Source organism: Brachyhypopomus gauderio, unplaced genomic scaffold (assembly GCF_052324685.1).
Source record: "Brachyhypopomus gauderio isolate BG-103 unplaced genomic scaffold, BGAUD_0.2 sc79, whole genome shotgun sequence".
Lineage (NCBI taxonomy): Eukaryota > Metazoa > Chordata > Actinopteri > Gymnotiformes > Hypopomidae > Brachyhypopomus > Brachyhypopomus gauderio.
The window spans coordinates 527,244-671,422 of NW_027506900.1; the positions used below are offsets into that span (position 1 = coordinate 527,244).

The following is a 144,179-nucleotide window of genomic DNA, read 5'->3' on the forward strand; positions in this document are numbered from 1 at the left end:
ATGTTTGCAAGAAAAAGGAAAGGGGACAGCGGAGCTTGTTACTGTACTTCCATTTATCCATTTTTTGTGATATTTTCTCAAATTGAGAGAGTGATTGTCAGTTTTAACACAATCCAGTGTTGGCAGGCAAAGCCAGATACAAAGCAGAAAGACACATTAGTGATGAGTCTAATGGCACAGCAAAAGCTGGCAACCTAGTAACAAAGCTTATGCAATATGATAATACTAATACAATACTGATACAATATGTTACAATGCAAAGCAAATGACCCAGTTCATTTGTGTGTGTGATATGAGGGTCAAAACCAAATTGAACAAACTGTGACAACAAGCTTTTCCACTGTTATGTTAAACAAAAATACAGAAATACTCAAATGCTGGAGCTTGTTAGATCTAGAGCTTATCAAAAGTTGTAATCAAGGAAGGATTTCTTGTGTTGGGAGGGGATGTTTCAGCCCTGCCCCCCTATTAAATATAACTTGAATTCCTCCAGAAGCTGGCCTACCTGCAGTGCACAATATAAATACAAGGTGAAACACCAAGTCTCCAACTGGTGATTAACAGTAAATATACCAGGGCCGTTACAGTCCCTGAAGAGAATAATACAATATTATATAACAAAAGCCTAGAAATATATAATTAATATACCCTTCATTAATATAACCTTCATTGACCCAATAAGGGTTTGAATACAATAATTTGACAAATTGCTGGGTCACTGATTACTTGGAGTCACCCATGTTTTGGGTTTAGTCCAGTTTTCCTTTGCATTTCCCTTTTTTCATTAGATGTGGGAAGGAATATTCATCCAAAATGTCAAAAGGACAGTTTATCAGCTGTATTATTATTTATTTTAAACATTCTGTTGTGCTGTCATTGATCCTCTGCTATTAATATATATATATATATATATATATATATATATATATATATATATATATATATATATATATATATATATATATATATATTTTTTTTTTTACAAACTATATGTGTGACGGGCAGGGTGAGCGAAAATAAATGGAAGCGATCACGCCAAGTCTCAGGGAAATAGGATGGTTTAATATGTAAAGTGCGCAAACCAAAACCCGTGAACTGATCCGAATTAAGGATATAATAACCAGCAGTCAACTGGTACAAAGACAAGACATATATAGACGAACAAACGACCCTCAGGTGAGACGGATCGCGGGCTCCGCCCACCTGAGGGACGAACACAACGCCACACCCACAGGACAAGCTGCTGCTGTAGACGGGGGCGACCAGTAGGGGGCCGCCGTACCGTGACAGATCCCCCCTCCAAGCCGCACTCCCCTCCACCAGCTGTGCGGCCTACAGCAGCAGCACACAAAACAAAGGGGCAGGCAGGCAGGGACAAGGGACACACCCCCTGTAGTCCCGGAGCTGAAACACAAAACAAACACAGGTTAGCTCACCTACCTGGGCGGGACCCTGGACCGACTGGGCCGTCCACAAGACAAAACCACGCCCCGGTCGGTCACAGGGCCCTCACGCCCTAACCGGCCTTAAGCCGCATAGCCCCACAGGTGCGAGGACGGCGGGCCACGACTCCGTGTCCGTCTGGGGTGTATGTGTGCAGGTTACCTCCCTGGGGCGTGGCCAAGTCACCTCCTGGACCTACCTCCTCCCGGAGCTGGCCCCTGCCTTCTGCTAGGGGCCACCCCAGCCTCCTGGGGAGTCAGCCCCAGCCGGAGCCTGACTTTACGAGGTGGACTCCTCCACCAAACCCAGGAGCGCCAGAGACCGAGGCCCAGAGCACCCTTATCGCGGGCTGGGGAACAGCCCCCAAGGGCCTCCTGGTCACCCCGAGCAGGAGGGAGGATCTCCATCTTCAGCAGGAGCTCTTCGGACCAGAGCCCTATCGTCCCCAAACATCCGGGGGCCCCAGCCCTCTAGGGAGGGGCTCTTTCCGACCGGGCTCCGGTCACCCCACAACATAAGGGGGCTCTTGCCAGCTGGAGACCCCCACAAGGTCCAGGACTGCCACGATCCACCGCCAGGGAGAAGCACCTGCACATAAAACACAAAAAGCACACACACACCCACACACACCAACACAAAACACAGACGCGCACTGCCCTGATCCCCCTTACAATGGGGGAGGGGTCTCCGTCTTAGCAGGGGAGTTCCACCTGCTCAGGAGAACCCCCCACGTTCCTGGTCAGGGCCTCCCTTAGGAGCGACGCCCTCCGTGCCACTCCCCGTGGCACGGGACCATCACTGGTCCACCCCCACACACACACTCAAGGGGGAGGAGCATGTGTGGAATTACACACAACAGTTCACAAGCACGCTAGGACAAAACACACAAAGACTAGACAAAAGCACGGTGCAAAACGGCAAACGGACAGGACTCACACATGCGCGCTCTACACAAACAGTGGTGACGCGCCGCTCAAGTTCGCAGTCGCTCCCCACATAAAACAGTAGACACACGGGGGAGCGAGGCGACCGTGACGAGCGGCGACAGCGTCACACACAACACATTCAACAATTAACACCAGCGAGCGACGCACAACGTTCCATACATCCGTTCACTCACACACACACACATGCACACACATGTGACCACACAACACGAAGAGCCCGACCGGGGTCGACTGCCCTGGTCACCACCGTGCTGCACACACACACAACGTTTCAGCACGGCGGGGCTCTTCAACAACAAACAAAACACCATGCAGACAAACACTTACCACGAGACATGACCACGAACGAAGGAGAAAGCAAAGGAGACTGGCGGCTTCCGAAGGTGGCTGGTTATTCTGTGACGGGCAGGGTGAGCGAAAATAAATGGAAGCGATCACGCCAAGTCTCAGGGAAATAGGATGGTTTAATATGTAAAGTGCGCAAACCAAAACCCGTGAACTGATCCGAATTAAGGATATAATAACCAGCAGTCAACTGGTACAAAGACAAGACATATATAGACGAACAAACGACCCTCAGGTGAGACGGATCGCGGGCTCCGCCCACCTGAGGGATGAACACAACGCCACACCCACAGGACAAGCTGCTGCTGTAGACGGGGGCGACCAGTAGGGGGCCGCCGTACCGTGACAATATGTATTAATAGGCTACGTACTTTTTCAGTATTAGTGCTTATACATTAGCAACATTGATTTGTATGTGACATATAATTAAAAAGATTTTCTTGACATACATTTCTACATATATTTGAGCAACATATATTTATCAAGCTTATTTATTATATTTTTCAAATATTTGCATATATATTTTAAATGAATATAAAATGTAGATTTTGTATATTATAAAATGTATATTGTAAGTTTTTTACATGTACAGTGAGGGATAAGCCATATGCAAAGAGACGAATTCCAAGATACCAATGTAATTGGCCAATAAAGTGATTCTACCGTAACACTGAGACTGGTCAAAGGCTAACCACACGCATGTACACTTTGTGTTATGAAAAACTGTCAATAGAGTACTGGATGATATACTAAGACAGTATTAGCTTAAACAGGAATTGATCCATGCTTCCATCCTCCTTTTGCCAACAGATTTCCGCGTCTGAGCAACCATGGGTAGGGGCACTTTGTGGAAAGCAGCTGTCACCTCTAGGCAATAAACTGTTTTGCTTGACTCTAGCAGGCAAGGGTGGAGGTGATACCAGGGCACACTGATATCTTTGTTTGTCTATGGAGGGGCTTTTGAACAGTAAGGATGTTTGAAAACTATGCTCGAAGACTTTTAGTACTGTGAAACCAAAGCTACACCAGCTTGCTCAAAGAACATTTAAAGGACTTTTAGTTATTTTAAAAAATATTTAAAAGTATCACTAGACAACAGGTATTTTTCTCACTGATGTAAGAAGATCTGGCCATATAGTCCTTAGGCTTTACATTTGGCATTAGCCATTGTATACAGCCTGATCAAATGCAATATCAGTAGAAATAAATATAATAGCAGCTCACATTAGCTCACAAAAGTAACATTTACTTACTAACCATTGCATATTTGAGATAAGTGCGTCAGGAACTCTGCCTACAGGGCAGGACAGGATGTCTTAGAGGACTTCCTGAAAATACAGTAGCAGGATGTGAACACTCAGATGTTTAATGAGTATCCTGTCTCCTAACCACAGACAGCTGGCACCTACACCATGGAGGCACACCTATAGACCTGTGAGGATGTTGGCATCCTCTCAGTGTATCGCACGCAAAGGTTCTGCTTTTGTAAACACAAAGGTTCAGTTTTAGATTTCATTTTGCTAAGGCATCTGCAGAATTAGAGACGTAAACAGAGACCCATATACTGCAGAGTCTGTAACATAAATGAAGGAATAAAGTATTTTATACTTGCATGTCATGAGGAACTTGAACTATAGATAGTAACTATACCATTATAGACAGGTCTATTGACTTCCATGAAACACTAATCACAGCATTGTTACTACATATGCCAGTACCTATACCTATCACCCTGAAATATCTAGTAATAATGGTCTTGGGGGCAGAAACATATATAATAAAGACATGTAGGACCATAAAATTTTGGTTAAGAGAGTAAAATATGATCATTTAGTGTATTTTAATGTATGCTCACTGAAAGGCCCTACCTCAGCTTGTGTTTGGAGGACTGGGGTTGTACATTAGAATAGCAAAGAGAGTAGAATCACAGTAATCTTTATTTGGCATACACATTTGCATATATTAGAAACTTATCTCAATGCCACATAAGAATGAGTGGAATCACACAATTGCACATCAAATAACTTTAATGTAAATACAGCATATTTGTGCATTAGAATTAATATAGCATAGCTGTCAGTGCTGTCAGGTCATAATGGGAAATGAGAATGAGGATTTGAAGCTATGAAAGACATGTTAGAATGGCATGAGACTCATACAAGATAATGTCTGTATTCCTCTTCTAAATGTTTTGTACTTTTCAAAAAAAGTTTCATAAGGTGGTACGGGATCAAGACAGGAGGATGTCAAGAGGAAGATACATGAACAAATGCGTGGTGCACTGTCAGCCGTTACAAAGGCTGTTCCCCTGAGCAGTGACTGTTAATATCAATCTCACAAGATGGGAAATGACATAAATAAATTTCATCTGAACTCTGTCAGTGAAGAGTGTGGCCACAGGTACCATCACAAGGCTGCAGAGATGAACAGACCCAGTTAATGACATGTCATGTTTAGATTGCCACAGACATCTGTGTACAAAGTCAAAAGCTACTCTAATAGTAGTATTATAAGTTTTAGTTGGAGAATATACAGGTCAATTGACAAAGTGCAAATCTTCTTTTCGCTTCAGTCAGGAAGGAATGAAGACAAATGTAATTTGCTGTCATTCACTCTCTGATCATCTGTTTGTTCTACAAGTGTGTATTCATGGCCAGCAATGACACAGCTTTTCTTCTCTAAAATATTGTTCTCTAATGTTTGACTGTAATCAACACATTTATGACCATATCCTCTTCCTCATGGTTTTATGGCCATTAAGTACTTATATAGAATAGTATAGGCCTGCAGCAGAGATGTTCAAAAGTTGCAAAATACGAGTCCCAAGTCATGTCACAAGTCTTTAGGCTAGAGTCCAAGTCAGGTATCAAGTCAATACCATGATACGCTTAGGACCATGAGATGGAAAATAGCTATTTTAAATATTAACTTGGTAGTTTCTATTGTTGACCGTTCCCCACTTCCATGTACTGTATTGCCTATTTTATGTGTCTCTTATTATATTATTATGAAAACTGTCTGTTTTCTTAATAAACCCATGGATCTCCTGCACTTGCGTCTTACCCATGCCGATCCTATGTGACGCACGTTACACGTGTCACTCCTGTAAAATGAGTAAAATACTTTTTTTTATCTACAGTTAACTTAAAATGTCTGGTTGATTTGGTTTGTTTACGTGGCTACTAGGCTAATTGGAGCAACTACGCTAGTTGTAATAACGGCTAAGTGTCTAACATAAACAAAACAAACCTATTTGAGTGTGTTTTAGGTGCTTAATACATTTGATGTGGTTTTTCAGTCTTTCATTTATTTTCCACATTCTTTATACATTGTGTCCTTTGGTTTTGTCCAAGGATTTGAATTCCCTCTAGTCAAAGACTCCACGTGCGATGTTCCAGCCACAGCCATGGCAAGCTCGTTTGTTTACATTTGCCACTTCTCTCTGATTTCTCGAGTTGAACGTAATTGGGGACGAGTTTCAATTCAAGTTTGAAGTCTTTTTGTAGGCGTCTTAAGTGCGACTTGAGTCACTCACTCGAGTGCCCATCTCTGGCCTGCAATGCATAAATATACTGTGCCATCAATACAAACAACCTTAAGATAATTTTCAACAAAACAATATGAACTCTGCATACTAAGTCCTATTTTACATACATTGGTCAGCGATCCTCAACTTCATTCATCACGGGTCAGCTTCTGAGCACAGCAGCACTGATAGCAGTGATGCTATTGTGATATAGAGTGTCATATTGGCATGAGAGCACAGTCATAGAGTTGTAATAGTTTTTTTTACATGTCAGTGTCACTGCTGGGTGCAAATAAAGTACCACCAGATGGACAAATGTGTGCAAATGTTTACCTATAAGGTGTTTTCAAACAAATACACTATATTGCCAAACGTATCTGCTCACCCATCCAGATTATCAGAATCAGGTGTTTCAATCACTTCCATGGCCACAGGTGTATAAAATTAAGCACCTAGGCAAGCAGACTGTTCTTACAAGCATTTGTGAAAGAATGGTTCGCTCTCTGGAGCTCAGGGAATTCCTGCGTGGAACTGTGAAAGAATGGCAACAAAACCAGTGGTGAAATTTCTTCGCTGCTAAATATTCCAGTCAGTTGTCGGCTGTATTATGAGAAAATGGAAGTGTTTGGGATTGACAGCCACGAAGTGGTAGACCATGTAAACTGACAGAGCTGGGTCAGTGGATCCTGAAGCGCATAGTGTGAAGAGCTCACCAACGTTCTGCTGAGTCAATCACTACAGACATCAAAACTTCATGTGGCCTTCAGATTAGCTCAGAAACAGTGCACAGAGATGGAATGAGTTTCTATGGTCGAGTAACTACTTCCAAGGCATATATCACCAAGTGCAATGCAAAGCGTCAGATGTTGTGGTGTAAAGTACACCACCACTGGACTCTAGAGCAGTGGAGGCATGTTCTCTGGAGTGATGAATCGCACTGCTCCATCTGGTAATCTAATGAATCAGTCTGGGTTTGGCGGTTGCAAGGATAACGGTACTTGTCTGCCTGCATTGTGTCAAATGTAAAGTTTGGTGGAGGGAGGATTATGGTGTGGGGTTGTTTTTCAGTAGCTGGGCTTGGCCCCTTCCAATGAAAGGAACTCTGACATTTTGGACAATTCCATGCTCCCAATTTTGTGGAAACAGTTTTGAGCTGGCCTCTTCCTCTTCCAACATGACTGTACACCAGTGCACAAAGCAAGGTCCATAAAGACATGTATGGCAGAGTCTGGTGTGGATGAACTTGACTGGCCTGCACAGAGTCCTGACCTGGACCTGATAGAACACCTTTGGGATGAATTAGAGCAGAGAATGGAGCCAGGCCTTCTTGTCCAACATTAGGCCTGTGTTGAAAAAATCGATTTTCCGATTCAGAATCGATTCGCATATGATGATCTGATAATCGATTCGTACGTCCAAAGATCGATTTTTTGTGAACTTTTACCCCCGCCTCGTCACTGAATTCACGCAGGCGTGCTCGGTCTAACTAACTGTAAAACAACATGGCATCGGACAGTGACGGTAACGACGATAGTCAAATCGGCAATCTAAAAACAGAAGGACAGTTTATCCAGTGTCAGTGACTATTTACAGTTAGTCCATGTCACTGGCAGTTTACCCAGTGTTTTTACAGTTTAAAAAAGTTAAAAATGTTCTTGTAACGTTGGGCGCAAGGCGATGGACGAGACAGAATCCTTTGCACTTTCCAAATCGTTACGTTTATTACATTTACCAAAGCGCAGATAGCGCACATAAAACACATTTACATAGAACATGTGTGACTCAAACAACGAGCACAGGACGCTGCGCGAACGCACATTAAGTAGACAAACCACACAAACCCCACGTGATGACGAGACGAGCCACAGGTGAGGATTATCACAAGACGCACCCGCACCCACGGAGATACGCAGACGAGTAGACGCAGACAACGTTAACACACGCCCAACAGGGAGGGGTCGGGGACCGTAACGTGAGGGTTCTGTTCTTATAATCTCACTTTAAAGAAAAATACACGTTTACATTTTATACTTTCAGTTTATTAAGTGTGAGCAATTTTAAAATAAAAATGCATTTGGTAGCAACATCTTTTGGGTGACTTCTTAATTATTTCAATCATAATAATAATGCACTGGTTAGTGTCCCAGTAGGAGTCCACTGTTGCAGATATAGACACCTCAAAGATGTCCTCTGTTTATTGTCCTGGATTACCTTTCTTGAAGGTAGATTTATGATTACCCTTTTCACCAGTCTTCCAGCCATCAGTAACTACCAACTACCAGTAACTATTTGCTGATTAATATTGATATAATACTAGTTTTAACATGTTGCTTCTGTACATAGTCAGGAAACAGCTCAAATAAATACATTTTTAATAACACTAAACCTCGAATTGGATCGAATCGGATCGAATCGATTAAATCGGATTAAATCGAAATAAATCAATTCTTAATCTTCAGAATCGGATCGATTCTTGGAATTTGAATCGATACCCAGCCCTATCCAACATACTAGAATGTGACCTCTCAAATGCGCTTAGAGAAGAATGGTCAAAAATCCCCATAAACCTTGTGGACAGCCTTCCCAGAAGAGTTTAAACTGTTGAAGCTGTTGAAGTTAGCTGCAAAGGGTGAACCAACGTCATACTGAACCCTATGGATTAGGAATGGGATGTCACTTAAGCTCATATGTCAAGGAAGGTGAGCAAATATTTTTGACAATATCAGTGGGGAACCGTCAGGGCCCTTTACGCCCTCTCAGAGGGTTTAAAATATTCTTAAAACATAAATATATACAATACAATTTATCCAATTTTATTTTATCTACTTACAGTTTGACAATCGACATCTAAACAATTACAAAAATATAAGCAAATAAATTATTCACCCGTGTCTATTCAATGTGTTGGAACGTGAGGGGTTAAATTAAGTGGAAGCCTGTGAGCCTGTGTCTCCCCTATCAGGACTGGGATGCCTCCGCAGAATGTTGGTGATTGGTTGTTCCGCTGTTCGTTTACAGAGGGCCAGGCAATTATAATTCAGTTTCAATACCAGTTTCAAATGACAGTAAAATTGACCAATCATACCTTCCGTCTTAGTGGGAGTGCTTAATTGTACGATAATTTCTGCCCCCTTTGGCGACGCTAGCTAGCGTTAGCGTACCACCACTAGCTAGTCTCGATTCATTGCTTTGATGCCCTCGTGCGCGTTGTTTACATATTCCGCTCCCGAGGAACACGGAGATAGAAATCTTATTTTGCTTAAGAAGTTATCTAGTACAGATGTTATTGATTATTGAGTTTCTAAAGTACCGTACTGTCATCTCATTTTTTTTTTTTTTTCTTTATTGCAGTTAATTCGGAGAGGTCACGATTCGCTACTGGGCAATATAGTGTACCTCTAATAAAGATGAGGTGAGTTCATCTGAGGTGAGTATGTGTCAACCTACATACTCTTATCCAAATTCTCTTTGGAGTCCAAAATGGCATTGTTTCTAGTAGCCATCCACTGTGAGAAAAATGTTATTGTTAATCAGACATGTGAACAAGTCACTAAGTTGCAAGTAACAAGTAAGTCTCAAGTCTTCAATCAATCAATCAATCAAATTTTATTTATATAGCGCTTTTTACAACAGTTGTTGTCACAAACCAGCTTTACAAGTGCCGAGTCCGAGCCCCCAGTGAGCAAGCCAAGGGCGACAGTGGCAAGGAAAAACTCCCTAGTTTTTGCATGAGGAAGAAACCTTGAGAGGAACCAAGACTCAGGGGGGGAGCCCATCCTCCTCTGGCCGACACCGGTCACCATGACAACAACAACAATATAGACAGAATGTAGACAGAATGTAAAAGATGCAATAATGTCCATTTAGACCGAAAAAGATGTAATAATGTCCATCATGGTGTAGGCATCCGGTTAGGCAGGAGGTGGCCGGCCAGGATGGATCGCTTGTCTCTCCTCATCTCATTATACCTCAAGCAGGCGGGCAGCCATGTGGAGAAATGAAACAGGGAAAATTAGCTCTGTATGAGGACATATACAGGACAGGTAAAATTATAAACATTTCTGGAGTGTGGCAGCAACTCCGGCACTAAGTTAAATTATTACAGCCTAGCTAAAAAAAAGGCAGAACCAGAAGGTAACATAGGCTTGGGGGCATTCTGAGACAATGGCATCCGTCCACTGCACTGTCAACAAACTTGAGTGACCACGAGCAGTGACAGGATGACAGCACCAGCACCCCAGTCTACCATAAAACCCTTCGTCTATGAACCCCTGGATCTGTACCTTTATCTAAGGGGGATATTAATTATCAAATGCTAGACTAAATAAGTGGGTTTTCAACCTAGATTTAAAGATTGTGACTGTGTCAGAGTCCCGGACACATTTAGGAAGATTATTCCAAAGCTGGGGGGCCTTATAAGAAAAGGCTCTTCCCCCTGCTGTTACCTTGTTAATTTGTGGAACTAATAACAGACCAGCACCCTGTGATCTTAGTTGACGTGGGGGTTCATAGTAGGAAATAAGTTCCTGGAGGTATTCAGGAGCAAGCCCGTGTAGTGCTTTATATGCTAATAATAGAATTTTAAAATCAATACGAAATTTAACTGGGAGCCAATGCAGGGCTGATAGGACTGGTCTAATATGCTGAAATTTTCTAGTTCTGGTCAGAACTCTAGCTGCGGCATTTTGAACTACTTGAAGTTTATTTAGATTCCTATTTGAACATCCTGACAGTAGTGAATTGCAGTAGTCTAGTCTAGAGCTAACAAAGGCGTGCACCAATTTTTCTGCATCATCCTGTGATAATGCATTTCTTAATTTGGCAATGTTGCGGAGATGTAGAAAAGCTATCCTAGTAGTATTATCTATATATTTATCAAATGATAGGTCGGAGTCGAGTATGACGCCTAGGTTTTTGGCTACTGTGCCAGGTGTAATGGGATAGTCTGCAAGATTAAGCATTAAATTTGGAATTTACAATCTTCACAATCAAGTCTCGAGTTAAGTCCCAAGTCAATACAATCAAGTCTCGAGTCAAGTCCCAAGTCAGTACAAGCGAGTCTCGAGTCAAGTCCCAAGTTTTAAACTTCAAGTCCTAGTCAAGTCACCAGATGTAATTTCAATATTTAACACAATTGATGCAGTTGATTAGTAGTATATTAAGTTAGTCAGACTAACTAACGTTAAGCGTTTGAGTGTTTCGGTTCGCTTGAGTGAGATGTCGTCGCAATTGTCGTCATCACCTACCATTTTTTGGAGCATGTTGCTTGTCCTCTCCGCACAAATTCAACGCTGCTGCCCCCCTCCCCCGACCGGCTGCAGAACTTCACCTACTAGGTTACGGAAAAACTGAGCTGAGCAGTTCACATTTTACAGCACCATTTAATACAAAATTATCCAGTTATGTGATTTTATATTACTTATTTATTATGTTAAAATTAGGGTGACCAGACGTCCTCTTTTTCCCGGACATGTCCTACTTTTGAGACCTAAAAAATGTCCGGGAGAATTTCAAAATCGTCTGGGATTTTGCGAAGGAAGTGTGGGTAGATCGCATGACATTAAAAAGTAGTGTATGAATGACAGGCTATTGTCCATCTGCACTGACGGTTGTATTTTGATTGACATACATGGTAGCCAATCCAACGTCTAGGGTTTGACGACCAATCGAATCGACACACATGCCGCTAAAAATAAATTTGTAAAAGGTGTCCTCCTTTTCAGAAACCCAAATCTGGTCACCCTAGTTAAAATAAGGATTTCAAGTCTTTTCAAGTCTTAAAGCTCAAGTCCGATTCCAAGTCCAAGTCAGTAAAGGTAAAGTCTAAGTCAAGTCGCAAGTCTTCAGTGATGTTGTCGAGTCAAGTCACAAGTCATCAGTTTAGTGACTCGAGTCGGACTCGAGTCCAAGTCATGTGACTCGAGTCCACACGTCTGTTGTTAATAACAATGTTAAATGTTATGTAATTCTGAAAGTCAAATTGTCATGACTGATTTGATATTCAAATTGTTATGACTGAAAATACACTGCTCAAAAAATAAAGGGAACACTTAAACAACACAATATAACTCCAAATCAACCACACTTCTGTGAAACCAACCTGTTCAGTTAGGAAGCAACACTGATTGTGAATCAATTTCACCTGCTGTTGTGCAAATGGAATAGACAACAGGTAGAAATGAGAGGCAATTAGCAAGACCCCCTCTATAAAGGAGTGGTTTTGCAGGTGGGGACCACAGACCACTTCTCAGTACATATGCTTTCTGGCTGATGTTTTGGTCACTTTTGAATGTTGGTGGTCCTTTCACACTCGTGGTAGCATGAGACGGACTCTACAACCCACACAAGTGGCTCAGGTACTGCAGCTCATCCAGGATGGCACATCAATGCGAGCTGTGGCAAGAAGGTATGTTGTGTCTGTCAGCGTAGTGTCCAGAGGCTGGAGGCGCTACCAGGAGACAGGCCAGTACACCAGGAGACGTGGAGGAGGCCGTAGGAGGGCAACAACCCAGCAGCAGGACCACTAACTCCTCCTTTGTACAAGGAGGAACAGGAGGAGCAGTGCCAGAGCCCTGCAAAATGACCTCCAGCAGGCCACTGATATCCATGTTTCTGCTCAAACTGTGAAAAACACACTCGATGAGGGTATGATGTCCACAAGTGGGGCTTGTGCTGATGTGGTAACTACAACCCACAGACGTTGCTCAGGTAGTGCAGCTAATCCAGGATGGCACATCAGTGTAAGCTGCGGCAAGGTTTGCTGTGTCAGTCAGCAGTGTCCAGAGCATGGAGCAGTACACCAGGAGACATGGAGGGGGCCATAGGAGGGCAACAACCCATCAGCAGGACCACTACCTCCGCCTTTGTGCAAGAAGGAACAGGAGGAGCAGTGCCAGAGCCCTGCAAAATGACCTCTAGCAGGCCACAAATGTGCATGTGTCTGCACAAACGGTTAGAAACCGACTCCATGAGGATGGTATGAGGGCCCGACATCCACAGATGGGGGTTGTGCTCACTGCCCAACACCGTGCATGACGCTTGGCATTTGCCAGAGAACACCAGGATTGGCAAACTCGCCACTGGCGCCTTGTGCTCTTCACAGATGAAAGCAGATTCACACTGAGCACATGTGACAGATGTGACAGAGTCTGGAGATGCCGTGGAGAGCGATCTGCTGCCTGCAACATCCTTCAGCATGACCGCTTTGGCAGTGGGTCAGTAATGGTGTGGGGAGGCATTTCTTTGGATGGCCGCACAGCCCTCTATGTGCTCACCAGAGGTAGCCTGACTGCCATTAGGTACCGAGATGAGATCCTCAGACCCCTTGTGAGACCATATGCTGGTGCGGTTGGCCCTGGGTTCCTCCTAATGCAGGACAATGCTAGACCTCATGTGGCTGGAGTGTGTCAGCAGTTCCTGCAAGATGAAGGCATTGAAGCTATGGACTGTCCTGCCCGTTCCTCAGACCTGAATCTAATTGAGCACATTTGGGACATCATGTCTCGCTCCATCCACCAACATCACGTTGCACCACAGACTGTCCAGGAGTTGGCGGATGCTTTAGTCCAGGTCTGGGAGGAGATCCCTCAGGAGACCATCCGCCACCTCATTAGGAGCATGCCCACACTGTAAAAAAAAAATCTGTTAAATTTACGGTAAAAGACTGGCAGCTGTGGTTGCCAGAACTTCACCATAAAAAAAATGGTGACAATGTAAAAAACACTATGGTATCTTTTTTGACAACTGTAAATTTAGAACTGTTCTTTTTACGAAAAATGACTTTTTACAGCTTACAATAATATGCTGTAAAATTAACAACTTTTTAAAATAAACCTATTTACGGTGAATAATTTAAAAAACAACTGTTTTACTGTTTATCTCGATGATGAACACATTACAACCATTATTATTTTACAGTATTTGATTGTAAAGTCCAACTTCACAGTAAATTACTGGCAGGCCGCCATCACTCGGGCCGCCCAGTTGTTGCCACATTTTAAGACAACAAGGCACTTTTATTTAAATTGCCTTAGCAACGTAATCACGCATGAAGCCGTAATCACAGGTCATTAGCACTGTAACATTACACAAACACAGTAGGTAGACTCAGACAATGTACAACTACATAAACTAATACAGGGAGACTTAAACTAACAAAACATAATCAAATACATAATCAACAACAGCATGTCATAACACTTACACATAACGCATATCAATAATGGAGCCGCGGGGGCTCATGGGAAGTAGCGTCGTCCCCCGTGGACCGACGCTACACAATTTTCCAGACTTTAAGCAGAAAAAAATGTTTTCTCAAAAATCAGCAGTGTGCCTTGTATGTGCACTGAATAAAAAAATCTGTCCCTGACACAGATACGTAATGTGTACAGTACGTACGCTGGCAGCAATAAACTAATCAGAGAACATTACGTAAAACGTAATTGAGTAAAGAACAGCCGGGAGAAGCGTCTCTACAGTCACCATTCGACTGAAGGCAGCAATGATAGCACAAGACTTGAATATTGAAAACATTTTAAGTGCACCTTATGGTCCAGAAAATACGGTATTCCTTATATGTATAAATATTTGACCCATATTTACAATGACAATTTCTAAAATGGCAGTACATTGTCCTATATTTCAACATGCTTTACCTTTCAGCACTGGCCATAAATTTATCATTTTAGAAATCAAGGTGCGATTTTGCTGATTGATTAATGGTTTTCACTGTAAATTGAAATGTAGGTTACTCATCAGCAAAATCTGTAATTTAGACTGAATATTTTTTTATTTTTAGGGTAATTACTTGTTGACTACATTACGGAATTTTCCAATATATTTTACCTAAAATATTGAAATTAACATAAAAAATGTGTGCTTTCTACATATTATGACTGTAAAAATTAATTTTATATACTGTTTATTTTTTAAAGTAAACTATTGCATCTGTTACAGTAATATATCGTTTTCTACTTCATGATCTTTTACTGTTGCTATTTTATAGTTTATTACCGTAAATTCAACAAACATTTTTTACAGTGCAGGCGTTGTAGGGAGGTCATATAGTCATGTGGAGGCCACACACAATACTGAGCCTCATTTTGACTTGTTTTAAGGACATTACATCAAAGTTGGATCAGCCTGTAGTGTGTTTTTCCACTTAAATTTTGTGTGTGGCTCCAAATCCAGGCCTCCATTGGTTAATAAATTTGATTTCCATTGATGATTTTTGTGTGATTTTGTTGTCAGCACATTCAACTTTGTACAGAACAAAGTATTCAATGAGAATATTTCATTCATTCAGATCTAGGATGTGTTATTTGAGTGTTGCCTTTATTTTTTTGAGCAGTGTATAATATTTTCCACATTATTCCTAAGTGTTTGACACTAGGAATGTTGAAGAACTAAGCAAGAAAAACATTTAAGTACAGAAACTTTACTTTTGAATGGCTAAAGCTATCTCATGTGATTTGCAAGGTGCTTCTGTAACATCAGAATGAGTGTCTATTTGTAAATGAAAACTATTAGTAAAGCCAATATATAAACATTTCCAGTTTTTTATTCATTATTTAATTCATAAATAACAAATATTGAAGTCAGTTTAAAAGCAGTACACCAGACAGGATGTGCTGCTTCATGTCCACTCTCTAGTAGAATAACTTCCCCTGAACAAAGTCACAGTGCAGTAAGAACATGCCTGTGCATCTTAGGGAGGGGTGCATGCACCCATGCAGGGTCCACTAAGCAAATGTGCCCACACACCCAGGCATGAATTACACGTACACACATGCATACACATGCTGGACCATTAAAATACCAGACTGGCCTTTTGTTTGTCATGTCTCAATAAAAGTGCAATATATTGAAAGTTCCTCCCAAAGTGGGAGGGAAGCAGTGAGCAGTGGGTAAGACACATATAAGGGGTCTGAGAGCAGACTGACCCAGCAGTACATGTCCTTTACCTGAGGAGTGTGCCTAGACCCACCCTTCAGTCCACCATGGAGTGGAGGACACCTGCACTCTGTGTACTGGCCCTGGCTCTTACTTGGGGCCTCCAGGCAAACGCTATGAGGGGTAAGAGATGATGAACATTTTGAACAGTGTTAACAGTGCTAAGTCATTCAGATATGTTTGGTATTTATGTGTGTTTATTTTACATAATATTTGTTTTAGAATATTCAACATAGTTTATAGGTGTACCTGTGCTAGAATGTGCACTTTGATTTTTCAAATCACTGTTAATATTTACTTTTACATGTATTATGGTAGAACGTATTCACTTTTAAAGTGATTAGCTAATGTATGTGGGTTATTCTGCTAATGACACCACATTGTGCCATCACCAGTGTTGGGAACGTTACTTTAAAAAAGTAATTAGTTATAGTTACTCACTACTTGTTCAAAAAAGTAACTGAGTTAGTAACTGAATTACTCTATAATAAAAGTAACTCGTTACCAGGGAAAGTAACTATTTGCGTTACAGTTAAAAAAAAGGTTATATGCCAATTAATTAAGTTTTTTTTTAAGCAGTTGAAATGAGTAGATCAGAAAATTGTTTAACTTTTGATATTTATTGCACATCCACAGACCAGTGCAGAATAAAATCCTTTAAAATCCCAAATCTTTGAAAAAAAAGCAAAAGTAAACAGTTACACTATATAAAGTGCATTTACATCTATGAAATTAAATTAAATTCTCTCAACCTGAGACAACTGGTTTGTTTACAACAGAAGTAAACTTAACAATAAAACCTCTATTCTTAATTAAATAAATCAAATACCCAGTCTGGTAGACATTCAGGAACTTCAAGTATTTTCTTACATAATGTTTATATCTCCTTGAAAATTCTAGTTTTCTTCGGCTTGCACCTGACGCCATTTCGGTCTCTTCTCCATTTGTGTCGTGTCACTCGCGTGCTTCGGCGCGCGTGTAAAAACACTGGCTCTGATTGGCTATCATAACGCTGCCTTAGCCAATCGATTACTGACTTGTTAAGTTAAACAGGTGTTACACCGAGAACTGTGACCTATCGAGATCTGTTACTTCTCACTAGCCTGGGCAGCGGCCCGCTTGCATTACTGTTAGTATATCAATATATAGTAACGCACCGCTTTTAATGACCAGTAACGTCAACGGCGTTGTAACGACAGGAAAAGTAACTAATTATATTATCCCAATGAAGAACAATTATATCAAATTTTTGAGACAATAATTTTTGAGACCAAAGACAATGCTTAATGTTAGTATATAAGACTACTTATATTAAATTAATGCAGCATATGACTAAGTTACTGAAATCTTACATGCACAATAAGTAAAAAAAAAAAGTTTATCACACTGTGTTTGTGCAATCTCCCAATTAGTAAAAGGTTTTCCAGCATTAGCAAATACATTTTGTGTGTTTAACATCTCTTTTGAGAATAAAACTGAGCTTGACAAATGTGTTTGACTAGCATTTATGCTAGCTACACTTAGACCACTTTGTCAGTGGTAAAGACCACTGCCTCTTGCACCCTTCATTACTGGACAAGTTTTTCCAACAGTATAATTGATAAGGGAATGTTCTATAAGGTGGTAAACTATTTGCAACACAGTTTTAACAGGTGACATGCTAGTAGTGGATTAGTGGAAATAGTTGATAGTAGTCAATGGGATTATTATAAATGCTTCTGTGGGGTTTTGACTTATGATGAACTAGTAAGAGTAATCTAATATGATCTTTCTAAAATTACTTTACTTGATATTGATTTAATTATACTACTTTAGAGTGCAGTAAAAAGAGAAAAAAGGAACTAAAATGCAACTAACATTTCCACTGTGATGAAATAATGGTATCTGATCTGCACTGTCCATGACTTGCAAAAAAAAAAAAACACTGTGCATCTTTTTAGTCACAAGATGGTAAAAGGGTTCATGAAAAATTGTTGACCAGCAAAGGGACTTGGATTAATCTGGGTGTTAAGGAGTGTTTAGGATTAAAATGCTCCTCTGGTTCTGTATTACCCTGGAAATCTTTATTTATCACTTTAATTTTGGAAGTACAAACTTTGACTTTGAAAAACTTACAAAAACAAAAAAAAGAATTGTAGAAAATAACCAAATTTTCTAAGTTTTATGATAAAACAACAATTAATTAAAAAGACAAATCATGAAATGTTCAATTAAATAGGGTATATTTTAGACCACCAAGAAGAGGTCTGCATTCCTGCGGTAATCCCGAGGGTCCCGTCAGAATATCTTGCAGCGCGGGACAGAATTTAATTTTTATTGGCGGGAGCGGAAGTTTAATTAGTCCAGGCGATGCGGGAGCGAGACCACATATACATGTAGAAAAATCCCGCAAATTAATAAATAGTCTAGAAAATTATAATAATAACAACACAGTGATTTCCATACATTTCCAAACAGGCGAATACACCACAATTAAGACAACTACAGGAAAGTCTGATGTATGGAAGTCATATTTCATTGTAATTAATGGAGATGGAAGTTGTCTACCATTTGCTTGTTGTGATAGATGTCAGTAAGTGTTGGTATACGTCAAATGTGTTTGGACTGTGGTAAGAAATGGGACAGCGCGATCCATCGCTATATTGCTGATTTAATAAATACATAAGAAAATTTCAAGTACTAAATGTAATTAATTCAATTCATATTAGAATTGCGGGCGGGGGCGACAGAAATATGTATGTGGTGGGCAGGTGCGGGATTAAAACAAGCGATTTTTTGGCCGGTGCGGGCGGGACAAGCAGAAGCGGGTGGGAGCGGGATTAAAACAAGCGATTTTTTGGTGGGAGCGGGCAGGAGCAAGACTAAAAGAAGCGGGAGCGGGCAGGAGCGGGATTAAAAAAGCAGTCCCGCACAGACCTCTACCACCTACTACTGCAAACAACTTTGAAGTTAATTTTCCTAATGTCTATGTATTACAATATAAAGAAAAAAATATTAAAACCTTGAACTTTCTTGTTTCTTTGTGGGCTTGCTTTTGTTGTTTTGTTTTATTTTTGTTTCTCCATTCTAGTCCGGCGCATCAACCATGTTGACAACATCTGTAGCATGTGGGGAGATTTCCACTTCAAAACCTTTGATGGAGACATATATCAGTTCCAGGGCACTTGTGAATACAACCTGGTCTCTGAGTGCCAAAAGCCCGTGCAGAGCTTCTCAGTACATGTGAAAAGGTCACAGTCCCATTGGAGCCCGGAGATCACCAGAGTGCTGGTTACCATAGGAGACATACCCATTGTGCTCACAAAGAAACTGGTTATGATCAACGAAGAGATGTAAGATACTGGGAATGTTTGTTAATCTTAAACAAGAATGTAATAATGTTACATATCTGCTAGTGACATGCAACTATGAGTTGTAATTTTAACACTAATTTTACACTAATACCTGACCTGTTTTGCTCCCATCATTTATTTTCTGTTTTCATTCCTGTCTCTTTGTCTCTCTGTGTTTCTCTCTCTCTCTCTCTCTCTCTCTCTCTCTCTCTCTCTCTCTCTCTCTCAGTGTAACACTTCCCTACTATGCAGCAGGGGTGCTGCTGGAACAGAATGCTATTTACACTAAACTGTATGCCAAAATGGGCCTTAGTGTCATGTGGAACAGAGAGGATGCTGTCATGGTAAAATCATCACGTTAACTTGGTTCCTTTTCACCTTTTCAAAACTATACACACAGCACCACATTATGTCTCCTCACCCAAAACTAACTTAATAAATAAAGAGCTTAAATGAAACTGGGGTTTACTTTCAGGTAGGCCTGTGTTGAAAAAATCGATTTTCCGATTCAGAATCGATTCGCATATGATGATCTGATAATCGATTTGTACGTCCAAAGATCGATTTTTTAGTGAACTTTTACCCCCGCCTCGTCACTGAATTCACGAAGGCGTGCTTGGTCTAACTAACTGTAAAACAACATGGCGTCGGACAGTGCCGGTAACGACGATAGTGTAGATATTTGTTCCTTGTCCGAGTCAATGATCAGACGATTAGAATCAGTGCGACGTTTTATTCACGAACATGCAAAGTACCAAAAAGAAACTGAGCAAGTAACTCACGGGCTGCACAAGGAGAGAGGACCAACACCGAGCATTCTGATTGGCTATGCATTAGAACACATGCAGATACGGTGGCCCATAGTGATCAATCATTTAGACAAATGAACTGGGCTCCTTGCACATCTCCTTCACAGTCCCAAGTTTGGCATGACCTTTGGGGGTCTGCAAACAGACCACTTGTCCTTCTTGGAGAGGCTGTAGCTGGTGACTTGACCTGTCGTAATGGCGCTTTAGAGCGAGCCGCTTGTTGAGAAGCTGTGCACCGACTTGCTGGGCACTTTTTGGGGATGGTTCTAGTAGTTTTGTACATACAGGGATGGCTGCGCGTGTTTGACGTGACATCAGACGTTCAGCAGGTGAGCCCAATGCTGGATCACGGGGAACATTCTGGAGGTTCAGAAGATTGAGGAATACATCGGTTCCATCTCTGTGAGATTTTTCCATCAGCTGCTTGGCACTGCGGACTGCTCTCTCCGCAAGGCCGTTTGACTGGGGATACTCAGGGCTGCTGGTGGCATGGATGAAATCCCACTTCTGACACCATGTAGATATTTGTTCCTTGTCCGAGTCAATGATCAGACGATTAGAATCAGTGCGACGTTTTATTCACGAACATGCAAAGTACCAAAAAGAAACTGAGCAAGTAACTCACGGGCTGCACAAGGAGAGAGGACCAACACCGAGCATTCTGATTGGCTATGCATTAGAACACATGCAGATACGGTGGCCCATAGTGATCAATCATTTAGACAAATGATCTACAGATAGTCAAATCTAAAAACAGAAGGACAGTTTATCCAGTGTCAGTGACTATTTACAGTTACTCCGTGTCACTGACCGTTTACCCAGTGTTTTTATAGTTTAAAAAAGTTTAAAATGTTCTTGTAACGTTGGGCGCAAGGCGATGGACGAGACAGAATCCTTTGCACTTTCCAAATCGTTATGTTTATTACATTTACCGAAGCGCAGACAGCGCACATAAAACACGTTTACATAGAACGTGACTCAAACAACGACGAGCACAGGACGCTGCGCGAACACATATTAAATAGACAAATCACATAAACCCCGTAACGTGACAGTTCTGTTCTTATATTCTCACTTTAAAAATACACGTTTACATTTTATACTTTCAGTTTATTAAGTGTGAGCACTTTTAAAATAAAAATGCATTTGGTAGCAACAGCTTTTGGGTGAATTCTTAATTATTTCAATCATAATAATAATGCACTGGTTAGTGTCCCAGTAGGAGTCCACTGTTGCAGATATAGACACCTCAAATATGTCCTCTGTTTATTGTCCTGGATTACCTTTCTTGAAAGTAGATTTATGATTAGCTACCCTTTTCACCAGTCTTTCAGCCATCAGTAACTACCAACTACCAGTAACTATTTGCTGATTAATATCGATATAATACTAGTTTTAACATGTTGCTTCTGTACACAGTCAGGAAACAGCTCAAATACATTTTTAATAACACTAAACCCCAAATTGGATCGAAACAGATTGAATCGATTAAATCAGATTAAATCGAAATAAAACGATTCTTCATCTTCAGAATCGGAATCGGATCGATTCTTGGAATTTGAATCAATACCCAGCCCTACTTCCAGGTAGAAATTTTGAAGTACAACAGACGTGCAGGGTACTAGTTCTCTGGTATTGAACCAGTGGTGAAAGGGGAAGTCGATTAGTGCAAGTCATACCATTTCATTTCATCTTTTGCACAATATGTGAAAAGGTTGTCTAGTGATTTAGCATATTGCAATACATATTAAAACATTTAAATACAAAGTTCTTACTGAGAATTTTATCATTATCAACTATACAGTTCATTATATACATATTCAAATTTTTTAAATTGATAATATTGTTGAGAAATTATCTCGATCCTAGAACTTTGGAGCTTGGTTTAAAACTGTATTAGATTGAAAGCATTTGTAGATTAAAAAAAAAAAGTCAAGAAATAAAGTCAGCCACAGTAGAACAACCTCAATATTGTGAATGGACAGCCATTGTACCATTCAGGACTCTGAAGCCTTTAAAACCAAAAACATTTTAGCTTAAGCAATAATTTTTATTTTGTTACATTTAAAAACAATTCTTTACATTATATCTGAATATTTTATAAAGCTTTGTGGAATATTTATGTTGTAAAAAATGCAACAAAATTACCAGCTTTGCCTTTCTTACTTAGGTGGAACTAGATGCTAAATATTCTAATAACACGTGTGGACTTTGTGGAGATTTCAATGGCATTCCCATTTCAAATGAGTTCTTGACTGAAGGTGAAGGTGAGCCGTGATGATACAGCTTTTTGAATTGCATGATTAATCCTCAAACTCCTGTAATCGACTTTAATGTTTTTGCTAATGTTCACCAAAGTCCACCCCTCAGCTTAACCTCATGCCCTCCAGGTAAAGGTATTTCCAAAGCACCTCAGAGAAGTTTTTTTTTTCTCTGAGCTTTCATTTTAGTGATAGAAAAGTTTGGCATTTTCTGCTGTTAAAAATCACTTTAAAACATTAAGTGAAAATGTGTTCTGAATGCTTGCTATGTTCTGCCATATAGATCGTGTGATTGGCTTTGTTGAGTTTGGCAACAAGCAAAGGATTCATGGCCCCAATGATGATTGTGGGGACCCAAATGAAGAAGATGAGTCTGCTCAAGAAACAATGGACAAGTGTCAAAAATTTGTAAGAGAACAATTCTTAGCTATTACTTTGAATTGCCACTATAAACAAATAATTTGTGTGTTGCCACTGACACTGAATTGTACTTGGTTTGACATTGTAATGCATTATATTCTCCATTATATTACACTGCCACCTTCACTTTACATCCAGTAAATAAACTAAGATGGTTTTTAGAAATGATTACACAAATTCACCTGCGCCATCTTTTATTTGTATAGTATTTAATATTAGTACTTAGACTACTGATTAGATCCAGCTTGTTAATGTTCAGACAAGTGTTTTCTATAAACTGTGTGAGGAAGTGCAGGGTCACAGTACAAATAAGGAGTTGAAGGGTAGGATTGCTGTCTTACTGTCTCTGCTCACCCATGCAGCGGGAATACTGCTCAAAACTGCTGCAGGATGAGGCCTGGTCTTCCTGCAGGAAGGTCTTAAGTGCTGAGCCCTACATCCAGACCTGCATGGTGGACAGGTGCTGGAGTCGCCCTGGGGACATAAAAGACACAGATATTCTATGTCCCACCCTGTCTGAGTATTCCCGCCAATGCTCCCATGCAGGGGGCATACCACCCAACTGGAGAACACCCATCTTCTGTGGTAAAGACCAATATAAGATTATTTGTTCGTAGTATGCTGTTTTTAATCTCATCACTGATAGCTTTAGTAATGTCCCACTCTGCACCCTCTATCTGCCCCCCCCCCCCCCCCCCCCCCAAAAATGTTTCTGTACTGCAGCTTATTCATCTAGGCTACTTTAGGAAAATTGCAAAACTTAAATATAATATTGCTGTTATTCAAAACATGTGCCAAGATAAAACAAATGACGAGAGACAAATAATAATTTGTGAAGTATTAAACAGTCCAGTAAGAATCTGTAATGAGCCTCTCTAAAAGTCATGTTCTGTTTTCCTTTATATGACCTGAGAGCTACAGTGCAGTAATGTGACTTATGAGCCATTTGGCTGGTTCTAGTACTCTCAGACCCTCTCTTCCTGCTCCACCATTGATCCGGTCTGTTGTTTTATTCACTTAGCTATACAGTGTCCCTATAACATGGTGTACTCTGAGAATGGATCCCCCTGCATGGACACATGCACACACAGAGACACCAGCTCACTGTGTGAAGAACACAAGATGGATGGCTGCTTCTGCCCACCTGGTCAGTCATACATATCCCCCATCACACCCCATTCTACAGAGCATTTTATGAACATCACATGATGTTTTGAACACACAAATGTTTTGATCTATTATATTAAGACATGTCAGGTTGCAAGACATCCCCTGATCTGCATGCATGTGTGTATGTGTGTGCGTGTGTGGGGGTGAACTCATTGCTGCAGGTACTGTGTTTGATAATATCTCTGACAAGGGTTGCATTCCTCAAGACAAATGCCAGTGTAAGCACAACCAGGCCTATAACCCTGGAGATGTGCTTCTCAAGGATGACGAAGAATGGTACTGAAATTGAACTGTTTCCCACTTAGAAGAAAACACACTTATTCCGTTCTAGTGCTTGTATAAACATATACTCTATTTCTGTGACCATTTGTTTCATTATTAAGCTGTAGGTTGCATGTATAATCCTCTGCTGTGCTGCTCCAGGCTGATAGTGCTGTGTGTTGTAGTGTTTGTCAAAATGGCAGTTGGGCGTGTGAGCATCTGCCCATCCCAGGTGTGTGTGCTGTAGAGGAGGGATCCCACTTTAGCACATTTGATGGTAAAGAATTTACCTTCCATGGGGACTGCAACTATGTCCTTTCCAAGGTGAGTAAATAGCTCTTAGAGAATACTATCATGTAAAGTTTTAATGACATTTGAAGTTGCAAATATTTCAAAGGTGATAAATAACTTATATTTGCCCTTTGTGATGGGAGCAGGGCGCAGGATGCATACTGTGCATGATTGCTGTTTCTTTATTCTCCATAGCCAGTGTTGCCATAGTTACTTTGAAACAGTAATCCGACTACTGACTACTTCTTTAAAAAGTAACTCAGTTAAGTTACTGACTACTTGCTTTTAAAAGTAACTAAGTTTGATTACTTTTAGTTACTTTCAGCAGAGGCTGATAACATGAAAATGACTACCAGTTCTGCCAATACTCACTTTATTGACATGTATTTTAACCGGAACATCAAAAATGACACTGGCATTTGTAAATTTTTTCTTGAAATAGGCTTAGGCCTACATGTTTTTTAAATAAATAAATAAGACAGTCTTTCTGTTCAACTCCGCCCACTTACAGGGTTGCCATCTCTCACGCATTGAGACACACGCATTTGACTGTCTTCACACGCTTACACGCCACACTTCCGATATCTCACGCCGAAAAAAAATCTAGTTTATTTACCTCTGATCCACATCTATGATTCAATGAGTTACTAGTTCGATCTGGCGCCAACCACCGGCGATCGATCGATCGCGATATAATACTGAATTTAGTCCATTTTACACCCCGCCCGGTAACAATTTACGTTCGCCGCCAAGCCCCGGTTTTTTTTTTCAGGTTTGACGTTGTGTTTTTGAAAGTAGACAGCACTCTGTCGCCAGGACAGAGTGTACAACGGACCTTAATGTTGTCTTCCTTAGCCGAAATAAAATCAAAATAATGCCTGTATTTCCAGCTGCTAAAGGCGAACCTCTCCTTCCATCTGACTTTGGCGCCGCAGAGCAGAGATTACGTAACCGCGTAAGAAACGTGTAGCCAAAAAATAAGAATGAATAAATATAACCTACGTTCCCTCGAAATGCAGAAATAGTAACGCACGATGTTTTAGATAAGTAACTTTAATCTGACTACTAGTTTTTAAATAGTAGTTGCGTTAGACTACTCGTTACTGAAAAAAGTAGTCCGACTACAGTAACGCGTTACTAAGTCACACGTTACCGGCATCACTGTCCATAGCAAAAGGGAAACAAAAGCACAGTGGTGAGCTGGCCAAAAATAGACAGATATCAGACTCCAGGAGTTATAGGGAAGCTACAGAGAAACACTCTGAGTGTTTTCTGTGAACACAGTCATGAGAAAAAGACTGATAAATAAATAGAGTGAGAAGGAAGGCAGACAAGCAGGTGTAGGTGATCACTAATCAGAGGGACGGGAACAGGGAAGGTGTGGTTGGTGTGTGGCAGTGGGCATGTCCCTTCCTCGAGGTGCCTGGGTGCTTTGTAAAAGTAAAAGCAATGTAGGAATGCTGGGAAATACTGGTCAAGATTTTCAGGTAATGCTTTTTGTAATGCTTTTGTGTAGCATGTTTTGACTTAAAAATAAAATAGCTTTTTTTCCCCTCTGTTTCTGCAGGACTGTGTAGGATCAAAGTTCCTGGTTTTGGGGCAGCTCATTCCCTGTGTGGCTCAGGATACAGACACCTGCTTGAAATCCATTGCAGTTCTACTCAACAATGATACAAATAATGTGTGTACCCATTCTAGCAATACCTGATGCAGTTAATAAAGAACACTGCTTCAATTGCATCTTTGTTCCTCAACAACAACAATTAAACGACCACTGCTGCTAATAATAAATGCAAAAACACCATATAAAAACTGCACTGTTTAATTATTTCCAAGTTATGTTGTGAAAGGTTTAGAAAGCAGATTCATGTTGAAAAGAAACATTGTTATGCAAACTTCTGGTAAATCTGTCTTTTCCAGGCCTTAGTCATCAAAGAAGATGGCCTAGTGAAGCACAATGGCGAGATAACCCTCCCTTACATCACACGTAAGTCCTTATAAGGTGTATTGTAAGCTAGTATACCATAGTTACCACTCCTCTGTAGCAATGTATTTATTGTTTTAATTATTATGTATTAAATAACAAGCTCTACTGAAAGAGTACATTTAATGATCATTAAAAATTCTGCTGTGAATATAACAGCTAGAGACATGACCGCACTGTATCCTACTTTGGATCTGATTTGACCATAAAAATTACTTGTTCTAGAATAGTTTTGATTCACCTTGTCTGTAGTGTGCCAATAAATATATTTAGTGGAATGATGCATGACGCATGAAGAATAACACAGCTATACGGGAATACAACAGACTGAAATTGTTCTGAAATTGCTCTGTTGAGTTCATTGTGTACTCACTTCCTTCGTCTCATACCCGTTTGCCGGTTCCACAGCTGACTTCACCGTGTTCAGACCATCGTCTTTCCACATCATGGTACAAACCACTTTTGGGCTGCAGATGCAGGTGCAGCTGGTTCCACGCATGCAAATCTACATCACTCTGGATAAGAGCTTCCAGACCAAGACCTGCGGTGAATGCTTGTCTACTGCATAATCATTACATGGCTACTCAACAAATTGAGTAGGCAGAGGGGCAGACACAAAAAATCCCATATTGTTTGTCTAGGAGTCAGATTTGCTATATTTCTGCATCTTACTTCAGATCAGATTAATAAGGCCTACTCTAAAATCCTTTGCATTTACTATCAGTGATGCAAAGTCTTAAAGTCTTCATTTATGTACTCACAAAAATATTTTCTTTCCATGGTGTGTATTATTGCAGGTCTGTGTGGGAACTTTAACATGGTGCTGTCTGATGACCTGAAGACCCCACAAGGGTTAGTAGAAGGGACAGCGGCTTCATTTGGGAACTTCTGGAAGGCTCAAGCCAACTGTCCTGACAGAACTGACAGGCATGATGACCCCTGTAGTTACAGCATAGACAGTGGTAAGAAATCCAAGATCTTCACTTAAACCTCACTAAATTCTGGTTCTGAAATTAAAGAAATAAAAGCTGATTGATGGTATATATGTATCTAGAGAGCTATGCTGAACACTGGTGCTCAAAACTGAAGGAAAAGGAAGGCCAATTTGCTAAATGTCACTCCACTGTTAACCCAGACAAATATTACAAGGTATTTTTCTTGTTTCTTTTTTAAAAAACGTACCAGGAACACTGCAGATCATTGAATTGTTTTAGCCCAAAGACAAAACTGTTACAATAAAGATATCTCAAGTGCTGTTCCATGAATGTTCATGTACAGAGATGCAAGTACTCAAGCTGCACATGTGAGAAGAGTGAAGATTGTCTGTGTGCGGTCTTCTCCTCCTACGTTCGAGCATGCACAACTAAGGGAATCTATCTGCAAGGCTGGAGAGACGCGGTGTGCGGTAAGATCATTCACATTGCACCCTAGGACAGATGGATGCCTTGTCCATCTGTCCATCCTTGTCAAAAGATCAACCTTTTGTCTAGGAGTCAAAGTTAACCTTTCTTATATCAGTGTTATAACACCTACATGTTTTCCCCTCTTTTCTCTCATGAATCCAGAGAAGTACACTGAGCGCTGCCATGCCTCCCAGACCTTCTCCTACATGCTGCAGGGGTGTCAGCGCACATGTGACTCTCTGGGATCAGAGCACCAGGGCTGCATCACTGAGTATACCCCTGTGGATGGATGTGCATGTCCTGATGGGCTCTATGAGGATGAGAAGGGTGTTTGTGTGCCAATGGAAAAATGCCCTTGTTACCACAAAGGAGAGCATGTTAAACCTGGCAAGTCTATTAACATCAGAAATGAACACTGGTAAGAGATGAACTAAAATGAATTATGAAATAAGTGGTTAATTAGTAAAAGAAATTTGGAAGGAAAAGACATTGTAAAGACAGTGGGATGTAACGTTTTTAGGAATCTAACATTTCTGCCCTTTTAGTGTTTGTACAAATGGAAAGCTTACTTGCCGCACCTGGAAACGCCGTATTACAGGTGAGTTTGAGTCAGCAGCAGGAAAAGGAACTGACTCATAGTAAAGTGCATGCTGTCATTTTGTCAGTCAGTAGTTACAAATGTGAAATTAAATGCTTGGACCTTTATTTCATTGCTTCTTTCACATTCTTTATGTCCTATAGACTGTCCTACTCCAAAGGTCTTCTTTAACTGCAGTGAAGCAGTGACAGAAAAGCATGGCATAGAATGTGCACAAACATGCAAACACCGCAATATTGACTGTGTGAGTATTTAACACATCAAACATGCACACACTACAACATTGACTGTGAGAGTATTTCACACATCAAATATGCACACGCCACAACAATGACTGTGTATTTCACACTTCACACAACACAACACTAACTGTGCAAGCATTTAACTTTTCAAACATGCTCACACCACAACATGGACTGTGAGTATTTCACACTTTTCAAATGTGCACTGTATCTGTTTGTCACTCTTCCTTTTTGTATTTTTGTCCTTTGTTTCATTCTAACTCGTTTCATTTTGTCAACCATTTCAAAAGCTTAAACATTTAATTTCTGCTATGTTTCCAGTGATTCCCACTTAAAGATTTTACATTTTATTGACTCTATTATGATGTTAGAGTTTATCTCTTATTTGTACCATGAATGAACTATTCTATGTTTATCATTCTTTCTTTTTTTCTTTCTATCTTCTCTTCTGTTCATTTTCTTCTTCTCAAATCAGGTGATGGCAGAATGTGAATCTGGATGTCAGTGTCCTATAGGCCTGCTGGATGATGGTCTTGGTCACTGTGTTAAAGAGCACGAATGCCCTTGTCAGCACAATGGTCACTTATATGCTGCAGGGGCTGAAATACCAGACAACTGCAATACTTGGTGTGTACCCAATGCTTCATTTTTTACACTGCACAAATAATTTGGTATTCAAGGAACGACTTGGTGAAATATCTAATTCAACCAATATTCTGAATAATATTATTTTTATCAGATTATGAAGCAGAGAGGGTCAATTATAATGTATCTGACCAGTGTGGGGTCCTCTGAGTTAGAAATTATCAAATTGAAAACATACAGATTTTCAGCGACTACATTTCTGTTTTCATTTTCATATAGACAGGATGCCAATGAACATTTCACACACAGGATCAAATCAAATAAAGACGAGCAACAAGCACATCAATACACATTAAATACCTTAACATGAACTATTTGCAACACATAAGGTTAATGAGATGAGCGGCAGGTGAGACAGATGAACACACGCACATATATCCACACCCAAAGAAAATACATATATGGACATAGATGGACATAGACCACAAATACACACACGCGAGAGCAGGGGTCAGGGGCTGTACTGTGACTGTATATATATGGAGTATATGGAATGAAACCTATATATGTTTTTGATATATGAGCTCTCTCTAGCATATGTCCTTTAGGCCATCAACTTCGTTGCGACAAGCCAGTACCATGTTTCCTCATCCAGGTCAATTAAACCACAAGCACCATTTGGTGGCCAGAATTTTGGGTATACAGATGCAGGCGGTGCATAAACATGAAATCTAGTAGCAGCAATCCTAAGTAATGAGGAGATAATTAACACTTTGGTGAATGCATGTACAGGACAAAATAATACTGGTAACTGTATTCAATACCGTTCTACTGGAATAATATCCATATGGAATAATAACATATTTCAAAAACACAAAACGGTACACGGCTTTGATTGCGTCAGATTTTGTTAATTATTCTCAAGTTTCAAAAATGTTTCCATATATATATACTCAGTGCTCAGTGTGAACCTGCTCTCATCCGTGAAGAGCATATGGCGCCAAAGGTGAATCTGCCAATCTTGGTGTTCTCTGGCAAATGCCAATTGCCCTGCATGGTGTTGGGCTGTAAGCACAAGCCCCACTTGTGGACATCATACCCTCATCGAGTGTGTTTTTCATAGTTTGAGCAGAAACATGGATATCAGTGGCCTGCTGGAGGTCATTTTGCAGGGCTCTGGCATTGCTCCTCCTGTTCCTCCTTGTACAAAGGAGGAGTTAGTGGTCCTGCTGATGGGTTGTTGCCCTCCTATGGCCCCCTCCATGTCTCCTGGTGTACTGCTCCATGCTCTGAACACTGCTGACTGACACAGCAAACCTTGCCGCAGCTTACACTGATGTGCCATCCTGGATTAGCTGCACTACCTGAGCAACGTCTGTGGGTTGTAGTTACCACATCATGCTACCTCTATGGTGAGAGAACTGACCAAATGCCAAAGTGACCAAAGCATCAGCCAGAAAGAATGAGAACAGAGAAAAGGCCTGTGGTCACCACCTGCAGAACCACTCATTTATAGGTGGTGTCTTGCTAATTGCTTCTCATTTCTACCTGTTGTCTGTTCCATTTGCACAACAGCAGGTGAAATTGATTTACAATCAGTGTTGCTTCCTAACTGAACAGGTCTTGGAGTTACATTGTGTTGTTTAATTTTTAATTGTGTTGTTTAATTACAGTACCTGTAAACTTGGCAAGTGGGAATGCACAGACAATAATTGTCCTGGAACCTGTACTATCTATGGCAGTGGACATTACAATACATTTGACAAGCAGAGGTTTGGCTTCAATGGAGACTGTGGTTATGTAGCTGTACAGGTACCTGCACATTAGTAATTGTTTAGCTAAACCCATTTACTGAAGATATTTGAAGACCTGGTGTTACACCTCCAGGACATAATTAAGGGCAATAAACTGAATGAATTAAAACTAATTATTTTATTAGCCATATAAATCAGTTGAGATTTTTTTTTATCAGTCATTGCATGTATCTGTTTTTACTAGTGTTATACAGTTTAAGTAATATAATTACATTTGTTATTTAAGATATATCTAAAATATATTTGATTTCTATTTCTTCTAATTTCTATTTACATTGTTCAAAGAACAAGTGTGGAAATAGGTCAGGCACATTCCATGTGATCACAGAAAATGTACCCTGTGGGACAACAGGAACCACTTGTTCCAAAACTGTTCGGATTCAACTGGGAGTAAGGACAAACATTTACACATCATTACAATGTTAACTGTGTCAACAATTTTGATCTCTTTACTATAAAATACACAAATACAGATTATGAAAGGATACAGATAATGAATTGTCTCAACAGAGAACACAATTGGACTTGATAGATGGCACCATAACAGACAGAGAGCTTCTAAGTGGGCCAAAGAACTACAAAGTGACAAACAATAGCCTTTATGTGGTTATTGAGTCTGATGTTGGCCTGACAGTGTTGTGGGACCGCAAAACCACAGTCCGTATCATTCTGCAACCACAGCACATGGTGAGTGCTGCTGAGCATCAAACTACCTGCGGTGTCAATGGTTATGGTTGGAGCTACAGGAGAAGAGTCTTGTGTCATGTCACATTTGAAATCTTTTTGGCCAGCTCTTCTGATTCACTTTTTCTTCAAGTGCATAGTAAGCGTAATTATTAGTGACAAAGTAACAGCAAATAAAGAATTTGTTAAACGTTAAAAGTTTGTTGTTAATCAGTTACTTGGGGCAGAGCTCTGGATGCACGTTCCTGTTTTTTTAGGGAGAAGTTTGTGGATTGTGTGGAAACTACAATGGAAATGGCAAAGATGATTTCACCACTCAAGGCCAGCTGCAAGTTTCTGACATCATGGAGTTTGTAAACAGCTGGAAAGTATACAGCTCCTGTCCTGATGCTGAGCTAGACTTTGATCCATGTTCTGAAAGACCAAACCGCCACACCTGGGCAAAAATGCAATGCAGTATCATTAGAGGAGATACTTTCAAAGACTGCCGCAGAATGGTACAGTAGTTGGAACTTAACTTAAATACCACTGATAAATAATTTTACATGGGACATCCAACCTTCGGAAGATTCCACAAGATTATATAACTATTAATTTGTGTGTATTCATGTATGTGCAGGTGGACCCAGACCCATATTTTGAAAACTGTGTAAGAGACTCATGTGCGTGTGACACTGGTGGTGACTGTGAGTGCTTCTGCACAGCTGTAGCAGCCTATGCCCAAGCCTGCAACGAAGCTGGAGTTTGCGTGGCCTGGCGAACACCAGAAATCTGCCGTAAGAAACTTCAGCCATTACTAAATTGATTATTTGGCACATGTATTTAAAATGTATGATGTTACATGCAGTATTTTATACAATTGATACATTTTACATACTGTATATTTACATACCTCCATATTGATACAGAATCAGGTTCAAAATCCATAGTTTTATTTTCTTTTGGTTTTGATAAAGACCATTTTCTATTGTCAGTTGTCTTTCAGCTAGAGTAAAAACTAGAAATAGGAATAAACCTCTAAATTCAATAATCAATACTAAAAACATTAAGAACTGTAATATTCTTAATTGTTTCTGTTTGTAAACACTGAAATAACATACAAAAGTATCGACATACAGTAAATCAGTAGCAATATATATCATAAATAAGATGCAATCAAAAGAATTGTGCTGTGGCCTTACACTGAACCAAATCTGTATGGTGTTTCTCCCAATAGCTGTGTTCTGTGACTTCTACAATAGACCTGATGAGTGCACATGGCATTACAGTCCGTGTCATACACCATGCTACAAAACGTGCCTGAACCCTCAAGGCCAATGCAGGGACCCTTTACCAAATCTTGAGGGTGAGTGATTATCTAATCCATATTGTATAACTCTAATCATTGTAATAACAGTCCTCACTTTCACTCCTATTTGTCATTTACTCACATAAATGAATTATGTGTGATTAATTATATAACAAATCTGCTGAGTTTCAAGGACTGAGTGAAAAAGTCATGAACCCTTTTCTATATATGTAGCGTTGGGTTTAATTAACCTGTGAAAGCAATACTATCTGAGCCTGCATTCTGGCCAAGCAAGTGAAGACCCCCACACCTGACATGCATAAGCTTTAGATAGATTGCGTGCACTGTGTGTAGAGGCTCTCGGTTGCATGATCAGCCTTCTGCAACCCTTAAATTTTGCCAAAACAGACCACGTGCACTTGAATAGGGAATTGAACGGACAAGCAATTAGACCTATGGGCCCCAAATATGGCATGCATAAACAATGTCTTATGAATAATGACATAGTAAAGATATGAGAATATGTCCCAAAATGCAATTGACAGAATTGGCTATACATCAATTAAAACGTGCTTTAATTTTATTAAATTGAAAAAAATAACAAGGTGAAATGCTCCCAAGATAAATATTTAGATTGCATTAGAATTAGGTTAACCCTTGGGGTTAACATTACATTTAATGATATATTGTGACGCTCGAAATATGAGGCACGACGAACGTCGAACTGTGCAATACTTAACGTTTAATGTGAACAAACACGTGAAGCTCCGTGCGAAGTGCAAACAGAAAACACACCTCTCACACAGGCACGAAACTTTAGACAACGACGAGCACAAGACATTGCGCGAACGCACATTAAATAGGTGAATAACGCTGACCCGCGTGATCTCGAGACAAGGCACAGGTGCGACCACGAACACGCTTACAGACAAGCCACACCCACGGACCTACATACATGGACATAACGGCATGCAGACAACGTAGCGGGACGCCCACAGGGAAGGGTCCGGAGCTGTCACCGTGACATATATATTTAATATTTATAAATCAACAGGAATTTCTGTAAAGCACTTACAGCTTTGGGATGTTTAATGTTCCCCCAAAGTTTAGGCTGAACTGCATGTGGTTACATGAGGTTTTTGTTTTTGTAATTTTTAACTTATTGACAGTGCTTCTGTTATGTAGGATGTTATCCAGTGTGTCCAGACGACAAACCCTTTTTTGATGAGCAGAATAGCACCTGTGTTGACACATGCGACCCAATGTGCATCATCAATGGAACTGTGTATAAACCTTGGGAGGAAATCCCAAGTAACAAGCCATGTCATTCATGGTACACCAATTTCCTTCTTACATAAAATAAAGTTATATAGTTATATGTTCAAAATTAAAACTTATTTTGATAAATGTAATGTAATCAAATTTGTCTTCTACAGCTACTGTAATGAAAATAGAAATGAAACATGTTTACCACGACCTGGTAAGTCAATATATTACACACCACATGACACACACACACACACACATATGCACAAATATGTATATTATTTATATATATATTATTTATCTTTAAATATTTAAAAATGTATTTTATTTAAATTAAGATCAAATTCATAGGTACTGCTATTTGATATTAAACATTAAATATAATGCCAACAGTAATTACATTAATTACATGTTCTTTCTCTTCTAAAAGGGTGCTGCTTTTACAATGGAAAAGAATATGGTGAAAATGAAACCATTTATGATGTAACAGACAACATGGGAATGTGTTATTCTGCCATCTGTATAAATAGCACAGTTGTGAATATGAGTGAGCCATGTAACACTCCCAGCACTCCACAAACTGAAACAACATCCTACATTATAACTACTAAGACTATACCAGTTAGCACTACTAAAAGTGTACTAACACCAACTACTTTTGGAGGAACCTCAAACACTCCAAGCAGTTCAACACCAACAACTACTGAAACAGAAATAACCACTTTAATTACAAAACAAACTTCAAAAATCACACAAACACCTTTTGAGTCATCTGAATCACCAACTACAGCAACAACACCCACAACACCAGCAACACCCACTGAAACAACAGAATGTGTCATATGTGAATGGTCTGAGTGGTTCAATGTGGATTATCCCTCAACAGGCAGTGACATAGAAACATATGAAAATATTAAGAAAAAAGGACATACAATATGTGAGAATCCAGAAGACATTCAGTGTAGAGCAGTATCTAACCCTGATATGTCTCTTGATGAATTTACAAAAATTACAGGTCAGGTTGTTGAATGCAGTGTTTCATTTGGTTTAGTGTGTGAAAAAGATAAACAGACAATGAGGCCGTATAAATGTGTTGATTATAAAATTAGGGTACTCTGCTGTAACCCATGTGTTACTGCAACACCTAACGCTACAGTCACAATGGTAACGTCTACTACTCCAGTGATTACATCTGGACCAACAACTCCTGGGACAGCTACCAATACAAACACAGTCAGAACTGGTCCGACTAAAACCACTCGTCCAGTATCTGTCCCACAAGGTCTCAATACAACTACAGTAACAACAGGAACACCACATGTGTCTACCTCATTAGCTGGAAGCAGTTCAACCAAAGCAACAACTACCCCACTTAACACAACTCAACACACAACATCTAAGACAACAGAAGCATCTACAACTGGAAAAACTACTGAAGCAACAACTATCCCATTTAAGTCAACATCTCAGCAAACAAGTGAGGGAACTACTGTTGTGACCATTAAACCATCGACAACCTCACCTATTTCTACTCCTAATATTTCTACTACACCTGTCACAAAGACCACAATAGTACTGCCTACAACAACACAAATAACCACTCTACCAACAAGTAGTTCAACACCATCATCTGCACCATCAACCATTACAGCAAGTACAGGATCTCATGCATCACCTACACCAACTAAAATCGGTACCACATCTACAAGAACAGAGCAAACATCTTCTACTGGGAAAACTACAAAAGTAATCACTACCCCAGTGGTTACATCAAGTCCAACAACTGAACAAACGAGTGAACAGTCTACTGTTGTTACTACAAAGCCATCTACAACCTCACCTGTTTCTACCCCTGTTGTCTCTACCAGCCCAGTCACTAAAACCACAATGATACTACCTACAACAACACAAGTAACCATTGTACCAACAAGCAGTTCAACGCCATCATCTACAACAACTAAAATTGGTACCACACCTACAGAAACTGAACAAACGTCTACTACTGGGAAAACTACAAAAGCAACAGCTACCCCAGTGGTTACATCAGGACCAACAACTGAACAAACGAGTGAAAAGTCTACTGCTGTGACCACAAAGCCATCTACAACCTCACCTGTTTCTACCCCCATTGTCTCTACCAGCCCCGTCACTAAAACCACAATAATACTACCTACAACAACACAAGTAACCACTGTACCAACAAGCAGTTCAACGCCATCATCTACAACAACTAAAATTGGTACCACACCTACAGAAACTGAACAAACGTCTACTACTGGGAAAACTACAAAAGCAACAGCTACCCCAGTGGTTACATCAGGACCAACAACTGAACAAACGAGTGAAAAGTCTACTGCTGTGACCACAAAGCCATCTACAACCTCACCTGTTTCTACCCCCGTTGTCTCTACCAGCCCCGTCACTAAAACCACAATAATACTACCTACAACAACACAAGTAACCACTGTACCAACAAGCAGTTCAACGGCATCATCTACAACAACTAAAATTGGTACCACACCTACAGAAACTGAACAAACGTCTACTACTGGGAAAACTACAAAAGCAACAGCTACCCCAGTGGTTACATCAGGACCAACAACTGAACAAACAAGTGAAAAGTCTACTGTTGTGACTACAAAGCCATCTACAACCTCACCTGTTTCTACCCCTGTTGTCTCTACCAGCCCAGTCACTAAAACCACAATAGTACTACCTACAACAACACAAGTATCCACTGTACCAACAAGCAGTTCAACGCCATCATCTACAACAACTAAAATGGGTTCCACACCTACAGAAACTGAACAAACGTCTACTACTGGGAAAACTACAAAAGCGACAGCTACTCCATTGGTAACATCAGGTCCAACAACTGAACAAACGAGTGAACAGTCTACTGTTGTTACTACAAAGCTATTTACCACCTCACCTATTTCTGTACCTATCATTTCTTCAAGTCCAGTCACAAAAACCACAATAATACTGCCTACAACAGAAGTAACCACTTTAATTACAAAACAAACTTCAAAAATGACACAAACACCTTTTGAGCCATCTGAATCACCAACTACAGCAACAACACCCACAACACCAGCAACACCCACTGAAACAACAGAATGTGTCATATGTGAATGGTCTGAGTGGTTCAATGTGGATTATCCCTTAACAGGCAGTGACATAGAAACATATGAAAATATTAAGAAAAAAGGACATACAATATGTGAGAATCCAGAAGACATTCAGTGTAGAGCAGTATCTAACCCTGATATGTCTCTTGATGAATTTACAAAACTTACAGGTCAGGTTGTTGAATGCAGTGTTTCATTTGGTTTAGTGTGTGACAAAGATAAACAGACAATGAGGCCGTATAAATGTGTTGATTATAAAATTAGGGTACTCTGCTGTAACCCATGTGTTACTGCAACACCTAACGCTACAGTCACAATGGTAACATCTACCAAGACATCAACACTATCGAGCATTTCCCCAACGTCATTTACATCAACAAGCAATACTGCATCGACACGACCACCTCATGTTTCAAGTACAACAACTGAAGGAAGACCAACTAAAACAACCATGCAAATTACTACTGCAAAATCTACAAAATCAACTACTCCAGTGATTACATCTGGACCAACAACTCCTGGGACAGCTACCAATACAACCACTGTCAGAACTAGTCCAACTAAAACCATTCCTCCAATATCTACCCCACAAGATCTCAGTACAACTACTGTAACAACAGGAACTCCACATGTGTCTACTTCATTAGCTGGAAGCAGTTCAACCAAAGCAACAACTACCCCACTTAACACACCTCGACACACAACATCTAAGACAACAGAAGCATCTACAACTGGAAAAACTACTGAAGCAACAACTATCCCATTTAAGTCAACATCTCAACAAACAAGTGAGGAAACTACTGTTGTGACCATTAAACCATCGACAACCTCACCTGTTTCTACTCCTATTGCTTCTACAAGCTTCAGCACAAAGGTCACAACTGGATTATCTACAACAGAAGAAACCACAAACATAGAACAAACTTCTACAACACAGCCTACAACTACAGTTGTAGAATCAACTACATCTGAAAAATCCATTATAAATACAACCCTAAGCACAGGTTCATCTGCACCATCAACCATTACAGCAAGTACAGGACCTCATGTATCATCTACAACAACTAAAACCGGTACCACATCTACAAGAACAGAGCAAACGTTTTCTACTGGGAAAACTACAAAAGCAACAGCTACCCCAGTGGTTACATCAGGTCCAACAACTGAACAAACAAGTGAAAAGTCTACTGTTGTGACTACAAAGCCATCTACAACCTCACCTGTTTCTACCCCTGTTGTCTCTACCAGCCCAGTCACTAAAACCACAATAATACTACCTACAACAACACAAGTAACCACTGTACCAACAAGCAGTTCAACACCATCATCTACAACAACTAAAGTTGGTACCACACCTACAGAAACTGAACAAACGTCTACTACTGGGAAAACTACAAAAGCAACAGCTACCCCAGTGATTACATCAGGACCAACAACTGAACAAACGAGTGAAAAGACTACTGTTGTGACTACAAAGCCATCTACAACCTCACCTGTTTCTACCCCTGTTGTCTCTACCAGCCCAGTCACTAAAACCACAATAATACTACCTACAACAACACAAGTAACCACTGTACCAACAAGCAGTTCAACACCATCATCTACAACAACTAAAGTTAGTACCACACCTACAGAAACTGAACAAACGTCTACTACTGGGAAAACTACAAAAGCAACAGCTACCCCAGTGATTACATCAGGACCAACAACTGAACAAACGAGTGAAAAGACTACTGTTGTGACTACAAAGCCATCTACAACCTCACCTGTTTCTCCCCCTGTTGTCTCTACCAGCCCAGTCACTAAAACCACAATAATACTACCTACAACAACACAAGTAACCACTGTACCAACAAGCAGTTCAACACCATCATCTACAACAACTAAAGTTGGTACCACACCTACAGAAACTGAACAAACGTCTACTACTGGGAAAACTACAAAAGCAACAGCTACCCCAGTGATTACATCAGGACCAACAACTGAACAAACGAGTGAAAAGACTACTGTTGTGACTACAAAGCCATCTACAACCTCACCTGTTTCTCCCCCTGTTGTCTCTACCAGCCCAGTCACTAAAACCACAATAATACTACCTACAACAACACAAGTAACCACTGTACCAACAAGCAGTTCAACACCATCATCTACAACAACTAAAGTTGGTACCACACCTACAGAAACTGAACAAACGTCTACTACTGGGAAAACTACAAAAGCAACAGCTACCCCAGTGATTACATCAGGACCAACAACTGAACAAACGAGTGAAAAGACTACTGTTGTGACTACAAAGCCATCTACAACCTCACCTGTTTCTACCCCTGTTGTCTCTACCAGCCCAGTCACTAAAACCACAATAATACCACCTACAACAACACAAGTAACCACTGTACCAACAAGCAGTTCAACGCCATCATCTACAACAACTAAAATCAGTACCACACCTACAGAAACTGAACAAACATCTACTACTGGGAAAACTACAAAAGCAACAGCTACCCCAGTGGTTACATCAGGTCCAACAACTGAACAAACGAGTGAAAAGTCTACTGTTGTGACTACAAAGCCATCTACAACCTCACCTGTTTCTACCCCCGTTGTCTCTACTAGCCCAGTCACTAAAACCACAATAATACTACCTACAACAACACAAGTAACCACTGTACCAACAAGCAGTTCAACGCCATTATCTACAACAACTAAAATCGGTACCACACCTACAGAAACTGAACAAACATCTACTACTGGGAAAATTACAAAAGCGACAGCTACCCCAGAGGTCACATCAGGTCCAACAACTGAACAAACGAGTGAACAGTCTACTGTTGTGACCACAAAGCCATCTACAACCTCACCTGGTTCTACTCCTATTATTTCTACTACACCTGTCACAAAGACCACGATAGTACTGCCTACAACAACACCAATAACCACGTTACCAACACCATCATCTACACCATCAACCATTACTACAGTACCTCATGAATCATCTACAACAGCTACAATCAGTAGTACATCTACAGCACCGACACATCCTCCTAATATCTCTACTACAACATTTAAAACAACTGAGCAGTCACTTACCTCTGGTCAAACAATGAAACCATCAACTTCCCCTGTAGTCACATCTGGGCCAACGACTAAAACACATATAACGGTTATAACAGGTGGAACAACTACATCTCCTCTGACATCTTCCTCACAAGTTCTCATTACAACTACTATAACGGGAACACCACGTGTATCTACTTCATCAACTGGACGTCCAAGCACCACACCGTGTTTCTGTATAATAAATGGCAAACATTATCAACCAGGTCAGTTATTCAAACTACGTAATGATATGAACCTTGATGATTATCCATTGCTACAATAGTTATTTATTACAATATTATTAAGATTATTATTTAGATTTGTGTTTTTGGTTTAATTTTTGTCATTTTCAGGAATTACTTTCTTTTCAAATCAACTTCTTTCATTCCCTACAGGAGAAATAATATTAAATAAGACTGACATCGGTTCAGGCATTTGTCTCACCATGAATTGTTCTGCTAGCTGTGAAATTCAAAACAAAACAGAACTGTGTGGGCACCCATCCCCTTCACCCACTCCACACTATGACTGTCCACCCTGGGAAGTAAATGTGAGTTGCACACAGAGCTGCCTTTCCACAAAGAATTGGAGAAAAGTAGCAAAGGTTTTTGACAGTGTTAACATTTATGGTGTACTTATTCTATTTTGATGAAAATCTTTGTAGCTTTTTGTGTATCCAATGAAAAATAATTGCAACTTTAAAAAATCATGTTTTGTTGTAAATCTTTTCCCCCTCACTTTTTCTAGTGTTAAAGTATGATCTTTATCTTTGAATTGTAGTGAATTGTAGCTGTTGTGTTGTGTGATAATTCCTAGACCATCATTAAATAACAAATGTGTTGGCAGACAAACGAAACCTTTGAGGTCTGTAACTGCACCATGGCCAGGTGCATTGAGGACAACATTATTGAGATCCTCCCCTTTGAGTGTCCACCTGTTCAAAACATCACCTGTGTAAATAATAAGAAGCCAGTGTCTTTGCCTGATGAGTGTCTGTGCATCGAACAAGCTTGTGACTGTACGTAAAAGAAGACTGCTCACATCTGCAGTTCATCCAAGATCATAACACATAATTCACAGCAATAATATGTTTATCACTCATGGCCTACATTTCAGTTACCAAATCCAAGCCAAGTACAACTTTATTTTCATTTTACCCTTGGAATTTAAACAAAATATTGGAACAAAATAACATTCCTTCAAGGTTCTTGTAAGTTCAACATCTTAGAACTTATAGTATGAGTAGACATTAAAGCACACAATTTGTCCACGGACAACATATTGTGCATTTACACAGACAATACTGTACAGGTCAGTAAATTAAAATACAGTAAATATGTGTTGTACAACTGGGCTCAAAGACTTGTACAGTAAATTATGCATTATATACAACACATACAGTGACACAATAATTAACACTGTGCATAGAACATGCATTTTACATGACAAAAGCACCTTTTTCATCAAATAGTATCAGAGTTCTATTTTACTTTACTTTCAAATGAAAAACTAATGTTAAAATGTCAATTTCATTTCCATTGTAGGTGTCTGTGAAGGCTGGGGAGACCCTCACTATATAACATTTGATGGACTCTTCTATAGTCATCAAGGAAACTGCACTTATGTTTTAATGCAAGAAATCAGACCTAAACACAATTTGAAAGTCTACATTGACAATGTCAAATGTGACCCCCGTGAGCCTGTATCCTGCCCCAGAGCTCTCATTGTGCACTACAACCATATTGTCATCACATTGAAAAATAACAACCTTGTAGGTGCTGCAAACCTGCAGGTAATCTAGATGAACCTCTGTACAAAATGTTTTGAATACTTTTCTTACAGCTGTGAATAATGAGATATGACATTTTTTTACATTCAATAGGTTGTGCTAAACCATCAGAGGTTTATAAAAAAAATTTCTATTGAATTTTATTTATGCAGGCTTCAATAGGTCATACGGTATTAAGATTACCATTTGCAAAAAATGGCATGAGAGTGGTGAGCTCAGATGTGAACTTAATCCTGGAGATCCCACAGCTCCAGGTTGTAGTAACATTTGGAGTTACTGGTTTTAGTCTCTTCCTGCCATTCCGGTATTTTGGGAACAACACACAGGGTCATTGTGGTATGGAAACATATTTACATTTACTTTCATGACATTTAGGACATTCTTTTATCCAGAATAACTTACAAAGGTTCCTGTGTGTCTACTTGTACTAGCCACATACTTGCTAAGATTACTAAGTAACTCATAATGCCAGAAACAAGAGTATGTTCACAGTGATAGTACATTGTGGACTTCACTTTGACAGGGACCTGCAACAACAACCAGGCTGATGACTGCAGGCTTCCAGATGGGAAACTTCTTGATAACTGTGAAATAATGGCAGACTACTGGCCAGCTAAAGATCTGTACAACCCAGACTGCCCTGTGCCACCACTTGTGCCCACTCCTCCACCCACAAAACCTCCATGTCCACCCAATCCTGTGTGTGAGCTCCTCAAGAGCAAGTGAGTTGCTTATCAGTTCTGCTAGGCTCTTGCTTGTTATACAGTATACAGTATATATTGAGTTTATTCATCATGACATCAATTGTATTATTAAGGAAATAATTAGAAATTTTCACCTTAGGTCCACTGTGAGAGACATAATCTAAAAAACAAATCCAGAAATCATAATGTATGATTTTTTAATCATTTAATTGTGTTACTGCTGCAAATGTGTACTTAAACACCTGCCAATCAGCAAAAATTCTGGCCCTCAAAGACCTGTTAGTTCGCCTCTATAAAAGTCCACCTCCACTCCACTTATTATTCTAAATTAGAAGCACCTGTTTGAGGTCTTTAGCTGCATAAAGACACCAAAGAGCTGTCCAAAGACACTAGAGACAAAATTGTAGGGCTCCACAAGGCTGGCTTGCTGAAGGCATTTAACCATGTGCCTCGAGGATTCCTCTGGGGGGTGCTCCAGGACTAGAGGGTACTGGGCCCGCTGCTACAGGCTATCCAGTCCCTGTACAAATGGAGCAGGAGCATGGTTCGTAAGGCCATCAGTAAGTCAGACTGGTTCCCAGTGGGAGTTGGACTCTGTCAAGACTGCCCTTTGTCACCGATTCTGTTGATAACTTTTATGGACAGAATTTCTCGACATAGCCAAGGGGCAGAGGGGCTTTGATTTGGTGGCTTCAGGACTGCATCCCCTTTTTATGGATGATCCTGGCCTGTTGGCATCATCAGGCCAGGACCTACAGCTCTAGCTGAAACAGTTTGCAGCCGAGTGCGAGACAGGTGGTATGAGAATCAGCAACTCTTAAACTGAGACCATGGTACTCAGTCAGACAAGAGTGGAGTGCCCTCTCTGGGTCAGGAGTGAGTCCTTGCCTCAAGTGGAGGAGTTCAATTATCTCAGGTTCTTGTTCATGAGTGAGGGAAGGATGGAACGAGAGATTGACAGGCGGATCGGTGCAGCGGCTGCAGTGTTGTGGATGCTGTACTGGACTTTTGTGCTGAAGAGAGAGCTGAGCCAAAAGGCAAAGCTCTCAATTGGGCAGCACGGTGGCTTTGTGGTTAGCATGTTTGCCTCTCAGCACTGGGGTCTTGGGTTCAAGTCCCTATCTGAGTGGAGTTTCCATGTTCTCCCTGTGTTTGCGTGGGTTTCCTCTGGGGTCTCCGGTTTCCTCCCACAGTCCAAAAACATGGAGGTTAGGTAAATTGGCAATCCCAGACAAATTCTCCCTGAGTGTGTGTCTGTGTCTCTCCCTGAGTTGTTGTTGTCTGAGTGTGTGTGCTTGTATGCACAGTGGTGGATGGTGCTCTGCCACTAAGGTCTGTCCTCTCTCTCCCCTTCCTGCACCCCATTCAGTTCCCCAGGGGGCTGTGGATCCCGGTAGAGAGTACGCTGTGCGCAATTGGCTGCCACTTCTCGCCGATGTGTGATTGGTTGTCTGTGACGTAGCTATGTTTACAATTGTAAAGCGCCTTGGGTATCCTGATAAGGTGCTATATAAATTGAAACATTCATTCATTCAATTTACTGGTCACTCTGCATTCCAACTCTGGTACTCTGGTCCGGATGCCACCTGAGTGCCTCCCTTGTGAGGCGCTCCAGGCATATCCAACTGAGTAGAGACCCTGAGGAAGACCCAGGACATGCTGGAGAGATTATATCTCTTGGCTGTCCTGGGAAAACCTCAGTATTCCCCAGAAGATCTAGAAAAGTTGGCTGGGAAGAGGGAAATCTGGGCCTCCTTGCTTAGGCTACTGTCCCCACAACCTGGACCCAGATAAATGGATGAAAATTGATGGATGGATGGATGAATGGATTACAAATTATGATTTATTGCATATATATATCCATTTTCATCCCCTTATCTATCTATTTATCTATTTATCCATATATATATATATATATATATATATATATATATATATATAATATGAGTCTGGGTTTTTTATTTATATATAGTTGCTATAATGCTTATGTTTTCACCTACATACATGAGTCTTGATATATTAATACTCCATGAAGCTTGATATGTAATATATATTTATTGTTCAGTATCAGTAACATTTCATGTTTGGTGCAAGGGTCACACTGCAAGGGATGAAGCAGGATCCCAAGTCCAGAGTAGTTTATTTAACGAATAGTGCTTAGCACTAGCAAACACATAAAACATGAAAGCATTTACGGGATATGGTCAGAACAAGAACTGACATAGATGTAGACTAACACACACATTTAAATACACAAGCACAAACAAGACACATGTGCAACACATACCATTAACAAAAAAAGACGTGTCACGAATGACGCAGACGAACACACATGGCAATGTACACATAAACGTAAGCATACATTGACGCAGACAGAGATAAACACACACACACAACACACCCATGCTTGCACGTAAACACAGACACACAAGGACATGAACAGACGTAACATGCAGACAGTCACGCCTGAGGGAGGAGTCAGGAGTCAGGATTGGACAACATAGAACACCTGGAAAAAAAGTCATAAATTTTTTTTTTACCACTGAACTTAATATATGGGAGATGTTTTCAATGTCTTTTTACATTTTTTTACAGCTTGTTTAAAGAGTGCCATCCCTTCATCTCCCCTGACAACTACTTCAAGGGCTGTCAATTTGACAGCTGTCACATGACAAACCCTGCTGCAGTGTGCACCAGTCTACAGACCTATGCCTTTGCCTGTTCCCAGTTTGGCATCTGTTTGCACTGGAGAAACCATACTGACCTGTGTGGTAATTCTCACCAAGCATATACAGCATGCAGTTTTATCAACCTTCTGATTGACAGACACACTGAGAATAGGTTTAAAAAAATATAAAAAATAACAAGCCTTTTACTCCTCAGCTGTTCAGTGTCCAGGTGACAAAGTCTACAAACCCTGTGGACCTGCTGAGCAACCTTCCTGCCAAGACAGGTGTGCCATTATATTTATAGTAAATGTACGATTGTCCATTATACTTATACAGTACACGTTTATTCAGTATTTATAGATACTTGCTCACAGTTCTTCCTCTAACAGCATATTGATTTATAAATTAAAGTTATGAAACATGGCTTTTACATGTCTTATCTGAAGGCTTTAGGGTTAAGATTAGTTTGTTAATGTAGTTATTTGAGATAGGCACATGTTTGGCTGTGTAAGATGGGCTGAAATGTTGGCTAAGAGGTAAATTGTGTTGTGTTGTGTTAGTTAGTTAAAGAATGCTTTTATACAGAATGCTTTGATTAATGTCAAAATAATTACAGAGACAATGAATATTCTGTACTACTCTTAATTGCAGGCCTAATGATTATACATTGAATGTAACTACCGAGGGTTGTTTCTGTCCTGATGGAACATTACTCTTTAACAAGGAGTCCGGACTGTGTGTTGAAAAGTGTGGTAAGTGGTCTTCATGGAAGCATGGTATAAGCAAGCCAAATACACCCAACAGCCAAAAAAGTTTATTCTTGTACAATATGTATTGTTGCTTTGTGTGAATTAGCAAACTGTGGTTACCCTGGTTATAAAACATCAGAATTATACACTGTTTATCCAAATGGTGCATAGACTGTTTATCCACATGGTTTGAACAATACAAGGTAAACATGCCTGTGTTTGCTTTTAACAAGCACCTGTAGATCGTATTACAGTAAAATTGTGCTTAGGAACTTGCAATGTTGGTATGTTGGTATAGATCTGTAAAACCAAAGTTATCTACTGTAGTCTATGCAGTTTTCTATCATTTACAGTGAGAAAAATAGTAGGGTATTTGAACACCCTTATTTTACTCACTGTATGCGTGTGCACTGTAATGGTGTTAATCAGATGTTACAGGATTTGAGCAGGTTCATAATTACAGCATGGTAATATCTGCCTCATTGTTTATGTCTCTACAGGATGCCTAGACCCATCTGGCCAAGCACGAGAGGTAAGATGATATTAGTTTGAGATTATAGGTAACACTGGCTGATGAACCAATACTATAACACAATTTTCTTGCTTTCAACATCAGCCCGGAGAGCAATTTCAGCATGGCTGTCAAGACTGTGTTTGTGATGAAGCAACTATATCTGTGAACTGTAAAGCCAAGCAGTGCTCAAATAACAACCAAGTAACATGCAGTGAACCAGGCTTCGTTCCAGTCAATGAGACGGACCCCTCTGATGTATGCTGCACCATAGTCTCCTGCCGTAAGACTACATACTTTGAACTCATGCATTTCAGATTCAAGCTTTTTTTTAAACAAAAATGTTACCCATCTTTTCAAATTTTGCCCATGTTATGCTCTTAAATCTTGCTGTATTGTTCATTGGCTATGTAAAATGTCTGACGGTGCAAATATAGGTCTCAGTCTCTTTCAGTTGCACTAAAATTCTTATAGTTTTCTTTTTACTTTAGAATATTTTCACAGTATTTTTCTGTTAATTTTAGGTATACCGGAAATTTGTTTTTCCACAAAAACACCATGACTTATTGTTACTGTCCACTATTTCTTTTAGATTGTGACAGCAGAACATGCCCCAGTATAGAAGAGAAGTGTAAAATCGGCTATACTCCTGTCCTGAAAGTGCCAGACGGAAAATGCTGCCCTGAACTCACATGTGGTATTAATATCTTTGACAGTTATTACAGATATTACTCAGCTTCTTCCTTTCATATATTCACATTACCATTGCTTTTTCTGTTTGTGACGGATCATACAGTACATAGAATCAGTGCCCACAAGATTTAGATTTTTTAGTTTTTAATTTTTTGGTGTTCCAGAGCCCAAGAAAGTGTGTGCGCACAAAAATATGGAATATGAGGTAACAACTTGAACTCAAAATGCCATTGATGTTAATCATTTTCAGCATTCTTGTTTATTTCTCTGATACTATTATAATAGTATATAATTATTATAAAATGATCTGATACTTTATTATTCCACTTTAAACCCCTTCAAGCCCGGTACTACAGTCCCTGTGGTGGACTGTCAGGAGTGTAAATGTACCTGGGATGTGGATCCAAAAACCCAGCTGTATAAGATCAAGTGTGAGTTTGTGACATGCAATACGGAGTGCAAGCCAGTGAGTATTGTGTAGTTTTCTCTGTATTGTACACATCTAATAAAGTCCTTTCTCAAAGTGTTTTACTCCACGTTATTTAGTTTGGACACGAAAGCTGTAGCTATACATGATTAAACTGTAGTGGATTAGACCAGATTAAACATAGTTGAGAAGGTAATATTAGTGCCTGGTTGTGGTACTGTATAAACTGAACTACATATGTGAATAATGACAGACTCTTGTAATCTGTCCCATGAGTAATTGAAAGGGAAAGGTTTGTGCATAGATTCAATCTAGAGCATTTTTTTGTATATTTATTCTTATTGGTCATTTGAATCCACCAATAATACATATTTCTGTTTGTCTGTGCATCTGTCATTCAGGGATATGAGTATGTGGAATCAGACAATGATTGCTGTGGGAAGTGTGTGCAGTCCAAGTGCATAGTTAACCACAATGGCACCACACACCTGTTGCAGGTAAATGTCAAGCAGTCAGCCTGGAAAGCTTTGAACTGTAACAACTGTTCCAATGTATATGCTATATTTTTGCAACTGGAAAAGTCATTGCGTAGCAGACAGAAAATATAGATTTACCAGTGCCGAGCCTTCATTCTTTAATGTTTAACTCTCCATAAAATAGATCACTTTTAAGCCGACATTTGGGTTCATGAGGGTTTCCAGCTATTGTTGGGATTTAATTGTGGATGATGTAGCTTTGCTACAATGTGCTGGCTGAAATCTCATATGTTCTAATTTTCTCTCTAGACTGGAACAGAATGGGCCCCTATAAACACAGGCTGTAACTGGTTTACCTGCACATTCACTGGCGGAGAGTATATTACTACCAGCTACAAGACTCAATGCCCGCCTCTCAACATCGACAACTGCGAGCCTGTAAATATTATTCACACTTACACATATATACACACACTCAGACACAAACACATACATGCTCAAACAAATATTATATAGATGCCATGTAATGGGATTTAATGTAAACACATCATCCGTGCCCACATAATTACCAATTTAGATTTTTGGTCTTTACATTTTACTTAACAGGTTTTTGGAAGAAGATACTACATTCTAACATATAATTATTTTGTTTTTAGAAGAATGTTAATGTCCCCCTTCATCAAGCATTGCTCCTAGTACTAAAGCATTCTTGGGTGTCATTTAACATATTAATAAAATTACTTTCACTATACATTTTTGAAAAGGGTTGTGTAAGCAAGCATTGCCAAGCAACTTTCCAACAAATTGTACTTGAAATTAAGTGTTTTTGGTTCTATGTGATGGCTGCATGGCCACATGGCAGAACAGTTGTGATGTTCTGGTCTGATCTTTGATATGCAGGGTACAGTGCAGCTTTCTTCTGATGGCTGCTGTCAAGTTTGTGAGTATCACTTTACAATAATGTATCTTTATAAATCTCAGCATCTGATTGAGTGCAATTATCAACTTTCAAGACACTTTTATATATTTTTATTCAGCTTAAATATAAAATTGTGTTTCTGTCTTCAGGTGTGGAGAAGGAGAAGGGATGTAAAGTACAGTCCACTTCTGATTACATCACTGATAATAACTGCATGTCAGATTCCGTTGTGGAGCAAACACATTGTGAAGGAGACTGTAACAGCTACAGCAAGTAAGAGCACACACACACACACACACACACACACACACACACACACACACACACACACACACACATACACGCACATCTATACACACAACCCACTCACATCTATCTATCTATCTATCTATCTATCTATCTATCTATCTATCTATCTATCTATCTATCTATCTATCTATCTATCTATCAGGTATTCTGAGCTGGGCTCTTCCTCCTGTAGCTGCTGCAAGGCTACCCGTACCACTAACCGTACAGTGACCCTCAACTGTATGAATGGAGACACAGTACCACACACCTATGTCCATGTGGAGGAGTGCAGCTGTGAGCATTCTAAATGTATTGCAAGCAAAAGCTAGCCTGCACCACATATACTGAGGTCCTGAGTATCTACTGTGCCTGCAGTGTCACAGAGAAAACCATGGTTTTCATCATCCTGCTTTGAATTTGTCCATTGGATATTTTTAGATTTCAAGTTAGATTATTTGGGCAATTCCTTGCTTTTTTCTTATAATTGAAACTGTTTAAATAAAATGCACTATGAAAATTATTTCTAATTTCTTTGTTTACATCCGAATATATATAAATTGCATCAAGCCACAAAGAATATAACCTTCATTTCAACATAGACAGTGCAAATGCAAAGCAAATACATGATTAAATCTGTGAGTAAAGAACACTCCATTGTAAACATTTCAGTGTTTACTATGTATTATGAGTGTGCCAAGGATTATGGATTAGCATTAGGGTAATTTGTCATTCCAAACATCAACACCTGATACTGTGATTCAGTGTTCCATTCAATGTGTAAATCAATTGAAAAAATATAAAATAAACTATTATTCATTAATAATCTAGCATTATTTCCCAAGGTTAGTACATTATTGCCAGTACATTATAGGATGAAAGTTATATAATGTTACAGGTTGAAACTTCATATCACCCTATGATATGTGGCAGATACCATCAATAAGTTGAGAAGAATAGGTACTGTAATGGGGTGACAGAAGCAGCAGACACAGAGGATGGTGCAGTGTTCTCATTACAGTTTTTACAGTTTTTTGTACAGTTAATTTGGTACATTTCTTAAATCATAATTTACATTGGCATCACAACTAGTGCATTTCTCAAAACAGTTAGTGCAAACAGCAAAACTCAATGAAATACCTGCAAAGCACATACATCACTCAAAATTCTTTGTTTTTGCTTCAAAAGCACATATTTAGTTCAATCAATTTGTCAGTTCCATCAGAATATCTAGTCTGTGTGCCATCGCCTATGAACAAGGCAGTCAAAATACTTAGCCATGTTGTCAGTGCAACTATAAATCACAGTCAGTACAGACTGTAAGTATATTACAGTATTATCTAAGTTTTGATTTCAAGAATGCTGCACATTCTGTGGTATATCAAATTAAACAATATATGTTATGCACAACATACAAACTTACACAGAACACAAACTTACACATCATGTGGGAGACTGATAGAAAGAAATTCAGAAAAGACAGACAGGTGACTAGAAAAACTTCAAAATTAGAAACTTACAGTATTCTACACATTCAAAACAACCTGAGCACATACAGCCTCCTCTTGTTGAGGTGTGAAAATGGAACCTCAACCCCAATATATATATACGGTCTCTGGTCCGTGCTCTCACCTGCACTAACAGTCTGTGTCGTGGCCCGGTTACCTCATCAGCTCTGAGGGCGACACACTGCTACATCTTTGTGCTGCGCGGTTTGTTTACCGCAAAGTCTAGCGAGCCACTAATACTTTTAAAACCGGCGTAGAGGAAAACACGCATTTGACTGTCTTCACATTCTCACACGAGTTACTAATTCGCCAACTACTGGCGATCGATCAATCGCGATATAATACTTATTTTTTGTCCATTACACCCACCCACCCCCCACCCCCCAACAATCTACACTCGACACCCCCCCCCCCGTCTAAATTTTACATGTCCATGTATGATGTGGCTCTTTGCCGTAACACCAGTGGGGAACCGTCAGGGCCCTCTATGCCCTCTCAGAGGGCCTAAAATATTCTTAAAACATAAATATATATAATATAATGTATCCAATTTTATTTTATCTACTTACAGTTTGACAATCGACATCTAAACAATCACAAAAATATAAGCAAATAAATTATTCACCCGTGTCTATTCAATCTGTGTTGGAAGGTGAGGGGTTAAGTGGAAGCCTGTGAGCCTGTGTCTCCCCCTATCAGGACTGTGATGCCCGCTATTCATTTACAGAGGGCCAGGCCGTTTGAAAATTGACCAATCATATCTTCCCTCTTAGTGGGCGGGCTTAACTGTATGATAATTTCCGCCCGCTGTGGCGACACTAGCTGTCGTTAGCGTACCACTGCTAGCTAGTTTCTATTCATTCCTTTGATGCCCTCGTGGGCGTTGTTTACATATTCCGCTCCCGAGGAACACGGAGCTGTGAACCTTATTTTGTCGGAACCTTATTTTGCTTAAGAAGTTATCTAGTTCAGATGTTATTGTTTATTGCGTTTTTAAAGCTGTACTGTCGTCTTTTTATTTTATTTTTAATTGCAGTTAATTTAATTAATTAAAATTAATTAAATTTTTTTTTGGGGGGGTGGGAGCGGGCCCAGGTATAATGGTCACGGTTTGCTACTGCGTAACACAGTAAAAAAAGTGGCTCTTGGTCTCTGATGGGTTGGCCACCCCTGTCCTATATGGTATAAGAATGCAAAAATGCAAAACAAAAAATTGAATACAGTAACATAAGCAAGAAATACAGTCAGAATTTTTGTCAGTGTGCAGCATTACAGCAGAGAGCACATTTCTGAATTACATACATGTTTTCTCTATGAAATGTTTGAATGATTAAAAACAGTTGTCCTTCAAATATTCCGCTGCATCCAGCCCTGTGTAACGCTGGGGTGCAGTGGGAAGGACGAGACACGGATCCTTGCATACGCAGCCAACGTCACTGCTTTATTGATTTTGCGTTGCGCAATACGCGCACAAAAAACACAAACTCACACACACATGCAACGTGCAAACTAAAGACAACAACAAGCACACGACACTGCGCGAACGCACATTAAATAGACAAACTACACGAGCCCCGAGTGATTACGAGACGGGCCACAGGTGGGACGAATGAACACACGCAGACACAACCACACCCACGAGGAGCCACAGACGCAGACGGCAAGACGCAGACGACGTAGACACACGCCCACAGGGAGGGGTCCGGAGCTGTTCCGTGACACCCTGGCATTTTTGGTTTAGACTGGCCCCTCATAATTAGCGGAGCACAACCGACTTGTAATTTATGTATGTGGGGTACGACGTGAAAAAAAAAATAATAATTATTACTGGTTAAAATAATTGGATTCAATCTTAGCATTATTATATCACAATCACTTTTATGATTTTATTGAAATTATCTCTAATATGTATTTTCTCAATTTCTCCGATTTAACAGCTCAATTCTAATTCTTCAGGTTAAAGGTGCTCCCTCGTTTAAACAGCTATAACATGTAGGCTATTTGTATGTGACTACAAACAAAGCTGCTTTATGAATTCACGCAACGCAAACATGTCTTAAAATCATTTGACACTGTTTTACTCTTATTCAGTGTGGGCATATCTTACACTTACACTTTACACTTACTATAGTTGTGCTTAAATTGCAAAGCTTTTATCTATCATTTATAAGTTTTAAAATCTGTCATTTTACTTGCTTGAGTGCTTTTTAAAACATGTTGAACCACAGGGGCTACAAATTCAAACTACTGTGCAGCCTATCAACACACCTTTACACACTAAAACTGGTAGTTGAGACACAATGACCACAACATGAATGAATGTTCAACTTATATAGCCCCTTCCTAGATACTCAAGGTCGCTTTACAATAGCCCCTTCCTAGATACTCAAGGTCGCTTTACAATTTTAACACAGGTACAACTCTTACACTACCAATCACACAACGGCGAGAAGCGGCAGTCAATTGCGCACAGTGTACTCTCTACCGGGATCCACAGCTCCCTGGGGGACTGAATGTGGTGCAGGAAGGGGAGAGAGGACAGACCCTAGTGACAGAGCACCATCCACCACTGGGCACACAAACACATTCCTGCACAGACACTCAGACAACTGCTTTTATTGAACATGAAGACACACAGACATACTCAGGGAGAATTTGTCAGGGAATCAGGGAGGGCCAATTTACCTAACCTCCATGTCTTTGGACTGTGGGTGGAAACCCACGCAGACATGGGGAGAACATGGAAACTCCACTCAGATAGCGACTTGAACCCAAGACCCCAGTGCTGAGAGGCAAACGTGCTAACCACCAAGCCACCGTGCTGCCACACAACATACGCCTTGGGTATTCAGAAAGGTGCTATATAAATCGAACATTCATTCATTCATTCATTCATTCACACATTTTCTTTGGCCAAAGCAGCTGTCTGTGCATGTTGAATTGTTGTGGTCCATACACAAAGCTATATGATTTTTCAAAATAAAAAAGACATTTATAACAATCAGTATTGTGTTTTTTGTAGTAATTTTCACATAAAATTTTATTAGCAATTTGGATTTTTCATTTGATGGGCACCACTATAAAAGAGTTATCAAAACTAACTCCAGTTCAGAGTTATATTTTACTCCGTGTGGCAGTAGAATTTTAACTCCATGGGAGTTAAGTCTTAATTCCTAAAAAGAGTTGAAAAATCAACTCCTGGAAAAGAGTTACTGTAACTCCACACTAGAGTTTATTCGATGGTCACGCATGTACCCCCAAATGTAGTTAATCTGAACTCCCAGGGAGTATATTCCAAAGACCAGAATTTGCTGTGTAGAAACGGATAAGTAATATTATCTCTAACTCTGCTACTGCACAGAAGACTTCAGTCTTACAGAGTAAACATCTTCAATATGGTTACAGTTAATTACTAAGCAGTTCTTTTCACACAGACTGCGCTATAGTGTCTGCATGGACATGATTAACATGAATCACACATGAATATAATCAATATTTCCTTCACAAGGGTAAGACGCATTTTGGTAAACATGACATAAGCAATTGATAATGTAAAAAACAACAGACAATTGCCCTTGTCCATTTGCAAAATGTACAAAAGCATTTGCAAAATGTGAAATACAATGAGAAATACAATTATGATATGCACAAGTGATAAGGAGATGTGGAGATTGAATGAACAGTTATATAATTCTGATCTGAGAAATGAACCAAATGGACTGAGAAAAACTGTAATAAATTATTATAATGAATGCCCATTTATCTGAATCTGAATTGTGATGTTAAAATGTGAGTTTTCTTCTTCTTCTTCTTTCGGCAATTCCCGTTTAGGGGTCGCCACAGCAGATCAAACTCCTCCATCTGGCCCTGTCCTGAGTGTCCTCCACTGACACACCAGCCACTCTAATATCCTCTACGACTGCATCCATAAACCTCCTCTTAGGTCTACCTCTCCTCCTCTTGCCTGGAAGTTCCATCCTCAAGACCCTCCTACCAATATACCTCTCCTCCCTCCTCTGTATATGTCCAAACCATCTCAATCTCGCTTCTCTAACTTTATCTCCAAAACATGCTACATGTGCTGATCCTCTAATAAATTCATTTCTGATCCTATCCTTCCTCGTCACTCCAAATGAGAATCTCAACATCTTCATCTCAGACACCTCCATCTCCCTCACCTGTCTCTTTGTTAGTGCCACTGTCTCCAGTCCATACAACATAGCAGGTCGCACTACTGTCCTATAGATCTTTCCTTTAATTCTAGCTGACACCCTTCTATCACAGATCACCCCAGACACTTTATGCCATCCACCCCACCCTGCCTGCACTCTCTTCTTTACCTCTCTTTCACTTCCTCCATTACTCTGTACCCTCGACCCTAAGTAGGTAAACTCGTCAACCTTCGCCAAATCAACTCCTTGTAACTGGACCTGTCCACCGTCTACCCTCTCATTCACACACATGTATTCTGTTTTACTCCTGCTCACTTTCATTCCCCTGCTCTCCAAAGCAAATCTTCATCTTTCCAAGCTCACCTCCACCTGCTCCCTACTCTCACTACAGATCACAATGTCATCAGCAAACATCATAGTCCAAGGGGACTCCTGCCTAACCTCGTCCGTCAGTCTGTCCATGACAATTGCGAGCAGGAAGGGACTCAGGGCTGATCCCTGATGTAGTCCTGCCCCCATTTTAAACCTGTCTGTCATTCCTACCGCACATCTCACTGCTGTCACACTGTTCTCATCCATATCCTGCATACACTCACCCTCACTTTTTTGCTACTCCTGACTTCCTCATACAATACAACAGCTCCTGTCTCTGTACTCTATCATAAGCTTTCTCTAAGTCAACAAACACACAATGTAACTCCTTCTATCACCTTGTACCTCTGTCTACTTTCTTCATCTCGCTGAAAATCCCAATTTTTTTTTACCAACCGCTTTCCTCTCAAACTTTCCTGAACTTCCTCATTCCACCACCACGACTCCTTGTCTATCTTCCTCTGTCCTGAGGTCACACCAAGTACCTTCCTAGCCACATCCTTCAGTGCATTTGAAGTCTCATCCCAGGTACCCAGAACACCACCACCATTACCCAGTACCTGTCTCACCTCATCCCTGAATTTTACACCACAGTCCTCATCCTTTAACTTCCACCACCTGATCTTAGGTTCCGCTCTCACTCTCTTCCTCGTCTTCACCTCCAAAACCATCCTACATATCACCATCCTATTTAGCTACACTCTCCCCTGGTAACGCCTTGCAATCACTAACCTCTTTCAGGTTTCGTCTCCTACAGAGGATATAGTCGACCTGTGTGCATCTTCCTCCACTCCTTGATTACCCTGTGCTCTTCATTTTTCTTAAAGTAAGTATTAACTACAGCCATCTTTATCCTTTTAGCAAAATCTACCACCATTTGTCCTTCCGTATTCCTTTCATTAACACCATATCTACCCAACACCTCCTCATCACTACTGTTCCCTCCACCAACATGTCCATTTAAATCTGCTCCAATAACCACTCTCTCTTCTTTAGGAACCTGCAAAACAACTTCATCTAACTCTCTCCAGAATTCTTCTTTTTCCTCCACATCACAACCTACCTGAGGAGCATAAGCACTGATGACATTCATCATCACCCCATCAATCTCTAACTTTACACAGATCACCCTGTCACTTACTCTACCTCCACTACACTCTTACTAAACTCATCCTTCAGGATTACCCCTACTCCATTTCTCTTCCTGTCTACACCATGATAGAAGAGTTTGAAGCCACCATCAATGCTCCTGGCTTTGCTCCCCTTCCACTTGGTCTCCTGTACACACAGTATATCTATCTTCCTCCTCTCCATCGCATCAGCTAGCTCTCTCACTTTACCTGTCATAGAGCCCACATTCAACATACCAACTCTAATCTGCACCTTCCTGCTCTGCCTCCTCTCCTTTAGCTTCAGATCCCTCTTCCCCCTCTCTCCTCCTCCTCTTTGTCCCAACAGTAGTCCAATTTCCGCTAATGTCGTTGTTAACCCGGGCCTCGACTGATCCGGTGTGGAATATCTATTTTTGATCCGCATCATTTGATTTGGCACAGTTTTTACACAGGATGCCCTTCCTGACGCAACCCTCCCTATTTATCGGCACTAAAACACACTGGTGTGTGCACCCTAGTGGATAGGTTGATGTTAAAATGTGAGTAATTGTGCAAAATATAAAATAATAATATAATTCCCACAGTAATACGATACTGTACTGTGCTCTTAATAAAAAAACGTTGACAGTTGCTACATGCTGCACACATATACTTTCTGATATTTTAGATGTTCCAACTTGTGTTGGTATAAGACTGAAGTTGCACACCAGTTGTAAATAGAACTTTAGTCACACACTTGGATCTTACAAAGTTTCCCTGAACCATATGTGATGTTAAACAAAGCTTCAAAAGCCTCAAATATTTGTTTTATTCAAAATTGTCAGTGATGATGTAATGAAAATGTCAGACTTAATCCATGCTCCACCCTGAGATGAGAATTACTATTTAACCTGAGCAAGATTTCCTATAAAAACCCCCTTAGTGGACGAAGTAGGTGAAAGAGGGGAAGCAGCCTCTCACTTACATCCCAGGGCTGGTAAAGATGGGAAGGCCAATAATGTCTCGAGTGTGGATGCTGAGATGGGTTACATTACTCATCATACTGCAGTCATCACAACAAACAGGTTGGAAAGAAATTGGTTATAATTTGGATTAAAACTTTAAACTGTTAAAGATAGGGGTGTGATGAGATCTCGTGTCACGAGATCTCGGAAGATGTAACTCGGCGATATTTCTCGTTGCAATTAAAAATCTGTCTCACGGGATTTGTGATCCAGCAAGCAGCCAGAATAACTTTGGAATATACAGGTATTACTATTGAAGATGCACCCGCCACATTCAAATCGTTTGTTTGGCAACGTTTTGGGTAACCGGGGGAAATGATAAATGGCAAGAGAGTGACTGATAAGACACGGATCATATGCAAGCATTGTATGAAAATAATGCCGTACACCGCGGTTAATACGAGCAGACATGTATAAAGTATTCGAGACCCATACTTGAGTAAAAGTACATGTACTCTATCAAAAAATACTTGAGTAGAAGTTAAAGTGTTCTTTAAAAACTTTACTTAAGTAGAAGTACAGAAGTATTCAGCATTTTTGTACTTAAGTATTGCAAGTAGTTTATTTTAAAACTTATTACTCAAGTACTGAAAGTAAAAAGTATAAGTATTGTGTTTTGAATTAATTAAAGAAAGGCGTCAAAGTTTGATTATCAATTGTTTTTATATATCACTTACAAATCAAAACTGTCAAAGACCACAAATACAAGTGTTCTGTATGTACAAACAAGTAGCAACTTAAAAAACTGGGCTTAACACTTCGTACGCAAAAGATAACCTATGACACAGAAGTACAAGTTCGCCCTAATTTAGCAGAGAAAATTAGGTGTATTTTGGACATAAAATCCGTCCATCGGATTCTAAGGGTGAGCCTACTGCCCTGCGTTTACCCCCAATAAATGCCCTTACCCTATAATAACACTACACTATAAAATGGGCACATGATTAGTCAGCATGAAAAGAGACACGGCTTACCGTTACTAAAAACAAAACTCAGCATGACGTTGCCTTTATGATTGCCAGCTAATGTTAATTGAATATTGCAGCATGTCATGAACATACAGTAATTAGGTTAGTTAGCTAAGATATCTAACCTCACTAGCGCTTACTGATAGCTCAAGCTGGAGTGTCTTCTGTGCGTAATATTTGTAACTTACATTGATGTGTTTCTTCAAGTTCGAAGGTGAATTTTTGAAGGCCAATATATTTCACCCTATTTAGGGAGGCAGATATGGCACTTCATCCTATAGGAATTTACTTTCACTCCAACAAATGCAAACATTGTCTCTAGGTAGGGCTAGGGGTGGTGTCTTTCCTCACCACGATCACTCGATGTTGAAGGTGTGGAAGGTGACAATATATGTACATTAAAATGCCAACAAGCTTATTATGCATCACTTATGCTGCTCTTCTGCTGGTACCAAACACGGTACCATCTCTTTTAATGAGATAAAAAGCGAATGATTTGGAATAATTTTGAATATATGTGTATTTGTATAAATATATAAATTAAGCTGAAGGTGCTGGAAAATCCTGAAAATGGACCTTCAAAGTTCCGTACAAGTGCACGAATTCCATATTGTAACTTCGCATGCACAAAACCCGAGAGGTGCACGACCTCGCAACGCGAACATGCGCGTGGCCAACGTGCATGGGGGGTGCCACCGCGATTGCGTCATTTTTGCCACCCAGATCCTTGCGGAAGTCACGACGTGTCAAGTGAACCTAGACTACGAAGCTCAAGTGTTCAGTAAAGGCAGCAGTAGAGTAAATGGGACACGACCGGAGCATGCACAGTTTTGTCATAAGACAGCCTGATCGCTTGACCCGGTGACAGCGCCAGCTAACATGTTTATAATTTTAACGAGTAACTATACAGCACGTTAAAAAAAATGTATCAGAGTAAAAGTATTAAACTGATGGAAAATATGTAGTGAAGTAAAAGTGGACATAGGAGAAAAAAATTATATTCCAGTAAAAGTACAAATACAGCATTTTAGTTCTTAAGTACAGTAGTGAAGTAGTTCTACTTCGTTACTATACATCTCTGAATACGAGCACGATGAAGAGACATTTACATCAACACCACAGCTCAGTACTCAAATCAACATATCTCACTTGAAACAGAGGTAGCAGGGACCTCTGTTTCAGTGCAAACAGAGCCTGAGCAAGTATGTCACTGAATTTGCTGCAACTACACTGCCATGTTCATTTTTAAGAATATTAGCATGTCCACATATTAGCATCCCCACACTGCTCCCGATATCCTTTGCTGTCTCAAATTGCCAAAGCATGCCTTTCTGTCCCTGCTACCTCTGTTCCAAGTGAGATATGTTGATTTGAGTACTGAGCTGTGGTGGTGCTGCAGTAAATGTCTCTGCATCGTGCTCGTACAGTATTGGCTGCGGTGTACGGAATTATTTTCATACAATGTTTGCACATGGACCATGTCTTATCAGTCACTGTGATGGTCGAAGGAGGCAGGCACAACGAACAAAGAAATAGTGCAACATAGAATATTTATTTAACACGAAGGTGAAGTTCAGCGCGGCAGCACAAGGACATACACAAGTCACTCACTCAGGCACGAATTTAAGACGAGCATGAGACATTGCGCGAACGCACATTAAATAGGTGCAGAACACATTCCACAGTGATCATGAGACAAGGCACAGGTCAGACTAATGAATACGCTCACAAACAACCCACACCCACGGAACTACAAACATGCACATAACTAGACGCAGACAACGTATCAACACGCCTACAAGGAGGGGTCCGGAGCTGAACCGTGACAGTCAATCTCTTGCCATTTATCATTTCCGCCGGGTACCCAAAATCCTGCCAAACAAACGATTTGAAAGTGGTGGGGGCATCTTCAATAGTGATACCTGTATTTTCCAACGTCATTCTGGCTGCTTGCTGGATCACAAATCCCGCAAGACATATTTTTAACGCGACGAGAAATATCGCTGAGTTACATCTCGCAAGATCTCGTCACACGAGATCTCGTCACACCCCTAATTCCTAGTCTACAGTAGAAATTAAGTTTATAAAAATTCTCAGGCTACTGCATTTTATTACATGATACTACTATAGCCATTTTATGGTAGGTTACAATGTTCAGGTTGATTGCTATTAATAAGCAATTATAAAGTATTACCAAGTTATGTTATCAATAATCCAAATATATACTCTTATTTGAGCAGATAATAATTATAGTGTCACCCCCATGGAGTATTCAGAGACGGAGATGCCCATTACAGGTATGCCTTTCTAGTGTATATTCCAGTAGTTAAGTGGAATATAAGTTTATATTCCAGTAATTAAGTGTATCAAAATTCTCAGGCTGCTACATTTCATTACATATATTGCCATGGCCATTTTAGAGTAGGTTACAATGTTTGTGTGGATATTTTATCAATGAAGCATTACAAAGTATTAGAGTTATTTTATCAATAATCTGAATGTATACTCTCATTTGAGCAGATAATGACTATTTTGTGACCTCCACTGAGTATGAGGAGATGATGCCCGTGACACCAGGTATGCCTTTCTAGTATCAGTAGTTAAGTGGGATATAAGTCCATATCCCAGTAGTAATTCAGTGTACAAAAATTGTACAAAAATTCTCAGACTGTTGTTACAATGTTCATGTGGATTGCTATCAATGAACCATTACAACGTATTAGAGAATTATTTTATCAGTAATCTAAATGTATACTCTCATTTGAGCAGATGATTATTTTGTCACACACATGGAGCATTCGACGGAGGTGATGCCCATTACAACAGGTATGCCTTTCTAGTCTATATTCCAGTAGTTAAGTGGGATTTAAGTCCATATCCCAGTAATTCAGTGTATTAAAATTTTTCAGGCTGTTACAATTTATTACATGATATTTCCATTACCATTTTATGGTATGCTACAATGCTCATGAGAATTGCTATCAATGAAACATCACAAAGTATTAGAGAGTTATTTTGTCAATGTCACGTTGTGGGGGGTCCCCCTACCGGTCGCCCCCGGTTACAGCGGCAGCGGTCCTGTTTTTGGTCACGTGATGTTCGTTCCTCAGGTGGGCGGGACCCGTGATCCGTCTCACCTGAGGGTCGTTTGTTCGTCTATATACGTCTTGTCTTTGTACCAGTTGACTGCTGGTTATTATTTCCTTCATTTGGAACAATGCACGGGTTTTTGGTTTGCACACTTTCTATTAAACCATCCTCTTTCCCTGAGACTTGGCGTGATCGCTTCCTTTTTGAGTTGCTCACCCTGCCCGTCACAGTCAATAATCTAAATGTATACTCTTATTTGAGCAGATGATGATTATTTTAACACCCACATGGACCCTTTAATGGAGGTGATGCCCATGGCACCAGGTATGCATTTCTAGTTTATGATAGTATAATTATAAGTGTAATAATATTAATAATAATAGTAGTAATAATAATAATAATAATACTATTAAGTGTATTAATATACCCAGAATACTACAGTTTATTACTTGATAATATTGACATGACTGTTTTAAGGTAGGTTATAATGTTCTGGACAATTGCTATTATTGAGCCTTAACGAAGTATTAGTGAAATATTTGGTGAATAATCTGAATGGTCACTACTTTCACTACTTGTTGTACGGTGTATAACTGTGTATGTGACTAATAAACTTTGATTTGATTTGATTTGGTCTCTCTGTCTTCCACATTAAGTATCTATGCTGCAAGCAACAATGATGATCGCTGATACAGGTCAAAGATATTTTAGAAATATTATTTTCAAAACTCTGCAGCTCATTAAAAGATCTCAAGAAATGCTGCATTGTTATTAAGAAAAAATGTTAATGTTTTACCCAGGAGTGAGTGTGGGTCACAACGGACAGATTTGCAGTACATGGGGAAACTTCCACTTCAATACCTTTGATGGAAAATTCTTCCAGCTACCCTATACGTGTAACTATGTACTGGCCACCCTGTGTGACACCACCAAGATGGACTTTAATATCCAGATGAGGAGGCAACATGTCAACAACATTCCCACCATCAGTTCCTTTACCTTAAAGCTGGAGGGAACTGTCGTCAAGCTTCTCAATGGCACTATTACCGTGGATGACAAGGAGTGAGTGTTTTCTTTAGAATTAAAAATGTCCTTTGACTAATGCTAATATGACTGGCTTGTTCAAATTCCTCTGTAATATGTGGGTTTCATAAATAAATAAATACATACTAGTTAAATACAAAATCTCGAATGGTTAACCATCTAAAGTCAATTAGATTGTATAAACTGTATTGCTGAACACAAAAGTTGGGCTTGTGGTTATTTGATTATGTGACGTGTCTGATATTTTTTGTACAGAGTGACCCTCCCCAGCTATCAGTTTGGAGTGCGAATTGAGAAAACAACGAGTTTCATTAAGATAAATTCAAAGTTGGGAGTGACAGTCTATTGGGATGAAGTCAACTCACTCTCGGTACAGTTCAACTATTGTTTTCATTGCCATTGCAGTATGTACAGTATATTTGCAAAGTAGTGTCTAAATGGAAAATAACTCTTAGACTCTTAAACATAACTCATATCTGTAACCATGACCCATGAAATGTGCATTACACTCTTAAAGACAAATTGCATACATTTCAGAACAGGGAGAGCAGAACCTGATGTACTGAAGGCAGGAGGTGAACATCCACTGTAAAGCTTAGTTATCTGATCACTGTCAGTGCTGGACCTCTAATGTGACACTGTGTGACATAGCGTTTTTCCAAGATTATAAAACAAAACGCAACAAGCACTTTTTCACATAATGAGAACTGGTTCAGCATGAACATGTGATCACCATAACAAATAGGGAAGCTTTTAATAGAATAAAAGAATAATAGAAGAAAAAACTGTACAGATATAGTTCTGGTTAAAGATATGCAAACAGGACGTTTCCTTTCACAATTTCACTACTTCACTACTGTACTTAAGTAGTAAAATGCTGTATCTGTACTTTACTAGAGTATTGTTTTTTCCTCCTACTTCCACTTTTACTTCACTACATATTTTCCATTAGTTTAATACTTTTACCCCGATATATTTTTTACGTGCTGTATAGTTACTCATTACAATTATAAACATGTTAGCTGGCGCTGTCACCGGCTCAAGCGATCAGGGTGCATGCTCCGGTTGCGTCTCCTTTACTCTGCTGCTGCCTTCACTGAACACTTGAGCTTTGTAATCTAGGTTCACTTGACACGTCGTGACTGCCGCAAGGGTCCATGCAGCAAAAATGATGCAATCGCGGTGGCTCCGCCCATGCGCTTTGGCCACGCACGCGGTCGCGTCGCGAGGTCGTGCACCACTTGATTTTTGTGCATGCGAAGTTACAAGGTGGAATTCGTGCACTTGTACGGAACTTTGAAGGTCCATTTTCAGGATATTCCAGCACCTTCAGCTTAATTTATATATTTATACAAATACACATACTCGAAATTATTCCAAATAGTTCGCTTTTTATCTCATTAAAAGAGATGGTACTGTGTTTGGTAACAGCAGAAGAGCAGCATAAATAAAATAAAAAAATAAATAATAATAATAATAATATTCAAGCGTGAGAACTTCCATTTGTGGCGTGAGAGCGTGTGAAATCGTTAAAATGCGTGAGTCTCACACTCAAAGCGTGCCTGCATATGACCCTTACCAAGGTCAGCACGTGATTACGCAGGTTTCCCACTGACTGTAAGTCACATTTATGTGCTCTCTGTCTTAATAATCACTTTTTTTGTGTTATGTTGGCCGGGAGATGGTTGCAGAGAGTATGTTTGAGAGTATGTAGAGCATTGAGCGTGAGACACGCGCATTTGACCGTTTTCACACGCTCTCATGCCACACTTCCGATATCTCATGCCGAAAAAAAAATCTAGTTTATTTACCTCTGATCCACATCTATGATTCAATGAGTTACTAGTTTGCTCTGGCGCCAACCACCGGCGATCGATAGATCGCGATATAATACTTAATTTGTGTCCATTTTACGTTCGCCAACCACCCTCCCCCCTCAACAACTTACGTTCCCGCCCCCGTCGACAACTTACGTTCGCCGCCACCCCCCCCCGGTCAACAATTTACACCTCCTCCAGATTCAAATCTCACTCCAAGCGATCTTCAAAAGTTGGCAACCCTGTATTTTTAGGGCATTGTAAACCAGGGTGCCTTAAAATTTTGCATGCATATAAAGGGTGCCACAACTGAAAAGAGGTTGAGAAACACTGCCCTAGACTACAAAGCTCAAGTGTTCAGTGAAGGCACCAGCAGAGTAAACGAGACGCGACCGGAGCATGCACAGTTTTCTCATAAAACAGCCTGATCTATGACAGCGCCAGCTAACATTTTTATAATTGTAACGAGTAACTATACAGCATGTAAAAAATGATTAAAAAAGTTATTTGGAATAATTTTGAATATATGTGTATTTGTATTAATATATAAATTAAGCTGAAGGTGCTGGAAAATCCTGAAAATGGACCTTCAAAGTTCTGTACAAGTGCACGAATTCCATCTTATAACTTTGCATGCACAAAACCCGAGAGGTGCACGACCTCGCGACGCGAACGTGCGTGTGGCCAACGTGCATGGGGGGTGCCACCGCGATTGCGTCATTTTTGCTGTGCAGATCCTTGCGAAAGTCACGACGTGTCAAGTGAACCTAGACTACGAAGCTCAAGTGTTCAGTGAAGGCAGCAGTAGAGTAAATGGGACACGACCGGAGCATGCACAGTTTTGTCATAAGACAGCCTGATCGCTTGACCCGGTGACAGCGCCAGCTAACGTTTATAATTTTAACGAGTAACTATACAGCATGTAAAAAAAATTATCGGAGTAAAAGTATTAAACTGATGGAAAATATATAGTGAAGTAGGAGAAAAATATAATATTCCAGTAAAGTACAGATACAGCATTTTAGTACTTAAGTACAGTAGTGAAGTAGTTCTACTTCGTTACTATACAACTCTGATAAACACACACGCCCAACACAAGCAGTTCAGCCCCAGAAACGCAATGAAGTGCTGGACCAGAGCACATAACCTCCAGAACCAGGAAGCTCTGGGATGACACCTCCCCACTTGGGGAAAGTCCGCCTAGAACAGTCTCCCTAGGAACACAGGAGGAGACAAGGATGGGACAAACACAGGGACAAAGATTGTTATAAGGACACACACAGAAAACATCATGGGCACAAGAGAGAGCAAAGGGTTAGGGAGGAACACAGGGATGCATACACTCACAGGCATCAATGGGTCTATCCAATCCAATGAAGACTATCATGCAGGATTCTAGAACTATCTTTATATTCACTGTCCGTGTGTAAGTATTAGGAATGACCTGCATTTTGTCCTACTTGTCAGGTTGAGTTATCAACAAAGTTCAGGGATCAGACCTGTGGGCTCTGTGGGAACTTCAACGGCTTTATGCATGATGAGTTCATAGAACGTGGTGAGGCTTATTATTATTTTTGTAGATACAAATAATTATTAATAAATATTCCTCCATGAGGAACAGAAAACTAAGCTCTACTGGGTTGGCATACAATGTTGTTACTGCTAATAATGATAGTTTGCTAATTAACTAATTTGAAATCAAACACATTTTGCTATCACGAATCGTAGAACAGCGAGATTTATTCAGGGCAAATGAATACAGGGACATAAATACATAAAAGGATTCAATCGTTTAAATTAGAATGACCACAACAGGACAGGATTAACAATAATAAGGAAAGTTGAAGAAACAAGAAAATAAACTAGACACAGATGGGGTGGTTGTGGGGGATGGGGGGTGGGGGTGGCGGTCACGACAGAGAGTACACGTAACAATTGATTGAAGGTTGTTGGCTGCGTTCAATTTATCATATTATGGCCGAGCGAGGCTGGGTAGCACGGTGAATGCGCAGCACTGGACAGCGCGACCTGTGAGAATAAATACACCCCAGCTGATTAGTGACAGGTGTCAGTACTCCGGTGATTGGGAAGGTAGGAGTGACCGAGACTGAGACTGAGAGACTGCTCCGTTTGGTTGTGGGCGTGCGTGTGACAGAGGGTGTGTGTGTGCGCGCCCTCTGGCGGCGTCCAGGCTGACCTACCGTGACATTAACATTATCTCTGCAATTTTAATGTATTTTTAAAACTGCTGTAGTCTACGAATTGCTGCTTAAAAAGTATTGTAACTTTTTTTATATTTTTATTGACTTTTCATATTTATTTTACAGGGATGCAACTAAATATAGATGATTATGGACATAAATGGAAAATGGATGCACCAACTGAGACTTGTGAGGAGGTGAACGTGCTGGGGACTTCTGTGAAATGCCAGAATACGGTATGAACAGTCAATAGTCAGTCAATAATAGAATAGAATAGAATAGAATAGAATAGTTCTTTATTATCACTGAGAAAGCGTTGTTACCAACAGTATGAAAACTGAGGCAGCCGTGTGATTCAAGGTATTAAACAACACACTTTTAAGTACTTTTATACAGCTTTAATACTTTTAATAAATAATACATTTTAAAGATTGTTCAAAGTGGCATGTTCAAACAGGTGTGTGTGTGTGTGTGTGTGTGTGTGTGTGTGTGTTTGTGTGTGTGTGTGTGTGTGTGTGTGTGTGTGTGTGTGTGTGTGTGTCCTATATTCATTTAAGAGGAGGCGTCAGGTGAGGGTGGAGGATGATGGTTTCATAGCCTATGAAAATAAGCTGGTTAGTCCTTGTTAGTAAATGTCCAGCATCTCTTGCCAGTGTGAAGAGTGGAAAACAGGGAGTGTCCAGGGTATATAGGGTCCTTTGCAATGCAGTGGTCTTTGCCCAGAGTTGGAGTCTAATATCCATGCACACAATGAACTGCCCAGGCCCAGATCACTCAGTTTTCTGACCAGGTCATCCTTACATGCATGTTATTATTGTTCAGGTCAGTAAGGGATGTGTGTAGAGCTGTGATCACAGTGTCCACTGTTGACCTGTTCACTCTATAAGCAAACTCTTCTGCCAGCCCTGGCTGACGGGTGGTTGCCAGGTTGCTGTTCCATTGGTCAAGGTGAGCAAAGAACTGGTTCAGTGTGTCTGGGTGGGATCTGTTTGTAGCAGTTGTGAGCATGATGCGGTCTTTGTAGCCAGTGAGAATCTGTATCTCCTGCCACATGCTTCTGGAGTTATTGCAGTTAAAGCCTCTCTTGATGCTCCTCCTCAGGAGCACCTACTCCCTTGTAGGTCTGCTGGTCTCCACATCTGAAGGCAGAGTTCCTATCTCTGAGCAGGGTCCTCAGTCCTTCCTCAGAACTCACTCGGACTGTCTTTGTAGCAGGTCTCTGCCTGTAGACAAGTGGTTTATATGCTGGTTTTAGAGAAAGGGACAGATGGTCAGGGAAACCCAGATATTGCAGGGGTCTGGCTCAGTAAGCACAAAGGATGTTGCAGTAGACCTGACCTAAATTGTTTTTCTCTTTTGGTGGAAAGATTACATACTTTACATAGTATTTCGGCAGGACTGACTTCAAGTTGTGGCTGGTTGTGCCACTAGGTGTTGGCTGATGGAGCAGTGTTAACATTGCTAACTTAACATTAGCCTGTGGCGATACGTAAACAGCTGTGATGATCACTGAAGTAAACTCATGTAGAACGGTCTACATTGCAGCATCATGTATTTAATGTCTGGAGTGCAGTAAGCAGTTAGTTGTTGGAACACTATCTTCTATCATTGTAAATACAGAAGCCTCGTCCTCTGATCTTACAGAGTCTGCTGTCTGGTCTGTTAGCTCGATGCTGGCCTCGAATGTTTTCTGTCACACTGCCATCTGCATCACTTCAGCGGTGATAGAATGATGTTAGATCCTTCCAGATAATGCTGTATCTCCCGATACTCTCGTATGGTCAGAGTAAAGTAGAATGTTGTTCACAGGGGATAAGCTCTACTGTGCTGCTGCCCCACAACCAGAAAGAAAATTAGAAAAAGTTGAACAGAATAGCTGCAGAAACTTGAGGAGCTCTGGGCTGTAGATGTTATTGAAGCCTCCATCTTGTCTCAGGTGAAGTGAAGTAAATTGCCAACAGATAAAGAGTTTGTTTGATTGTTTATTCATTCATTCATTTAATTATTTAGGCTATATAAAACCTGACCTACTGAGAAGGATGGGAGCAGGGCACACTCTACCTATTATTAATGCACTTTTGGCATTGGACTTTATATTCAATTTTCGTTAAGATGCTGTTAATTGTAGTTATTTGTTGGAGATCTGGGCTTCATGTTTGCATTGTCATATCTACAGTACTTTGCGTTTTTTGCTATGACACCTGACACCACAGTCCACACAGGGGGGAGAATATGTCATACTCAGTATGACTAAAATAGAGGCTACAGTCATCTAAAAAATATATAAGTATATATATATATATATATATATATATATATATATATATATATATATATATATATATATATATATATATATATATATAATATTGTGACGGGCAGGGTGAGCAACTAAAAAGGAAGCGATCATGCCAAGTCTCAGGGAAAGAGGATGGTTTAATTGAAAGTGCGCAAACCAAAAACCTGTGACATAGTTCCAGATTAAGGAAATAATAACCAGCAGTCAACTGGTACAAAGACAAGACATATATAGACGAACAAACGACCCTCAGGTGAGACGGATCACGGGTCCCGCCCACCTGAGGGACGAACATCACGTGACAAAAACAGGACAGCTGCCGCTGTAGACGGGGGCGACCGGCAGGGGCCCCCCCACAACGTGACAAATATAGTTAATTTTTTTTCAGTACAGCAGCTTTAGTTCATAGAATGTGCACGTTCTTCTGGGTTTTTTGATAGTATTTTAACTTGTTAAACTTACCTTGAGGAATTTGCACTACTGTTTTTTTCTACCCCTCCTCTTGTGAAGGGGAGAGAGCATAACACTCAGGACAGAGCACTATCCCTTATTGGGCAGGCAGGCAGACATTCACAGACACACTAATACCAGTTTAAACGAGACAAGGTTGACAAGAGGAACATTGGGGTTTAAAGTGCACAGACGCATTTGTGGGTGTGAAGGGAGGGACAGATGTAACACTTTATTAGGTTAACTAACTGCCAGTGCATGACCAATCAGTGTAACGTCACGTTTATCCTTGAAACCCAGGGGTCAAAACCAGAGAGGCAGCAAAAGTACAAAGATAGGATCTAGATGCGGAGTCAAAAACAGTCCAGGTCCAATTTGCATATACCAGCATTTACCAGGCAGAAGTACAAAGGAGCTAATTCAAAAGACAAAAACATGAGACAAACTTGATCGAGTCATAAATAACACGCAGAGTAATGAATGTTCAGTATGCTTTTACCAATGTTGTTAGCAGTACTTCACAATGAATGTGTGTGGCAAACCAGATTACCTGTACATAGTCCAGTCTATGATAATGAGAAACAAGTGTATCTCAGTAATTAGGGGAGGAGGTTCGAAGCCAGCAATGCTGGGCATGTTTCATTGTTTCATTTTATAATGAGGTGATAATAAGGGTTTACCATCTAACATTTTCTTTCATTTTTCTCAGACATCTACATGTAAACAGCTGCTCTACAGTCCAGCATTCAGTAGCTGCCAGGACCTACTATCCATTCAAGGCTTTATGGATGTGTGTGATAGAGATGCGTGTAATTGTAACAGCAAGACCCCCTGTCTGTGTGACACAATAACTGAGTTCTCACGACAGTGTGCCCATGCAGGGGGCAGGCCGCAAAACTGGAGGACCGAGACACTCTGTGGTATGTACATGTAGAATTTACAGTAATGGTGATATCATCTACAAAGCAGTTTTGGAGACCATTGGAAGAAATCTATTACATCAAAAGTTTCAATACGCAGTTAGTGAGGTCTATGGAAATGCATTTTGCGTAGAACAAGCACAAAACATGTTTAAAGCCTGATCCGTAACACGAAACTTCCGAATCTCAAGTTTGGCTCGACTTGAAACGCCATGCTTAAAGTCTCATGGAAGACAATACTTATTCTTTGTCCTGGCTCTGAGATCATCCAGTAGCTGTTCAGACTGCAAAGTCTATTGCCGTCTTCAAATGTAGCCTGAAGACTCACCTGTTTGTTGAGTAGGCCTACTTAAACAAACTGTACTTGTTGTCCTTGTTCTTAAATTGTATGTTTATCTGTCTATGGTTATTAGTGCTTCTAGGTATAAGTTTTAATTCCTGTTGATTAACTTTGAGCCTATGTTTATTTGGAATTGTCATTTTCCAGCCCCGGACCCCTCACCTTGAGGGTGTGTTTATGTAGTCCGCATCTGTGTATGTACGTGGGGTGTTGTGTGTGTGTGTGTTCACCCTTGTCATTAGTCTAACGTGTTTCACGCAGTGCTCATTAGCCGAGATGTATAATATGTGTGTGTGTGTGTGTGTAATGTCTGGTGCTTGTCTTTGTTTGAGTCATTCACGTATATTGTGTTTATGTTTCACGTGCGCTGTTTGCGCTTCACCAAATAAAACATTCTGTGCCACCTCGTTTGTTGACATGTATGCAGCGTCACAGGAATACTAGATAATGGCATTGATTCCTGTAGTTTAGTAGTAGTCTGGCTCAAGAGTATCTTGGGTATCAAGGGTATAATTTGCTACTAAATATTTAAAGTTTTAACAAAAGGCCAAATATATGTATTTACCTTTGTTGTTGTTAACTTTTTGAGTGTTGATATTATCCATGTGGTTTGATCTATGCAGGAAAAGAGTGTCCATTGAACATGGTACACAGTGAGTGTGGGAACCCCTGCACAGACACCTGTTCTAACCAAGAAGGGAGCCAGCTCTGTGCAGACCACTGTGTTGATGGCTGCGTCTGTCCACCTGGTAACCCACCACTTATGAACACTGTAGAAACACACACACACACACACACACACACACACACACACACACACACACACACACACACACAATATAATTGAGTATAAAGCTGACACAGAAGTGGGATCCACTTTAATGAGGAGACAAGGACCTCTGGTGGTCAGTGGCAGGATTTATTGGTTCATCTCTGATGCACATAAACAAATAAACCACAGTATTGTATTATGTGCAGCACACTGAATATTGTTTTACCTAATGTTAACTTTCCAGTTACCATTAAAACATAAAAACATAACTTCAAAATCACTTTTACACTCTTCTGAGCCAAATTCCCAGATTCTTATTCTGAGAAACTTGCATATGTGTATGGATTTGTACAAATTGTACCAGAATACTATTTGAACAATATTCAAATGAAAAAGTTAAATGAATAAAAAATGTGTAGTAAACCTGTCCTAGACACAATGTGAAATGTTAAAATCTCTCTTTGATCTTGTTCACTTGAGTAATGTAAAAAGCCTAAATGTTTCCCGGTGTCTGGAGAACAGTTGGGGTTAAGTGCCTTCCTCAATCAATGACTGTGGGTTCATCATGGAGGATTGCACCCTTACACCAGTAACATGGTGTAACGGAATTAATATATACAGGTGTAAGGCTATGACTGTATACAGTACTGAATTATATGCTGCTTGGTCTTTTGTTTATTAAAGCCAGCTGTTTAATCTGTACAGGGTCCCATTGAAAACTTTTGATAGTGGACATTTTTATTTAGACTGCTGTTCCTGTGGTAGTATAATGGAGGAATCTACCCTAAAAGTAATCAGTAGAAAGTACTGAATGTTTATTTTATTAATAACTTCTTTGATTTGAGTGGGTTGAGCACATGGATTTGCAGACTGCTCCCTTATATCTCAGTGTCACCCACAGCATATTTAGCTAAATAACTGGGTTCTATACTTTACATATACAAAAACACTACAGTGAATTATACATGTATAATGATATCGTTATACAGGCACTGTGCTTGATGACATTGGGAATACTGGCTGCATCCCTGTTGATCAATGTCCTTGCAGCCACAATGGAAAAATATATAAACCTGGAGAATCATACACAAGGACTTGTCAAAAATGGTAGCACACACCCACACAGCTCACGAACACATTACAAACAAAGTGTACTCTTATTATCAATGCTCACACCCACACAGCCCATACACACATTATAAACAAAGTGTACTTTAACTATCTTTCCTCTCTGTGTATATCAGTGAGTGTTCTAGTGGGCGGTGGAATTGTGAGGTTCTCAACTGTCCTGGCAGATGCATGGTGACGGGGTCTCATGTCATTACATATGATGGCACTGCTTACACCTTCCATGGAAACTGCTACTACGTCCTTTCCAAGGTCATTGCCGTTAAACTCACTTAAAACCACAGAGACAGTGACTGATATGCTTAACATCTCTGTACTGTTAAATTAATTGATCTGCAAAACAAAAAATATATATTTCAATGCAAGTAATAGTTGTCACAGAAAAAGTATTGTAGTAAATTATAAATATTTGAAATGTACCTTTATTTTTTTCAGGACAAAGATTTGACTATATTGGGGGATCTGGTGCAATGTGGTCAGACAAATATTGAAACATGTCTGACAGCTCTGAAGCTGATCATCTCAACAACCACTGTAAGTATTTTGAAGTAAATACACATTTGAAGTCATCTGTAAAATTGGTAATAATAATTGATTATTGATAATATTAATAATAATTTAATAATAATAACAACAATAATAATAATAATAATAATAATAATAATAATAATAATAATAATAATAATAATAATAATAGATTATTATTAATTTCCTACTTGGTGGTCAATCCAATAACCTATATATATAATTTTTATTAATTTCGATTAATTCCTTCTTCATTTTTATGTTCTATAAACAGGTTACTTTCTTACCCACTGGCATTGTACAAGTTAATGACTTCACTACCAAGCTTCCAATTTATACTGGTGAATGTTCCAACGACTTATTTTACCTAAAGATAAAATTACAATGGTTATGAATACCTTTCTATGCACTTTTCCAGATTTAAAAGCAATGCTAGACAGTTTGATACACATCATTGCATGTGATGTGACATGGTGCTCTGTTCTTTTACTCTCAGATCAAATGATAATCTTCAAGCCTTCTACTTTCTTTATCGTTGCCCACACACCAAATCTTCATCTGGAGATCCAGCTAGTTCCTGTCATGCAAGTGTACATTGTAGCCAGTTCTGCAAAGAAGACACAATTAAACGGTCTGTTTTCATCAACTTCTGTAGGCCTGTAAACATCTATAATCATTCTTATATATTGAAATGTTCCAATTCATGACTTATACATTTTCTTCCCATAGGTCTGTGCGGGAACTTTAACGATATTCAGTCAGACGACTTTATCACAGAATCAGGACTTAAAGAGGGCACAGCAGAGAATTTTGCCAACACATGGAAGGTTGGGTTGAATTGTCCCGATGTGAGCAACAACCATCAAAACCCCTGCAGTATGAGTGTTGAAAAAGGTGTAGGCCTTAACATTTAGAATATAATAATGTATGTTCGTTCACCTCATTAATTTGTTTTCTTTTACATATTTGTAATCCTTTAATACTTTATATTATTTTAGAGAAATATGCCAAGGAATGGTGTGTCCTGCTTACTGACCCAACAGGAGTGTTTGCCCAATGTCATGTTGAAGTTAACCCAAAGGATTATAATGATGTAAGTTTTGATGCCCAAGCTAGAGTTTTAAAACAATGTTTTCCAAACTAGTCCTCAGAAACCCCTGTGTTCAATCTTAGCTCTCTGAACCTTTCTACAAGGTTCTACAACTACAGTGTTTACAATTTTACTACAGTATTCAACCATAACTACTTGGTGTCCTGTCATCTAAATAAAACATGTGGGCAGTCTCTTGGCCCCTAATGTATGGTTGGAAAACATCACATACTCATGTGCCATTTCAGGAATTGTTTTAAATTAATTGTGTTGCTTAATTTTCTGCAGAGGTGTGTGTATGATTCATGCAACTGCGCCAATAGTGAGGACTGCATGTGTGCAGCTGTTTCTTCATATGTCCACGCATGTGCTGCTAAAGGTGTACTGATCTATGGCTGGAGAAACACCACCTGTGGTGAGGTGCTAATTTGAGTTTTTGGTGAATATCTTTAATCAGAGAATGAGGGCCCTAATAGTTTAGTTGGAGTGCCAATGGTTTTATTCAAAGAGAAAGTGTTTTAGCAAATGTGTATCACTGTGGAAATGCAGCAAAATTGGAAGGCCTGTTTCAATTGATGGTGGAAAGTAAAAGCATTTTTATGACAGTTTCTAAGTAAGTCTACACTCAAAGTAGCAATTTTATTTACCTTCCCCAAAACCTGAAATTCTCACTGTTAAAGCAAGTTTGTCTCCAATTATGAAGGTTCGTTCTCCAAGGCTTGTGCAAGCAGTATGGAGTACTCCTATAGCCTGAGCAGTTGTAGGACCTGCCGCTCTCTCAGTGGCCAGGACCGTAGCTGTCAGGTGACTTACACACCACTGGATGGTTGCAGTTGTGCTGAAGGCACCTACCTCACGGATGAGGGCAAGTGTGTTGACTCCTCCAACTGCCCTTGTTACTTCAACAATGAGGTTGTGCCACCCATGAATGTCATCGTCAAGGACGGGGCTACATGGTATGAACATTAATTTAACCTGCGGCTCTCTATTCTCTGATTGAGCCAACTGTATTACTCATTTTGTGTTGTTCTAACATATTTGACTCAATAACTCACTTCAGGAAGTCTATTGTAATCAATCCCTATATTAATAAAAATAATCAGATTCTTGTGAATTAACATTCAATCAAATAAGATGTTTCAACTTTGTTAGAATATATGACATTTAGTCATATGTTATTTACTTTATCACAGCACTTGCAATCATGGCGAGCTCCACTGCATTGGACAGCAGCAAGTTCCTAGTGAGCATAAGTTCATATTTTATTATGTAGATTTATATGAATGGATTTTGTCTTTAATGTATTAGTGGATTTCATTCTAACACTAAATACGTTGTGTATGTTTTTCCTGTTAGCTTGCACAGATCCTATGTTGTACTTCAACTGCTCAAATGCTGAACCTGGAGAGAGTGGGGCAGAGTGCCTGAGAAGCTGCAAAACACAGGGCCCTGACCAGTGTGTAAGTCACCAGATAAAGGTGGAGGAATAGATGTGGAGAATAGGTGGAGGTGTGATTGGAGTAAATCAACTTACTGATAGATGGATAACAACTGATTTTACTATGACAGCTTTTGAAGCTGTTTCCACTCCAATAATCAGTGTCTGAGACAAACCTGGTGCTTCAAACCTCTGCTCAGTGTTTTCTTACAATTATGTTGTTTAAACTGTTTCTTAAATTGTCTTCTTTCTTATGTTTTTGCATACATAGCTAACATAGTTTATATATTACATGTCATAAAATGTTTTGGACAATAATTGCTTTGATTTTGAGTAATGTAGTAATGTAACTGTAGTGTTAACTGATGTAAATAAAGAGGCATCCGGATTATATTTGCTACATACTGTATGTGTTATAAGGGTCACATATTGAGCTATTGATATCACTTAGAGATAATTGTCAGTCCCTGTACATGACTTTGATCTTCTAATGCTTTCCCTCTATGGTGTGGGCTACAGGTGAACTCACACTGTATATCAGGGTGTGTGTGTCCAAATGATCTGCTGGCTGATGGACAAGGAGGGTGTGTGAAAGAAGAGGACTGTCCTTGTGTTCATAATGGAGACTTCTACCCACCAAACAAAACTGTTAAATCTGACTGCAATACATGGTGAGCAAGTTAATTTAGTGACAAAGACAGGATGTTGTTAACTATGTTGTTCTTATGTATATAAATGGTCATTATATTGAATGATATGTTAAACCTACATTACCTGCTAATTTGCTGAATATGAAATCAATTCTATTTCTAGTTTTTATTTTGTCATTTAACACAAGATTAACTAGAAATTGTGGTATGAACTTTCCAGCACTTGCAAAAACCGGAAGTGGGACTGCACAGATAATGAATGTTCTGGCACTTGCTCTATATATGGTGATGGTCACATTACGAGTTTCGATGGTAGTAGATACACTTTCAATGGAGACTGTGAATACATGTTGGTCCAGGTACATTTTTTCATTCTTAATTCTTTCCTTAATAAGCTTGAAAATCATAAAATATAATACTTCTGTTGGGGTTTCACGTACTAAAGTAGATATAATTTTTTTTTTACCTCAGATATTAATCAGTTTCATTAATTCAAATTAGTGTCATATTCAAATTGAACCGGAATCACAACATTTAGTTCTCAACTAAAAGTGATTAATGGTTTGATATCTCAAGGATTTAACTATGAATTCTTTGGAGGTTTTGGCAGCAACCACCTTTGAATGACATCAGCACAGACAATCTAGTGTGTGTGAATTAATATACAGAAAGGGGAGAAGAATAAATGTATGTGTGTGAATTAATATGCAGAAAGGGGAGAAGAATAAATGTATGTGTGTGAATTAATATGCAGAAAGGGGAGAAGAATAAATATATATGTGAATGCTCATGTGAGGAGGCAGGATTTGTAATCTTACAAAGCAACTAAAATGGAGCCGACTTTAAGTAGAGCAGCATGGCTGTATGATAATGAGCTCAGCTGGTTTATTCCAATGCGGTCCGAACAAAGGGTAAAAAAACAACTAATAACTTAATTATAACTAATGGCTTAATAACAAAAAAATAATGTGGCATGTCTGAGCTGGAGAAGACTATCAGTTATCAATTAATCAGTATTGATAACAACATGGAGAGATCGCATGCGAGGTGGCAAGAACTTTGCATGTACAATTCTTGAAGAATATCTAAACAAAGTTGAACACAGAACCATTCAGAATGTCTTAACAGAAAACTTAGTTAAGTCTACAGTTAAAATAACTATGCCCTTTTATAAAATATGCCCAGCGATTAGACTCTCACTTGTTGAAGATCAAGGGTGGGGCCAGCATAAAATAATATTTTTTTCATTAATAATGATAAATATCCAGGGGTGTAGTGGGGGGGTCGCGGGGGGACGTTGACCCCCCACTTATCTTAACAGGGGGGATGCATCCCCCCCAGTGGTGTAGTGGGATTGTGTAGCGGGGGAACAGCGACCCCCCACTTATCTTAACTGGATGTTGCTCTTGCTGAGACTGTTACGTCAAACGCTAGGTTTATCACTAGAAGCGCCGTGCCTCATTTACATACTTATACCTAGAAGCGCGGAGGGCCGGTCATCTGACCGATTTCACCACCTCCTACTAGCGCCGTGTTGTTTTCACCTACTTAAAGCGCGCCTCGGGCGGTCAAAAGACCGCTGAGTCTTTACACAGGGGAGCTGGTACTGACACATAATTAACGCTAGATGGCGTTTTGCACAAAAGGAAGAATGAGCCGCCCAAACAAAATATTCGTAATGGTGACATTTGCACGTAACGTCAATATGTTAACAAATTAATGTGACTAAACCTTTTAGAATCAGTGCCTTGTGACCTTGTTCTCAGTAGCTTTCCCATTGTCAGTTTTGTTTAGTTTCATATTGCATTTCCTGGTTTGTGCGAAAACGTAAATGCAAAATATAGTTTCAGTTTTGTTTCTTGGTTAGTGTAATAGTTTGCTTGGTTAGTGTAATAGTTTGCTTATTTGTCTGTGTGTTATTCTGTTGGCATATATGTCACTATATTATCATGTACGTTCGCCACACCACTAACCCACTGGCCCGCACCCCCACTGTGAAGCGTTCACGTCTTTTGTCTTGCTAATGAAACAGACTGCGCTGCAGCCTTCCACCCCCACATCCACAAAAAGCTTGTTCGATACTCAGAGTAGCAAAGTGAAGCCCGTAGACCGAGCTAAAGCAAGTTTGTTTGTATACTCAATGTTACGCCATTTCAAGTTTTAATGTCTAAAAGTTGTGTATGTTAGTGAATTGTAGGCTATGGTGAACATAACAAATCTACAAATAAATGTCTATAATGTTTTGTGTTAGACAAAGAACAAAAAGCATAAATAGGCAAAATAATTACAAAAATATCATTATAAAAGGTAGGCTATGTACCTTTGCGTAACAAAACGCAAAATTATTAAAATGATACGGATGGCTTCACGAATATAGTTGCCTCTGTCCTCTCTAATGTTCACTTTTTTATCTTGCCGTATTGTGTTGCCGTTTCAAATGAGGTGTTTGATCGGTGAATAGCCGATGTGTGATCCCACGTCCTAACGACCGTGTTATCACCGAGCGTTATCACCATTCGGTGATTTACATGTATCGTATATTGCATAAGTTTCGTTCCCCACCTCAAATTAAGTTCCATTTATGTAGTGAATTGTGAACTTGAGAATAAACCTCCACCGCTGTGGTTAATGTTCATGCACTGTTTGAACAATATTTATTAATTACAGCCAGGTTTTGGAGGTTGTAGAACACAGCTACAGGCCAACAACGGGTGCATCCCGTCTCTCTTTAGCGTATATTGCATAAGTTTCGTTCACCACCTCAAATTAAGTTCCATTTATGTAGTGAATTGTGAACTTGAGAATAAACCTCCACCGCTGTGGTTAATGTTCATGCACTGTTTGAACAATATTTATTAATTACAGCCAGGTTTTGGAGGTTGTAGAACACAGCTACAGGCCAACAACGGGTGCATCCCGTCTCTCTTTAGCGTATATTGCATAAGTTTCGTTCCCCACCTCAAATTAAGTTACATTTATGTAGTGAATTGTGAACTTGAGAATAAACCTCCACCGCTGTGGTTAATGTTCATGCACTGTTTGAACAATATTTATTAATTACAGCCAGGTTTTGGAGGTTGTAGAACACAGCTACAGGCCAACAACGGGTGCATCCCGTCTCTCTTTAGCGTATATTGCATAAGTTTCGTTCACCACCTCAAATTAAGTTCCATTTATGTAGTGAATTGTGAACTTGAGAATAAACCTCCACCGCTGTGGTTAATGTTCATGAACTGTTTGAACAATATTTATTAATTACAGCCAGGTTTTGGAGGTTGTAGAACACAGCTACAGGCCAACAACGGGTGCATCCCGTCTCTCTTTAGCGTATATTGCATAAGTTTCGTTCACCACCTCAAATTAAATTCCCTTTGTTTTGATTTGTGTGTCAGCTTCACACAACTCAACATTCAAAACACAGCTTAAGTGCAGTCTTTGCACATTTGCCACAGACCAGTCGCTTACATGTCTGGCAGATGTCATACGTTTTGTTCCCTGAACATCTGCCGACTTGGCATTGTTTTCTTTTTGAGGGCGGGCAAGGAGCTTCAGGTAAAATTCGCTTTTGTGCCACTGCCCTAGCCGCTTTCGCCATTTTCTGCTGTGCACACAGCTCCTTTACCAACTCGAGAATAAACCTTTGTCTGCTCAGGTTAACGTTCATGCACTGTTTGAACAATATATGTGCATTTATTGCAGCCAGGTCTAGGAGGTTGTAGAAAACCGCGACAGGCCAACGACGGGTGCCTCCCTTCACCGAATACAGTCGTGCCATTTGATCCATAACATCAACGCCATTTAGTCGTGTTGTAATATGAAACAGTTTCAGGCAAATTATTTGCGCCATTATCAATTGAAACTGTCTGATGCATTGAGCTCAGGATGCATACATTTTTTTTAGGTTTTGCCTGGTAAATCGTTAGAGTTATTTTTCCAGCCCGCAACACCTTGGTGGAAAATCTTTCAGACTGTGCCTGTGTACATGGGGGCATCTCACGTCTCATTTTATTCATCGTACCAACAATAGTGGTTTTGTTCGCCAAAAGGGTGTTTGCAAGTGCCAATGAAGTGAAGAAATTGTCAGTCGTTACATTTCTTCCTTTACCCGTGAAAGGCTCCATCAAACGCAACACAATATTTTCAGACAACCGTTGACCAGCCGGCCTGCTTTCATCTTTTCCTAGATAGGGAATGGCGTTCAACATATATTTTGTTTCAACATCAGCGGCCACCCAGAACTTAATCCCAAATTTATCGGGTTTATTGGCCATGTACTGAGTGAAACGACAGCGAGCTTTAGTTGGGAACAGTTGCTCATCAACAGTTATGTTCTCACCGGGCGTGTAAGAAGCAATACTGTTTTTCACAAATTTATCAAATATCTCCGAGATCATAGCAAATTTATCAGTCGCAAGGCGGGCAGCCCTTGTGCTCTTGTCATCAAAGCGCAGATAGCGCATGATATCTCTGAATGTCTGTCTAGACATTGTCTCTTTGAAAATGGGATTTCCTAAGTCAGCAGACCAGTATTCATCAAGTTTCATGCTTTTACCGGCTGTTATACCTCTCAAATAAACGAGACCCACAAATGCTTTCAATTCGTCAGCTGTTAGTTTGAACTGAGCATTATTTCGTTCAGCCTCTGCCTCTGTGTATTTCAGAATTGCGCCCCACATTTCTGTGTCAATCAAACACAGTAAGCTGGTCAGTGGACTTTTAATTTTGTCCTTGGCATAACACGTAGGCCCTGGGGTTTCTCTCACAATATTGCACTCTTGTGCTCTACCCCGAGGTTTGCCAGCAGTTTCAAACCACACCGTACCGTCTTTGGCCTGAAATGAGTCACCACCACACTCAGTTTCAGAGTCCGATTCTGAATCAGATTCAAGATTCAGATCCATTTCACTTTCGCCCTCTCCATCCGACACCTCACATTGTTCGCCCTCCGATTCCATCTCATCAATATTGCACAGCATGTCCAGCACTTGCTTTGGGGTGTACATGATTCTCTGTGCCATTTTTATAATGCACTATGCAACCTTTCAAACGCCCAAACCGAGGAGTCACGCAAACTATGTTGCTGTTCAAACGCCAAAACCGAGCTTTCAAGCAAATTGTGTTGCTGTTCGATCGCCCAAACCGAGGAGTCACGCAAACTATGTTGCTGTTCAAACGCCAAAACCGAGCTTTCAAGCAAACTGTGTTGCTGTTCGATCGCCCAAGCAGAGTTTTCACTCAAACTGTGTAGCCGCGTCCCGACGAATTTATAGCTCACGTTGCCTCATGAATGCTATTGTGAACAAAGTGTTCATAACAGCACCGCCCATGCCATCATCTCAGTTTCGCTCGCAAAGGTATGCATTTACATACGTAACTTGCATTCTGCTTAATTCTTTTGTAATGCCAGTGTGTCAAAAGCAGCCATACATAATGTATGTATCTAACAGCTAGCCCTGGCGAAGAGGGATTATACCCGAGAGATCATTTCTTTGAGATATTGACTTGATAAGTAGGCTAATTACCATTCGCAGAATTCCTGCAAACTACTAAAGCATTTATTAGGCAAAGCAAGACGCTCTCACGGTTTGAAAACCATTGATGTAAACTTATATATAGTATATATTAAATAATATTATTAAATAAAGTATATATTTTAAGACTTTGGAAAGTGAAACACTTTCACTTTCGTTCAACGGACGAATTCCGTTTTGTCTTTACACAATAATCAGTTTGAACTTTGAATAATTTAGTTTTGAAAACTATTGATCTTTATTTAGTTATACTAAATATTAAATGACATACGAATCTTTGCGACACCCGCTGGCAGAAAAGAGAATCACAGTCTTGAAGTGTAGGCGACGACGACAATATTACAGAGATACGAGCGAAATCGATTGAAACTAGCATGTGCAGGGTTTCTTTTAACAATGTAAAAATACTAGTTTATTAAAAGGACAATTCTGGGAAAAGTCATGAAAGGAGGGTTCTGAAATTGGATCCAGTGCAAAGATATTATTATTTTTTGTGCTGCTGCGGTCAAGTGACCGGTGCTCGGCGCTTCTAGGTATAATTAGGTCGACCAGAGGCGGCGCTTCTAGTAGACGTCACAGCGGTCAAATGACCGGAGCTTTGGCGCTTCTAGTGTTATACATGATACGTTAGTAATTCGCCAACTCCTGGCGATCGCCACCCCATCCCCCTCCCCAACCCCCCCCCCCCCCCCGCTCAACAACTTACGATCGCTACACCGCCACACCAAAAACGACCCCCCACTTATTTTTTTAGGACTACACCACTGTAAATATCGTGCCAGATTTGTCAATTATAATTTTCAACCCAATTGAAATCTGTGCAGTAATAACACACACACACACACACTAGTGATTACTAGGGGGCTGTGGTGCACACGTGCCCGGAGCGGTAGGCAGCCCTAGCCCGGCACCCTGGGAGCAGTTGGGGTTAGGTGCCTTGCTCAAGGGTATCTCAGTCATGGCCTCAGGCCTGGGAATTGAACCCACAACACTCCGGTCACAAGACCAGTTCCCCACCACCACACCATGACTTATTAAGCTTGAACTAGCTCATTAATTACAGTTTTTCTCAATTGGTTTGACTAATTTCTTGAAACTGAAATTACATTCTCGAAACTCTAACATCATTTGGCTCAACTGTCTTACAGATCAGCACAACAAAAAAGCTGACTTACAAAAGCATTTATCTGTCCCAAAACTGTTCACTTATGCTTCAACGCTAAACTCCTTTTTCATTTAAAGAGTCACTGCCACCAAAATATTGAAGATTGGCATACAATTGCTTTGGCCCATTTCTCGAAACAGACTGGACATCCTCACGCATTTGGTGCTTTTATCAAAATAACCTGGATGGTTCAGCACAACACCATGGTTAGCCTTCAGAAGCCCATATCCTTTCCAAAACAATTCACCCAAATGTAAAAACTCAATTCCCTTCTCATATGAATAGTCAGTGCTACCAAAATGTATTGTCCATTTGACATTGTGTGAGCACTTCAAGTCAAAATGGTTAGATGTGTTGTCACTATGGCAAAGGACTAACTAACAGAATACAATTGTGTATAAAACTGAATGTGACGGGCAGTGTGAGCAACTAAAAAAGGAAGCGATCACGCCAAGTCTTAGGGAAAGAGGATGGTTTAATAGAAAGTGCGCAAACCAAATACCCGTGACATAGATCCAGATTAAGGAAATAATAACCAGCAGTCAACTGGTACAAAGACAAGACATATATAGACGAACAAACGACCCTCAGGTGAGACGGATCACGGGTCCCGCCCACCTGAGGGACAAACATCACGTGACCAAAACAGGACCGCTGCCACTGTAAACGGGGGCGACCGGCAGGGGGCCCCCCCACAATGTGACACTGAACAAAAGGATTTTACAAAGGTTAATTACACATCAAACTAATAACGAACGCCAAGGAAGTTGAACCCATTTTTATTCACAAAAAAATGAACTTGCTAACAATACTGTAGTGTAAAAAGGAAATGTAAACATAATGCCCAATTCTGTAATACAATCAAATAAAAATACTCCTGTAAATAAAGTGGGGGTGTGGTTTCACTTCACTAGTCACCCTGTCCTCACCCTCCCTCACCTGGCCACTATTCTCAACCTCCTGGCCATCCACACGCTGCTCTCTGTCTGGCCACAGATTTTCATCCATCTCACAACGTATAATCTCTTTGGAATGCAACGAGGGTAGAAATGTCACAACCACCCCCTACACTGATTCCCTGTAAGGCCTTCACATGCAACATCCATTACATGGAGCAGGGATCTCTGGTCTTGTGGATGATGGTCATACACTCTCCATCTCCAAGTGGAAAAAAACTCTTCAATGAGATTGAGGAAAGGAGAGTGAGGGGGTAGGAAGTCCATGAGCATTCTTGGATGGGTAGCAAACCAAGCCCCGGTGAGTTGGCTATGGTGGGAATTCACATTGTCCCATACAATGGTGTGGTGTGGTAGGTGAGGCCCTACGAGACCTCTCTCATTTTCAGGGATCAAATCAATGTAAAGGCGATTCAAGAAAAAGAGGAGCTTCTCTGTATTGTATGGGCCAAGACTGGGGATATGGGTGGCCACACCATTCTCAGAAATGGCAGCACACATAGTCAGATTGCCCCCTCGCTGACCTGGGACATCCACTGTGGCCTGCTGGCCAATAATGATGGAGGAGACGGTAGACCGAGGCACTTTGGGTTGAACTCGTCGACCTGCCTCTGCTATTGTGAGGCGATGGTTTATAACGTGGTCAATGAGCATCGCCTGAATTTCATCTGGGACAACACAGTGTGATCGTGCTCCTCGGTCTCTTCCCCCTGTCCCACCCTCACTCCCCCTCTTCTTCTTCCACCTCTTCCTCATCTTCTTTTTCCACCTCTTCTTCGAGCAGGAAGTTGCCTTCTTGCTTGTGTTGGGCTAGTTGCCTCCATGCTCAGAAATTGTATTGGTCATAGTCAAGCTCTCTATGTACAGGCCTACATGATTGATAGCATTCACAAGCATGGACAGGACCTGTCAAGTATCTATCTGATTGGTTATCTGAGATGTGTGAACCTCCTCCTTCATTAGAAAGGTTCTAGTTTCAGATGTTCAAATATAGTCATGAATTTACCAGATGTATCAAGAGGTTAGTGTGTGGTATTTGTGGTATAATGCTATACAGAGCGGGAGTGGCTAATCAGGAGATTAGGGAGTATTCCCGATGGGCCGGCTCATGTCAATCTCTAGTTTGGGCTGATTCGGAGGGAAAAATAGTTTTGGGCCGAATTTGGGCATGAAACTCCCAGGCTGAAAAAGGGGCCCACTCTGGCCCTGATGCTATATAATATATATGGTATAATGTTGACTAATTTTGACAATTGAACAGATTGTTGTGCATGCAATGGCTAATACAAGAAATATCTATGACATATTTTGAAGAGAACAGCCATTTGACTGAAAATCAGCTAATCAGTTTAGATCACCATGATCAAATTACTAGGAAATTGTGCTAAATGTAGGCTAACTGTGCTAACTGTAGGCTACTTGTACTAAATCATTTGCAAAGATGCACTGGGATATTTGAGTCATGTACAAAGACATTTGCAATTTGACTAAACCAATAAGAAATGCTATTCTGTTGTGAACAATTGCCAAGGGGTTTCCACACTTGTCCATGTTGTTTTGAGAATGTCATCTCGGTTTCAAGAAATGAGCCAAACCAATTGAGAAAAACTGTAATAAGGTGTAAAATTGATGCAGTCTGCTTCAACTGATTAATTTTGCCATGTCAAAACTATTCCATGTAACTGTTTTATCTTGGCAGGACTACTGTGGCAGCAGCCTTAATGGTTCATTTCGCATCATCACAGAGAATGTCCCCTGTGGCACCACTGGGACCACCTGTTCCAAATCTATTAAACTCTATCTAGGGGTAAGGACCTCATACAATGGCCTTCTTGATTATTAGAAAGCTGTTCTCCAGTATTATTAACAAATGCACTTAGTGCAGTAAGAATTCTTCCAAAATTGGAAAATTAACTCTGATTGTTGAAAGCCAGCAAAATCTACTAACCTGTTAAATGTTTAAACTGTGACTGTACTTTTACTTTTTTGATTTATAGATCCTAGAGTTGCATCTTTCAGAGGAGGATATTAAAGTTATTAATTATCAAAATGATTCAGAAATCCCATATCATATCCACTATGTGGGAATATACATGGTCATTGAGGCAAAAAATGGTCTGGTTCTTTTTTGGGATAAGAAGACAAGTGTAATGATCAAACTAAGTCCCTCTTTTAAGGTAATCAAATTCATGATCACATGATCATGTTTGTTTCATTTGTCACGGTGCCTCCATTTGCGTTCAGTTTATGTATGTCAATAGGACAACAATTGCTCAATCATTAATTCAGTCACATTTACTCACTCTCTCTATACCACTTTTCCCAATGACAGGGCAATGTATGTGGCCTGTGTGGAAACTATGATGGAAATGGAAAAAATGACTTTGTGACTCGCAGTGGTGAGGAGGTGGTGGGACAGCTTGAGTTTGGTAACAGCTGGAGAGTTTCTCCAACATGCCCCAAAGCCAACAGTGTCAACAATTCCTGTGATATGAGACCACACCGTCAGGCCTGGGCCATCAAACAATGCAGCATTATCAACAGTGATGCCTTTAAGGACTGTCACCCCTTAGTGAGTAACCAATAATATATTGAAAGACAGTAAGAGAGATTATAAGGTTTTACACCACTTACACCTGATTTTGTATTTTCCCTATCCAAACAAGCCAAGTTAATAAATAAAGAATTTAATAAAAGTTTTATATGTTAACTCAAGTGTATTAGATAAATTCAGTCAGTACAGTGACCCTAGTTCTAAACGTTCCTAGCACAGTTGAGAAGATTATAGAAAAGGAGCCATATATTCTGCAAAATATGCCTGTCATGTCTGGCTCCGCCCTCTACCTGTCTGTCTTGCGTCCATGGTTCTTAGTTCTGCCCTTGTTTTGGTTTCTTTGTTTTTTTACTTCTGTCTGTCATGCTTCCTTGTTCATTTCCATGACCTCCTAGTTTGGTTTTCAGCTGTTTTGAGTTTGGTTTGGTGATTTGGTTTGGTATATATTCCCTGTGGTTTGGTGTCAGGGTTTGTAGGTTAACGGTCTATTGTTCATGTGTCTGTAGGCTTGCTTCTTTTAATTCTGGTTACAGTTTTATGTATCTTTGCTGTTTGCTATATGTGGTTATTCATTTGTTTCAATACTGATGATCCAGATGTGACAATGCCAGAATATGCTAGGATTATTACAGCTATCACAATGCCTAGCTGTCTGTCTACCACGGACAATGCTTATTTTATATTACAGATCCAGCATTAAATAGACCAGGGGTCACCAACCTTTTTGAAACTGGGAGCTACTTCTTGGAGACCAATAATTGCGGAGGGCTACCAGATGAATTTGCATCAATCTAACGAAAAGTTGTTGAGCGGGGGGGGGGGGGGGGGGGGGGGGCATGTCAATTGCTAAGCGGGAAGACCGCTAGCAACCGCGGACAATCTATAATAGTAGCAAAAACATAAACGATGCAGCGCTTTGGTGCATGGCACTATAGTGAGCTATTTTTAAAACAAGCCCGCGGGCGACTCGTGACGTCCTCGCGGGCGACATGGTGCCCGCAGGCACCACGTTGGTGACCCCTGAAATAGACGTATGAAAATAGCCTATTCTCAGTTTTAGAAAATCCTAATATTCTGAGAGACTTTCTCAGTTGTTCCGATTTTACTATAAACTAATGTAAAGTTGATCATAAAGCACAGACAACTGACTGTATTGAGTTCTGCTTTCAATTTCTGCCTACAGGTGGATCATACTCAATATTATGATGCGTGTGTGAAAGACACGTGTGCGTGTGACACTGGTGGAGACTGTGAGTGCTTCTGCACAGCTGTGGCAGCCTATGCAGCCGCATGCAGTCAACAAGGAGCCTGTATAATGTGGAGGAGCCCAACTATTTGCCGTAAGTTGAAATACAGAAACCAAAAACTTATTCAAATCACACGTTCAATTTTTTTTGTGTTCAGTCCAAGTATCAACCTGGGGTGCATTTCCCAATAACAAACTATCTTAGAAATTTACGAACAACTTTAAGAATGACGTAACTTTAAGAACAAGTGCTTTACGAGTGTTTCCCAAAAGCCTTCTTAGTCTACAAATTTATGAACAAGTTCTAAGTAGTTCTTTCGCCTCTGCATCTGCACTGGAAAAGTTCCGCCAGTTGAAAATCGAACCACAGATATACATCATTTTTTTCATTATTACGACACAAAAGTATCATGTTGAAATTTCATGTATAAGAAAAAAATTTGAAGAACTCTAAAATTATTACCTTTGCAATTCTGACCGAACTAAGGCATATATCAAGGTTGTATATAGGGTACACAATTAACCTTTCACACTTTATTCAAAACCATGGAAAACAAGCAGAGAAAATTAAACTTTCTGTCGAGTGAACTAAGCCAAATGGTAGACGAAGTTTTAAAAAAAAGTATTTTCAAAAGCTCAAGGAAGTTCCTCAATTTAAGAAAAAAAAACAAAAAAAATGGGATGATATTTCCAAGAATATCAGTGCATGTAGTGGAATTAAGCCATCATGCATGGCATGGCATGACCTCTCTAGTCAAGCCAAAAACAAGGGAGTAGAACTTAGAAAGGAGCTTGCTAGGAAGTGCGGCCCTGGGACTCCACTGCTCCTGGGGGTGCCATGGGTGGGTGGGATTCCCAGGTCTTTCTCTGCCTGCCTCTGGCCTCTGGGGGAATGTTGTCGCACATTTCTACCCTTGCCGGTAAGTACATTCCGTACATTTATCCTATGTTGCACTTTTATGTTGCACATAAACTCACACTCACACATACATCACAGTCATTTGTGCTGTATGTCTTGGGTTCCCTTTCTGCTCTTCTTTGCAGTGGTCATTTGAGCTGTTTTTCCTGCTCTTCTGTCTTTTCCCTTTTAATTCTTTCTCTCCCCCTCTTTTCTTTTACCCTCTTTTCTATATTCTATCTTCTTATGGTCCACCTAACCCCAATAATTGTTATCACTTTGCACTATATTATACAGAATTGTTATCACTTGATCTGTACATAAAAACAAAGTTGTCCTCCAAAGATGGGGGGGGGGTGGAGGTGGGCCACAAAATAAAAAACTTAGAACTTAGAAAGGAGAGGGCTAAGACTGGTGGGGGTCAAATGTCCACAAGTGCCCTTACTGTTGAAGAGGAGAAGGCACTGGGGATATTGGGCCCCACAGCTACTGACGGAATACCAAGTGATTTGATACAGGAGTATATAACTTCAGAGTGGATACCCACTGTCAGCTAGTACATGCACCATCCCTAGCCATCTGAGTCATGAGTACTCCCAGGCCACTTGGCCACAATGTCCGTAAGAGACCTTGGTGGTTGCATATACTTATATATTCAAAGCAGAGAATGGAGCCAATATATTATATTATATATATATATATTAGGGGTGGGACGCGATTAAAAAATGTATCGAATTAATTAGAAGCTTTGTAATTAATCGAAATTAATCGCATTTTAATCGCATTTCAGTATTTAACATGAGAAATATTAATTTAATCAATGAACATAATCATAAACTTCAACATCTTGTTTATTTTTCCACCAGTCTACTACACAGACCAATAGATGAGTGCAGAACAGTTTTCAGAAAACTGGAAATTCTGACCAAAAATGTTTTTTTAATTTTGGAAGTTTTGTTCAGGATATTGGAAGAATAAGTGAAGTAAATCAGAAGATGTAATACCATTTTAGATGGTATACTTTTTCTTTAATTTCCCAGGCCTCTGCCACAGGCATCTCCATAGTGCCTAGAAGTGGTATTCTGCATGATCAAAGCAAATGACTGGATCTTCCATTCATCATCTATAATATGAGCTGTCACACCAAGATCATTCTTGATGCTAACAGAGGTCCAGTGATCCCCAGTCAGAGCCACATTTGTGGCACTCTTCACAATAACCTGTTTTACTTCTCTTTCCTCATCATACAGCTGATGGATTTTCTTCGACATTGTCTTTCAGGACGGCAGTTCGTAACTTGAATCAGTTGACGCAATGTGCCGGGCATCTTGTAAGCCTTCGACCACAGAGAGACAACACTGCAAATAATGTGACGCATGAAGTTTAAATGCCTCCGCTGCTCGCGCGAGGTGTGCGGAGTCCCTCGCTACGGTCACTCGCGAAAGTTTAATCTAGTCTTAATGGTCCAATGAAGGTAATTTAAAAACCAGGACATTTCCTCACTTAAAAAAACCCGGGATGCCCGGGACAGGATGTGAAATACGGACATGTCCCGGGAAATACGGACGTTTGGGGCAGTCATGGCCTGGTGGTAGGGAACTGGTCTTGTGACCGGAGGGTCGTGGGTTCGATTCCCAGACCTGAGGCCATGACTGAGGTGCCCTTGAGCAAGGCACCTAACCCTAACTGCTCCCTGGGCGCTGGGCTAGGGCTGCCCACAGCTCTGGGCACGTGTGATCCACAGCCCCCTAGTAATCACTAGTGTGTGTGTGTGTTCTAACTGCACAGATGGGTTAAAAGCGAAGGACAGATTTAGATTGCGGTGTAAAAATCACAATTGACAAAATACGGCACATTTACATTTACTCTATCATACTAGGAATATATTTATCAGCTAAGTTATCATTACTGACCTGCACGTTAGCCCCAACATGTTTTGCGTTGAGGTGGTAACGAAGGGTGGAAGTGCTCCTGTGATAAGCGAACTCCTTCCTACATAAAGCAGACAATCCGACAGGGACAAAGGCAAAAGCATAAACAGGTACAAAAGCAGTCAAAACCAGATTTCCGAGTAGAACAACATGGAATGGAGTCTGGAGGCTTCTGAAGGGCGGGTTTTACACTGATTTTGTGCGAGATATTTTTGTAGGACCTAGCAACCCTGTCTGGAGCGGAGTCTGGAACGGACTCTTGCACACAGAACAGACAGCAAACACTACATACAAACATGTGCATAGGACATAACAATATATATATACCTGTGGCATAAAATAGGATTGTGGGGCTAAGGGAAAAATTCTGCATTCAGGTGAACTACAAGGCTTTGTGGATTATGTCATCTTCTTCAATTGCTAGCCTTAATCCAAGATACTTATCTGTGCTACTAATTAAACAGTCAATTTTATTGGTTAAGTTAAAACAAGCTTAATAGGCCAACTTATACACATTAACGCGAATGTTGTAATACCGTGCTTAAAACCAGGGTGAGTGAAATTAGCGCCTCTGTCCTTTTTGAGTTAGAAATGCACGTGAACTTCGAGTTAAGAAGTACTTAGTGAGTTACGAATGGGTCCGGATATTCTTAAGTTACGAACGACTATACAGTAAGTACAACGTAAGTTACGAAGAGTTTTGGGAAACAGTAGAAAATGTAAGAATATTCGTAAGTACGAGGTAGTACATAGTTATGAATGTTTTGGGAAATGCACCCCTGATCCATATCAGGGGTACCATACCATATATATATATATATATATATATATATATATATATATATATATATATATATATATATATATATATATATATATATTCTAACTGACACTGATGGAATAAATGTAACAAGATGCTAACAGCAATAAAATTTTATCTGAGGCAAAAGTTTTGCTAATACAGTTATTCCTCTTGAAAAATCAAAGACTGACTAGGATTCTTCCTACAGCTTTGTTTTGTGACTACTACAATTCAGTTGAAGGCTGTGAGTGGCACTATAAACCTTGTGGACAGTCCTGCATGAAGACTTGTGAGAACCCCTCAGGAGTCTGCTTCAATAACATTCCTCCTTTAGAGGGTAAGTGGTCTTGGCTAAACATTCAGTGCATTCTGCTTTGCAGGTTTGCAGATTGCTATCAATATCTCATTTAGACGTTTTTCCTATATATAATTTCCATAACAAATTCCAAAGGAATAAGACTATGTACTGAAAATAACAGCACTAATATTATTTAGAGTGCTAATAATTTAGCATGGTACTTTACCAACAGATTCCTGAAAATGTGTTACAAACTTTCTCTTTGTCATTGTTATCCAAGCCTCACTCACCTTCCCAAAAGTTAGTAGAGTGCTGATGTGTAGTGTAGCTAAACACTGAGCTAGTAATCTTATTCTTTGTTAACACTTTATTTTGTAGGATGTTTTCCCCAGTGCCCGCCAGACAGGCCATACCTGGAGGAGAAAACAAAGAAGTGTGTTCAAAGAGATCAGTGTGGCTGCTATGTAGAAAACATTCATTACAACATGGGAGATACTATTCCTTCAAAAAACTGCCATTCATGGTATATTACAAAATCACATTTCTGCTCCTTCATATAATAGCTCTATTGGTTAGACAGAATAAACAAAGATTCAAAACAGACACTGTGGGACTATGCATATGAAGGGCCTACATCAAGCTAGTACAGATGTTAAAATATCATGTATAAAACAGTATATAGTATTGTTTAATATTTTACAGAATTTTATCATTCTTTTTTAGCAAATGTGTGTCAGATGGTCCTTCATGTTTCTACAACGAAACAGGTCAGCAAATTATGAGCCAATAAATAAAATTTATGAAATGCAATAAATTAAATACATTGCTCTTCAGATAGAAATTACTTCCTAGAATTAACTCATTTATTTAATTGCTGTCAACATCTTCATGATTTAGCTTGCAAATGTATGTATCATGGAAAAGAATACGTGACAGGAAGTACAATCTATTCCACACATGATGGAGATGGTACATGTATTAATGCTACATGTGGGATCAATGGATCTATTGAGAGGAGCATGTATAGCTGTGAAACTGTTCCCACAACTACAGTAACACCCTCAACATTTACATTCACAACGCCTGGTAAGTACACAATGTCTTTTTTTGAAATTTTTTTTTATTAAAATTGTATTTTTTTTTATTATTTGACAATTAGTGTATGGTGGATGAAGGAGCACAGGAGGTAGATGGTAGCATTATCTCTTTAATGTCCGTAATAGCAATAAGCACACACAATAAAGAAAAATGTGGAATGCCATGTGCAAAAAAAAAAGAAGCGCAAAGCGCTATAAGTTCAGCAGAGTGAATAACAAATGCTGTGAGAGCGAGCCATGAACAATTCAGCAATCAACAATAGCAGAGTTGTCGAGTATATTCCTCCAGGGCTTGAATAATGCTCAGCACTTGAGGTTTGGATCTGTGGGAATAAAGTGTGTAAGGAATAATTATAAGGAATGAGGAGTTGTGGGTGTGTATATTTTAGTGGGTGTTTCCCTTACGGGCTGAGAATGGCCTACTTTGACAATATAGTAATTTGAATCCAATTTCAACAGTATATGTTAAGATCTGTGACATAAACTAAAAATGTCATGAATAATGAATAATGTATAACTGTTGAAGCTGATTTACACTAATGTAATGTAGGCCTGGAACAAAAACTATTGATCCATAAATTACATCAGAATATTTACTAACATGAAATCATTCTACAACAACAGCATCAACTACTACAAAAGGAAACCACACTACAACAAAAAGAGCATCAACAACACCTCATGTTAGTTCAACAACAGTAAGACAAAGGACAAAATCTACAGTTAAAACAACGACAAAGTTTCCCAAAACTACTACAAAGATTATGTCATCAACAATTCGTGGCTCAAGCACAAGTGCTAAACAGAGAACAGTGAAACCAAGAACAACAACAAAACATGTAAGTTATACAACAATAAGCCAAGGAACAAAATCTACTGTTAAAACAACAAAAAAAAAAACTACAAAATGGAGCACACCTGTGAAATCAAAAACAACAATAAGCCAAGGGACAAAATCTACTGTTAAAACAACAACAAACACTCCCACAACTACATCCAAGATTGTGCCATCAACAGCTCCTGTATCAATCACAAGCATCAAAGAGAGCACATCTTTGAAACCAGGAACAGCATTAACACACACTTCTACAAAACAAAGCCCAGGCACAGGATCTACTGTTAGCCAAACGACAGAAATTCTTACAACAACCAAGATCGTGTCTTCAACAACTCCTGTATCAATCACAAGCATCACAGAGAGCACATCTTTGAAACCAGGAACAGCAGTAACATACACTGGTACTCCACCACAAAGCCCAGGCACAGGATCTACTTTTAGCCAAACAACGGAAATTCCCACAAAAACCAAGATTGTGCCTTCAACAGCTCCTGTATCAATCACAAGCATCACAGAGAGTACATCTTTGAAACCAGGAACAGCAGTAACATACACTGGTACTCCACCACAAAGCCCAGGCACAGGATCTACTATTAGCCAAACAACGGAAATTCCCACAAAAACCAAGATTGTGCCTTCAACAGCTCCAGTATCAATCACAAGCATCACAGAGAGCACATCTTTGAAACCAGGAACAGCAGTAACATACACTGGTGCTCCAACACAAAGCCCAGGCACAGGATCCACTATTAGCCAAACGACAGAAATTCCCACAACAACAACCAAGATTGTGCCTTCAACAGCTCCAGTATCAATCACAAGCATCACAGAGAGAACATCTTTGAAACCAGGAACAGCAGTAACATACACTGGTGCTCCAACACAAAGTTCAGGCACAGGATCCACTATTAGCCAAATGACAGAACTTCCCACAACAACCAAGATTGTGCCTTCAACAGCTCCAGTATCAATCACAAGCATCACAGAGAGCACATCTTTGAAACCAGGAACAGCAGTAACATACACTGGTGCTCCAACACAAACCCTAGGCACAGGATCCACGATTAGCCAAACGACAGAAATTCCCACAACAACAACCAAGATTGTGCCTTCAACAGCTCCAGTATCAATCACAAGCATCACAGAGAGCACATCTTTGAAACCAGGAACAGCAGTAACATACACTGGTGCTCCAACACAAACCCCAGGCATAAGATCTACTATTAGCCAAACGACAGAAATTCCCACAACAACAACCAAGATTGTGCCTTCAACAGCTCCAGTATCAATCACAAGTATCACAGAGAGCACATCTTTGAAACCAGGAACAGCAGTAACATACACTGGTGCTCCAACACAAACCCCAGGCACAGAATCCACTATTAGCCAAACGACAGAAATTCCCACAACAACAACCAAGATTGTGCCTTCAACAGCACCAGTATCAATCACAAGCATCACAGAGAGCACATCTTTGAAACCAGGAACAGCAGTAACATACACTGGTGCTCCAACACAAACCCCAGGCACAGGATCCACTATTAGCCAAACGACAGAAATTCCCACAACAACAACCAAGATTGTGCCTTCAACAGCTCCAGTTTCAATCACAAGCATCACAGAGAGCACATCTTTGAAACCAGGAACAGCAGTAACATACACTGGTGCTCCAACACAAAGTCCAGGCACAGGATCCACTATTAGCCAAACAACAGAAATTCCCACAACAACCAAGATTGTGCCTTCAACAGCTCCAGTATCAATCACAAGCATCACAGAGAGCACATCTTTGAAACCAGGAACAGCAGTAACATACACTGGTGCTCCAACACAAACCCTAGGCACAGGATCCACTATTAGCCAAACGACAGAAATTCCCACAACAACAACCAAGATTGTGCCTTCAACAGCTCCTGTATCAATCACAAGCATCACAGAGAGCACATCTTTGAAACCAGGAACAGCAGTAACATACACTGGTGCTCCAACACAAAGTCCAGGCACAGGATCCACTATTAGCCAAACAACAGAAATTCCGACAACAACAACAAAGATTGTGCCTTCAACAGCACCAGTATCAATCACAAGCATAACAGAGAGCACATCTTTGAAACCAGGAACAGCAGTAACATACACTGGTGCTCCAACACAAAGTCCAGGCACAGGATCCACTATTAGCCAAACGACAGAAATTCCCACAACAACAACCAAGATTGTGCCTTCAACAGCTCCAGTATCAATCACAAGCATCACAGAGAGCACATCTTTGAAACCAGGAACAGCAGTAACATACACTGGTGCTCCAACACAAACCCCAGGCACAGGATCCACTATTAGCCAAACGACAGAAATTCCCACAACAACAACCAAGATTGTGCCTTCAACAGCTCCAGTATCAATCACAAGCATCACAGAGAGCACATCTTTGAAACCAGGAACAGCAGTAACATACACTGGTGCTCCAACACAAACCCCAGGCACAGAATCCACTATTAGCCAAACGACAGAAATTCCCACAACAACAACCAAGATTGTGCCTTCAACAGCACCAGTATCAATCACAAGCATCACAGAGAGCACATCTTTGAAACCAGGAACAGCAGTAACATACACTGGTGCTCCAACACAAACCCCAGGCACAGGATCCACTATTAGCCAAACGACAGAAATTCCCACAACAACAACCAAGATTGTGCCTTCAACAGCTCCTGTATCAATCACAAGCATCACAGAGAGCACATCTTTGAAACCAGGAACAGCCGTAACATACACTGGTGCTCCAACACAAAGCCCAGTCACAGGATCTACTATTAGCCAAACAACGGAAATTCCCACAACTACAACCAAGATTGTGCCTTCAACAGCACCAGTATCAATCACAAGCATAACAGAGAGCACATCTTTGAAACCAGGAACAGCAGTAACATACACTGGTGCTCCAACACAAACCCCAGGCACAGAATCCACTATTAGCCAAACGACAGAAATTCCCACAACAACCAAGATTGTGCCTTCAACAGCACCAGTATCAATCACAAGCATCACAGAGAGCACATCTTTGAAACCAGGAACAGCAGTAACATACACTGGTGCTCCAACACAAACCCCAGGCACAGGATCCACTATTAGCCAAACGACAGAAATTCCCACAACTACAACCAAGATTGTGCCTTCAACAGCTCCTGTATCAATCACAAGCATCACAGAGAGCACATCTTTGAAACCAGGAACAGCAGTAACATACACTGGTGCTCCAACACAAAGTCCAGGCACAGGATCCACTATTAGCCAAACGACAGAAATTCCGACAACAACAACAACAAAGATTGTGCCTTCAACAGCACCAGTATCAATCACAAGCATCACAGAGAGCACATCTTTGAAACCAGGAACAGCAGTAACATACACTGGTGCTCCAACACAAAGCCCAGGCACAGGATCCACTATTAGCCAAACGACAGAAATTCCCACAACAACAACCAAGATTGTGCCTTCAACAGCTCCAGTATCAATCACAAGCATCACAGAGAGCACATCTTTGAAACCAGGAACAGCAGTAACATACACTGGTGCTCCAACACAAAGTCCAGGCACAGGATCCACTATTAGCCAAACGACAGAAATTCCGACAACAACCAAGATTGTGCCTTCAACAGCTCCAGTTTCAATCACAAGCATCACAGAGAGCACATCTTTGAAACCAGGAACAGCAGTAACATACACTGGTGCTCCAACACAAAGTCCAGGCACAGGATCCACTATTAGCCAAACAACAGAAATTCCCACAACAACCAAGATTGTGCCTTCAACAGCTCCAGTATCAATCACAAGCATCACAGAGAGCACATCTTTGAAACCAGGAACAGCAGTAACATACACTGGTGCTCCAACACAAACCCTAGGCACAGGATCCACTATTAGCCAAACGACAGAAATTCCCACAACAACAACCAAGATTGTGCCTTCAACAGCTCCTGTATCAATCACAAGCATCACAGAGAGCACATCTTTGAAACCAGGAACAGCAGTAACATACACTGGTGCTCCAACACAAAGTCCAGGCACAGGATCCACTATTAGCCAAACAACAGAAATTCCGACAACAACAACAAAGATTGTGCCTTCAACAGCACCAGTATCAATCACAAGCATAACAGAGAGCACATCTTTGAAACCAGGAACAGCAGTAACATACACTGGTGCTCCAACACAAAGTCCAGGCACAGGATCCACTATTAGCCAAACGACAGAAATTCCCACAACAACAACCAAGATTGTGCCTTCAACAGCACCAGTATCAATCACAAGCATTACAGAGAGCACATCTTTGAAACCAGGAACAGCAGTAACATACACTGGTGCTCCAACACAAAGTCCAGGCACAGGATCCACTATTAGCCAAACGACAGAAATTCCCACAACAACAACCAAGATTGTGCCTTCAACAGCTCCAGTATCAATCACAAGCATCACAGAGAGCACATCTTTGAAACCAGGAACAGCAGTAACATACACTGGTGCTCCAACACAAACCCCAGGCACAGGATCCACTATTAGCCAAACGACAGAAATTCCCACAACAACAACCAAGATTGTGCCTTCAACAACTCCAGTATCAATCACAAGCATCACAGAGAGCACATCTTTGAAACCAGGAACAGCAGTAACATACACTGGTGCTCCAACACAAACCCCAGGCACAGGATCCACTATTAGCCAAACAACAGAAATTCCCACAACAACAACCAAGATTGTGCCTTCAACAGCTCCTGTATCAATCACAAGCATCACAGAGAGCACATCTTTGAAACCAGGAACAGCAGTAACATACACTGGTGCTCCAACACAAAGTCCAGGCACAGGATCCACTATTAGCCAAACAACAGAAATTCCGACAACAACAACAAAGATTGTGCCTTCAACAGCACCAGTATCAATCACAAGCATAACAGAGAGCACATCTTTGAAACCAGGAACAGCAGTAACATACACTGGTGCTCCAACACAAAGTCCAGGCACAGGATCCACTATTAGCCAAACGACAGAAATTCCCACAACAACAACCAAGATTGTGCCTTCAACAGCTCCAGTATCAATCACAAGCATCACAGAGAGCACATCTTTGAAACCAGGAACAGCAGTAACATACACTGGTGCTCCAACACAAACCCCAGGCACAGGATCCACTATTAGCCAAACGACAGAAATTCCCACAACAACAACCAAGATTGTGCCTTCAACAACTCCAGTATCAATCACAAGCATCACAGAGAGCACATCTTTGAAACCAGGAACAGCAGTAACATACACTGGTGCTCCAACACAAACCCCAGGCACAGGATCCACTATTAGCCAAACGACAGAAATTCCCACAACAACAACCAAGATTGTGCCTTCAACAGCTCCAGTATCAATCACAAGCATCACAGAGAGCACATCTTTGAAACCAGGAACAGCAGTAACATACACTGGTGCTCCAACACAAACCCCAGGCACAGAATCCACTATTAGCCAAACGACAGAAATTCCCACAACAACAACCAAGATTGTGCCTTCAACAGCACCAGTATCAATCACAAGCATCACAGAGAGCACATCTTTGAAACCAGGAACAGCAGTAACATACACTGGTGCTCCAACACAAACCCCAGGCACAGGATCCACTATTAGCCAAACGACAGAAATTCCCACAACAACAACCAAGATTGTGCCTTCAACAGCTCCTGTATCAATCACAAGCATCACAGAGAGCACATCTTTGAAACCAGGAACAGCCGTAACATACACTGGTGCTCCAACACAAAGCCCAGTCACAGGATCTACTATTAGCCAAACAACGGAAATTCCCACAACTACAACCAAGATTGTGCCTTCAACAGCACCAGTATCAATCACAAGCATAACAGAGAGCACATCTTTGAAACCAGGAACAGCAGTAACATACACTGGTGCTCCAACACAAACCCCAGGCACAGAATCCACTATTAGCCAAACGACAGAAATTCCCACAACAACAACCAAGATTGTGCCTTCAACAGCACCAGTATCAATCACAAGCATCACAGAGAGCACATCTTTGAAACCAGGAACAGCAGTAACATACACTGGTGCTCCAACACAAACCCCAGGCACAGGATCCACTATTAGCCAAACGACAGAAATTCCCACAACTACAACCAAGATTGTGCCTTCAACAGCTCCAGTATCAATCACAAGCATCACAGAGAGCACATCATTGAAACCAGGAACAGCAGTAACATACACTGGTGCTCCAACACAAACCCTAGGCACAGGATCCACTATTAGCCAAACGACAGAAATTCCCACAACAACAACCAAGATTGTGCCTTCAACAGCTCCTGTATCAATCACAAGCATCACAGAGAGCACATCTTTGAAACCAGGAACAGCAGTTACATACACTGGTGCTCCAACACAAAGTCCAGGCACAGGATCCACTATTAGCCAAACGACAGAAATTCCGACAACAACAACAACAAAGATTGTGCCTTCAACAGCACCAGTATCAATCACAAGCATCACAGAGAGCACATCTTTGAAACCAGGAACAGCAGTAACATACACTGGTGCTCCAACACAAAGCCCAGGCACAGGATCCACTATTAGCCAAACGACAGAAATTCCCACAACAACAACCAAGATTGTGCCTTCAACAGCTCCAGTATCAATCACAAGCATCACAGAGAGCACATCTTTGAAACCAGGAACAGCAGTAACATACACTGGTGCTCCAACACAAAGTCCAGGCACAGGATCCACTATTAGCCAAACGACAGAAATTCCGACAACAACAACCAAGATTGTGCCTTCAACAGCTCCAGTTTCAATCACAAGCATCACAGAGAGCACATCTTTGAAACCAGGAACAGCAGTAACATACACTGGTGCTCCAACACAAAGTCCAGGCACAGGATCCACTATTAGCCAAACAACAGAAATTCCCACAACAACCAAGATTGTGCCTTCAACAGCTCCAGTATCAATCACAAGCATCACAGAGAGCACATCTTTGAAACCAGGAACAGCAGTAACATACACTGGTGCTCCAACACAAACCCTAGGCACAGGATCCACTATTAGCCAAACGACAGAAATTCCCACAACAACAACCAAGATTGTGCCTTCAACAGCTCCTGTATCAATCACAAGCATCACAGAGAGCACATCTTTGAAACCAGGAACAGCAGTAACATACACTGGTGCTCCAACACAAAGTCCAGGCACAGGATCCACTATTAGCCAAACAACAGAAATTCCGACAACAACAACAAAGATTGTGCCTTCAACAGCACCAGTATCAATCACAAGCATAACAGAGAGCACATCTTTGAAACCAGGAACAGCAGTAACATACACTGGTGCTCCAACACAAAGTCCAGGCACAGGATCCACTATTAGCCAAACGACAGAAATTCCCACAACAACAACCAAGATTGTGCCTTCAACAGCTCCAGTATCAATCACAAGCATCACAGAGAGCACATCTTTGAAACCAGGAACAGCAGTAACATACACTGGTGCTCCAACACAAACCCCAGGCACAGGATCCACTATTAGCCAAACGACAGAAATTCCCACAACAACAACCAAGATTGTGCCTTCAACAACTCCAGTATCAATCACAAGCATCACAGAGAGCACATCTTTGAAACCAGGAACAGCAGTAACATACACTGGTGCTCCAACACAAACCCCAGGCACAGGATCCACTATTAGCCAAACGACAGAAATTCCCACAACAACAACCAAGATTGTGCCTTCAACAGCTCCAGTATCAATCACAAGCATCACAGAGAGCACATCTTTGAAACCAGGAACAGCAGTAACATACACTGGTGCTCCAACACAAACCCCAGGCATAAGATCTACTATTAGCCAAACGACAGAAATTCCCACAACAACAACCAAGATTGTGCCTTCAACAGCTCCAGTATCAATCACAAGTATCACAGAGAGCACATCTTTGAAACCAGGAACAGCAGTAACATACACTGGTGCTCCAACACAAACCCCAGGCACAGAATCCACTATTAGCCAAACGACAGAAATTCCCACAACAACAACCAAGATTGTGCCTTCAACAGCACCAGTATCAATCACAAGCATCACAGAGAGCACATCTTTGAAACCAGGAACAGCAGTAACATACACTGGTGCTCCAACACAAACCCCAGGCACAGGATCCACTATTAGCCAAACGACAGAAATTCCCACAACAACAACCAAGATTGTGCCTTCAACAGCTCCAGTTTCAATCACAAGCATCACAGAGAGCACATCTTTGAAACCAGGAACAGCAGTAACATACACTGGTGCTCCAACACAAAGTCCAGGCACAGGATCCACTATTAGCCAAACAACAGAAATTCCCACAACAACCAAGATTGTGCCTTCAACAGCTCCAGTATCAATCACAAGCATCACAGAGAGCACATCTTTGAAACCAGGAACAGCAGTAACATACACTGGTGCTCCAACACAAACCCTAGGCACAGGATCCACTATTAGCCAAACGACAGAAATTCCCACAACAACAACCAAGATTGTGCCTTCAACAGCTCCTGTATCAATCACAAGCATCACAGAGAGCACATCTTTGAAACCAGGAACAGCAGTAACATACACTGGTGCTCCAACACAAAGTCCAGGCACAGGATCCACTATTAGCCAAACAACAGAAATTCCGACAACAACAACAAAGATTGTGCCTTCAACAGCACCAGTATCAATCACAAGCATAACAGAGAGCACATCTTTGAAACCAGGAACAGCAGTAACATACACTGGTGCTCCAACACAAAGTCCAGGCACAGGATCCACTATTAGCCAAACGACAGAAATTCCCACAACAACAACCAAGATTGTGCCTTCAACAGCTCCAGTATCAATCACAAGCATCACAGAGAGCACATCTTTGAAACCAGGAACAGCAGTAACATACACTGGTGCTCCAACACAAACCCCAGGCACAGGATCCACTATTAGCCAAACGACAGAAATTCCCACAACAACAACCAAGATTGTGCCTTCAACAACTCCAGTATCAATCACAAGCATCACAGAGAGCACATCTTTGAAACCAGGAACAGCAGTAACATACACTGGTGCTCCAACACAAACCCCAGGCACAGGATCCACTATTAGCCAAACGACAGAAATTCCCACAACAACAACCAAGATTGTGCCTTCAACAGCTCCAGTATCAATCACAAGCATCACAGAGAGCACATCTTTGAAACCAGGAACAGCAGTAACATACACTGGTGCTCCAACACAAACCCCAGGCATAAGATCTACTATTAGCCAAACGACAGAAATTCCCACAACAACAACCAAGATTGTGCCTTCAACAGCTCCAGTATCAATCACAAGTATCACAGAGAGCACATCTTTGAAACCAGGAACAGCAGTAACATACACTGGTGCTCCAACACAAACCCCAGGCACAGAATCCACTATTAGCCAAACGACAGAAATTCCCACAACAACAACCAAGATTGTGCCTTCAACAGCACCAGTATCAATCACAAGCATCACAGAGAGCACATCTTTGAAACCAGGAACAGCAGTAACATACACTGGTGCTCCAACACAAACCCCAGGCACAGGATCCACTATTAGCCAAACGACAGAAATTCCCACAACAACAACCAAGATTGTGCCTTCAACAGCTCCTGTATCAATCACAAGCATCACAGAGAGCACATCTTTGAAACCAGGAACAGCCGTAACATACACTGGTGCTCCAACACAAAGCCCAGTCACAGGATCTACTATTAGCCAAACAACGGAAATTCCCACAACTACAACCAAGATTGTGCCTTCAACAGCACCAGTATCAATCACAAGCATAACAGAGAGCACATCTTTGAAACCAGGAACAGCAGTAACATACACTGGTGCTCCAACACAAACCCCAGGCACAGAATCCACTATTAGCCAAACGACAGAAATTCCCACAACAACAACCAAGATTGTGCCTTCAACAGCACCAGTATCAATCACAAGCATCACAGAGAGCACATCTTTGAAACCAGGAACAGCAGTAACATACACTGGTGCTCCAACACAAACCCCAGGCACAGGATCCACTATTAGCCAAACGACAGAAATTCCCACAACTACAACCAAGATTGTGCCTTCAACAGCTCCAGTATCAATCACAAGCATCACAGAGAGCACATCATTGAAACCAGGAACAGCAGTAACATACACTGGTGCTCCAACACAAACCCTAGGCACAGGATCCACTATTAGCCAAACGACAGAAATTCCCACAACAACAACCAAGATTGTGCCTTCAACAGCTCCTGTATCAATCACAAGCATCACAGAGAGCACATCTTTGAAACCAGGAACAGCAGTAACATACACTGGTGCTCCAACACAAAGTCCAGGCACAGGATCCACTATTAGCCAAACGACAGAAATTCCGACAACAACAACAACAAAGATTGTGCCTTCAACAGCACCAGTATCAATCACAAGCATCACAGAGAGCACATCTTTGAAACCAGGAACAGCAGTAACATACACTGGTGCTCCAACACAAAGCCCAGGCACAGGATCCACTATTAGCCAAACGACAGAAATTCCCACAACAACAACCAAGATTGTGCCTTCAACAGCTCCAGTATCAATCACAAGCATCACAGAGAGCACATCTTTGAAACCAGGAACAGCAGTAACATACACTGGTGCTCCAACACAAAGTCCAGGCACAGGATCCACTATTAGCCAAACGACAGAAATTCCGACAACAACAACCAAGATTGTGCCTTTAACAGCTCCAGTTTCAATCACAAGCATCACAGAGAGCACATCTTTGAAACCAGGAACAGCAGTAACATACACTGGTGCTCCAACACAAAGTCCAGGCACAGGATCCACTATTAGCCAAACAACAGAAATTCCCACAACAACCAAGATTGTGCCTTCAACAGCTCCAGTATCAATCACAAGCATCACAGAGAGCACATCTTTGAAACCAGGAACAGCAGTAACATACACTGGTGCTCCAACACAAACCCTAGGCACAGGATCCACTATTAGCCAAACGACAGAAATTCCCACAACAACAACCAAGATTGTGCCTTCAACAGCTCCTGTATCAATCACAAGCATCACAGAGAGCACATCTTTGAAACCAGGAACAGCAGTAACATACACTGGTGCTCCAACACAAAGTCCAGGCACAGGATCCACTATTAGCCAAACAACAGAAATTCCGACAACAACAACAAAGATTGTGCCTTCAACAGCACCAGTATCAATCACAAGCATAACAGAGAGCACATCTTTGAAACCAGGAACAGCAGTAACATACACTGGTGCTCCAACACAAAGTCCAGGCACAGGATCCACTATTAGCCAAACGACAGAAATTCCCACAACAACAACCAAGATTGTGCCTTCAACAGCTCCAGTATCAATCACAAGCATCACAGAGAGCACATCTTTGAAACCAGGAACAGCAGTAACATACACTGGTGCTCCAACACAAACCCCAGGCACAGGATCCACTATTAGCCAAACGACAGAAATTCCCACAACAACAACCAAGATTGTGCCTTCAACAACTCCAGTATCAATCACAAGCATCACAGAGAGCACATCTTTGAAACCAGGAACAGCAGTAACATACACTGGTGCTCCAACACAAACCCCAGGCACAGGATCCACTATTAGCCAAACGACAGAAATTCCCACAACAACAACCAAGATTGTGCCTTCAACAGCTCCAGTATCAATCACAAGCATCACAGAGAGCACATCTTTGAAACCAGGAACAGCAGTAACATACACTGGTGCTCCAACACAAACCCCAGGCATAAGATCTACTATTAGCCAAACGACAGAAATTCCCACAACAACAACCAAGATTGTGCCTTCAACAGCTCCAGTATCAATCACAAGTATCACAGAGAGCACATCTTTGAAACCAGGAACAGCAGTAACATACACTGGTGCTCCAACACAAACCCCAGGCACAGAATCCACTATTAGCCAAACGACAGAAATTCCCACAACAACAACCAAGATTGTGCCTTCAACAGCACCAGTATCAATCACAAGCATCACAGAGAGCACATCTTTGAAACCAGGAACAGCAGTAACATACACTGGTGCTCCAACACAAACCCCAGGCACAGGATCCACTATTAGCCAAACGACAGAAATTCCCACAACAACAACCAAGATTGTGCCTTCAACAGCTCCTGTATCAATCACAAGCATCACAGAGAGCACATCTTTGAAACCAGGAACAGCCGTAACATACACTGGTGCTCCAACACAAAGCCCAGTCACAGGATCTACTATTAGCCAAACAACGGAAATTCCCACAACTACAACCAAGATTGTGCCTTCAACAGCACCAGTATCAATCACAAGCATAACAGAGAGCACATCTTTGAAACCAGGAACAGCAGTAACATACACTGGTGCTCCAACACAAACCCCAGGCACAGAATCCACTATTAGCCAAACGACAGAAATTCCCACAACAACAACCAAGATTGTGCCTTCAACAGCACCAGTATCAATCACAAGCATCACAGAGAGCACATCTTTGAAACCAGGAACAGCAGTAACATACACTGGTGCTCCAACACAAACCCCAGGCACAGGATCCACTATTAGCCAAACGACAGAAATTCCCACAACTACAACCAAGATTGTGCCTTCAACAGCTCCAGTATCAATCACAAGCATCACAGAGAGCACATCATTGAAACCAGGAACAGCAGTAACATACACTGGTGCTCCAACACAAACCCTAGGCACAGGATCCACTATTAGCCAAACGACAGAAATTCCCACAACAACAACCAAGATTGTGCCTTCAACAGCTCCTGTATCAATCACAAGCATCACAGAGAGCACATCTTTGAAACCAGGAACAGCAGTAACATACACTGGTGCTCCAACACAAAGTCCAGGCACAGGATCCACTATTAGCCAAACGACAGAAATTCCGACAACAACAACAACAAAGATTGTGCCTTCAACAGCACCAGTATCAATCACAAGCATCACAGAGAGCACATCTTTGAAACCAGGAACAGCAGTAACATACACTGGTGCTCCAACACAAAGTCCAGGCACAGGATCCACTATTAGCCAAACGACAGAAATTCCGACAACAACAACCAAGATTGTGCCTTCAACAGCTCCAGTTTCAATCACAAGCATCACAGAGAGCACATCTTTGAAACCAGGAACAGCAGTAACATACACTGGTGCTCCAACACAAAGTCCAGGCACAGGATCCACTATTAGCCAAACAACAGAAATTCCCACAACAACCAAGATTGTGCCTTCAACAGCTCCAGTATCAATCACAAGCATCACAGAGAGCACATCTTTGAAACCAGGAACAGCAGTAACATACACTGGTGCTCCAACACAAACCCTAGGCACAGGATCCACTATTAGCCAAACGACAGAAATTCCCACAACAACAACCAAGATTGTGCCTTCAACAGCTCCTGTATCAATCACAAGCATCACAGAGAGCACATCTTTGAAACCAGGAACAGCAGTAACATACACTGGTGCTCCAACACAAAGTCCAGGCACAGGATCCACTATTAGCCAAACAACAGAAATTCCGACAACAACAACAAAGATTGTGCCTTCAACAGCACCAGTATCAATCACAAGCATAACAGAGAGCACATCTTTGAAACCAGGAACAGCAGTAACATACACTGGTGCTCCAACACAAAGTCCAGGCACAGGATCCACTATTAGCCAAACGACAGAAATTCCCACAACAACAACCAAGATTGTGCCTTCAACAGCTCCAGTATCAATCACAAGCATCACAGAGAGCACATCTTTGAAACCAGGAACAGCAGTAACATACACTGGTGCTCCAACACAAACCCCAGGCACAGGATCCACTATTAGCCAAACGACAGAAATTCCCACAACAACAACCAAGATTGTGCCTTCAACAACTCCAGTATCAATCACAAGCATCACAGAGAGCACATCTTTGAAACCAGGAACAGCAGTAACATACACTGGTGCTCCAACACAAACCCCAGGCACAGGATCCACTATTAGCCAAACGACAGAAATTCCCACAACAACAACCAAGATTGTGCCTTCAACAGCTCCAGTATCAATCACAAGCATCACAGAGAGCACATCTTTGAAACCAGGAACAGCAGTAACATACACTGGTGCTCCAACACAAACCCCAGGCATAAGATCTACTATTAGCCAAACGACAGAAATTCCCACAACAACAACCAAGATTGTGCCTTCAACAGCTCCAGTATCAATCACAAGTATCACAGAGAGCACATCTTTGAAACCAGGAACAGCAGTAACATACACTGGTGCTCCAACACAAACCCCAGGCACAGGATCCACTATTAGCCAAACGACAGAAATTCCCACAACAACAACCAAGATTGTGCCTTCAACAGCTCCTGTATCAATCACAAGCATCACAGAGAGCACATCTTTGAAACCAGGAACAGCCGTAACATACACTGGTGCTCCAACACAAAGCCCAGTCACAGGATCTACTATTAGTCAAACAACGGAAATTCCCACAACTACAACCAAGATTGTGCCTTCAACAGCACCAGTATCAATCACAAGCATAACAGAGAGCACATCTTTGAAACCAGGAACAGCAGTAACATACACTGGTGCTCCAACACAAAGTCCAGGCACAGGATCCACTATTAGCCAAACAACAGAAATTCCCACAACAACCAAGATTGTGCCTTCAACAGCTCCAGTATCAATCACAAGCATCACAGAGAGCACATCTTTGAAACCAGGAACAGCAGTAACATACACTGGTGCTCCAACACAAAGCCCAGGCACAGGATCCACTATTAGCCAAACGACAGAAATTCCCACAACAACAACCAAGATTGTGCCTTCAACAGCTCCAGTATCAATCACAAGCATCACAGAGAGCACATCTTTGAAACCAGGAACAGCAGTAACATACACTGGTGCTCCAACACAAACCCCAGGCACAGGATCCACTATTAGCCAAACGACAGAAATTCCCACAACAACAACCAAGATTGTGCCTTCAACAGCTCCAGTATCAATCACAAGCATCACAGAGAGCACATCTTTGAAACCAGGAACAGCAGTAACATACACTGGTGCTCCAACACAAACCCCAGGCATAAGATCTACTATTAGCCAAACGACAGAAATTCCCACAACAACAACCAAGATTGTGCCTTCAACAGCTCCAGTATCAATCACAAGTATCACAGAGAGCACATCTTTGAAACCAGGAACAGCAGTAACATACACTGGTGCTCCAACACAAACCCCAGGCACAGAATCCACTATTAGCCAAACGACAGAAATTCCCACAACAACAACCAAGATTGTGCCTTCAACAGCACCAGTATCAATCACAAGCATCACAGAGAGCACATCTTTGAAATCAGGAACAGCAGTAACATACACTGGTGCTCCAACACAAACCCCAGGCACAGGATCCACTATTAGCCAAACGACAGAAATTCCCACAACTACAACCAAGATTGTGCCTTCAACAGCTCCAGTATCAATCACAAGCATCACAGAGAGCACATCATTGAAACCAGGAACAGCAGTAACATACACTGGTGCTCCAACACAAACCCTAGGCACAGGATCCACTATTAGCCAAACGACAGAAATTCCCACAACAACAACCAAGATTGTGCCTTCAACAGCTCCTGTATCAATCACAAGCATCACAGAGAGCACATCTTTGAAACCAGGAACAGCAGTAACATACACTGGTGCTCCAACACAAAGCCCAGGCACAGGATCCACTATTAGCCAAACGACAGAAATTCCCACAACAACAACCAAGATTGTGCCTTCAACAGCTCCAGTATCAATCACAAGCATCACAGAGAGCACATCTTTGAAACCAGGAACAGCAGTAACATACACTGGTGCTCCAACACAAAGTCCAGGCACAGGATCCACTATTAGCCAAACGACAGAAATTCCGACAACAACAACCAAGATTGTGCCTTCAACAGCTCCAGTTTCAATCACAAGCATCACAGAGAGCACATCTTTGAAACCAGGAACAGCAGTAACATACACTGGTGCTCCAACACAAAGCCCAGGCACAGGATCTACTATTAGCCAAACAACGGAAATTCCCACAACTACAACCAAGATTGTGCCTTCAACAGCACCAGTATCAATCACAAGCATAACAGAGAGCACATCTTTGAAACCAGGAACAGCAGTAACATACACTGGTGCTCCAACACAAACCCCAGGCACAGGATCCACTATTAGCCAAACAACAGAAATTCCCACAACAACAACCAAGATTGTGCCTTCAACAGCTCCAGTATCAATCACAAGCATCACAGAGAGCACATCTTTGAAACCAGGAACAGCAGTAACATACACTGGTGCTCCAACACAAACCCCAGGCACAGGATCCACTATTAGCCAAACGACAGAAATTCCCACAACAACAACCAAGATTGTGCCTTCAACAGCTCCAGTATCAATCACAAGCATAACAGAAAGCACATCTTTGAAACCAGGAACAGCAGTAACATACACTGGTGCTCCAACACAAACCCCAGGCACAGGATCCACTATTAGCCAAACGACAGAAATTCCCACAACAACAACCAAGATTGTGCCTTCAACAGCACCAGTATCAATCACAAGCATCACAGAGAGCACATCTTTGAAACCAGGAACAGCAGTAACATACACTGGTGCTCCAACACAAACCCCAGGCACAGGATCCACTATTAGCCAAACGACAGAAATTCCCACAACTACAACCAAGATTGTGCCTTCAACAGCTCCAGTATCAATCACAAGCATCACAGAGAGCACATCATTGAAACCAGGAACAGCAGTAACATACACTGGTGCTCCAACACAAACCCCAGGCACAGGATCCACTATTAGCCAAACGACAGAAATTCCCACAACAACAACCAAGATTGTGCCTTCAACAGCACCAGTATCAATCACAAGCATCACAGAGAGCACATCTTTGAAACCAGGAACAGCAGTAACATACACTGGTGCTCCAACACAAACCCCAGGCACAGGATCCACTATTAGCCAAACGACAGAAATTCCCACAACTACAACCAAGATTGTGCCTTCAACAGCTCCAGTATCAATCACAAGCATCACAGAGAGCACATCATTGAAACCAGGAACAGCAGTAACATACACTGGTGCTCCAACACAAACCCTAGGCACAGGATCCACTATTAGCCAAACGACAGAAATTCCCACAACAACAACCAAGATTGTGCCTTCAACAGCTCCTGTATCAATCACAAGCATCACAGAGAGCACATCTTTGAAACCAGGAACAGCAGTAACATACACTGGTGCTCCAACACAAAGCCCAGGCACAGGATCCACTATTAGCCAAACGACAGAAATTCCCACAACAACAACCAAGATTGTGCCTTCAACAGCTCCAGTATCAATCACAAGCATCACAGAGAGCACATCTTTGAAACCAGGAACAGCAGTAACATACACTGGTGCTCCAACACAAAGTCCAGGCACAGGATCCACTATTAGCCAAACGACAGAAATTCCGACAACAACAACCAAGATTGTGCCTTCAACAGCTCCAGTTTCAATCACAAGCATCACAGAGAGCACATCTTTGAAACCAGGAACAGCAGTAACATACACTGGTGCTCCAACACAAAGCCCAGGCACAGGATCTACTATTAGCCAAACAACGGAAATTCCCACAACTACAACCAAGATTGTGCCTTCAACAGCACCAGTATCAATCACAAGCATAACAGAGAGCACATCTTTGAAACCAGGAACAGCAGTAACATACACTGGTGCTCCAACACAAACCCCAGGCACAGGATCCACTATTAGCCAAACAACAGAAATTCCCACAACAACAACCAAGATTGTGCCTTCAACAGCTCCAGTATCAATCACAAGCATCACAGAGAGCACATCTTTGAAACCAGGAACAGCAGTAACATACACTGGTGCTCCAACACAAACCCCAGGCACAGGATCCACTATTAGCCAAACGACAGAAATTCCCACAACAACAACCAAGATTGTGCCTTCAACAGCTCCAGTATCAATCACAAGCATAACAGAAAGCACATCTTTGAAACCAGGAACAGCAGTAACATACACTGGTGCTCCAACACAAACCCCAGGCACAGGATCCACTATTAGCCAAACGACAGAAATTCCCACAACAACAACCAAGATTGTGCCTTCAACAGCACCAGTATCAATCACAAGCATCACAGAGAGCACATCTTTGAAACCAGGAACAGCAGTAACATACACTGGTGCTCCAACACAAACCCCAGGCACAGGATCCACTATTAGCCAAACGACAGAAATTCCCACAACTACAACCAAGATTGTGCCTTCAACAGCTCCAGTATCAATCACAAGCATCACAGAGAGCACATCATTGAAACCAGGAACAGCAGTAACATACACTGGTGCTCCAACACAAACCCCAGGCACAGGATCCACTATTAGCCAAACGACAGAAATTCCCACAACAACAACCAAGATTGTGCCTTCAACAGCTCCAGTATCAATCACAAGCATAACAGAGAGCACATCTTTGAAACCAGGAACAGCAGTAACATACACTGGTGCTCCAACACAAAGTCCAGGCACAGGATCCACTATTAGCCAAACGACAGAAATTCCGACAACAACAACAAAGATTGTGCCTTCAACAGCACCAGTATCAATCACAAGCATAACAGAGAGCACATCTTTGAAACCAGGAACAGCAGTAACATACACTGGTGCTCCAACACAAACCCCAGGCACAGGATCCACTATTAGCCAAACGACAGAAATTCCCACAACTACAACCAAGATTGTGCCTTCAACAGCTCCAGTATCAATCACAAGCATAACAGAGAGCACATCTTTGAAACCAGGAACAGCAGTAACATACACTGGTGCTCCAACACAAAGACCAGGCACAGGATCCACTATTAGCCAAACAACGGAAATTCCCACAACTACAACCAAGATTGTGCCTTCAACAGCACCAGTATCAATCACAAGCATAACAGAGAGCACATCTTTGAAACCAGGAACAGCAGTAACATACACTGGTGCTCCAACACAAAGTCCAGGCACAGGATCCACTATTAGCCAAACGACAGAAATTCCCACAACAACAACCAAGATTGTGCCTTCAACAGCTCCAGTATCAATCACAAGCATCACAGAGAGCACATCTTTGAAACCAGGAACAGCAGTAACATACACTGGTGCTCCAACACAAAGTCCAGGCACAGGATCCACTATTAGCCAAACAACAGAAATTCCCACAACAACAACCAAGATTGTGCCTTCAACAGCTCCAGTATCAATCACAAGCATCACAGAGAGCACATCTTTGAAACCAGGAACAGCAGTAACATACACTGGTGCTCCAACACAAACCCCAGGCACAGGATCCACTATTAGCCAAACGACAGAAATTCCCACAACAACAACCAAGATTGTGCCTTCAACAGCTCCAGTATCAATCACAAGCATCACAGAGAGCACATCTTTGAAACCAGGAACAGCAGTAACATACACTGGTGCTCCAACACAAACCCCAGGCACAGGATCCACTATTAGCCAAACGACAGAAATTCCCACAACAACAACCAAGATTGTGCCTTCAACAGCTCCAGTATCAATCACAAGCATCACAGAGAGCACATCTTTGAAACCAGGAACAGCAGTAACATACACTGGTGCTCCAACACAAAGCCCAGGCACAGGATCCACTATTAGCCAAACGACAGAAATTCCCACAACAACAACCAAGATTGTGCCTTCAACAGCACCAGTATCAATCACAAGCATCACAGAGAGCACATCTTTGAAACCAGGAACAGCAGTAACATACACTGGTGCTCCAACACAAACCCCAGGCACAGGATCCACTATTAGCCAAACGACAGAAATTCCCACAACAACAACCAAGATTGTGCCTTCAACAGCTCCAGTATCAATCACAAGCATCACAGAGAGCACATCTTTGAAACCAGGAACAGCAGTAACATACACTGGTGCTCCAACACAAAGCCCAGGCACAGGATCCACTATTAGCCAAACGACAGAAATTCCCACAACAACAACCAAGATTGTGCCTTCAACAGCACCAGTATCAATCACAAGCATCACAGAGAGCACATCTTTGAAACCAGGAACAGCCGTAACATACACTGGTGCTCCAACACAAAGCCCAGTCACAGGATCTACTATTAGCCAAACAACGGAAATTCCCACAACTACAACCAAGATTGTGCCTTCAACAGCACCAGTATCAATCACAAGCATAACAGAGAGCACATCTTTGAAACCAGGAACAGCAGTAACATACACTGGTGCTCCAACACAAAGCCCAGGCACAGGATCTACTATTAGCCAAACAACGGAAATTCCCACAACTACAACCAAGATTGTGCCTTCAACAGCACCAGTATCAATCACAAGCATAACAGAGAGCACATCTTTGAAACCAGGAACAGCAGTAACATACACTGGTGCTCCAACACAAAGTCCAGGCACAGGATCCACTATTAGCCAAACGACAGAAATTCCCACAACAACAACCAAGATTGTGCCTTCAACAGCTCCAGTATCAATCACAAGCATCACAGAGAGCACATCTTTGAAACCAGGAACAGCAGTAACATACACTGGTGCTCCAACACAAACCCCAGGCACAGGATCCACTATTAGCCAAACGACAGAAATTCCCACAACAACAACCAAGATTGTGCCTTCAACAGCTCCAGTATCAATCACAAGCATCACAGAGAGCACATCTTTGAAACCAGGAACAGCAGTAACATACACTGGTGCTCCAACACAAAGTCCAGGCACAGGATCCACTATTAGCCAAACGACAGAAATTCCGACAACAACAACAAAGATTGTGCCTTCAACAGCACCAGTATCAATCACAAGCATAACAGAGAGCACATCTTTGAAACCAGGAACAGCCGTAACATACACTGGTGCTCCAACACAAAGCCCAGTCACAGGATCTACTATTAGCCAAACAACGGAAATTCCCACAACTACAACCAAGATTGTGCCTTCAACAGCACCAGTATCAATCACAAGCATCACAGAGAGCACATCTTTGAAACCAGGAACAGCAGTAACGTACACTGGTGCTCCAACACAAAGTCCAGGCACAGGATCCACTATTAGCCAAACGACAGAAATTCCCACAACAACAACCAAGATTGTGCCTTCAACAGCTCCAGTATCAATCACAAGCATCACAGAGAGCACATCTTTGAAACCAGGAACAGCAGTAACATACACTGGTGCTCCAACACAAACCCCAGGCACAGGATCCACTATTAGCCAAACGACAGAAATTCCCACAACAACAACCAAGATTGTGCCTTCAACAGCTCCAGTATCAATCACAAGCATAACAGAGAGCACATCTTTGAAACCAGGAACAGCAGTAACATACACTGGTGCTCCAACACAAAGACCAGGCACAGGATCCACTATTAGCCAAACAACGGAAATTCCCACAACTACAACCAAGATTGTGCCTTCAACAGCACCAGTATCAATCACAAGCATAACAGAGAGCACATCTTTGAAACCAGGAACAGCAGTAACATACACTGGTGCTCCAACACAAAGTCCAGGCACAGGATCCACTATTAGCCAAACGACAGAAATTCCCACAACAACAACCAAGATTGTGCCTTCAACAGCACCAGTATCAATCACAAGCATAACAGAGAGCACATCTTTGAAACCAGGAACAGCAGTAACATACACTGGTGCTCCAACACAAAGTCCAGGCACAGGATCCACTATTAGCCAAACAACAGAAATTCCCACAACAACAACCAAGATTGTGCCTTCAACAGCTCCAGTATCAATCACAAGCATCACAGAGAGCACATCTTTGAAACCAGGAACAGCAGTAACATACACTGGTGCTCCAACACAAACCCCAGGCACAGGATCCACTATTAGCCAAACGACAGAAATTCCCACAACAACAACCAAGATTGTGCCTTCAACAGCTCCAGTATCAATCACAAGCATCACAGAGAGCACATCTTTGAAACCAGGAACAGCAGTAACATACACTGGTGCTCCAACACAAACCCCAGGCACAGGATCCACTATTAGCCAAACGACAGAAATTCCCACAACAACAACCAAGATTGTGCCTTCAACAGCTCCAGTATCAATCACAAGCATCACAGAGAGCACATCTTTGAAACCAGGAACAGCAGTAACATACACTGGTGCTCCAACACAAAGCCCAGGCACAGGATCCACTATTAGCCAAACGACAGAAATTCCCACAACAACAACCAAGATTGTGCCTTCAACAGCACCAGTATCAATCACAAGCATCACAGAGAGCACATCTTTGAAACCAGGAACAGCCGTAACATACACTGGTGCTCCAACACAAAGCCCAGTCACAGGATCTACTATTAGCCAAACAACGGAAATTCCCACAACTACAACCAAGATTGTGCCTTCAACAGCACCAGTATCAATCACAAGCATAACAGAGAGCACATCTTTGAAACCAGGAACAGCAGTAACATACACTGGTGCTCCAACACAAAGCCCAGGCACAGGATCTACTATTAGCCAAACAACGGAAATTCCCACAACTACAACCAAGATTGTGCCTTCAACAGCACCAGTATCAATCACAAGCATAACAGAGAGCACATCTTTGAAACCAGGAACAGCAGTAACATACACTGGTGCTCCAACACAAAGTCCAGGCACAGGATCCACTATTAGCCAAACGACAGAAATTCCCACAACAACAACCAAGATTGTGCCTTCAACAGCTCCAGTATCAATCACAAGCATCACAGAGAGCACATCTTTGAAACCAGGAACAGCAGTAACATACACTGGTGCTCCAACACAAACCCCAGGCACAGGATCCACTATTAGCCAAACGACAGAAATTCCCACAACAACAACCAAGATTGTGCCTTCAACAGCTCCAGTATCAATCACAAGCATCACAGAGAGCACATCTTTGAAACCAGGAACAGCAGTAACATACACTGGTGCTCCAACACAAAGTCCAGGCACAGGATCCACTATTAGCCAAACGACAGAAATTCCGACAACAACAACAAAGATTGTGCCTTCAACAGCACCAGTATCAATCACAAGCATAACAGAGAGCACATCTTTGAAACCAGGAACAGCCGTAACATACACTGGTGCTCCAACACAAAGCCCAGTCATAGGATCTACTATTAGCCAAACAACGGAAATTCCCACAACTACAACCAAGATTGTGCCTTCAACAGCACCAGTATCAATCACAAGCATCACAGAGAGCACATCTTTGAAACCAGGAACAGCAGTAACGTACACTGGTGCTCCAACACAAAGTCCAGGCACAGGATCCACTATTAGCCAAACGACAGAAATTCCCACAACAACAACCAAGATTGTGCCTTCAACAGCTCCAGTATCAATCACAAGCATCACAGAGAGCACATCTTTGAAACCAGGAACAGCAGTAACATACACTGGTGCTCCAACACAAAGCCCAGGCACAGGATCCACTATTAGCCAAACGACAGAAATTCCCACAACAACAACCAAGATTGTGCCTTCAACAGCTCCAGTATCAATCACAAGCATCACAGAGAGCACATCTTTGAAACCAGGAACAGCAGTAACATACACTGGTGCTCCAACACAAAGTCCAGGCACAGGATCCACTATTAGCCAAACAACAGAAATTCCCACAACAACCAAGATTGTGCCTTCAAAAGCTCCAGTATCAATCACAAGCATCACAGAGAGCACATCTTTGAAACCAGGAACAGCAGTAACATACACTGGTGCTCCAACACAAAGCCCAGGCACAGGATCCACTATTAGCCAAACGACAGAAATTCCCACAACAACAACCAAGATTGTGCCTTCAACAGCTCCAGTATCAATCACAAGCATCACAGAGAGCACATCTTTGAAACCAGGAACAGCAGTAACATACACTGGTGCTCCAACACAAACCCCAGGCATAAGATCTACTATTAGCCAAACGACAGAAATTCCCACAACAACAACCAAGATTGTGCCTTCAACAGCTCCAGTATCAATCACAAGTATCACAGAGAGCACATCTTTGAAACCAGGAACAGCAGTAACATACACTGGTGCTCCAACACAAACCCCAGGCACAGGATCTACTATTAGCCAAACAACGGAAATTCCCACAACTACAACCAAGATTGTGCCTTCAACAGCACCAGTATCAATCACAAGCATCACAGAGAGCACATCTTTGAAACCAGGAACAGCAGTAACATACACTGGTGCTCCAACACAAAGTCCAGGCACAGGATCCACTATTAGCCAAACAACAGAAATTCCCACAACAACCAAGATTGTGCCTTCAACAGCACCAGTATCAATCACAAGCATCACAGAGAGCACATCTTTGAAACCAGGAACAGCAGTAACATACACTGGTGCTCCAACACAAACCCCAGGCATAAGATCTACTATTAGCCAAACGACAGAAATTCCCACAACAACAACCAAGATTGTGCCTTCAACAGCTCCAGTATCAATCACAAGTATCACAGAGAGCACATCTTTGAAACCAGGAACAGCAGTAACATACACTGGTGCTCCAACACAAACCCCAGGCACAGAATCCACTATTAGCCAAACGACAGAAATTCCCACAACAACAACCAAGATTGTGCCTTCAACAGCACCAGTATCAATCACAAGCATCACAGAGAGCACATCTTTGAAACCAGGAACAGCAGTAACATACACTGGTGCTCCAACACAAAGTCCAGGCACAGGATCCACTATTAGCCAAACAACAGAAATTCCCACAACAACCAAGATTGTGCCTTCAACAGCTCCAGTATCAATCACAAGCATCACAGAGAGCACATCTTTGAAACCAGGAACAGCAGTAACATACACTGGTGCTCCAACACAAAGCCCAGGCACAGGATCCACTATTAGCCAAACGACAGAAATTCCCACAACAACAACCAAGATTGTGCCTTCAACAGCTCCAGTATCAATCACAAGCATCACAGAGAGCACATCTTTGAAACCAGGAACAGCAGTAACATACACTGGTGCTCCAACACAAACCCCAGGCATAAGATCTACTATTAGCCAAACGACAGAAATTCCCACAACAACAACCAAGATTGTGCCTTCAACAGCTCCAGTATCAATCACAAGTATCACAGAGAGCACATCTTTGAAACCAGGAACAGCAGTAACATACACTGGTGCTCCAACACAAACCCCAGGCACAGAATCCACTATTAGCCAAACGACAGAAATTCCCACAACAACAACCAAGATTGTGCCTTCAACAGCACCAGTCTCAATCACAAGCATCACAGAGAGCACATCTTTGAAACCAGGAACAGCAGTAACATACACTGGTGCTCCAACACAAAGTCCAGGCACAGGATCCACTATTAGCCAAACAACAGAAATTCCCACAACAACCAAGATTGTGCCTTCAACAGCTCCAGTATCAATCACAAGCATCACAGAGAGCACATCTTTGAAACCAGGAACAGCAGTAACATACACTGGTGCTCCAACACAAACCCCAGGCACAGGATCCACTATTAGCCAAACGACAGAAATTCCCACAACAACAACCAAGATTGTGCCTTCAACAGCTCCAGTATCAATCACAAGCATCACAGAGAGCACATCTTTGAAACCAGGAACAGCAGTAACATACACTGGTGCTCCAACACAAACCCCAGGCATAAGATCTACTATTAGCCAAACGACAGAAATTCCCACAACAACAACCAAGATTGTGCCTTCAACAGCTCCAGTATCAATCACAAGTATCACAGAGAGCACATCTTTGAAACCAGGAACAGCAGTAACATACACTGGTGCTCCAACACAAACCCCAGGCACAGAATCCACTATTAGCCAAACGACAGAAATTCCCACAACAACAACCAAGATTGTGCCTTCAACAGCACCAGTATCAATCACAAGCATCACAGAGAGCACATCTTTGAAACCAGGAACAGCAGTAACATACACTGGTGCTCCAACACAAAGTCCAGGCACAGGATCCACTATTAGCCAAACAACAGAAATTCCCACAACAACCAAGATTGTGCCTTCAACAGCTCCAGTATCAATCACAAGCATCACAGAGAGCACATCTTTGAAACCAGGAACAGCAGTAACATACACTGGTGCTCCAACACAAAGCCCAGGCACAGGATCCACTATTAGCCAAACGACAGAAATTCCCACAACAACAACCAAGATTGTGCCTTCAACAGCTCCAGTATCAATCACAAGCATCACAGAGAGCACATCTTTGAAACCAGGAACAGCAGTAACATACACTGGTGCTCCAACACAAACCCCAGGCACAGGATCCACTATTAGCCAAACGACAGAAATTCCCACAGCAACAACCAAGATTGTGCCTTCAACAGCTCCAGTATCAATCACAAGCATCACAGAGAGCACATCTTTGAAACCAGGAACAGCAGTAACATACACTGGTGCTCCAACACAAACCCCAGGCACAGAATCCACTATTAGCCAAACGACAGAAATTCCCACAACAACAACCAAGATTGTGCCTTCAACAGCACCAGTATCAATCACAAGCATCACAGAGAGCACATCTTTGAAACCAGGAACAGCAGTAACATACACTGGTGCTCCAACACAAAGTCCAGGCACAGGATCCACTATTAGCCAAACGACAGAAATTCCGACAACAACAACCAAGATTGTGCCTTCAACAGCTCCAGTTTCAATCACAAGCATCACAGAGAGCACATCTTTGAAACCAGGAACAGCAGTAACATACACTGGTGCTCCAACACAAAGTCCAGGCACAGAATCCACTATTAGCCAAACAACAGAAATTCCCACAACAACCAAGATTGTGCCTTCAACAGCTCCAGTATCAATCACAAGCATCACAGAGAGCACATCTTTGAAACCAGGAACAGCAGTAACATACACTGGTGCTCCAACACAAAGTCCAGGCACAGGATCCACTATTAGCCAAACGACAGAAATTCCGACAACAACAACCAAGATTGTGCCTTCAACAGCTCCAGTTTCAATCACAAGCATCACAGAGAGCACATCTTTGAAACCAGGAACAGCAGTAACATACACTGGTGCTCCAACACAAAGTCCAGGCACAGGATCCACTATTAGCCAAACAACAGAAATTCCCACAACAACCAAGATTGTGCCTTCAACAGCTCCAGTATCAATCACAAGCATCACAGAGAGCACATCTTTGAAACCAGGAACAGCAGTAACATACACTGGTGCTCCAACACAAAGCCCAGGCACAGGATCCACTATTAGCCAAACGACAGAAATTCCGACAACAACAACCAAGATTGTCCCTTCAACAGCACCAGTATCAATCACAAGCATAACAGAGAGCACATCTTTGAAACCAGGAACAGCAGTAACATACACTGGTGCTCCAACACAAAGTCCAGGCACAGGATCCACTATTAGCCAAACGACAGAAATTCCCACAACAACAACCAAGATTGTGCCTTCAACAGCTCCAGTATCAATCACAAGCATCACAGAGAGCACATCTTTGAAACCAGGAACAGTAGTAACATACACTGGTGCTCCAACACAAAGCCCAGGCACAGGATCCACTAGTAGGCAAACAACAGAAATTCCTACAACAACAACCAAGATTGTGCCTTCAACAGCACCAGTATCAGTCACAAGCATCACAGAGAGCACATCTTTGAAACCAGGAACAGCAGTAACATACACTGGTGCGCCAACACAAAGCCCAGGCACAGGATCTACTATTAGCAAAACAACGGAAATTCCCACAGCAACAACCAAGATTGTGCTTTCAACAGCTCCAGTATCAATCACAAGCATCACAGAGAGCACATCTTTGAAACCAGGAACAGCAGTAACATACACTGGTGCTCCAACACAAAGCCCAGGCACAGGATCCACTAGTAGGCAAACAACAGAAATTCCTACAACAACCAAGATTGTGCCTTCAACAGCACCAGTATCAATCACAAGCATCACAGAGAGCACATCTTTGAAACCAGGAACAGCAGTAACATACACTGGTGCTCCAACACAACGCCCAGGCACAGGATCCACTATTAGCCAAACGACAGAAATTCCCACAGCAACAACCAAGATTGTGCCTTCAACAGCTCCAGTATCAATCACAAGCATCACAGAGAGCACATCTTTGAAACCAGGAACAGCAGTAACATACACTGGTGCTCCAACACAAACCCTAGGCACAGGATCCACTATTAGCCAAACGACAGAAATTCCCACAACAACAACCAAGATTGTGCCTTCAACAGCTCCAGTATCAATCACAAGCATCACAGAGAGCACATCTTTGAAACCAGGAACAGCAGTAACATACACTGGTGCTCCAACACAAACCCCAGGCACAGGATCCACTATTAGCCAAATGACAGAAATTCCCACAACAACCAAGATTGTGCCTTCAACAGCTCCTCTATCTGTGTCTTCAAGTGCATCTGTATCCTTTACACAAATCACGGAACAAACAATTCGTTCCACAAAACAGCCACAGATAACAACACAACCACAACTATCCATGCCCACTATAGAGCATACATCCATAGAGACTACAAAAACTTCAGCAGTGATAAGTCCTACCTTATCACCAAAAACCACAGCTGCAATAACACCATCACCAGAGACTCATATTACAAAATTAGCTACTACATCTGCTGCAAGTCTCAAAACAGAGCTCATTAAAACAACAGAGCTTATTAAATCACCATTCACTCCCAAACAGTCTACCAGTCAACAAGCAACATTCATTGTGATCACAGGTCCCACTGTCACAGAAACAAAACAACCAGGACCCCAAGTGGTTGTCACAACTACAGCTGTAACTATATCTGCCTGTGTCTGCATGTATCAGAATAATACTTTCCCTGCAGGCAAGTAGTATTTAAGTTTTCAAATACTTAAATAAGCTTTCAGAAACGTCTGCCTGCACACTTAAAAGCTTTTCATACTTTATTTGGTGACATTCTTCACTTTTTTCTAATGATTTTTTAAAATTCATTAAAATTATTCATGTTCAGGAATTGCATAATCTGTGGCTGTTTGCATATGTAATGTGCAAGTAAGCATATAGAAACTTTACGCAGAGATAAGGTTTTCACTATCTAATTTTTCCCACTTCTGTATCTAGGGTCCTTCATGTATAATGAATCTGATGGAGCAGGATGGTGCTTCACTGCATATTGTGATTCAGTGTGTCACGTTGACAAAAAGCCACAGCTATGTGCTGCAACTTCTATCCCACCTACTACACATTCTAGTACTACTACGTCTAGTACAACATTTAATCCCACACCCACACCTAACCCAGGCTGTGAATACCTTAATCCACCAAGAAAAGTAATTTTGAATACATTTTATTACATTTGATTTACACTTAAACTTTATGGTTTTTATTTCATTTAGAGGATCTGAACCTGCCGTGGCAGAATAAAAACAGTGATATTTTCAATACAGTTTTAAACATTGTATTTAAAATTTACTTTCTAAGTAAGTTGTTTATTTTGCTGATACAGATATTGATACAGATTGACATTGTAATATTATTTGTCATAATTAACAGAATGGAGAGTCATGGACTGAAAATTGTATGGTAGAAACATGCACAGATGGTTCAGTTCTAGGTCAGCCTGTGTGTGCTCATCCAAATCTCCCTGTACCAACCTGTCAGAATGGGTTTGCTCCAGTTAAAGTCAATGATTCAGACTGTTGCTTCCATTATGAATGTAAAAGTGAGTTTGGGCTTTATTCTGTTCATATTTCTCTCACTAACCAAATAGTGTGTACAGTACATTTTTAATTGGCAATTTGATACCCATCAAATGATTTCAATATTCTTTAAATATGAATACTTAGACTGCATGGTAACTCTGTTCTTTTTCAAAATGACAGGTAAATGCATGGGATGGGGAGATTCACATTTGACGTTTGATGGGCAGTATTATGCTTTCCAAGGAAACTGCACATACGTCTTGGTCCAGGAAATCATTAGGAAATACAATTTCAGTGTCCACATTAAGAATTCTTATTGTGACATTTCCCACAGTTTGGCCTGCCCTGAGAGTTTGATTATATACTATGAATCATATAAAATAAATCTGACACAGACAAGAAACCCAACTGTCAATAAAGTGAGTGGGTAGAGTTCTCAAATTGTTACAAATCCCTGACTGTAAATAAAATCCATAACATCCAAATTTGGATCATTATGCACATTAACCAAACATTCTTCATATATAGTCTAATTTTGTTTGTATGTTTATTTATTCCTTCATTCAACAAAGAAATATTTTGTACAGCCTTCTGTTAGCCATTTGGCCAATGGTCTTGTTAGAATGTTAAACCGTGTGATATAAAGATATTTTATTTGTCACAGGTATTTGTCAATGATGTAGAGATGATTCCAACTATCTCTAATAAAGACTTCACCATCACCACTTCTGGAATTGAGATAACTGTAGATATTCCTGCTATACAAGCTCAGATTAATTTCAGAGGAACATACTTTGAGATCAAACTGCCATTTTCCCTATTCTACAACAACACTGAAGGACTGTGTGGTAGGTGTACCTGCTTATCTGCACACACTATGTGCATTATTATAATAAAAGCTTTCCCAAGCTATTCTAATACTCTAGTAATGCTGCTGGTACTGGCAAGGAGCTTAGTAGTGTATACTGGATGATATGTTACTTTAAACACATCTTAAAATGTTGTCACATGAAAGGTTGTATAATGGAGCACCTTGTTTTTATTAATTAATTTTTCTTGAATAACTTTGAAAGGTGTTTATGACAACAACAAGAACAACGACTGCAGACTACCTAATGGACAAGTCCAATCATGTGAGACCGCTGCAGCTTCTTGGGAAGTGATGGGCAATATCCCTTGCCATCCTCCTCCTCCACCATCTCCCACAACCCCACCAACAACCACAACAAAACCCTGTGAAAATACAACCCAATCAGACATCTGCAACATCATCTATAGCAAGTAAGACACTGATAGAGATGGGGGAGGGGGGTTGGCTTTGGCTTTGAACCCCTCCTGAAATATTTCATGATGGTTCCAAATGTTTATATTTGCATTTACATCCAGTACAATATGTGTAAAGTAAAATGTTTTTTTGAACATGCAGTAAATGCAGTACAGTACAGTAATCTTTCAAAAAGTTCTAAAAGTCCCAGATGTCAAATGAAAGGGCCCCTTAGTTTGTTTACTCACATTTGATTAGCTAACAGATGCTTTGGTGATAGACAAGGCTTACCAATCAGAACCATGATTTTTGAATAGAAACTGAAAACAGCTACATTAGCAGTGAAAGTTCAGTCACATAAATGGAAAAAATCAAGAACATCAAACTAGTGATCAACCGATATGGGTTTTCTTATGGCCCATGTCGATGCCGATATTTGGATGGCAATAGTGGCCATAGAGTAAAGCCGGTATTTTCAATTTTTAATTTGAAAACGAATAAAATACTATAATAAAAATAATTTAAAAAACAATACACAAAACTAAAGAACCTAAACATTTATTTAGCACAGTCTGCTCTTCTTTGCTCTTTTTGCAGTTCACTTTAATAAAAAAAAACCACAAAACAAAATAAAATACAAATTTCAGTGCAATTAACATACACAAGTAGATAGCAGCATCACATTTGTACTCCTAGCAGCTTGTACCCTGTGCTTTCAGATGTCTACCTGTAAGTGGCACTGAAATGGACGCAAGGGGGCTCTCTACCAGCCATAATGACAGAGCTGCCCACAGCATTGCCTGTGTTCATTGTGTAAATATCAGCCTCTTGGGCTCATATTTCGGCCGATGCCAATTATCTAAAATTGCCAAAAATCATCCCAATTAATCGGCCAGCTGATATATTGGTCGATCACTACATCAGACTAGGAAGTAAAAACAAAAACAATGATACTGCCATAAAATAAGTGTTTTTCCTAATTAGTCATGTGGTCTTTAATGTGGTGAGATTGATTCACTGTATATCCTATCTTTAATTATGCTACAATTGTCTCCACTAGTGTCTAGTTCTGCACATATCGGTTTTATGTATCAGATTTTTTTTTCTTCAGATGTTTTTCCTTAATCTCTTTCCTCTAACCTTAACCTTACCTTAAAATTTTCATCTAACCTGTTCCTCTGACATGAATTCCTGGCTACAACAATAAACTAAGATATGTAGATATGCAGTATTCAAGACAGTTTCTGCTCAGTTTGATACATAATTTGAATAGGTTTAGGAAATGTACTGCCTACTAAAAATCTTTGGTTTGTTTGAGCAGTTTCTCTATAGTTCTCTATAGTTCCATTCCTCCATTTTGTTCTTTTTAAGGGGGTTTGAAAAGTGCCGTGAAGTATTTCCTGCAGACTATGTATATAAGGCATGTCAATTTGACACATGTCACATGGGGGAGGAAGCAGGCTGCTACAGCTTAGAGGCCTATGCTCGAATGTGTGCTGAACATTCTGTATGTGTGGACTGGAGAAACTCAACTAATGGACTATGTCGTAAGGAACCGAAAATAACAGTCATTAAATATTGCATTAATATATGGATGGACATTTTCATCAAGTTCTGATGTCTTTTTATAGCACACAGCTGCCCTGATCATAAAGTCTACAAGCCATGTGGACCAAAGGTTGAGAAAACCTGCAATTCAATGTAATGTTTAGATTATTATCAGATAATTATACTACAGTATTATTTTGGTCATTTGTCCTTTAGTTTCACTGTTGAAAAGTGCCATGTGTTTCTTTGTGATGAATTCAGGTACAATGAAAAGTTTGTGACATGTGAGTCTGAGTTTTGTAATGATAACTTCAGAGAAGGATGCTACTGCTCTGAAGGCACAGTCCTCTTTAACACTGAAACAAACCAATGCACAAATGTCTGTGGTAAGTACATACTATGAACATAATTGGTTTATTATGCAAAAAGACTCAAGACTCCTCAACCTTGTCAACTGTATTTTTTTTTCTGACTCTTAGGTTGTGTAGATTGTAATGGACAGCCCAGACAGGTAAGTCTGCCATGTGATTTATATTGTTTGGTAGGGTCAACACAATACTTCCCTCACACTAGGAACTGTTAGGCCTGTACAGTTTACGTCCCTGTCATATTGGTGACCTGCTGCAAGTGAGGAACTCAAAAAGCATTTTATTAGTTAAGAAAAAGATGTCTTCAGAGAAGCAGGCTTGGTAAAGTCTCTGGTGGATAATGACTACCTGTGCAAACCTCTGAATTTGGCAGCATGTGGGGATTAGAGTGAAGTAAATGTGTAAGTGATTATTCAATAAATGGATGATTCAGATCAGGGACATGAATGTGCTGTGATTGGTGCATGTGGTGCATGAGGGCTGGCTAGGTAGCACTGGGTTTGTATAGTATACAAATACATTTGCATTTTATGTATATAGTATTTTATACACTCTTATCATGCATTTCTCCTGCAGCCTGGAGATAAATGGAACATGAACTGTGAGGAATGCATATGCTCAATGGAGACCTTCAGTACAGTCTGTTCCCCTATTAGTTGTCCACCCTTAGAGTCCTGTGAGAAACCCGGCTATGAGATCCAGACAAAGAACTGCTGTCAGACCTGTGGTGAGTGATGATTGGTACAGCCTTGTAACAGTGCAAACTGTTTTGTTGTTTTCTTTATAATGCAGTAACAATGGGGTCATTGGTATAACAAAGTGTTGCATTACAATAGGGTTATTGGTATAACAAGGTATTGGCCAGCATGTACAAGACTTGAATATAAAGTTGTCAAGCCCGGTTCACACTACACGATTTTAGGCTGGTTTTTCAGAAACTGTGGTCGGAGGCAACACAGAAACTGTGGTCAGAGGCAAATCGGCGATCACTCGTCGCTCGCTCAGTCGTGTAGTGTGAACTGCTGAAAGACGCTCGCTGAGCCCTCGCCGACTGGTCGCCGACTCGTCGCAGACGACCGGCAGATATCTAGCATGTTTAATATCTAGTAGGGGTGGGCGGATCGATATTTATATCGATAGTATCGATACAAAGGTGAGGATCGGTATCGGATCGATACCATGGCGAAAATATCGATTCTTTTGCTGCAGTTTAGAGGTCTGCGCGGGACTACTTTTTTAATCCTGCTCCCGCTTGTTTTAATCCCGCTCCTGCCAAAAAATCGCTTGTTTTAATCCCGCACCCGCCCGCCACATACACATTTCTGTCGCCCCCGCCCGCAATCCTAATATGAATCGAATTAATTAGATTTAGTACTTGAAATTTTCTTATGTATTTATTAAAACAGCAATATAGCGATGGATCGCGCTGTCCCATTTCTTACCACAGTCCAAACACATGCCGTCAGTGACGTACACCAACACTTTCTGATATCAATCACAACAAGCCGATTTCCCTCTCCATTAATTACAATGGAATATGACTTCCATACATCAGACTTTCCTGTAGTTGGCTTAATTGTGGTGTATTCGCCTGTTTTAATTGAATTTTCCACAGCTGAAACTGGTTGACCGTCTACAGCAGGGGTCGGCAACCTATGGCACGCGTGCCACCATTGGCACGAGGCATAATCACTGGCACGCGACACGCTGGACCAGCATCATCAAAAATATATATGATTTAATATAAATTATTATATTAATGGATTATACTTTCACGAGTAAAAAGTATAGACACCTGTTACATTTCAAGTCGCCCCCCCCCCCCCCCCCCCCCAACAGTTTGGAAGTATCGGTATCGGTATCGGCGATACTGACCAGTATCGTATCGGTATCATACCGATACCAAAATTCTGAGTATCGCCCACCCCTAATATCTAGCCCAGTCGGCAACTGAGAGGCAGCAGCGTCTAGCTACAGCCAATGGGAACAGCGTCTAGCTACAGCCAATGGGAAGGCGGAGAGAGAACCGCGGCACCGCTGAAGATATCTCTGAAGAATGTAAAAAACTTTCACGAATACTTTCAAAACAGTAACCCAGCAAACACACAAAATCCTCACCTTTCTTACAACTTTACTACAACAATGTGTTTAAGTTATTGTGACAGCACTGGAGAAATAGTGCGATTGATTATATTTATGCTCACTTGGGACTATGGAGTGTTTAAACGGTAAAAAATAATAATAATAACGAAAATGTGGAGTACATGTACATTGTTTTTTTCTCTTCTACGTGGTGTTGCTGGTTCTCGCGAGAGTTTCATTTTCGTGTTCTCGCGTTTTTGGACGGCAGCCAGATGAGTCGGCGATTCCCCAGTTGTGTAATTCGTGAGCCCGCTTCGCCGATCAGTCATGTAGTGTGAAAGCCACAACAACTGAAAGACTCGCGATTACAGCACAACCAGTCGTGTAGTGCGAACAGCACGACTGAAAAGTCGTGTAGTGTGAACCTGGCTTTAGCTGTTTAACTGTCAGGGTCAGCTAAGAATGCTGTGCTAGTTAAAAAATCACTCCTAAAGGTCTTAAATGATCATTGTCTCAACTATAAATCCATGTAGTCAATGTATTTTGTTTGGATTAAAAAAAAACATTTGTTCTGTTAATGCTGTATACTTTTAAATCCATTTAGAAATTATTGTATGTTAGTTCATGATACTATGCCGTGAGGTAGGGAGGCCAGATGCCGAGGCAAGCATTCTTGAAACGCACTTCACATACACACTTGCACACTTATGCTTAGAAAACATACAATGTATATACTGAGCAACACTAATACACAGAGATCAAGACTCAACAAAGATGAGCATGGAATACAAGCAAGACACACATTAAAAACTTGACACATAAGTGTGTGACACATTAGGATATCGAAACGCATGAACACATACACACACAACCACACCCACAGGAAGTACATATAAGGACATGAACAGACGCAGACTATACATACACACACCCGAAGGGAGGAGTCCAGGCTGTACCATGACAGATACACTGTCAAATATTTTTAACAAAATCTTTAGACTAAATGTGGCATAATGGTGGTTAGGGAACTGGTCTTGTGACCAGAGGGTCGTGGGTTCAATTCCCAGACCTGAGGCCATGACTGAGGCCCCGTCCACACGACGCCGGAGATTTTTAAAAATTGAGGTTTTTGTCTCCATTGTAAAAAATATCTCCGTCCACACGATCAGCGTTTTCAAAAATATCTACATCCACACGACGCCGAAGATTTATAAAAACGGAGGTTTTTGTATCCGTTTTCAAAAATATCTACGTCCACACGACGCCGGAGATTTTTAAAAACGGAGGTTTTTGTCTCCGTTTTCAAAAATATCTCCATCCACACGGTTGCATATCAGCTGCGTATCCATGCTGAACAAACTGAGCGAATGTAAACAAAAAAAAAATGACATGCGCAGACTCACTATGTGACGTCAGCGATTTCCTAAACATGCGTTTTCCCCGTCCACACGAATACGCCGAGACCGGAGTTTTCAAAAGTCTCCACCTTGGAAGGCGTTTCCAAAAACCTCCGTTTTCGTGTGGACTGGAGGCTGAAACGGAGACTCCGGCGTCGTGTGGATGGGGCCTGAGGTGCCCCTGAGCAAGGCACTTAACCCTCAATTGCTCACTTGTATAAAAATGAGATTTTAAAAAAATGCAAGTCGCTCTGGATAAGGGCGTCTGCCAAATGCCGTAAATGTAAATGCATAAAAGAGCTGAATATGAATAACTTTGCTATTAGCAATTTTAGCAGTTTGTGCACAAGTAGTAACAACATACTCCTTTATTTGTTTAGAAGTCAAGTCTGTTTGTGTGGTGAGTGGCATAGAATACCAGGTGAGATTTGTTGCTTGTTATTATTTTATAGATTTTCTATATTTTGTTTATATTTTCCAAATCATGTAATCTGGTCTGGGAGTGTCACATTTGTTGCATGTTTTCAGCAACAGATCAGATCCATGTGTAATACGATCGGCGGTGTCCTCTTATCACCTGATCTATGTCAGGTCAAAACAGTAAACAGTTTGGTCTGAAATTTATACAGAATGTGTTTGTGCATATAAAATGAAGATGGAATATATCAAAAATGAAGATGGAAAATATCAGAGGAAGGGAGAATGTGCATATGCGTACACATGCATATTTTTCCAGATTAGAGATACAGTCATGGAAAAAGTGACTTGAATAGAAAGTAACAATAATCTACATGATGCTCTGTTCTATATCAATTTTACAGCCTGGAGATTCAGTTCCAGGAGGCCTCTGTGAGACTTGCTACTGTGGTTCCAAAAAGGACTCCGTTACAAACCTACATAGTGTAGAATGTTCTCCTGTGACCTGCAACACAACCTGTACTCAGGTAATAACATTAACATATGGTGTAAACAATGTTTATGGTTCTAGCTGACTTCTGACAGATTTATCCACTGATGAACTCCACCCCTTCCCTTCAAACCTGGACCCACCATTCAAACATCTGTCAAACGTTTGTGACTGCAAAAAGTAGTTTACTGGCAGATTTCTAATGTATTTGCCCCCCTTACTCTTTTTATTGAACAGCAGTAACATTAATACTAATGATACAAATAATACAAAAACATTACCTATTTTGCTTTTAAATGCATTTAAATATGTATGCATATTAACCATATGTATTAACCATGTATTGTGCAATAAAATAACATTACAATAACAATTTTGTTTTTATGTAGGGCTATTCATATAATGCTGTCCCAGGAAAATGTTGTGGAGAATGTGTACCACAGCACTGTGTTTACACAGGACCAAACAACACTATACAAACAATTGAGGTACAGTCAGCAGTTCAACTGGCATTATCCTGTACACATTTTTACAGACATTTCAACTTGGTCATTGTTTATTTGAGTTTCAAACTCTGTTTTTCCATCAGGTTGGACAGAGCTGGCACTCTTCCAATGAAAAGTGTGTGACCTATAACTGTACAAAAGTTAATAACATGTTTGTGTTGGTAAAAGTCCTCCCTGTTTGTCCTGAGTTTGATGAAGAACAGTGCATTCCTGTGAGTATATGTCCTGTGCTCACTTTTATCTAAATGCTAAATAAGATTATTTTCCCATGTGTATTTTTATTGCATTTGTTGCAATGTTGTTTTTTATTGCATTATTGTTAATATGCAATGTTAATAGTAATCAACAGATATAACGGTAGTAATAATAATGCTTCATGTATACCATTGTTTTGTCAAGGGTACCGAAACGACCACAGCAGATGGGTGCTGCAGTACTTGTAAGATGATGAACACGCTTTCTATGTTTCTCTCTCACCCGTTATTAATAATCATTGCTTAACTGAAACATTACAAATAGTTTTATTAACTGTAATCTTTCATTTTCTACTGTGTTTGTACTACAGTTACTACAGGAATTTTATCTTTTCAGTTATATTTGATAATAACAATAAAATCTAGGCAGTAAATAAAAAATAATAATGATTAATGACAATGTAATAACTTCATTCTGTTTGTCTGGTATCACAGTATCACCCTATAAGGCTATATCACATGTAGATTAGTCTAACTAATTAACAATGAACTAATCACAGTGGTTGCTCTAAAGTAATGTCTGACACAGATACACACACACACAGCATGTTTGAGTGTACCTATGTTTCTTCACTCAGGTGTGCAGCAAAAGTGCCGTACTCTGACGAACAACACCTATTTAGAGTCCAACAACTGTATCTCTGTTGGCCCTGTGGCAATAGCCTCCTGCTCTGGTGCCTGTGTCACCGGCTCCATGTGGGTGTCCTCACTTCTAGAAACACACACACGCATGCACACACGCACGCAAACACACACACCCACACAAACACACCAACATAGTTAAGGAACAGGTAAATATAGTAAAAGTCAATGAAGTTTGAAATGGGAGAATTAATACCTACTGTAACCAACTGTCATGCTGTGCATCATACACACACGCACAAAATCTGCCAGACTTTTTTTTTTTACATTTCCATCCCTCTCTCCATTCCTCTAATGGTCATGTCTCTTCTGCCTGTTCAGATACTCAATGGCGGCAAACGGCTACATGCACACTTGCTCATGCTGTCAGGAGCTGCGCACCAGCCAGAAGCAGGTGCAGATGCACTGTCCTGGAAAAGACAATATGACATACACTTATACTTTTGTTGAAGAGTGTGGCTGCAGTGTCACAGAGTGCAAAGATGAGCAGTGATAAAAAAATTATGTTTATGATTGTGACATGGCCGGTCTAAAATAACAAAGCTCCAGATGATAATGTCTGAATTAGTAAAACATGCATTGTAATGCAATAATAACAAAAAATAAATCATTTGGGGTACAGGATTCTATATTCCTGTCATCTAGCAACAATTCTAAAAACTTAAAGGATAAAAGCTCTTTAATCTGGATTATGATTAGGCTACATATTCTGTGTATTGTAATGCTACATTCTTTATAAACATGTAATTTCTTTTTAAGATTAATGATGAATAAAATTAATGAAATAGCAACAACAATGGTGTGTTCGGTTTTCTGATTATTACCACCATGTAAACATATATAGAATTATAGTATATATCCATCCATTCATATACATGCATGCACTTATTAAGAACACCATACTACTATTTTGGTTTGTCTAGAATAACTTAATGTTCCATAATATGGCATATTTGGTTTTGTATAAGCATATAAATGAATTATATACATCACTTTCAGATTTATCTTACTTTCTTAAAAACATTGAAATTTGTGTGTTAAACATATAAAACATTGTTAACTGGGGAAAAGGTTCCAGCAAGAGCAGTGGAACGTGAACCTTCACCATCTCTATCACACTTGAACATGTCTGACTTGAGCTGCACAGCGGCCTCCAGCAGGAACAAGGCGATGTCCTGGTGCAGGTCCTTGTCCTGGTCACTTTCACTGAGCAGCCCAGATAGCCAGCTTTTCATCAACTCCTCATCCTCACTGAGGAGATTATGGACTAGTTTCCCCTTTATGAACAACTCCATTCAAGTCAGAGGTGGAAAGCCAAAGAGAGAAAGAAAGAGTTGGAGTAGGGGAGCAGCATGGAAGGAAGGAGGGAGGAAGAGGGCAGAAAAAAGATGAGGAAAAGGACAGGGAAGAGCTGATATTGACACACAAATAAAAACAAACTATTAGAAACAATCTGTAACGTTCTGCGTGGCGCAGAGCATGGAGGCGGACACAAACGCTGAGAAGAGCGAGATTTATTCATGGGAATATCATACTCATCGTCACTTAACCAGTCCGGGTTCAACACGGGAGGGCAGTCTGAAAAACAAGCAAAGACGGGCATGACAAAACAGAAACACGTAACGAGCAATAATACAGACCAGGAAACACACGACGAGCAATAGAAAGAACGAAACATCCAAACAGTCAAAACAACCGACGAGGGACAAGGGACACTCAGGGACTATATATACACAGAACTTTAAACAGGGAACAGGTGAGGGCAATGACACGGGGGCGTGGTAACAAACGAGGAATCACGGAGACAAACGAGCAGGGCGGGACAAACAGGCAAGGAACACAGACACAAGGGAACCTGGAGTGACAGCTAAGGGAGGGGGCGAGGCCATACGTGACACAATCATTAAAGTTGTATTTATTCACATACAATATGAGGATGTGAAGTGCAGATTTTACAGATAGAGCAGGCACAAAATGCTAGGCTGTTATCAGTGGTTTTTTAGCAAGTATATTTAGCAAGTATTCCGATCCCTCTAGCTACTTTTATTAGGGGAGTATGTCACTTAGCGAATTTCAGCTAGTTTTAGGACAGCCAATAGTATGGAGATAAAAGTGTTGCAAACATTGAGAGCTTGAAGGACGTCATTTGAGAACTTGAAACAAAACTTGTATGCAACAAATAGACCAAGCAGAGGAGGATCCAACTGCAGAATAGCGCTGCCTTTATTGAATGAGAAACAGTTGCTCAAGGCAAACAACAAAAAACCCTAACAGTGGCATGGAACACAGCAGTGTTACTCACGCCGGGAGAGCAGAAGCCGGCAGGTTCAGGAGGGCTAGGCAGGGTAGGAGGTCTAGGAGGGAATCAGAGGTCAGAGCACGGCAAGACAATCAGGGAGAGAGAATGTTCGATATGCGGTATAGTCTGCAATACTTTGCAGTGTGATACATGCATTTAAATAGCAAGGGGAGAGGGTGTGGCAATGAGAGGCAGGTGCAGCCAATATCCCTGATACTGTTTCCAACACTACTTGTATTTGTAGCAATATTGATTAATTATGAATAATTATAAGGGGGCACCACCCTGAACTTTTCAGGGAAATATGTTTTTGATAACAGGAACAGATGAAATTAGTCCTTACCAAAGGTGCAGCGATATATTGATTGATTATTGGAATTCCCAAGTTGGCGGCGGCAGCTGTCCTACCATGGCGTCTATTCTCCTCACGAACGTCTGCTCCTTAGAAAACAAACTGGACTACTTCCGGATTCAGCGAACAACCCAGCGCGAGTTCAGAGACTGCTCTGAGTGAGCTGTATAATACTATCAGCACACTTCAGAACTCACACCCTGACAGACTGTTTATTGTTGCTGGAGACTTCAATCATAGTAACCTTAAGGCTCTGCTGCCCAACTTCCACCAGCACAGAAGGACTTTTCAACCCGGGGGGCTAACGTGCTGGATCTTGTTTACACAAACATCCCTGGAGCGTACAGAGAAGAGCCCCGCCCCCACTACGGCTACTCTGACCACATATCTGTTATGCTCATCCCAGCATACAGTCAGCTCATCAGACGTGCCAAATCAGAACAGAAGCAAGCGACAACCTGGCCTTCAGGAGCCATCTCTGCTCTTCAGGACTGTTTTGAGCGCACTGACTGGGACATGTTCAGAGAAGGTGCTACATCTGATGCCACAGAGTACACAGAGTCAGTGACTGGCTACATCAGCAAGTGCATTGATGATGTTACTGTCTCCAAAACCATCACAACACACCCCAACCAGAAGCCATGGATGACTCCAGAGGTGCGTAGGCTGCTGAGAACCCGGTACAAGGCCTTCAAGTCAGGGGACACGGCAGGCCTCAGAACAGCTAGAGCCAAGCTCTTCTAGGGTATCAGAGAGGCAAAGCACACTTACGCAAAGAAAATCCACGCCCACTTCCAGGATACTGCTGACACTCGGTGCATATGGCAGGGCATCCAGGCCATCACCAACTACAAGCCACCTGCCTGTAACAGTGATGCCTCCCTTCCAGATGCGCTGAACACCTATGCAAGGTTTGAAGCACAAAATCACACAATGGCAAGGAAGACCACATCTCCTCCAAACGACCAGGTACTATACCTGTCCTCAGCTGAATTGAGGAGAACTCCACTCAGAGTCAACCCACGAAAAGCCCCTGGAACAGACAATATACCTGGCAGAGTGCTCAGAGGATGTGCAGAAAAGCTCACAGATGTTCTCACAGACATTTTTAACATCTCTCTGAGCACTGGGGTCGTGCCAACGTGCTTCAAGACGTCCACCATCGTTCCTGTGCCGAAGAAGTCCAAAGTGACTTGCCTCAATGACTACCCTCCCATTGCACTTACTCCCATTATCATGAAGTGCCTTGAGAGGCTGGTCATGAGGCACATCAAAAACCAGCTCCTTCCTTCACTGGACCCACTACAATTCACGTAACATCCAAACCAATCAACAGGTGATGCCATCTCAACCACACTACACCTGGCTCTCACCCACCTGGACAACAAAGACTGTCACGTTCGAATGCTGTTCATCGACTTCAGTTCAGCATTCAACACCATCATCCCTCAGCATCTGACTGAAAAAATTGAGATTGCTGGGCCTGAACTCCTCTCTCTGCAACTGGGCTTCCTGGACTTCCAAATCTGTCCATTCAGGACTGGAAACAGCACCTCCAGCACCACCACACTGAGCACCGGTGCCCCCCAGGGCTGTGTGCTCAGCCCACTGCTGTTTACTTTGCTGACTCATGACTGTACTGCAAAGTACAGCTCAAACCACATCATCAAGATCAGCAAGAATGATGAGTCAGCATACAGGGGGGAGGTGCAGTGGCTAACAGACTGGTGCAGGACCAACAACCTATCCCTAAATGTGGATAAAACCAAAGAGATGGTTGTTGACTTCAGAAGAGCACCATGTAACCACCACCCACTGAACATCAACGGCTCTGCTGTGAAGAACACCAAGTTCCTCTGTGTCCCGTCGCAGAGAACCTCTCCTGATCCCTCAACACCAGCTCCATAACAAAGAAAGCCCAGCAGCGCCTCTACTTCCTGCGGAGACTAAGGAAAGCACACCTTCCGCCTCCCATCCTCACCATGTTCTACAGAGGGACTGTAGAGAGCACCCTGAGCACCTGCATTACCGTCTGGTTCAGGAGCTGCAACATCTCAGAGCGCAAGACCCTACAGTGGATAGTGAGGACAGCCGAGAAGATCACTGGAGTCTCTCTCCCCTCCATCAGTGACATCTACACCACGCGCTGCATCCGCAAAGCCACCAGCATTGTGGAAGACCCATTCCACCCATCACATGACTCTTCACTATGATGCCATCTAGAAAAAGATACAGGAGCATCTGAGCCTCCTCTTCCAGACTTTGCAACAGCTTCGTCCACCAGGTAGTCAGGCTCCTTAACCTTATACTGCACCTATGGCCCCCTTAAATGCTTGACAGCCCAATGGCTGCATTTTTTTTTTTGGGCTCACCTCCACCCCCCATCTTTGGAGGACAACTTTGTTTTTATATCAAATAATAGATAAAATAATAACAATTCTGTATAATAAAGTGATCACAATTATTGGGGTTAGGTGGACCATGAGAGGATAGAATATAGAAAAGAGGAGAAAAGAAAAGAGGGGGAGAGAGAGAAAAAGGGAAAAGACAGAAGGGCGGGGAAGAGAAAAAAAAACATACATATATAGTGGTGGGCCGTTAACGGCGTTAGTTAATTTGATACTCTTATCGGGTGATATAAAAATTATCGCCGTTAATCTATTCTTAAAGTTGGGTTGGGAGCTGGGTCAAAATGGGTAAGCAAACTATGATGACTTTCAACTTGATAGTTTAGCTCGGCTGTATTCCTAACCAAATTGCACAGTAGGGGCGAGAACGAGTTTAAAAACCTGTGAATTACAAATCGTACGTGTGTTTAGATGGATGCAGCCACGAAGTCGCCAGGTTTGATCCATGGAAAATTCATTTTTAGGAACGTAAAGTGTCACCGGATCGGAGCTCGGAGCGGTCGTTTTCTGCATGGCCCTAGCGCTAGATTCATCGCTATTTAAATATTTATTTTTAACCGTTAAAACTGCAGAGGACCAAAACCGGCTTTTGAAAATGTCCCCTCCAGGTTAAATGTCCTAAATGTTGGCTTACATTTCAAATATCATGTTTAGCTGAATAAACATGTTATCAACCCCTTTTAATGTACAGTATGTAGGCTTACAAATTCATGTTTAACTGAATAAACCGTTGAACACGAGTAGCCTACATTTTATTGAGCATGTTTTTTTTCTTCAAGTATCAAAGTAGAACAGCTTTCTCAAGCAGTCATTGATGCATTTTGGAAACAGGAGATGAGCCTCTGGTCTAATGCACCCTCTGTATTAAGAAACCCTATCTCAAATACTTTGTCATTACTTGGGTAGCACGCACATGAGCCATTTTAATATAGATTAATCTAGAATAATCTAGATTAATTTCAAGATTTCAGTGAGATTAATCTAGATAAAAAAATTAATCTATGCCCACCCCTAATGAAAAAAAATTAAATAATAATTTAAAAAAGTAAATATATATAAAAAAAACCAAAAACAACCAGCTCAAATGACCACTGCAAAGTTTGAGCAGAAAGTGTACCCAAGACATACAACACAAATGACTGTGATGTATATGTATGTATGAATGTGTGTTTATGTGCAACACAAAAGTGCAACATAGGATAAATGTACAGAATGTACTTGCCAGCAAGGGTAGAGAGCTGCGACAACATCCCCCCAGAGGCCAGAGGCAGGCAGAGAAATACCCAGGAATCCCACCCGCCCACGGCCCCCCCCCCCAGGAGCTGTGGAGTCCCAGGGCCGCACTTCCCAGTGATCCCCGCACGCCCGCCCCAGCAGGCGGGAAAGGGAGACCCCAGACAGCGCCCCCCCCCAGCCAAGGAGCGCAGGTCCAAGGGAACCAGAGGAAACAGAGCCCCCCCCCAGGATGCCCCCCCCCGCCATTAAAGTAATGTTCCCAACACTGTTCATCAGTGAGATGAATGCGGTGCACAAAGTATTTTGCTTCACCACAGTCCAGCTTGCCCCTGGAGAATATGTCCTAATAAGACAGTACTAGGTCAGCTAGTCTCTTCTGCCACTCATCTGATACCTCACAACCCCTGATGTCAATATTGGATAGCCCACAGTCCTCAAGTTGTCGCATAATCAGACACCGAGCTTGATGGTTCAAGTGGCTTCGCTAACTGAACACAATGAGTTTCACACAGGCCCTGAAAAAGAGGTAAGTCCTCCAATGCAGTACATGCAAAGACATCGGCAATTTTTGTGTTGTGTTTCAACATCACAGGCACATGCGTGGGATTTGGAATTTTCACTGGGATCCACCGGTCTCCCCACATAGGTGTCACAACCCACCCAACCAATATGTTCCTCAGAGAGGAATGGGTGGACGAGGGTTCAACAATAACCGTGCTGACCGGGGACATAGGGGACGAGGGTGGCAGCTTGCCCCACACTATGTTTTCATGATGAGGCAGCAGGGTGACCGCTTGCCTCAACTTCACTGTGCCAGTCTTGTCTGGGTCCTCTGAACCCTGCCATTGGGAAACACATGTTATGTTGCACATAAACACACACTCACACATACATATACATCATAGTCATTTGTGCTATATGTCTTGGGTACACTTTCTGCTCTTATTTGCAGTGGTCATTTGAGCTGGTTGTTTCCCCCCCCCTTTCTGTCTTTTCTCTTTTTATTCTTTCTCCCCCCTCTTTTCTTTTCCACTCTTTACTATATTCTATCTTCTTATGGTCCACCTAACCCCAATAATTGTTATAAATTTGCACTATATTATACAGAATTGTTATTATTTGATCTGTACATAAAAACAAAGTTGTCCTCCAAAGATGGGGGGGGGGGGGGGGGGGGGGGGGGAGGTGGGCCAAAAAAACAAAAAATAAATAAATAAATCACCAGCCACATGCAGTCTTTGTAGGTGATCTTTTTTTTTATTTGATCAGCCACACCTGTTAGTACATAGCAAGAGCATATAACAATGCTGAAAAACTCACTCCAGCCCCTCTACAAGCATAATGGAAGAAAAGTGAGCGAAGCACAAATAACAGATCTTTGTAAAACATTTCCCCATCACCACCATAACTGAAATAAAATGGATGGATAACAGAAATAGTGACATACCTCTCCCACGATATTAAAATGAACAGGGGAGAGTCAAGATGGGTGGTCACTATACTTGGGGGAAAACACCACAAAAAAAGAAACTGAAAGGGGGGGAGCCTGGATCCCACATATTCACAAGTGGATAAACAGATAAACAAATAGATTGTCAGTGACAGTCCAACCGGGTTACATGGTGTATATACTGGTGTTACACCAAATTCTGTGACCGTGGAGTTTTTAACACTGCCTTAATTTAGTTTTAGTGGACACAGTCAAAACTGTTCCTTAGACAGGGCAGTTCTTCTCCTTACTAGAAAGACTGTATGTCTTTACATTTGTATCGTACAGTTGTGATCAAATTTATTCAACCCCCACTGAAATAAAGTGTTTTGGCCAGTTTGACATTGATTTTGATCATTTCAGTCATCTTATTTACAATTATATCAAAGAGGCACTTATAAATTAGACAAACATAACATAATATTTATGATGGAATAACCACAAATGTCTTTACTGTGCTCACATCATTATCAGTTTTATTCAACCCCCTAGTGACATTATTTTTTAGTACTTAGTACAACATCCTTTTCCAGTTATGACAGCTTTCAAGCGTGAAGCATAGCTTGACACAAGTGTCTTGCAGCGACCTATGGGTATCTTAGCCCATTCTTCATGGGCAAAAGCCTCCAGTTCAGTCACATTCTTAGGCTTGCGCACTGCAACTGCCTTCTTTAGGTCCCACCAGAGGTTCTCAATTGGATTTAAGTCTGGTGATTGCGATGGCCACTCTAGAATGTTCCAGCCTTTCATGTTCAACCATGCTCTAGTGGACTTGGATGTGTGCTTCGGATCATTGTCCTGTTGGAAGGTCCAACGTCTCCCAAGCCGCAGGTTTGTGACTGACTCCATCACATTTTCCTCCAAGATCTCCTGGTACTGAAGGGAATTCATGGTACCCTGCACACGTTGAAGCTTTCCTGTACCATTAGAAGCAAAACAGCCCCAAAGCATAATTGACCCCCCGCCATGCTTCACAGTAGGCAAGGCTTCAGGTAGCACACAGCAGTCGCGGTCAGGATCTTCTTTCTGCCACGACCAGGTAACGTTTCCACTGTGCCCTTTAACTTGAACTTGCGAATGATACTTCCGATAGTGTCTCTTGGAATATTTAACAACTTCGCAATGTTTTTATATCCATTGCCATTCTTGTGAAGAGCAATAACCTCTTCTCTTGTCTTCTGGGACCATTCTCTTGCCTTCACCATGCTTGGAAACACACCAGTAGATGTCTAGAAGGAGCTGAGTATCACAGTCCTTTTAAATCTGCCTAATTGGTGCTTATCATGCTTGATTGCTGCTCGTTGACATCCACAGATGTTTTCAATACCTGATGGAAAACACTGGAATTGAACCTCTGTTCTTAGGAGTGGTAGTCGTAAAGGGGTTGAATAATTGTGTCAATGAAGAAATCACAAAAAGGCCATTTAATACTTTATGACAAAAAAATTGATGCTATCTTAGTTGCATTTAGTTCTTTAACAAGTCCTTGTAAGATTTCATTATGAACACAATTACAAATGTGCACTGAATTCCATAAAACCCTTCGCAGCATTGGGGGTTGAATAAATTTGATCACAACTGTATGTGCATAAAAATGGCTTAATGTACAAAATATCATGCACCATGAAGGTGCACCAAGACAGCTTCAGAGATTAACTGATACTCACTGGGCATATCAGTTTATGGCTCAGTGTAACATTATTGATAGGTTACCTGTCATTAAGCAAGGAGCTTCATGAGATAACCCAAGATAACTTGAATGACTACAGGGATGAGTCCTTTTTTTGATAACCTATGGATTGAAGTTTTGAATACTGCTGAGCAAAGCCAGCTGCAGCTAATACCTGCAGCAAAGCCAGCTGCAAAATGACAAAAAAAAATATTAGCTCTGACTCGTGGTACTGGCATGAGGTTGTCACATGTGTCTGTCTGTTGTTGTATCCTTTCAAAACACAAGGGGGCAACATTCAGTTGGGATACAAGCAGCAAAAGTTTGAAACAAAAGAATTGAGGATAATGGAAACTGCCATTGCATAAGGAAGAATGTACTTCTCTTTATTAAGTGTCTGTTTGAACTGTAAGAACTGCACATGATAAGCTGGATAAGAAGGCTCATGTTGTTAAGGTCAGAGATATATTTTTTGCTCACTGTAATGATATGTTAAAAAGGTTAATATTTGTGTATATGCTTTATGGTCTGTTCAGTGCAGTTATGCCAGATCATTATAAAGTGCTATATCGCCACAAAGTGCTGTGCATTATAAATTACTGCATTAGTTGGGTTTCGTACCTGCAGATCTCCAGCAGTGTGTGTGTGTGTGTGTGTGTGTGTGCGCGCTGCTGGGTCATTTCACCCAGCAGCAACAGCATCTGAAAGTGCCATATATAAAAATAAATAAAACAATGTTTTAACATCATTTAAACAATGATCACTGTATAACATTACCAGAACCATACCATGTGAGACAACTTAGGAATATTTCCTTTAAAAAGTACACACATTTCTTAGGTAAGCATTCTGGTTCATAGACAAACAGCTATCATGGAAATTGTCCATACCTCCAAGAATTCCAACACATATTTCCTGCAACAGAGGAAATGGTAATGAATAACCAGCTCTTAATAGGTAAAAACTGAGACCAGTGGAAGCAGCTGATAATGGATATAATACAGGTTTGGCTGCTTATATCCACAATCATGACAGCAGTGCTGATCAATCAATCAATCAAAGTTTATTTGTATAGCGCTTTTAACAACTCAAGTTGTCGCAAAGCAGCTTTACAGGGTTTACAAGGTTAACAATACTATGGGTCCAGAACCCTAATGAGCAAGCCAAAGGCGACAGTGGCGAGGAAAAACTCCCTATGATGGTGAGGAATAGGAAGAAACCTCGGGAGAACCAAGACTCAAAAGGGAACCCATCCTCCATTGGGCAGCCCGTTAACACACAAATACACAAGTCACACATAATTCACACAATCAGACTAGGTAAAAGGTAGAATTGAAAGTTCTGGGTTTTGATATTGTCACTGTAAATGTCTGTTGATGAATGCCAGGCTTTCATTCCGTGTCGGAGCAGTGATGCTGGTATTGTAGGCTCCGACTGCAGTGTTACTCCCCAGGTGAACCCCGGTATCAGCACATCCACCGGCAGCCAGACCATCCCCCAGGTGCCTGCAGGTGCCTGTATCCAATCGTCTTGGGTAGAGCCATGCAAGAAGATAGATAATACAGACTGAGTGGACATGAATTTAAACCACCG

General features: G+C 41.1%; 3 protein-coding genes and 1 long non-coding RNA gene across 5 annotated transcripts; 3 read left to right on the forward strand and 1 right to left on the reverse strand.

Moving 5' to 3' along the window:
- Window positions 1-9,998: 9,998 nt before the first annotated feature.
- LOC143492569 (uncharacterized) lies at window positions 9,999-13,881 on the reverse strand. Its single transcript, XR_013125289.1, has 2 exons — window positions 12,362-13,881; window positions 9,999-11,593 (listed from the first exon to the last, which is right to left on the reverse strand). It is a non-coding gene; the product is annotated as an uncharacterized LOC143492569 (long non-coding RNA).
- A 2,339-nt stretch (window positions 13,882-16,220) lies between these two features.
- Window positions 16,221-50,832, forward strand: muc2.1 (mucin 2.1). 2 transcript variants are annotated; one of them, XM_076990903.1, is made up of 46 exons: window positions 16,221-16,335; window positions 19,283-19,544; window positions 19,774-19,888; window positions 22,524-22,620; window positions 22,898-23,022; window positions 23,397-23,619; window positions 24,056-24,181; window positions 24,366-24,480; window positions 24,651-24,789; window positions 26,324-26,437; window positions 26,677-26,743; window positions 27,149-27,286; window positions 27,538-27,702; window positions 27,795-27,889; window positions 28,019-28,145; window positions 28,306-28,561; window positions 28,689-28,741; window positions 28,885-28,985; window positions 29,459-29,610; window positions 31,242-31,380; window positions 31,668-31,772; window positions 31,893-32,069; window positions 32,324-32,563; window positions 32,686-32,842; window positions 33,283-33,411; window positions 34,540-34,687; window positions 34,791-34,834; window positions 35,051-41,071; window positions 41,243-41,397; window positions 41,694-41,865; window positions 42,392-42,639; window positions 42,789-42,972; window positions 43,160-43,358; window positions 45,936-46,111; window positions 46,224-46,293; window positions 46,661-46,761; window positions 47,259-47,290; window positions 47,375-47,552; window positions 47,862-47,966; window positions 48,127-48,167; window positions 48,306-48,428; window positions 48,791-48,886; window positions 49,175-49,303; window positions 49,766-49,805; window positions 49,934-50,057; window positions 50,236-50,832. In XM_076990903.1, the coding sequence occupies exons 1-46, from the start codon at window positions 16,260-16,262 to the stop codon at window positions 50,399-50,401; spliced, it is 12,045 nt and encodes a 4,014-aa protein (XP_076847018.1). In that variant the 5' UTR covers window positions 16,221-16,259; the 3' UTR covers window positions 50,402-50,832. The 2 variants fall into 2 exon arrangements, with proteins under 2 accessions (XP_076847018.1, XP_076847019.1); XM_076990904.1 differs by lacking the exons at window positions 16,221-16,335; window positions 19,283-19,544; window positions 19,774-19,888; ... (4 more) ...; window positions 24,366-24,480; window positions 24,651-24,789 and adding an exon at window positions 25,605-25,711 and having other exon boundaries at window positions 50,236-50,831.
- Window positions 50,833-61,468: 10,636 nt separating this feature from the next.
- LOC143492578 (mucin-2-like) lies at window positions 61,469-92,910 on the forward strand. The gene is made up of 29 exons (XM_076990922.1): window positions 61,469-61,502; window positions 61,726-61,782; window positions 61,975-62,031; window positions 62,560-62,619; window positions 63,096-63,357; window positions 63,595-63,709; window positions 66,624-66,711; window positions 67,484-67,593; window positions 70,816-71,026; window positions 71,990-72,115; window positions 73,128-73,245; window positions 73,383-73,527; window positions 73,702-73,800; window positions 74,066-74,132; window positions 74,288-74,422; window positions 74,521-74,685; window positions 74,790-74,884; window positions 75,170-75,296; window positions 75,585-75,837; window positions 76,075-76,124; window positions 76,247-76,341; window positions 76,839-76,990; window positions 77,190-77,328; window positions 86,321-86,428; window positions 86,619-86,798; window positions 86,954-87,193; window positions 88,359-88,515; window positions 92,261-92,389; window positions 92,729-92,910. The coding sequence occupies exons 1-29, from the start codon at window positions 61,469-61,471 to the stop codon at window positions 92,908-92,910; spliced, it is 3,756 nt and encodes a 1,251-aa protein (XP_076847037.1).
- Window positions 92,911-123,664: 30,754 nt separating this feature from the next.
- Window positions 123,665-133,848, forward strand: LOC143492562 (intestinal mucin-like protein). The gene is made up of 17 exons (XM_076990908.1): window positions 123,665-123,793; window positions 124,017-124,185; window positions 124,346-124,584; window positions 124,830-125,013; window positions 125,239-125,446; window positions 126,801-126,976; window positions 127,061-127,130; window positions 127,239-127,363; window positions 127,457-127,488; window positions 127,922-128,072; window positions 131,205-131,245; window positions 131,646-131,768; window positions 132,121-132,219; window positions 132,321-132,449; window positions 132,637-132,676; window positions 133,070-133,187; window positions 133,455-133,848. The coding sequence occupies exons 2-17, from the start codon at window positions 124,044-124,046 to the stop codon at window positions 133,624-133,626; spliced, it is 2,049 nt and encodes a 682-aa protein (XP_076847023.1). The 5' UTR covers window positions 123,665-123,793; window positions 124,017-124,043; the 3' UTR covers window positions 133,627-133,848.
- The last annotated feature ends 10,331 nt before the right edge of the window (window positions 133,849-144,179 follow it).

Excerpts from the sequence above, each read along its gene's own strand:
- muc2.1 (XM_076990903.1), top strand. The coding sequence starts at position 16,260 with ATGGAGTGGAGGACACCTGCACTCTGTGTACTGGCCCTGGCTCTTACT. Across the intron at positions 28,146-28,305 it reads CTGGAGAGACGCGGTGTGCG|AGAAGTACACTGAGCGCTGC; the intron begins GTAAGATCATTC and ends TCATGAATCCAG. Across the intron at positions 41,072-41,242 it reads TGGCAAACATTATCAACCAG|GAGAAATAATATTAAATAAG; the intron begins GTCAGTTATTCA and ends CATTCCCTACAG.
- LOC143492578 (XM_076990922.1), top strand. The coding sequence starts at position 61,469 with ATGGAGTATTCAGAGACGGAGATGCCCATTACAG. Across the intron at positions 62,620-63,095 it reads GGTGATGCCCATGGCACCAG|GAGTGAGTGTGGGTCACAAC; the intron begins GTATGCATTTCT and ends TGTTTTACCCAG. Across the intron at positions 74,686-74,789 it reads CAGTATGAGTGTTGAAAAAG|AGAAATATGCCAAGGAATGG; the intron begins GTGTAGGCCTTA and ends ATATTATTTTAG.
- LOC143492562 (XM_076990908.1), top strand. The coding sequence starts at position 124,044 with ATGGTAGAAACATGCACAGATGGTTCAGTTCTAGGTCAGCCTGTGTGT. Across the intron at positions 124,186-124,345 it reads CTTCCATTATGAATGTAAAA|GTAAATGCATGGGATGGGGA; the intron begins GTGAGTTTGGGC and ends TCAAAATGACAG. Across the intron at positions 127,131-127,238 it reads GAGAAAACCTGCAATTCAAT|GTACAATGAAAAGTTTGTGA; the intron begins GTAATGTTTAGA and ends TGATGAATTCAG.